The sequence below is a fragment of the Vitis riparia genome, chromosome 5 (assembly GCF_004353265.1).
Source record: "Vitis riparia cultivar Riparia Gloire de Montpellier isolate 1030 chromosome 5, EGFV_Vit.rip_1.0, whole genome shotgun sequence".
Taxonomy (NCBI): domain Eukaryota; kingdom Viridiplantae; phylum Streptophyta; class Magnoliopsida; order Vitales; family Vitaceae; genus Vitis; species Vitis riparia.
The window spans coordinates 3,757,957-3,892,367 of record NC_048435.1 but is presented as its reverse complement, the minus strand read 5'-3'; the positions used below and the strand labels follow the sequence as shown (position 1 = coordinate 3,892,367).

The 134,411-nt window shown below is 35.1% G+C and overlaps 14 protein-coding genes across 22 annotated transcripts; 9 read left to right on the top strand and 5 right to left on the bottom strand.

Moving 5' to 3' along the window:
* Window positions 1-2,803: 2,803 nt before the first annotated feature.
* LOC117914998 (endo-1,3;1,4-beta-D-glucanase-like) lies at window positions 2,804-7,544 on the top strand. The gene is made up of 7 exons (XM_034830537.1): window positions 2,804-3,033; window positions 4,152-4,173; window positions 5,299-5,425; window positions 5,851-5,941; window positions 6,088-6,177; window positions 6,420-6,520; window positions 7,197-7,544. The coding sequence occupies exons 1-7, from the start codon at window positions 2,886-2,888 to the stop codon at window positions 7,335-7,337; spliced, it is 720 nt and encodes a 239-aa protein (XP_034686428.1). The 5' UTR covers window positions 2,804-2,885; the 3' UTR covers window positions 7,338-7,544.
* Window positions 7,545-12,238: 4,694 nt separating this feature from the next.
* Window positions 12,239-22,163, top strand: LOC117914589 (mitogen-activated protein kinase 15). The gene is made up of 10 exons (XM_034829975.1): window positions 12,239-12,998; window positions 14,648-15,056; window positions 15,234-15,361; window positions 15,511-15,570; window positions 17,905-18,054; window positions 18,167-18,322; window positions 18,448-18,659; window positions 20,187-20,288; window positions 20,405-20,565; window positions 21,243-22,163. The coding sequence occupies exons 1-10, from the start codon at window positions 12,975-12,977 to the stop codon at window positions 21,530-21,532; spliced, it is 1,692 nt and encodes a 563-aa protein (XP_034685866.1). The 5' UTR covers window positions 12,239-12,974; the 3' UTR covers window positions 21,533-22,163.
* Window positions 22,164-22,932: 769 nt separating this feature from the next.
* Window positions 22,933-33,822, bottom strand: LOC117914590 (BTB/POZ and MATH domain-containing protein 1). Its single transcript, XM_034829976.1, has 4 exons — window positions 33,240-33,822; window positions 29,976-30,324; window positions 26,843-27,119; window positions 22,933-23,418 (listed from the first exon to the last, which is right to left on the bottom strand). The coding sequence occupies exons 1-4, from the start codon at window positions 33,653-33,655 to the stop codon at window positions 23,234-23,236; spliced, it is 1,227 nt and encodes a 408-aa protein (XP_034685867.1). The 5' UTR covers window positions 33,656-33,822; the 3' UTR covers window positions 22,933-23,233.
* Window positions 33,823-41,860: 8,038 nt separating this feature from the next.
* Window positions 41,861-44,985, top strand: LOC117913925 (guanylate kinase 2, chloroplastic/mitochondrial). Of its 2 annotated transcripts, XR_004651184.1 has the most exons (3): window positions 41,861-42,931; window positions 43,610-43,667; window positions 44,776-44,985. XR_004651184.1 is itself a non-coding variant. In XM_034829047.1 (2 exons), exon 1 carries the CDS (start codon window positions 42,014-42,016, stop codon window positions 42,899-42,901), a length of 888 nt encoding a protein of 295 aa, XP_034684938.1. In that variant the 5' UTR covers window positions 41,863-42,013; the 3' UTR covers window positions 42,902-42,931; window positions 44,776-44,985. The 2 variants fall into 2 exon arrangements, 1 of the variants encoding a protein (XP_034684938.1); XM_034829047.1 differs by lacking the exon at window positions 43,610-43,667 and having other exon boundaries at window positions 41,863-42,931.
* Window positions 44,986-47,180: 2,195 nt separating this feature from the next.
* On the top strand, window positions 47,181-51,080 carry LOC117914991. The gene is made up of 2 exons (XM_034830530.1): window positions 47,181-50,404; window positions 50,493-51,080. Exons 1-2 carry the CDS (start codon window positions 48,341-48,343, stop codon window positions 50,916-50,918), a joined length of 2,490 nt encoding a protein of 829 aa, XP_034686421.1. The 5' UTR covers window positions 47,181-48,340; the 3' UTR covers window positions 50,919-51,080.
* Window positions 51,081-51,891: 811 nt separating this feature from the next.
* LOC117914992 lies at window positions 51,892-82,364 on the bottom strand. Of its 2 annotated transcripts, XM_034830531.1 has the most exons (14): window positions 82,077-82,364; window positions 79,474-79,555; window positions 76,036-76,139; window positions 73,010-73,136; window positions 72,478-72,572; window positions 70,029-70,152; window positions 66,017-66,097; window positions 56,107-56,205; window positions 54,546-54,704; window positions 54,398-54,461; window positions 54,248-54,318; window positions 53,847-53,891; window positions 52,828-53,004; window positions 51,892-52,736 (listed from the first exon to the last, which is right to left on the bottom strand). In XM_034830531.1, exons 1-14 carry the CDS (start codon window positions 82,112-82,114, stop codon window positions 52,203-52,205), a joined length of 1,800 nt encoding a protein of 599 aa, XP_034686422.1. In that variant the 5' UTR covers window positions 82,115-82,364; the 3' UTR covers window positions 51,892-52,202. The 2 variants fall into 2 exon arrangements, with proteins under 2 accessions (XP_034686422.1, XP_034686423.1); XM_034830532.1 differs by lacking the exons at window positions 79,474-79,555; window positions 82,077-82,364 and adding an exon at window positions 74,427-74,467.
* Window positions 82,365-87,914: 5,550 nt separating this feature from the next.
* Window positions 87,915-92,323, top strand: LOC117914773 (glutamine synthetase leaf isozyme, chloroplastic). The gene is made up of 14 exons (XM_034830236.1): window positions 87,915-88,138; window positions 88,688-88,953; window positions 89,145-89,184; window positions 89,255-89,358; window positions 89,460-89,508; window positions 89,757-89,863; window positions 90,154-90,241; window positions 90,389-90,517; window positions 90,596-90,670; window positions 90,958-91,011; window positions 91,093-91,130; window positions 91,279-91,438; window positions 91,545-91,605; window positions 92,002-92,323. Exons 2-14 carry the CDS (start codon window positions 88,700-88,702, stop codon window positions 92,139-92,141), a joined length of 1,299 nt encoding a protein of 432 aa, XP_034686127.1. The 5' UTR covers window positions 87,915-88,138; window positions 88,688-88,699; the 3' UTR covers window positions 92,142-92,323.
* A 145-nt stretch (window positions 92,324-92,468) lies between these two features.
* Window positions 92,469-94,245, top strand: LOC117914774 (membrane protein PM19L). The gene is made up of 4 exons (XM_034830237.1): window positions 92,469-93,334; window positions 93,445-93,664; window positions 93,756-93,801; window positions 93,906-94,245. Exons 1-4 carry the CDS (start codon window positions 93,208-93,210, stop codon window positions 94,020-94,022), a joined length of 510 nt encoding a protein of 169 aa, XP_034686128.1. The 5' UTR covers window positions 92,469-93,207; the 3' UTR covers window positions 94,023-94,245.
* A 428-nt stretch (window positions 94,246-94,673) lies between these two features.
* LOC117914569 (protein ABCI12, chloroplastic) lies at window positions 94,674-100,161 on the top strand. Of its 2 annotated transcripts, XM_034829942.1 has the most exons (8): window positions 94,675-95,210; window positions 96,152-96,268; window positions 97,425-97,661; window positions 98,101-98,265; window positions 98,410-98,485; window positions 98,764-98,828; window positions 99,715-99,889; window positions 99,988-100,161. In XM_034829942.1, exons 1-7 carry the CDS (start codon window positions 94,851-94,853, stop codon window positions 99,865-99,867), a joined length of 1,173 nt encoding a protein of 390 aa, XP_034685833.1. In that variant the 5' UTR covers window positions 94,675-94,850; the 3' UTR covers window positions 99,868-99,889; window positions 99,988-100,161. The 2 variants fall into 2 exon arrangements, with proteins under 2 accessions (XP_034685834.1, XP_034685833.1); XM_034829943.1 differs by lacking the exons at window positions 98,764-98,828; window positions 99,988-100,161 and having other exon boundaries at window positions 94,674-95,210; window positions 99,715-99,828.
* LOC117914568 (protein FAR1-RELATED SEQUENCE 7) lies at window positions 99,023-103,327 on the bottom strand. Of its 6 annotated transcripts, none has more exons than XM_034829939.1 (2): window positions 100,444-103,327; window positions 99,023-99,152 (listed from the first exon to the last, which is right to left on the bottom strand). In XM_034829939.1, exons 1-2 carry the CDS (start codon window positions 102,726-102,728, stop codon window positions 99,149-99,151), a joined length of 2,289 nt encoding a protein of 762 aa, XP_034685830.1. In that variant the 5' UTR covers window positions 102,729-103,327; the 3' UTR covers window positions 99,023-99,148. The 6 variants fall into 6 exon arrangements, with proteins under 6 accessions (XP_034685830.1, XP_034685829.1, XP_034685828.1 ...); XM_034829938.1 differs by lacking the exon at window positions 99,023-99,152 and having other exon boundaries at window positions 100,201-102,721; window positions 103,023-103,325; XM_034829937.1 differs by lacking the exon at window positions 99,023-99,152 and having other exon boundaries at window positions 100,201-102,712; window positions 103,023-103,325.
* A 382-nt stretch (window positions 103,328-103,709) lies between these two features.
* LOC117914471 (pentatricopeptide repeat-containing protein At5g18950) lies at window positions 103,710-105,500 on the top strand. The gene has a single exon (XM_034829817.1). The coding sequence runs from the start codon at window positions 103,710-103,712 to the stop codon at window positions 105,498-105,500; it is 1,791 nt and encodes a 596-aa protein (XP_034685708.1).
* A 4,377-nt stretch (window positions 105,501-109,877) lies between these two features.
* Window positions 109,878-111,809, top strand: LOC117913771 (BI1-like protein). The gene is made up of 4 exons (XM_034828802.1): window positions 109,878-110,178; window positions 110,876-110,989; window positions 111,090-111,247; window positions 111,345-111,809. The coding sequence occupies exons 1-4, from the start codon at window positions 109,935-109,937 to the stop codon at window positions 111,552-111,554; spliced, it is 726 nt and encodes a 241-aa protein (XP_034684693.1). The 5' UTR covers window positions 109,878-109,934; the 3' UTR covers window positions 111,555-111,809.
* A 1,837-nt stretch (window positions 111,810-113,646) lies between these two features.
* Window positions 113,647-115,337, bottom strand: LOC117913769 (BSD domain-containing protein 1-like). The gene has a single exon (XM_034828800.1). It carries the CDS (start codon window positions 115,143-115,145, stop codon window positions 113,862-113,864), a length of 1,284 nt encoding a protein of 427 aa, XP_034684691.1. The 5' UTR covers window positions 115,146-115,337; the 3' UTR covers window positions 113,647-113,861.
* A 121-nt stretch (window positions 115,338-115,458) lies between these two features.
* On the bottom strand, window positions 115,459-126,788 carry LOC117913770 (calcium-binding protein 39). Its single transcript, XM_034828801.1, has 11 exons — window positions 126,424-126,788; window positions 120,977-121,141; window positions 120,778-120,896; window positions 119,794-119,868; window positions 118,485-118,578; window positions 118,319-118,378; window positions 117,916-117,981; window positions 117,729-117,827; window positions 116,533-116,577; window positions 116,065-116,167; window positions 115,459-115,966 (listed from the first exon to the last, which is right to left on the bottom strand). Exons 1-11 carry the CDS (start codon window positions 126,544-126,546, stop codon window positions 115,878-115,880), a joined length of 1,038 nt encoding a protein of 345 aa, XP_034684692.1. The 5' UTR covers window positions 126,547-126,788; the 3' UTR covers window positions 115,459-115,877.
* Window positions 126,789-134,411: the final 7,623 nt, after the last annotated feature.

Below are 134,411 nucleotides of genomic sequence, written 5' to 3'. Positions count from 1 at the left end.
AATATAACTATAAAATATTTATTATAAAAAAAATGAGTCATAAATGTAGAATCATAATTCTAAAATATCCTTTCAGTGGTAAACAAATGAGACAAAAAAAAGATTTAAAATTAATAATAAATTAATTATTTTGATTTAATACATAGTTAAAAACAACTTAAGTTATAATATTAAGTTATTTTATCAAACATGCTTAATTTGTTTAAAGACTTACATTAAATCATTTAAATCATATTAACTATAAAATATTTATTATAAAAAAATGAGTCATAAATACAGAATCATAATTCTAAAATATAATTTCACTGGTAAACAAATGAGACAAAAAAAAATAAAATTAATTATAAATTAATTATTTTGACTTAATACCTAATTAAAAACAACTTAAATTATAATATTAAGTTATTTTATCAAACATACTTAATTTATTTAAAAACTTAAATTAAATCATTTAAATCATATTAAGTCATCAACTTAATTAAATATGTGTTAAGGTAGAAATGAATATGAACACTCAATTGGTAGGAATGAATATGGACATTCAACTTGTCTTGAAACATGGTAAAAGATGTGGTAAAGATTTAATAAAAATATCAAATTATTAATATTATTATTATTATTAAAATTGTAACACATAAGAAGGGTGAAGCATTTTCCCTTCAAATTTAAAATTTTTGGCTCTTCAAACATTTCAACCATAATTATGTTCTCTAAATAAAAACTTATGTATTTTTTAAGAATGTTTTCTTTCCTCTTTTTTACCGATGAGTTATTGTTCGTATTCTTGAAGACATACTATAAATTAGCTAAAAGAATGATACGGTGGTTTAATAAGCATAACGAACAAACTTCCATACTTTTAACTTCAACTATGTGCACTTTGTTTTCAAGGTTAAAAGAGAGTAATTGCTTTTTAAGAAAAGTTCAAATCTCATATATTGTGTTAACACTAAATATCATACTAAAAATGTCTTCTTTTATGGTTGTAAGAACTCATAAAGACAAATCCATCATTATCGATCTATAATTTATATTACTAAGATAAAACTTTTACGTCCCTCATCATCCTTAATTTTTTCAACAAGTTATTCTTTATTAAAAGATGATAAAGAACATCAACACTATGAATTAAGGGAAAATAAAGAACATCAACACTATGAATTAAGGGAAAATTTTGATTTCACCACAACAGAAAATTTGTGGTGTTTAGCTTGATTTCAATCAAAACTAGAACATTGATGAAAAACTTGGATATTGACTTTTTTTTTTTAAGAGAAAGACGTGGTTTGTGAGGGCACGAGTTAAAATTAAAGAAAATAAATATTATTTTCTAAATTAAAAAAATCAACATTAATAATATTTTATTGTTGTTGATATATGAAAATATTGATTGAAGTAAATTATTATGTATTACCATTATTATTTTATTTTATGTATCCTATCATTGTTTCCCTTAATGTCCTTCACTTGTCCACTTTTATCTTCTATGTTTTTTCTAAACTCTAAAGATGGGAAAATCATCCATTTAGTATTCATTTGATTAAATAAGAATGAACGTTTTTAATTCGATTATTTGAATAAAATTGTCATTAAAAACCCAATTTTAAAAATTTAACTTTCTGTCTTTTTTTTTTGGCCTTATTTTGATAAAAACATCATTATTCTTTTCTTTTAAAAATGACCTTTTTTTATATATATAAATGGTTAGATCGGTGGTGTACCTTTTTCAAAAATTTGTTTGGTTGAGCTCCTCAATTCAATGGCCAAAATAAGATTAAATAAGTTTTTGAATAAATTTTTCAAGGAACTAAAAAAGTCTTAAGTTGTTTCCTCATAAGAAATTTGCAAATAAAAAGTTTGGTCACTTATACTACTTTTTAAGGTTTGTACAAGAGATGAGTTGATTTCCATGGTTGGGGGTGTTGCATCGCCAAATTCTTTAAACTAGATACAACTTAGAGGGGTAAATTTGTAGTTTTCATCGTTAAAAGTATATAATAAAATTTAAATAATTAAATAAAAATATAAATATATAGTATGGTCCACATGATGTTTGTTACTTAGCCAACTTAGGTTGCTTTTGATAAAAAGGTTTTGTGTGAAAGTGGTGTAATTTTTTAAATAATTTTTAGAAAATCATAACATGAAAAATAATTTTAAAACTATTATATTTTGAATTTCAAGTAGAACTCATATTTTGAAAAAAATAGTTAAATGAAAAATTGAATTTATCTTTGAAAAAAAGAGTTTAAAATAAAAAATAAAAAAATTGATCAAAAATAATTTAATACAAATAAATAAACTTGACTTTTAAAAATAAGATGTTCAAAATAAAAAGAGTTTCATTTTATCATAATAGAAATTCAATATAAATTACTAAACTCATCTTTTGAGGAGATGAGTTCAAAATAAAAAAAGATTCATCTTTTTAAAAGACAAATTTAATATAAATTAATAAGTTTTTCTTTTTGAAAAGAAGAGTGGGTATAAGAAGTTAAATTGTTTAAAAAAAAAATTATAAAATAAAATAAAAGCATGGATGAAAAATGATGTATTTTGTATTTATTTTTTAATAATATTTTTTTAGATAAAAATCTCTTGATAGGTGAGGTCATTGATGATGTGGCAATCAGCATGCTGGTTCTGACGTGATTTTTGTCAGTGGAATGAATTCAGTAGGACACGCCTGGTGCACAGGTTGCCACGAGGCATCTCAAAACGGTGTCGTTTCAGAGAATGCCTAATACTTCTTGTCTTCTACCATTTAGTATTTAATATATTTAGGTTGCATTGCTTACCCCTGAGACTGTATCTGGAAGGCTCTGTCCTTCGATTCTCCTGTTTGTCTGTGTATACTTGGTGTGTACTTCGGAAGCAAGAAAGCAATGTCAGGGCCTCAGTGCTGCGAGCATCCGCCAAGCCTGAACCCCAACAGCGGATCGGGCCATGTGGAACAACTTGGAGGCCTTTCCTGTTATATTGCTGGCTCTCCTCATTCCAAGCTCGCTATTCTTCTGGTTTCTGACATCTATGGTATCCTTTCCCCAGCACCCACTTCCATATCTTTATTGCCATTCGTGATCTGTTTTTTTTTTTCTCTTTAATCAAATTTCGAGTATTAGTATTTCTGTGATTGTTATTGCAGTTCTTGGACGTGGGTTTTTTCAGTTTGATTTTCTGTGTAATTGTTTCTGATTTCTTAATTTTGTAAGTGGGTGTTCGTGGGTTGCTGTTAGATTTTCATGCTCAGTAGTGTCTCTGCTCTGATATTCTATTATGCGAATGTCATGCTCCGTCTGGTTGCCAAGAAAATATAAGAAAAACGAGGATATTGGATTTTTTTATTCTTTGTTGATTGAGGTGGACGAAAGTGCCAAACTAAAACTGTGACATCCGGAATAGGGGAAACTTCCTGGCATATGGACTCCTCAACCTTTGGACGTGTTGGGTCTAAAGCGGACAATATCTACAGGGGTTGGGAGCTTTACAAAAACCTCATGCGAGTGTTCATAATTCCATTATTTGATCCTTTTTTTAGTATGGTTTTTCATTTTTCCTGGAAATCGCACGAACAAAAAGTAATTTCTGAAGGGATTTTTTTTAGGTTCCTCATTTTTCTTAGCAAACCAAAGCTAGGACTAGGGTTTTTGTTGTATGATTACTCTTTTCCACCTTTACGAGGGCTTGGCTTGGGGCATTGTATCAGGTTGAGTGATGTACAACAAATTATTTCTGGTATAGTTAAATTTTATGAGAATTCAATTTCATAATTATGTTAATAAATTGATTAAGATCATAGAAGATTTGACTAGGTTGAAGCAGTCTTCTTTCCATATCACTGTTATTATAATCCATGTGTAATCATAAGCAGCTCTCTTTTCATAAATCAGGCCACTGTTAATAACCCTCTCTCTTTTTCTTTTTCTTTTTTTAATTTATTTTTTTTGGAATCTGATTGGAATTTTAATGGAGAATGATTGTAAGGATAACAATGAATTTTATATTTAGATGCATTGCACATTGATCATTTTAATTCCGATCATCATCATCATCTCTGCCATTGATCATTTCATCCTTCTGATCATCATCATCATCTCTGCCATCTCTTTCATATCATTGTCTAATTTAACATATGTGGTTTAATTTTGCAGGATATGAAGCTCCAAACTTCAGGTATGGCAAATGCCCAGATAGTTTTATGCTATTAATTGACTTTTTTTTTACTTAGGCTACAACACAAACTGCTTTAGTTGCATGGCTTCAAAGCCGGATATAATGAAAAATAAGTAATATTTCATGTGCCCTAAGAGAAGTCCCTGTCACAATATGTTGCAGTCATGATCCCTCAGAAAACTGAAAGTCTAAAATCTTTGAATTCTGATCTGTTGACCACATGGACTCTCCTGAGATGTGTATTATGTGATGAATGAAAAATAAAAGGAACATAGGAACTCCACTTGGGGTTTGAGGAATTAGTTTAATTATGTATAGCTTCCTTATACTCATTATTTGTCTTAATGCTTCTTAATCTTAAATTGCCGTTCCTGAATTTTAAATAAGAAAGATATACAAGATGAATCTTTTTTTCTTTTTGGAATTAAAATTTGAAATAGATCAATGCTGCACTTACCAAAAATTTTTGAGCATTGCATGTTGAATCGTGTTTATTCTTCTGAGCATGCATGCCCCTGAAGGAGAAATTCCTTTCACTTGTACCTTTCAAGTTAGCAAACAGATTGAACAGATGGAGTTACCTTCTCCAATCACTGGGCCCTTTTTCTATTGTGGATTGAGTTCATTTTCCCAGATTCTTCTTCCTGATAATGGTAATGAAGTTTAGCGCTTTTAGAAAATAAGTAGGGTTATTCAGTGCCCTTCTTTTCCAACGTGTCTTGCTAGGTCCTTCTGGTTGCATTTTTTTTTTAATACACATTCTGTTTTTAAAACTGAAGACAGAGGGAAAATTTTCTGGTACGTTAAGTTTCTGGAGACCAAAAATGTTGAAGGCTAGTCAAATAAACAGAAATCACAAAATAAAAACATAGAACACCGTCAACTAGGCCCTTACTTTTTATGGACTCTGTTTTAAAGCCTGATATGTAGCCTCGGGGATTTATAGCTCAGTAAGCCATTTCTATGGTGTTAGAGCATCACATTTCAACACAATTGTATTCTTTCTGGTAATATATGAAACAGTTATGCCAAGTGAAGAATGTAGCTTTAGTAATCCAATGGCAATTATAATATTACTTTGTACACTTCTCTGGAAACTAATATTGGCAGCTTTGTTCCATAAAGGAAGCTTGCAGACAAAGTTTCAGCTGCTGGATTCTATGTGGTGGCTCCAGACTTCTTGTATGGGGATCCATATGTGCCTGATAAGGCTGAGAGGCCTTTACCTGTCTGGATAAAAGATCATGGCATGGTTGGTTTCTGATCTTAATAATACACACCTGGAAACTCTTGTCATTTTTATTTTTATTTTTATGACCATTATTTGTTATTTACTGCATTATCTTTTCTGTTCTTTGGACATATTTATCTTGAGGGGCTGCTTAGAAGCTTTATCTTTTAGGCTGTTTGAAAATGTGGGCAGACCTGCAGGCCCTGTTAATTTCACTGAAACAATGGTTTTTATTTTATTTTTTATTTTTTATTTTTTGTACCACCAATATCTATTCTTTTCTTAATTGCATTCCATTTTTTTTCTTTCTTTTTTTTAAAATTTTTATCAAAGGTCAAAGTCAGGAGGTTTACTCTTGCAGTTTTCCAAATAGCTACAACTTTTTGATTAAACTGTTATGATACACTAACAATTCCTGAAATCCTATCCTATTACTTTTCTTATAGGATAAAGGTTTTGAAGACACAAAGCCTGTCATTGAAGCTCTTAAAAGTAAAGGTGTATCTGCAATTGGAGCTGCAGGCTTTTGCTGGGGTGGTAAGATTTTTTTTTTTTTTTTCATTTTTTTAAGTAACTTTCTTATCTTTTGTAAATTTTTTAGTGTAGGCTCCTTTGGTGATTCCAATTGCATGATATACAGTTACTTAATACCATAACTGGCTAAATTCCTTGAATCCTTGCAGCCAAGGTGGTTGTCGAACTTGCAAAGTCTGGTTATATCCAAGCTGCAGTGCTGTTACATCCTTCATTTGTTTCTTTGGATGATATCAAGGGTATGGTTTCACTTCTAAGCATCCCAATATTATGTTCTGGTTTTCTTTGTTTCTTGGATTAAGATTTCTAAGATCCCTTGAACTGGGTGATTGGGGACGACTCTGCTAGCCAATGCAAGCCATCAGAATACACCCATATTTATTTTTTCTTTTGTTTTGGGGTTGGCAGCATTTTTATTTTTAATCTGGTGCAAAACTGATGCCTTACAGCCCAAGACACTAATAATTCTCACAATTTTCAGGGGTTAAAGTTCCCACTGCAGTCTTGGGGGCTGAGATTGACCAGATGTCTCCACCGGCACTCGTGAAACAGTTTGAGGAGATTTTAACAGCCAAACCAGGGGTAGGAAAACAGTTTGAGGATTCATCTAGCAATCTATTTAGTCTATTTTTCATGTGCCTTTGAATTTATATCCTACCACAGGCAGATATTTATAATGAATTTTTCAAATTAAAAACATGACTTGAGGGATATTTACTGACTTTGTTCAAACATTATCTGGGCATGCTTCTGTTTTCACAATTTTGACAATATAGGTTAGAAGGGGATGGGTTGTTCCCTTCAAATGCGCAAGCAATTTTAGCATCTGGAAGCATATCATTTGTTTGTTTTTTTTTTTTTTTTTTTTTTTTTTGTGGTTTCTTTGTTTTGTTGAATAGCATGGTGGAAAACCATGTATGCAATTATTCAACTTCAAAATCGGCTTTCTGCAATGCAACTAGTAGCTGCATTCTCTGTTTCAAGTATTGAAAAAGATGAACTGCAAAAACACCCTTTCTCCACACTTACAGTCAGAATTCACCACTCTCTGCTACATTGATGATAACACCAAACCTCACCCACAAGTTTTATGTTTTTGGTTGTTGTTATTATTATTATTATTATAACCTCACCCACAAGTTTTATGTTTTTGGTTGTTGTTATTATTATGTTTTTAGTTTTAAATATTTTTGGTTGGGTATGTGTGATCAAATGACTTGTGATTCAATCAAAAGCTAAAATGATGAGTTCTTTGCAGGTTGATGGCTTTGTGAAGATATTCCCAGGAGTTGCACATGGGTGGACAGTGAGGTACAATGCTGAAGATGCAGGGGCTGTGAAGTGTGCTGAAGAGGCTCATCAGGACATGCTGGGTTGGTTTTCTAAGTATGTCAAGTAAGAGCATGGTTAAATGTTGATCTATGTGTAATTCCTAGTCTTCCACCATTACAACTTGCTAGAGACAATAGACATCTGAATCCTATGGAGTGTGATTATCTTTAAGGTTTGAAGAAGAAAAAAACTACAAGAACACATATAAAATAATATTGCATCATCATCTAAAGATATGGCTTTAACCGAGTAAAGTGGTGTGCAATTATACTTTGATGCAAAGGTCTTGTGTAGGATAAACATTTTTTGACAACATGATGGAGGAGAATGTCATCAGTACTGTCACAGGATTATGAACAAATTATACGGTTAGATTGGTCAGCAGGTACTAAATTACCTCTGCTCTAATAGCTCATTTATTTATTTATTTATAAACCAATGAAACTGGGAACACAAGGTTGTAATGCAATCAAGCATCTGTCAAGTGCCAAAGGCAGCATTCAGTAGTGCGGATTGATATTTAGAAAAAATTATGCCATAGCAGTGCAAGTGATATGTAGCCTTTGGTTAGACCTCTCTCTCCCTTTTATCTCACTCTGTCGCCGTGTAAATATTATCTGTTTTAAGCTCAATGGGTCCTCACGACTTTAAAACGTATGTACATAGTTAAGATAAGTCTGTTACATGTTATTGTTAGAAACTTCTTTCCCTAACTGATAGTGGATATCAGTCGTAGGTGTGTGTTAGACGAAGCGGCTATTATGCTACCATAAAAAAAGGTCCTGGTTGGTTTCCCTATATACATACAAGCAATGGAACCATAGCTGGGAGATTTCGATCCAAGGTTCAACCTGATCCTTGCCATTCACATAGAAGTGAAAGGGAACGGAGCGGTGGTTGCCACTGTTCTACTTGTCTGGGGCAAACCAGGCATGCTGCTGAACCAGAGCAGTCACGTGAAACCTCTCAAAACACCATCAAGGCCGAGCTCTAAAATGTTTTAAACCTCTCTTTTAGCAATTTACAGTGAGATAGCTTTGGTACACAAGGGTGAACCTGCGGACATGTCTTAGTCAACTTGCAAGCTAGTTATAGACATCCAATCCAAGCCGTATGCCCTCCTTTTTTGGACACCCTTCCAAACTGGCCAGCCTTGTGTCTTAACTCTTAACCCAACAACATATGAAGCTGTCCAGAGCCTCACCAAATCACCCTCAAGCCCCATAAAGGCAGTCACACCAGATAGAAGCTTGTGACTACTGAGTAGTAACTAGGCATACAAAAAAAAAAGCATGTGATGGTGGCACTGAAATCATCATATTCTCATTATAATTTTTAGGAGCTGATTGCCCAGATAGATAGGTTTTCTCCAACTGCCACGTGCCCATCAAGCTCACATGATTGGATTCAGAATATGGGGCATGAATTCATATTCAAACATCTAGATATGTGTAATCTAATCACCTATGTTGGGGATTTTGGATTTAAAATTGGTTCTAGGGCTACCCAATGTCCCAATCCATTCACAGCCCCCACCGTCAGCCATGTGGCTACAAGTCCCTGGAGATTGTACACCAGTAGTACTATTACCCCCTAAAAAAGGGAAACTTGAATTGAGAAAATGGATGAGTGTACACAACTTTAATCATTGTATATTATCCTCCTGATATGATCCCAACAGTCCTCCTTTTGGAAGCATCTTTTTTGTAAAAGCAAACCTTCAGTGCTCCCCCCATTTCCTTAATGTGCCCACAATTTATAAGAAAATAAAGGAGGAAAGCTCCTTTTTTTCAACTTTGAACAGCATCTTTTGTTTAAACAACTAAAAAAAAAAAATTCAATTTCAGAATTTAAAAAAAGTAAAGTAAAATAAATAAAATTAAAGATTGACCTGATAATCCTATTAATTGAAGTGTGATCCAATAAATGACACATGGTCCTAGGTTCGAATTCTGTCATTAATGATATTCTGAATTTATCCGATATTGGTTGTTATAAGGTTATTAATTGTTAAAGGGTGATCAAAACTCGAGAATTGGATCCTCTATGAGAATCTAAAAGGTTTGTCATTACAAGTTACCAGGTTAGAAAAAAAAAAAATCAAAGATTGGGAGTGGTAGTATCCATGGAAAACTGCAAGTGCAAACCAAAGCAGAAACCAGCATATATGGAAATGACTTGTCCCTTGTTGTCCTCCCTATATGTGGTCACTGTTTATCAGTCTCTTTTCACCACTCATTTATGTGTCCACTGGCCCCCGCTCTCTCCTCCACTTGATCTTATTGACTATCCAACAAAACTACCAAAAATGAATAAATTAATTAATTAAAAATAATAAATTAGTTCATGCTTAATCTTCAAAAAGTATAACCATTTTCTTTGTATTGTGTTCAAGTGACAACAAGGATGTTTGATTTTTATTTTTTTAATGCAATAAATAATATTGCAATTTTTTATTCAATAACCCACTTTTACAAGCCTTTTCAAAGACATTTTTTAATGCCAACTTACTAATTTGTTAGTAAAAAAATGATGGTGAAAGAAAATATATGTTTAAAAAATATAATTTATTTTATTATTATTTGAAAAAAAAAAAAAAAAAAGCAGAGAAAGAAAGAGATGTGGCGAAAATGATTGAAATGAACCCAAGTTTGAACCATGTGATGGGAGGTCCCCCTAATGGATGGTCAGGATTCCGCGGACGGAAGCAGGGGTCACGCGGACACTCATCCCCATCCGCCTCTAAAAGACGTGGATGACACGCTCAGTTATCAAGTGACACAAAACGCGCCGTTTCAGTCATGATTCTCGTGTGGGCCCTCGTCATGACAATCGCCACTCCGCTCCATCAATTGAGGAAAGCGCGTGGAATTTGGATACCTCCATTTTTATTATTATTACAGCTTATTCTCTTGGGCCTTCAATCACCTCCTCTTTCCTTTTTGTTCCTTTAAACTCCCTCTTGTCGTAGATTATTACCATTTTGCCATTCTTTCATTTATTTTTTTAATGATAAAAATTAGAAAATGGAAAATCAAACACATTTGCATCCACCTTAATTTTATAAATTATATTTCGTACAATGCACGTGTAATAATACAAATATGATCCCTATTGTCATATTCCACATTAGATAGTGATATATATATATATATAATGCACTTCTTTTAATTGTATAAATCCTTTTAAATTCATAAACGTTCATTGAATTTAAAGTCAATAATATTGTATTCAACCTAATCATCGATCCCGTGTAAAATTTTGTCTATTTGATCGAAGTGTTTGTTAATTTAAGCTATATTAGTATAAGAAGGTAGTTATAACATCTTATTAAAAATGAAGTGTGTTGGGGTATAACAATGCAACTCTTAAGGTCGGAGATATGTCACCCAAATGATGGTTCTTATAATAGGTCTTAGGGTATGATATTAAATATCATAAAAGGTTTAACCTACCTTTATTGACCACCAAGTCGTTTTTATATAAGATAATCCAAATTCGATTTAAGAATTGATATTAAAGTCAGAGTTAAGTGTTCAAGTCACAGGAGCATCGTGTTACGAGAGAAATGCGCTTTCAAAGTTGAAAATGGATCACTCAAATGATGACTTTTAGAACAAGCTTGTAGGGTATGATATTGGAAGTATTTGACTTTCTCTCATTGACCATTAATTGGTTTTTAGATACAATTATAAATATTTTACTTTATCAAGCAATATTCTCCACAACATTAATAAACATAACAATAAAAAAAGGGGGATATAATTAAATTAATAAAAAGAGAAATGGCATTCCACTTTTTATTTTTGGCTTATAGACTAATATTGTTGGACAAGGGGGCATAAGAAGATGAAATTAAAGTGCACCAATTCTTGTCTAATGTGTGATAGGTAGGGTATGGAAGCATATGTTACAAAAAATGGTTTGGCAAGTAGTTAGGTTGTGGTAGGACGCATCACCTAATTCTTCTATTTGCCTAACTGAAAATGAATATAAACCTATCTCTATATCAATCATTTTGTTCTAAAATACAAAGAAACAAAAACATTTTCAATTTTTCAAGGATACGCTTTCATATATATATTTTTTTAAGGAAAAAAATATAAATAATAAATAATTTTTTAGATATCAAAATTTTAATAAAATAAATTATCACTAAATTGTTCCTCAAAATTGTAACTTCTCAGTTCAATAAAATTTGAACTTGATAAGTAATAAGTAACACACGCATTTAACATAAGGCATGTACTTGAAAGGTGACACATGATGATATTTGAAAAGTTATAAAATAAATAAATATTATATTGGTAAAATTTAAAAAACAATCAAGGAATAAAATTATTTAAATTAAAGAATTAAAGCTCGGGGATTCCAAATTTAGTTCCTTAATTTCACTTATAAATAGGGGTGACTTTTTTTCAATATGGGGACTTTTTGGAATTGTTAAAAACTACTTTACATAAAAGAACTTGTTTCACAAAGAAGAAAAAATTCACACGGCTTGATTGATTTTCAAAATGAAAAAAATATTTTTATCATCTACACGTTATTTTCGTCATTCAAGTAAAAAAGTTAGATGTAAATTCAAAATTGTTTTATAAAAGGAGACTCTTAATATTATTCCCATTCTATATAAAAATAATGATTTTAAAATGCAATATTCTTTTTTATACCCAAGTAAATAAGAAAATTTATTTACTTAGTTTGAATTTTTTTCCCCCTTTCCATTGGATTAGAAAGGAAACCCAACGGTCAAAAACGGTCATAATAAAAAATGTTTTCCTAAACATAATTAGAATAAAAAGGAAGAGATTTGAAATTAGAGGGAAAGGTGAGTGGCAAAGATGTCATTTCAGGCACAAATGAAAATAGATATCTTTTATTTGGTTGGTTTTTAATATCGAAAAAAATGGAGGAAAAAAGAAAAAATAATTCCCATGCCGTCTCTCGTGGCTGTCTCCAGCTCAAAGCCATTCTCTACTGGAAGAAGGCAGAAGAGAGCAGAGCCTCTCTCTCTGATTTTCCATATTTTCTCTCTCTAGAGATTCTCAAAAATTTCTTTCTCTCTCCTCTATCTATCGCTTTCTCTCTCTAAACTTTCCCATTTCCTCCCTACTTCTTTTTCCATCTGTTTTTTAAATGCATAGAAACCCCTTTCATTTCCATCCATCTTCTATATAGTAGAGATCATCGCCTTCTTGGATCCTCCAAACTATCGATTTTTCCGCTCAGTTTAGCGGAAATTATTAAGAAAATTTGCTCTTATTTTTCCATTTCTATCCACATTTTCTGTGTTCGCCCCAATTCTGCTCCCTGAAGTTTCCCTTTTCTTTTGCTTTTGTCTGCTGCGCCTTTTTAGTGCAAAACCCGGGTTTTCATTCTTCGTTTTAGTTCAAAATATTGGTTGCTTTATCCCCAAATTTCGTTGATTTAATCTTCTTTGAAGCTTCACTTTTGCTTTTCTCCCTTTGTTGCCCCACCACTTTGGATTCTGAACTAGGGTTATTGGTTTGTGGTCTTAGCTTGAGGACTGTAGATTGTTGTACCCAGGAGTACCATTTGTTTTGGCTTTACTGGTTCTTGTATGATCTTGCCATCTGTATTGGGTGTGAAGTCAACGTCGTGTTGTTTTTATACTGATCCGGCGGTTGTTAGATGATCTTGTTGGTTTCTGGGTTTGAAGGGTTGATGCTTTGTTGACAAGATGCAGCCCGATCAGCGACGAAAGGTAAAATTCATCTATTTCTAATGATTTAAGCCGATTATTTTCCTTTTGGAGGGTTTATTCAAGCTATCATTGTTGGGGAAAAAGATTTAACTTCTTGGTTATCAAGGTTCAAGAAATGCAAATTTGTATTTAATTGATTATATTTTATGTTAATTGCAAATTCTTTTGTGGGTTTAATCTGCCCTCTGGGTTGAATCATAGTGAAACTCATAATCATGTTTACATCTCAGCTTCAATGTGCCCTTGCATCTCGGGTCCCACTAGAATATTTTTGTGACTTAAAAATTTCATAAGTTAAAAGATCTTGGTTTTAGGCTTACTAGTTGCCTATTGGATTTGTGGTTCTTGTGCAATGGAAATTTTTGTGGGGAAGAGGAGCTCAAAAGTATTGTGGATAGCAACTCTGCGTTTGTTTACCAGTTTCATAGATAATTTGAACACCTTGAGTGCTCTGATCAGGCTTTAAAAGAGTCTTACCTTGAAGCCCTGGTTGATTAGTCTAGGGATTCCTTGGTGGTCCATAACCTTCCTGTTATGGAGTTTCTTGATCTCCTTTGGGAACAGTTAGGCCAATTTAAGGCCTTTTTTTTTCCCCTACCTTTTTTTGTAGTCCTCTGGAAATCTCTATATTCTTTCTGTATACCAGGGCTGCACCCCCTTTTTGTTAGATGCTAAATTTATCTATGGCTTTTCCCTTTAGTCATTTTCCTTTTTCTCCCTTTATTGCAGTACTGTTCTTGAAGTGAACCTATAGCCTTTGAATGACAATTCCCTTCATGGAACTCCAATTTCTCTGCAGTGAGTGACTAAGTTATATTTCCTTTTGTAACAGGTTTATTTTTTTATTTTTTTATGTGTGTGTGTGGGCTGTAGATGTCACCTACACTTGACCTAGGAAGAGTATTTACGACAGATTCACTCATGATCAAATCATAAGCATTCTTTTTATTTATATTATACCTAAATTCACCAAATTACCCTGAATTTACCCAGTGCTGGTTGTTGCAGGACGGTTAGCACCCCAAGGTTTGGGTCCCCATGGAGAGTCCTTAGGGCTTGGCCATGGAAGGTTCCTTGGTTATAAAAAAAAATCACCAAATTACTGCAGCAGAAGATGTAAACTAAAAATTACCTTATTTCGTATATTTACTACTAGGACAAAAGTCATTCTGAACAAAAAATGTATCCTAGATAAAGTGGCATGGCAAAATGTGATTCACATAGCAGAATCTGAGCATTTGAAATGATTTATTAGAGAAAGGTTCTTTCTCAATGATGTTGATTTCCATTGAAACGTTTCATCTTTCCTTCTATAAAATTTTGGATTCTCAAGGTTAATCTTTATGCATTTACTGATAGTAGTCGCACATAAATATGCCATATGTGGCCATCTTTTTGTTTGTTTTTTTATTTTTATTTTTCAATCTCTGATAGCTAAGAAGGATATAAATATAAAATAAATGAAATGCCATAGAGGATGAACCTTAGTACACGGGGCTTATACCCAGGATGCCAAATGTGGTTATGAATTGCACAGCTGTAGTGGTTCACTTTCCTCTCTGTTATCTTGCCGGCCATTTCAATTGACATCATTTCTGTGTGTTGTTCATAAAATGTCTTGCTTTAAACGGTCCTTCCTGGCAACACAGGCATCTGTGGAGGTAGATTTCTTCACTGAATACGGCGAGGGAAGCAGGTACAAGATAGAGGAAGTAATTGGTAAAGGAAGCTATGGTGTCGTTTGTTCTGCATATGATACTCATTGTGGGGAAAAGGTTGCAATTAAGAAGATCAATGATATCTTTGAACATGTCTCTGATGCCACACGAATCCTTCGAGAGATCAAGCTGCTTAGACTCCTGCGTCACCCTGACATTGTGGAAATCAAGCACATCTTGCTGCCTCCTTCCAGCAGGGAATTCAAAGACATATATGTGGTTTTTGAACTCATGGAGTCTGATTTACACCAGGTTATTAAAGCAAATGATGATTTGACTCCAGAACATTATCAATTTTTTCTTTATCAGCTTCTGCGAGGCTTGAAGTACATACACACAGGTTATATGATGCTACAATATTGTATTTTAACTTTTTGGCCTTGATTTAGCATACTTTATTACAATCTAATTAGCTTGTGCAGATGGCATGAGTAATAATGTTTATAACTTGAAGTGGGTGCCCGGATATTCAGTATTCCGGTCCTGATTTTGTCATATTTCTTTAATTCTTTTGTAGCAAATGTCTTTCATCGGGATCTGAAACCAAAGAACATCTTAGCAAATGCTGACTGCAAACTCAAGATCTGTGACTTTGGTCTTGCAAGAGTAGCCTTTAATGATACTCCGACTGCTATATTTTGGACAGTATGCTTCTTCCCCATTTGTGTGTGTTTCTTGTCAATCAATTGCAATGGTCTATTTTTCTTTGTGACTTAAAGTTGTGTATGGGTAAATAATGATGTTTCCCTATGAATATCTATAGAATTGACAGCTTTAATTTCATGTGATTACAGGATTATGTTGCAACAAGGTGGTACAGGGCACCTGAATTGTGTGGTTCATTTTTCTCCAAGGTAAAAGGATTGTCACCACTTTCTATTGATTGCACTAATAGCTTGAATTTTCCCTGTGTCACCATTATTCTTTTTCTATCTAAACTGCTGAACCTTTTTTATTTTTAAAATTTCCATTTATCTTATCATTTTTCCTCTTAAATTTGTGAAGAAAGTTCATGTCTTATATTATCTCCTCTTGCCACATAATTAGGATTGGTGCCATCTTCTATTTTACATCTAGAAAAGGAGTTTACCTGATTATGTGCATATTTGATATGCCATTAAGGTATTAATCTATTTCACTCAATTTGTCTTATGACACTTATTGATAAACTTGATATATAGGAGCAGTTCCTGGGCCTTGTTTGGGCTAGAAATTGAAGCCAAAGTACAACTACAATTTCAGAAATCAATATTGATGTTGTAAAGATTTCATTAAATATGAAATAACATCCTACATAAGCCAAAATAAAGGTTCCATATCAAGCTCTTTTTAAAGCCCTAAGCTCTTTCAACTAAATTAGTCAAATAGGTATAAAAGTTCTTATTGAGTTTAACAAAGAGCTTTTGGAAAAAAAAAAAACTTAAAAAGTGAAAGAAAGCTTTCTGTTACCAAGATAATGGTGAGAGGGGGTAGCTGTTGGTTTGTGGTGGATTCAAAATTTTTTGAAGTTTCAGTGAAGGAAGTTCGCGGGAAGTTAAGAGGAATCATTTTGGAGAGAAGCAGGGGTTTCTCATCTTGGATTTGGTTTGGGGATGGGAGCCTCAAGAGACTATTGGAAGGTATTGAAGAATGTTGTAGGGAGGAAAAGGAAGGGAGAGTTGTAAAAGTTTGGGAGGATGAGGGAAGAAAGTTCAAATTGGAGAGGCGCGTCAACGGGGCGGGGAGGTTCATCCTGTGCTCAGTACTCAATATAGAGGCAAAAAGATTTTGTTTAGTGTTCCCTGAAGGAAAGGGTTTGCTTGGAGGCTGCACCACTTTGGCTGAGAAACTTAGATCCCTTGGGGTATGTATTGTTGTTGAAACGAAGAATGCCCCTATGCCTATAGTTGGAAAGCTCGATAAGAGAGTTGAAGAAGACTATTGGAAGGTATTGAAGAATGTTGCAGGGAGGAAAAGGAAGGGAGAGTTGTAAAAGTTTGGGAGGATGAGGGAAGAAAGTTCAGATTGGAGAGGCGCGTCAACGGGGCGGGGAGGTTCATCCTGTGCTTAGTACTCAATATAGAGGCAAAAAGATTTTGTTTAGTGTTCCCTGAAGGAAAGGGTTTGCTTGGAGGCTGGGCCACTTTGGCTGAGAAACTTAGATCCCTTGGGGTATGTATTGTTGCTGAGATGAAGAATGCCCCTATGCCTATAGTTGGAAAGCTCAATAAGAGAGTTGGTAGTGTGGAAAAGTGTGAGGAGAAAGCTTTTGTGGAGGTGGCTAGAGCGCCGGTTGGAAGGATAGGTGATGCGTTATGGCTTCAGCTTGATGGTAAGGAGAAAAGGAGTAGGGAGGAACAGTTGGGTCATTGTTTGCTTGGTAGATATCTCCAAGTGAGGGAGAATCACCTTGATACGAAGCATGCTTTCTAGTTTGCCAATTTAAAAGTTGTACAACTATTCGTGCTTATGCAGTCCGATGATTTATTTACTCATTTTCTTGCTTGAAAGTTGTAGCACTGTCAAATTGCATGTTTAACTATTGCCCACTATGTCCTTGCTCAGAGTATGTATATGTTAACATGGGAAACCCAGCCTACATTTCTTTTGGTCCAAAAATCCGGTCTCTCTGACCTAAATTGAGTTTTTTTGTAGGAGGAAGAAAGTCTTTCCTTTGGTTACTTTAAAGGGCCAAATTTAGAATCTTTTCAAGATGAAGGCACACTCTTGTACATAATCTAAAATAAATAAATAAATGGATAAATCAAAATGAACAAAGCAAAACATTTCTTATCCTCTAGAATATTGTCTGTAATTGAAGCAACCTTAAAATCCTTGTAAAACCCATTTTGTTGTCCCCTTGGCAGCAGCAGCCTCCTCTAAGAACTCTTAAAGTTATTCTTTTTTTAGCCCATACTTTATAATTGTATGAAACAAATTCAATTACTAATTACCAAAGCATCTATCAGATTCTCAATTTATTGAAATCACTGTCAACAACTGTGGGTTTTTTGTCAATTTCTTAAGTTCAGGACTCACTACCTAATCCATGCCTTAGTGTTGAATCCCGTTGTTTACTACTTTTGATTCCAAAATGATACTTCTCATGGTTCAGTGTCCATCATATTGACAATAGTTAACCATACTCTAGGTATGATACCTGTGATCTGACTGTCATTTTCGTTTTTGCTCTTTCATTTTCCTCCAAGTATACACCAGCAATAGATATATGGAGCATCGGATGCATCTTTGCAGAGCTTTTAACTGGAAAACCTCTCTTTCCTGGAAAAAATGTTGTTCACCAATTGGATCTGATGACTGATCTCTTGGGAACCCCGTCTGCAGAAGCCATTGCTAGGGTCTGTTTCCTATGATAAACTGGTTTTACTATTCACTTTGGTTCCATTGCATGTCACTGTGTCTATGCGATAGTTCGCTTTGTTTGCTCAACTATTGGTCTTATGAGGTCAGGTACGCAATGAGAAGGCTCGGAGATATTTAAGCAGCATGCGGAAGAAAAAGCCCATTCCCTTGTCCCAGAAATTCCCAAATGCAGATCCCCTTGCACTCCGTTTGCTGGAAAGAATGCTAGCATTTGAACCCAAGGATCGACCTTCCGCTGAAGAGGTACTATCTGCTTGCTTAATATCTTGTTACAGTGAATGGTACTTATTCTGACTGAACCTACTTATCAAAAAAAAAAAAAAAAAAAACCTTATTCTGACCGAACCTATCATGCTGCATGTTTTCAGGCTCTTGCAGATCCATATTTTAAAGGTTTAGCCAAGGTTGAGAGAGAACCCTCTGCTCAACCAGTTACCAAGTTGGAATTTGAATTTGAGAGGAGAAGGATAACTAAAGAAGATGTACGAGATCTCATTTACCGAGAGATTCTTGAGTACCATCCAAAGATGTTGAAAGAGTACTTAGAGGGAACCGAACCAACAAGCTTCATGTATCCAAGGTATTGTTATTTGAAACTTTTAATTGTTAATTTTTAACCCAACTTCTGGGCCAATTACTGTATTGAACATCTTTTTAATGTTCATGACCACACCTGATGCTTTTGGTGAATATTATTGTCATCCCTAGTCAGCTAGTCATGCACTTCATGCGCTTGCATTGATGTTGTTGGGAAGCATTTTATATCTTAATTGTTTCATTGTTAAAAGAACTTCATTCACCATAGGAAGCTTTTGACTGTAGATGCTCAGATCTAGAATGGCTAATATGATTACTAACCATATTCAACCATGTGGACTTAACAATTGGAATTCTGATTGTTGTTCCAATGTATTTAAATGAGCATCTTTTAGAAAAAGCAGTGGTCCTGTCCTTAAGGTGTGGCTCTATGTTCATCCTGCCATAACTCTCTTCCTTCTCCAGTCTCTTGACCTGATGCATGAAGTGGTAAAATGCATCTAAATTACTGTTTCAGCATAGAATGCATGTTGTGTTAAGGGGGACAGTTTATAGGATCATTAAAAGGTCTACTATGCCTTTAGGTAGAGAAGGTTGGCTAGTTGAGGGAGCAACATTTAAACAAATTGTAGAGCTGAATAAGGATAATAAGGATGGCTGAGGAGAAGGTGGCACTAAGTTGTCCTTTTTATATTGATAGTTTTGGCACTAAGTTGTCTGTGATCATACAGTCTTATTTAACGAGGAAAAATGGATTGCTAATACTGTTGAATAATTTTCAATTTGAAGGTGCCCAAAAAACAAGGTCAAAGAAAACATGTGCCAAGCCAGTGAGAAAATAGCTATGATTGTTAAGGATTTATTGTAGGATATGTTTCTAGATAGAGCTGAATAGCAAAAGAACATTTCTTTTCAAAGCAAAAAAAAAAAAAAAAAAACTGCTAAGAGGTTTCATGTGGCTGATCCACACTAGATGGGATTAAGATTTTGTCGAGTTTTTGGCTCTTTTGGTTGAAATATGTGGTCTAAATCTCATCTTGTGATATTGTGCTGTTGGTAGTCTCTTTTTACAACCATCATAAGTCGATCAGAATCATAGTGTTTGTTGTTCTACTTAAAATATATTTAAATGAAAGAGGCTGATACCTAATATCAGTAACCCTGAATTCTATTGTTGTTCATACTTGAACCCAAACATACAGTTGTTTCTTACATGACTTGATCTCAGAAGCTATGAGTTGGTTTTGATTAGATACTTAGATGCTAAACAAGGAAAGGCTAATATCATGGTCAGTTTCTGAAAGCTTACACCATAAGCTGCTAAACTCAAGCATGCATTGCGTAGAATTATGGATGTGTAATGATATTGGATAAATGGATTGTACCCCTTGGCAGCAATCTTTTAAGGCACCTCTGAGGATTGAAAATTTGTAGATGGTATTAGATGCATCATAATTCGAGTACCCTAAAATTGTTTTCTTTATTATTATTATTATGTTCTGTAGTATTTGGAAGTTTGAACAATTTTCCTGTGATGAACTAATTTATGAATATTTTCCTCTCTTTTTAGTGCTGTTGACCAGTTCAAGAAGCAATTCGCTTACCTCGAGGAGCACTACGGAAATGGTGCAACTGTTGCTCCACCTGAGAGACAACATGCATCATTACCAAGGTATCCGTCTTAGTAATTATCTATTTGACATACTCTTATCCATTTTTTTTGGTATCACCTGCTGCCTGTCAAAGTTGGGTGTTAATCAGGCCACTAATGAAATTTTGTGATTACAGGCCATGTGTATTATATTCAGATAATTCATTACATAATTCAGCAGAGGTCGCAGATGATCTCTCCAAATGTTGCATTAAGGAAGTCGAGAAGCCACATATGGACAGGAGTTGTGGAATCCCCATGGCAAGGCTTCCTCTCCAAGTTCCTCAAAGTACCCAAGGTGGGACTTTCTTATCTGTTTGCCTCTGTTGTACAGCCTTCTGTCTAAATGGTTTTATGCATGCTAGTTTCTCAATTTGGGTTCTTTTTGTGTTCCATGGTGTACTGCTGAACTTCTTCAAAACAAATATTTGTAAGGCATTTTTTTTATTCCTGTTTTTCATGTGCTTAACATAAAGTACTGAGTGTAGATTGTAATGACCAACAGACCTCCACAATCACGATTCTGTTTGCCGATTTAAAACAAATTTACCATTCTAATTCACACACCCGTTTTTGGTATTTAAAAATGATAGGCTGAGGTCCTCCAAAATGCTTGAATAAATATATGCAGCTAGGGAATTAGGGTTTTGCATTCCAAGTCTCCGACTTTTAATAAAGCTTTTTTTATTTGTTTGTCTTTTAGTAACCCTTTTAGTGATGAAGTCTTGGCATGTAGAAGCTTTAAGCATTAAGCTACCAGTTAATGTCTATTTTGTAGTAGATCTTTAAAACCATTGATGTTGGCAGTTAAATCAGTTCTGGTTGCAAGATAAGATAGGTTTATTTTAAATTATTGCTCTCATGCTCTTGTTCCTTCTCTTGATCTTTGCCATCCTATCCTTTGTCCTCTTGGTTCATAGTTCACACCAGATCTTAATAATTGGCTTCTCTAATTATAAACTGCTCCTAGTGCAGGAGGTGCTGCAAGGCCTGGAAAGGTTGTTGGTTCAGTGTTGCGTTACAACAACTGTGGAGCAGCTGCAGCAGCAGAGGTTCTTGAACAGCGGAGAATGGTTAGGAATCCACCTGTCGCAAGTCAATATAATGCGTCTAGCTGTTCATATCCAAGAAGAAACTCGAGCTGTAAAAATGAGAGAGGAGACGATGAAGGGGTAGAAGGATCTAATGGTTTGCAGCCAAAGCCTCAATACATGGCAAGGAAAGTGGCTGCTGCTCAAGGTGGATCTGGAAGTCACTGGTACTAATTCCATGGTGGTGTTATGTTCTTATGGCAGACTCAACTAGATATTTTGCATATTCAACACACAATGAAGGATCCTCAATCACACCTCCCTACTGGTTGGCTGCCAGCCATGACTCACCAAAAGCAAATGGTATATTTTATCTATATGCTAATTTACCAGCACTGACGCTTGAAGATACTGAAGTTTGTTGAGGAGGGAGTTTTAACTACCACCTGTAATCTATATCACTGATATGAAGTGTAGAAAGGGTTGGTGTGAATACCTATCCATCAACCCTGTTACTCTCTGATTCGAATCAAGGATAGAGATTCGAATAAAGGAACTCTTGGATGAGGAAAAGGATAAGTTAATCTGTTGGCTTATCAAGTTCTTCCTGTTTCCTTTTCATTCTCCGCAAAATGGAAGTAATCAATGACTTTTTATCTCTCTCCTTCTGACCATAGCAACTGCAATATAGATTGTTGTACCCTTTCAGCTATATTATTTTGTACTTGAAATAAGGACCAGTGTTTATGCTTCTCGCTTGGAAATGTATCTTTTGAGTTAGGGAGATATGGCAATGACTTTGTTGAATGACTTTGTTGAAAAGCTAGGATCTGCTGTTAATCAAGAAATATTTTAGTTGCATGTATCTACTATGACTTCGGCAGATGAAATTTATGTGATGATTCTTGGCAAAAATGCTAGACATCACCATAATAGTGCGATTCTTTGCAGGCTGGTGAAGCTGCATGTATGTTTCTCTTTAATTGCATTATCTGAAAGCTAAGAAACATATCTGCCATGAAAAGTAATAATTTGTGTGCATGTTCTTTGCTGTCTGGGGAACCTTTTCTATAATGAGTTGGTGTTCATAACTTGTGCTTATCTTACTGATGGAAGTCTTTCACAACATTCCACTTCTGAGGTTAAATTTTCCTATGGCAACCCATTTCGAATTCTGTCTAGCTATATAATTGTGTGGTGGCAGCCTTTCTGGCTTTATTAGAGCATTGATTTTTTTGGTCTTCTAACTTTATGCCTATCACAGGCATATTCTATGACTAATGTCAAACGTGTCCAAGATGTTCAATTTCAGAGCTTTACAAATATTGCATTATCTAAAGAAAATTAACAGTCCTTGATAATCATGTGCATATAATTCCTCGCTTGAGGCACCTACAGTTTCAAAGTAAAGACCCCAAATTGATGGAGTTATCGGTTTACCATGCAGCCAAAGCAATAAAGTTTTCCTCTCAAGAGGAGTTGCAAAGCAGTGTTTTGCCATATCACTAGTCTCACCAGCAAAAACTTCCTGATGTGCTAAGTGATGTATTGGCCAATATTTTTTTGAAAAATTTAGAAACAAAGACTTCCTGCTGTCCCAAGTAGTGAAATATTAACAAGGTTTTTAGAAAAACTTAGAAACAAGAGCATAATAGAGATTTTCAATAAACGCCAACGAAACCGTTGGAAACAGAAGAATGCCTGCCTGATCAGTATACATCCATTTTTGTCCCACTAGCCACGAGTATTTGATTGTACAGGAAACTCAGAAGAGAGAACATAAATATGACACCCAAGTGTTCAAAAAGTTGGATCAACCTACTCAACATGCATACACTAACCCTCAATTTCTTACATAAATTGTTAGTACAATCCAAAAAAAGGGTGTATAAATTCTAACAAGATCCTTTCTTTTTATTCTTTTGACATGAGAACTCAAAATATTCTTTGCTTCACTCGCCTTCCATTCACATCACTGCCATCTAATAAGATGTTCTCATTTCCATGTCCACAAACAATCACAGAATGCTCCCCGATTCTAGCCACATATTCAAGTAGTTCAGTGAGAACAGAAGGGCAGCTTTGCTTCAAGTAGTCAAACCCATCTGTTTGCATCACGGCTGAAAATAATAATTCACAACCTTTAGTCATTCGCTTATTCATGGAAAAAGGGTTAGTCAATTAGATGATTAATCACCAACAAAATGTAGATCAACTTCAACATCGCTTGGTATTTTGAATTATTAAATTTAGCATTAGAAACAGTTTTATTTAAAATTCTTAAATACAATTTAAAATTGTTCTCGCTTGACCAACCCAATCTAATCTTGACCCACAGCTAGCTCTAATGCTAATTCAAATGAAATTGACAATGTTTCACTCATGTTGATATCAGATGAACAACATGAGAGCAGATTGTAATGACCATTTTTCTGACCCTCCATGCCCCAAGTATGCTGTAGTTCAGAAGGCAGGAATCTGGATATCATCCTCTCTACTGATTAGTCTAACTGGTGATACATCCTAGGACTGGGTGCTCAGAAGGGTTCAGAAAATTCTCAAGTGAGTCTTACAAAGGGTTTGCCTCTAAGAAACTAGACTGTAAAGGATTCCTTGTAGCAAGAACTGAGAAGTTTAAGGCTGGGAAAATTTATGGATTGGGTCAGTTTATTGGCAAATATTTCAGCATGGGGCTTACCTTTTTAGACGAGAGGTAGTTGGATACAGCTAGAGGATAGATGGGAGCTTTCTCCATCCTAGTCTGATTAGAACTCTGAAAGATGGTTTTCTTTAAGTATTCATGAGGTGTCCTGTTCTAGGAGGTGAGGCAATATTTTCTATGGGAAGCTATTAGGGACTTATGGAGTGATCCACGGTGCTTAGAAGGAGACTTTTAGTTCCATGTCCCTCATGAGAGTTTATCTTGCTCTGGTGTCTCTTTTCTAAGGAGAAGGTTCTCAGAGTTCATTAATAAGTTTGAGCAGATCACTTGAGTAGGGAGGCTATACCTGGTCTAACCAATCAGGAGGCCATGTCAATGATTGATCACTTTCAGTTGATTGGGAAGAGAATGAATTAAGTACAAAGAGTCTTGCTAAAACCAGGTTCATATCACTCCCCTATTCTATTAGACAATGGAAACCTAGTGAGAATTTGAAGAAGTAGTTTAATTTTTCAAGGTCTGCTGACACGGTTTGGCTCCCCTCAGGAACTTGGAGAGAGTGGAATAATGTGGGTTGGCAGGATTGAAGCAAATCAATTGGAGGTAAAAGAGGCAATAGAAACACAAATTTTCATTGAGTGGGAATTGCTTATAGGAGAGGATTATTTTGGTAAGTTGAAGGTACAAAAAAAGTGGCTAACTTCAGATGATGAGGTCAACAACAAGATTAGTCAGTATTTTCAGGGACATTACTTTGATCCGGGGGGGAGGCCATGATTGGATGGGTTGGTTTATGACTCAGTCTTGTTTAACGATGGTAAATGATAAGAAAACAAATTTGAGAAAGCTAAGAAGGCATTGGGTCAAAGATGGATTTGCCATGTCATCTTAGCAACAAAATAGGGATAAAATCATGCTGAAGAAATTGTTTCTTGCTTTTCATGACCCTAGATGCCAATTTTTACTGTGCTTGTGCCATAGCTTATTAAAGAGGCACCTAAGCTCACGACATAGGGAATCCCCAGCTGCCGCCAATGGCTGAGCCAGAAAATTCTATTGGAGGTGCAACCTTCAAGAGAAGACTAAGAATAATTCTATTCTATAGATTTGCAATCTCCTCAATGAATTTTCATATTTTGATGATTATCAATCAACAAACAAGCACTGTCTAGACATAACAATGAAATGTATAAAGTAAAAGAAGTAAACATTTGCAATTTGCAAATATTATCACATATAATAGTCAAAATACCAACTCAAAGTTTTTACTTTTATGAAAAAACACTTGTTTAAAAAATTTAAAAGACAAAAATTTCTGTGAGGAAAAACTATTCGATTAGAAAAATTACAAACAAATAAATAAATGTGGTAAGAAATTCCTCCAGTAATTCCAATAGTTTTTTTTTTTTTAACAAGTCAAAGGGTAAATATTATAAACGAAAAGGATGCTTTACATCAAGGTATATAGGACATATACAGATGGTACCCAAAAGCACAACCCTGGAGAGAGAGGACACCAAAAAACTACTCCAATAAACTTTTCTTCAAAAGCTCCAATAATTTTTTTTTTTAAATTAGTAATTCCACTAGAAAACTTTTATAAAATTTTTTTTACAATACAGACAAAAAAAAAAAAAAAAATTGTAAATAGAATGTCAAAGAACATTCACATATTTTTGGAATCCTTAAAAAGCAGATTAGGATAATGATTCTTTTCAGAGTTATCAACAGTGTAGTAGGACCAGAAGGGTCTTGTTTAAAAGATTTTTTTCCCAGACAATTGACGATAAAAATATTTTTTCTTCAAATAATTGAAGAGTAATTATTTATTGTGCCTAGTGATAAGATTTATCAACCTAGGATGATAAGATCTACCACTCAGTAATATTTTCAAGGGTAAAGCATCACCTTAACTTATCTTGGATTGAGAAGCAGGCCTTGTTGAAAAAAAAAAGGATATATATTTGGCAGTATATGAGCAAAAAAAACTGAGAGAAGATTGGTGGGGTGGAAGAAAAAAATCTGTAGGAGAGGAAGTGAACCACATCAAAAGTGCATTGTTAAGCTTGCCCATGTGTATTTGAATCTCTATTAGGAAACAATTAAACATCCAAGGAGATTTTTTGTGGGATTGATTAAACAAATATCACAGGATACAGTTGGTGAGCTGGGATACTATGTTCTCCAAAATGTAGCAGCCAACGGTGGATCAGCCAACTGGAAACACACAATAAAAGGGCTGTTAAGAATATGGTTGTAGTGGTCAATGATGGAAGGGGATAGTTTCTGGAGGATGGTGGTTATAATGAGAGGGAGATGTTCTCCAAAATGTAGGGGTCAATGATGGAAGGGGATGGTTTCCGGTGGATGGTGGTTATAATGAGAGGGAGATGGCAGACTAGGGATATGAGGAATCTGCCTAACTTCTTCTACCACAATGCCCAAGTGGCCTGATAACTTTGGACCCTGATATTTGGAGTTTGTTGGTTTTCCCTTTGCTCAATGAAGAGGTCTTGATCTACAAGGAAAAACAGAATCGCCAGTTCTTCTTTTGGAGTTTTAAGATTGTACCATTGTTCTCAGCGATACAGTTGGCTGCTGAAGATTAGGCTTCCTTTTTGTTTGATTTGTTTTTTTCCTCCACACTTTGTCTGGTGGTTTTAATGTCCTTTGCTCACACCAACACCCATCCATGTTAGTTTCCTAAAGGATCAAACTAGTTATTTTTTATTTTTTTTTTGATAGATAAAAAATTAAATATATAAAGATCAAACTAGTTATTGTTGTGATACAACTCTGACCCATTATAGAAATCATAAGTATTTTGGAAAAATTAATAAGTCCAAAAAGAGGTGGGAACTGTGGGGCTGAAGAACTCTTACCTTTCAGATTCTCAGGCAATGCAACAAATTTAAGACAAACAGCTTTCAGTTGGAAACAGTGGTGTTGCTCAGCCAAGGCTAAAGTTGTTGCCACAGTATTTATCGCAACATCCTCACAGAGTTTATCCTCGCAGAGCAATCTAAGCCTATCAAGTCCATATCGATCTGCAGCTGCAAGAAGATGTTGAGCCATCATTGTAGATGCCCACTTTGAGTTCATACCAACAAGCTCTTGCATGTCTGGCAATGCATCCCAGTATGTGAAATGAAGCAATGCCTGCAAGTACCAACCAAAGAGAAGAGAGAACGAGTTAACAAATCATGTGCACATACCTAATTGTTTTGCAATGAACAAAGAATTGACAGGTCCTTCAAACCCAGCAGATTTTAAGCCTAATAGATTCAAATCAATGGAGATAGCATTATTAATGCTATCTTTAGAAGGAGATATGCTTGTGCAAATAAACAGTGGAACACAAGAAGATGACAGAGCCAAATTGAAGCAGAGTCAGCATGCCTTCACTTTGGCCTGCTGATAAAATCAGTTTTCCCTTCATTCCAACTTTCCATTTTCACTGGAAAATGGAAACTAGGAACCTCAAGATCAATGAAGTTTCACAAACAAGTTGTTTGGATCCATTAAATCCCCAACCATGAGCACTTAGAAGAATACATAAAATGGAAATAAATATTAATTCATCCAACAAGATCTAGAATGAGTAAAAACATTTGTTTAGAATAGTCAAATTTTTCATCACAGGAAATAAAAAACAGTTAGGTTAAGCCATGCTACAAGAACACTTAAAAAAATATCTCCAAAGTAATTACTGAATGGACCATGAAATTCAGTTGCAGGCAGTATGTAAGTCAAAACTATTTTTATAATAATAATAATAAATAACAAAATGATAATAATTACCACTAACTTCATCAAGTTAAGGGAGTTAGATGCATTTACAGTAGCTGCAGTGAGGAAGGGGATAGGAAACCTCAGCTGGAGTAAGATTTGTATTCAAGAACAGCACCTTAGGAGAAGAGTAATCCTGTATGGCACCATAATTACTCACCCAACAAAGGTAACCAAACAACAAAGCTATCTCTTCCTACAAACCTATATAACATGATGAACAACAACCTGATAACTAATATACATAGTTCTTTGCTTTAAGCTGAAAGCAGAGGATATTGAACAATAGAACTCAGCACCTTCTTTTTCTCTTCCAAATAAGAAAAATAAACATTCACTTCCTAATTATCCAACTTTCATGTTAAAGAGTGAACTGGGAAAAGGAAACTGGCAATAATCACAATCACATTACAAAAGAGCTGAAAATATTAATTTATGAGGTTTCAATTTCCAGGAGCTAGAAAAGATGTCAATCTCATGGTACCAAATCTAAAGCCATGAAACAAAATAACCACATGGCAAAATAGTGGGTGAAACTAATATTCCTGTAAGAACTGACAGAAAAAGTTAGTACTTCGAATTGTAACACTTGGGATGACACCTAAGTTTTCTGTTTTCAGTTTGTTTTATTCATTTACCTTTTGAAGGAAGGGCAAACTAAACAAGCCAAAAACTTGCTTGAATAGCAATCTAAAGCCTGCTAACCAACATATAATTAATTTGACAAAGCAAATGCAAATGAACAAGCACAAGCAGCTCCATAGATAAGTTGCAAGGGGATAAGAACCAATTTACGATGAGAATCCATTGGGATGATGTCATAATGTTGTTAAGCCTAAAATTGAAATTTTCTGTAACCATCCAAGTTTGCAATAAGATGCTGCAAATATATTATCAAATTCATAAAAAGAGAGGCCTTTTTTTCCCCTTTAGGTAGATAGAAGGGAATTTACAGAAAAGCCCATTAAAATATTTCTAGGGCTTTGAGTTTATGTAGGAAATAGATATAGGAGGCAGCCCCCATTTGTGTGGCATTGAGCATATGAAGAGAACAGAATAGAAGAAATTTTGAAGGAACCAAGCTCTGGTTAAAACTAAAACAGAATGAAGGGGGCAAACTCTTGTACACAGGATAATAGAAGGCATCACCCAAAAGAAAGGGACAGCGGAAAACAAGGTTAGGACATCACTAAACTCTTAATGAATTAAAAACAAAAAGGACTAATTCCCCTCCCTAGACAAACCCTAAACCACATAAATAAAAACCTTAGGCACAGATCTTTAAGCCTAACCACCAAAAATTCAAGTGTATTGGGAGATACTCCTATTGTTTCTTCTGAACATACCAAAACAGATCACAAAAGGACTCGAACCAGTAATACCACTTGAATCAGGCCTGAAGGGAAACTAATACTAATCAATTATATTATTGTCCTTCCAAAATTGGTTCATGATTATCAAAAACAAAAAAAAAATGGGATCATGATTAAAGATAATCCTATTTGCAGAGCAAATATGATACAATTCCTACATACTGATGTAATTGCGAGTATTATGTATATAAACATATATATGTGTGTGTGAGTGTGTGTATGAGAGAGAGAGAGTATGTACACCATAAATAACAAGAGCATAATGTGCATGATAAGCGTTGATTCTTTTATTTCTTTGATGCCTAACAATAGTGGGAAAAAAATAAAAGAAAAGAAAAAATGAAAGGCAATTAAAAAAAAAGGTTTAAACTTAAAAAAATTTCTCACAATCTCCCCCAAGTTTATTTCTTTTCTTTTCTCTCTTATATAAAAAATAAAGAATTTGAAAATTCAGAACTTTATAAAGAATTTTCATTATATTTAATTTTCCTTCATATTTCCCATAGTAAACCAAATAAGAGATATTAGTTTTTCATATGAGAACATAAGAGATTTTAAATTCCTTCATACCTTTTTTCCTTTCTCTCATTATTATCTCTGCTCCAAATAAAACCTAAAAACTTGTTTTCTTGAGCTAACTCCATGGTTATAAATTTTTTGATAGGAACTCCATGGTTATAAATGACTTATATATATATAATAAACTAATCTTTGTCTATCGTTTCATAAGTAGGAATATTGAATTTGGCATAGTAACAAAGATATCATGCATGACACATGTTTTGGCAGCTGGTATGTGTGTGGGTGTGTGTGAGAGAGAGCAAGTGAGTGAGAGAGATAGAGAGAGTGAAACCTTAAAAACAGGGGCCTCCATATCTTCAATTTTGATAAGCTGAGTGTTGCAATCCTTCATTGGACCAAAAAGTTGTGCCCTAAAGACAGGTGAACGTGCTGCAAGAACCAACTTATGGGCAGAAAAAATTTCTCCATCAACTTCAAAATTTACATCAGTTCCCTTTCCACTTTCTAAGAGTTGGCCAAAATGCTGACCAATGTTAGAAGGCATTACTGCAATTGTGTAAATCTTTGGTCCCTCTGTATATGACTTAACGACACCAACACTACATCGAATCAAAAGGCAATCATTTTTGAGGTAGTCTGATGTCTCCAGAGCAGTTCTTTTAAAAAAGCGCTTATAACCCCTGCAAATTTCAACAGTTAGCCATAATGTAAAATTCAACATCCACAATAAATCAGGCCAACATGGAGAAATTACTGGAAACCTAACCAAACAATGAGATTAATCATGGAGGAGAGACCAAGAGGGAGGGGGGGTGGGGGGTGTTGTGGGGGGAGAGAGAATAATTTCCTATGAAAAAGATAATGGGTCTGCAAAGTATGCATTGGACTTACTGAATAACCTGTGTTCAATTCCATTTACTTTTGATACATTGGGATTTCAATCCCAAACCTGCTTTTAAGTGAGCAATGATTCTAGAACCAATTTTTAGCTATGATATGAAGTTTGAGGGGTCTGTTCTGGAAGACTGATCTCTAGACTAGTTCAGTATTGCAGCAAACAAAAACACTTGGATGTCTGGTTTCTGGCAAAAAGGTGGGTTGCAGGGGTCATTAATTCCAAGATTCCTGAGGAGATTTCATGTTTGCAAGTTGGAGCTGCTGGATTTTTGGAGCTTATTTTCTGTTGTGATCTGACATACCTAAGTTGAATTGTAATGCGGTTCGAGACAGTATTTGGGCTAAAGATTAATTTAGGAAAAAGCAAGCAGATCCCAAGAAGAAGAGCAGAGCAAACGAAGTAGAGGGATAACAAATGTGGGGCTAGTATCGGGGTTGGGTGTGGGGTGGCCATGCTTCCCACCACATATTTGAGACTCCCTTTAGGTGCCTTTTTTAAATTAACGTTATTGTGAAATGAGGTGAAAGAGAGGTTTCAAAGAAGACTTGTGATGTGGAAAAGACTCTCCCTCTAAAAGAGGAAGACTCACTCTAGTTAAAAGTACTTTGTCAAGTCCACCAATTTATTGCATAGTATACATCATGTAACATTGTGTTTCTCTTCCTTTTTTTGGCACTTTTTGGTGGCCGTTGTATACATTGTGTGTACTTTGATGCGCCCCTTTTTGGCGCTTTTCAATATTATTTCCATTTACTGATCAAAAAAAGAAAAAAGAAAAGGACAGAGTGAGCATAGTTGTGTACTGGAAGGCCAATAAAGGGCATAGCGTTTTCAATTCAAAGTATCCTGAGAATGGTTGAAGAAAATTCCTTAAGCAAAGAGCATCTAGTCTCAACTTTCAGATAAAGAGTATAATGAGCGTGTTGTGTCCTGGAAGGCCAAATAGGTCAAGGAAAAGGGCATGTTCCATTAGCTACTTCTATGAATTATAACACCTTTGCTGAACAATTAAAATCCCATAAGAACAAATCATGACCCCAATTCCAGCAAAAGTTTCAAATTATTGGGCTGCAATTCCTCCAAATCCCCAGATGTTTTGAGTATAGAATTTTAAAGACCATAAACCCATTATTTTAAAAATCAGATATTTTGATTACTGCAAAATTTTGAGAACCAAAGACTTGAACAACTCATATTTCAAGTAAGTGAAGTAACATCTCCAGAAAGAACAGTAAAGCTGCACAAAACAATGTAAAGGTAAGCTTCTAAGTTCAAAGTCCAAACCAGTACCTAATCTAACTGGCAGATTGATCTATCCCAATTGAGCTATGAAACCACTGCCAAAGCCTCAAAATCAATCAAGGATGAGGAAAGGAGTTGGGAAATGCAAATGACGGAATTTTGGCTTCAGAGTAAAGAAGATGCGATGTTTGAAAAACAAGTGAAAAAAATGTGGAGAAAGAGACTGAAAGTAAAAGGTTTTATGTCAAATGAAGTGGCCCACTTGCTAGGTATATCCTGTACGGATGATGGGACAGTATATAAGTCTCTGAACTACAATGGAGATAAAATAGTGAATGCATTACATTCACTAGAAATACAGAGAATTCAAAACAAGGGAGGAGAGATGGACTTGAACAATGAAATATAGGAAACTAGGAATATTTCAAATTGCCAGACCATTGCTTAGATAAGAAATTGCCAATTAGGAGATTAATACCACCAACTATAGAGATGGTTATTTTATAAAAAGGACCAAGCAGGTATCAAGTTAACAAATTGAAAACACATTTAATATAACGGGTGACTGGTTTAAATCTTTTTCTTATCTGTCTTTACAAGGTAAATTCATTAAAAGTGAAACAGGCCAAGGTCCATGTACTTTTAGTTTTAAACACATCTGTAAATGGTCTCCAAGTTTAAGATTTAGACCATGTTATAATCGGAGATTTGAATTGGATGGTTCCAGTTCAAGCAGAATCCAACCATTTTCATCTTTGATTTCAAGTGTCAAATATCCTTGTCCTTAAACTACAAAATGGTACTTAACAAAATTCTAAATAAACCTTGAACAGTAAGCAACTCCTCAATTACAACAAAATTCTAAATAAACCTTGAAGAGTAAGCAACTTTTCAATTACGTGTCCAATCTCATCACATGCATACATGTACTTGCAGGTATGCATACAACAGCATGAACATCTCCTATATCACTAAAAAAAAATCCGCTTTTAGCCATCAAAATGCAAAAACTTGCTTTCTTGGACAATAAGCAACTTTCCATTACATGTACATAACACAGAAGTTGCCCCGTCTATAAATGAGTATCCCAAGCATCACAGAGAATTCAAGGCGTGTTTTTCAAAATTAAAATAATGTTTTTCTACACGAGTTTTTCACGAAGATCTAAACTAATCCTTTACATACGCATGTAAAATTCATATTCACTTCTTAGACAACAATTGTGCAACATCCATCAAGATTTTAAGGCATGATTGTTTTCATCTTCATAGTATTAACAGAAATTTGGGAATTCATCGTTATACAACACCAAAAAAAATTGAATAATAGTTTCAAAATTCATCCACCAATCGCCCCAAATTGAAATTCAATAAAGAAATTCTCAATCACTGGTTTTAAAAAATGATTAGCAAAAAACGGAAAAAGAAAAAACCAAATTAAGAAGGCAAAACTTACCACATACTTCCTCGGTATTTAAGGGTGTACGGGCCACTCTCAAGAAAGCGACCAAAATGGCTATGCACCTTATGTCGATCCTTCCCGCTCTGATCCAAAAGCGACAATTCAAACAGCGCCCTTACGTCCGTGCCCTCGCTGGCCAACGCGATGAACAGAGACACGTACTGCGCATTATCCTCCACGCTCTTGCCGTCCGGGTAAAAATAAATAGCCCAGGCGTATCCGCCCACCATGAACGTGTCGGAAGCGATGTATCTCCCAATCCCCATCCCTTTCGCTAGCGAATAGCCATCGATTTTGAATTCGTGCGAGCCATTAACGGTTTCCGATCGGGAGGTGGAGGTGGTAGTGACCGGAGGCGGTGACGATGTCGAGGGTTTCGAGGTCTCTCTGCAAGCCCTAACCGTGCCCATCAACAAGATAGAGATAATTCAAATCAACAACAAAAATAACTGAATTGAAACGTTGAATTAAGGTTCCAAAATTGAGCTGATATAATTCAATTGGGGTTTCTAAAATTCGAGGGTTTTTCGGATTTTGATTTGTTGAATTAGGGTTTCGAAAATTTGAGGCTTTTGAATCGTATATAAATAGATGGGCCTGGGACCGGAGACATGGAAGAAAACTTGCATTAAAAAATTTCAAGTACGATTGAAATACCATAAATGCCCCTAATAAATCATTTTCTACCACCGCTCACCATGGACTTTTTTTTTTTTTTTTTGCAATTATTATATATGTTATATTATACATATATTTAGTTTATAAAATTAAAAAAAATAAAATATATATTATTTTTTAATATTCAAAATAAAAATTATATTGCATTTAAACATTTTTTATTAAAAAATATGAAATTTATCTTATATTTAATAATATTTATGATTAAAATATTTGAAATTTATAAATAAAATTTTTTATATATGTTATTCAATATATAAAACTAAATTTTATATATTAAATGATACATATATTAATATTATTTTATACTATATTTTATAAATATCTTTTAGTTTTTATTTTTTAACCACAAAATTAATTTGATAATCAAAAATTTTATTTGCAAAATAAGAAATGTAAAAAAATATTTAAACTAATAAAAAAATCCATATTATGTTATTCAACATATAAAAATAATTTTTATATATTAACATTATTTTACAATACATTTTATATATATATTTTTTTAGTTTTTCTTTTTTAAATTTTGATAAAAAAATAAATAAATTATTATACATAGGATATAAATAAAAAAAATTATGAATAACATACTGCATTGTTATCTTATCCCATATTCAATTGAATATATAATATAATAAATTATGAGATAATTTAATTTATTATATTACTAATTAAATATAAGATAAGATATGTTATCCCTTGAGTTATCTCCAACCATTTAAATGTAACTTTACGAGCTAAAAGCCTCACTTTTAGAACCAATTCCTTATAGCATATTACTGATTTCTTTATTATAATACTATGTGGACCCGCATTGAAAGAGTCACAATGTACCATCAATGGGGACTCAAAAATAGTTTAAAGAAACCCTAACATCACATACCAGGATGAATTTGAGTGGACGTGGACGTCATAAGCCTATATGACAAAATGGAGGATCTATAATTATGTTCGATTCCAATAAATAAAATAAAAAATACTCAATCAATTTCACATGAAAAGTGTGAAAAAAAATCAAATTTGATTCAAATTAATCTAAAACTTAGATAATGTTTGATTTTTTATTTTATGAACTTAAAATTAAATAGTATTTAATAGTATTAAGTATTAGGATGTTTGTTTTTGTAATATTTTATTTATATTAAACATTAAAATTTAATAAAAAAATAAATATGTTACTTTTTAAATTTATAGAAAGTTAAATATTTTAGTTTTTTTAATTCAATAAAAATTTTCTAATAAGTCATAAAAAAAATACACAACTTAAAATCTGAAAGTAAATTACTTTCAAAAAACTAAAAAAATCGCATTGTTCTCATTGTTTTTGTGTATAATTTTTTTTTTTTTAAAAAGAAATCTCATGCTTCAATATAGCAAATATTTTTTCACGTGGCATTCATGTTTTGTCTCCAACTTTTGTTTTATCCTTTCTTATAAAACAAGAATATTTAATTATTTTGTTTTTTTCTATAAGTTTATGTAGCTATTTAATGATTTAATTATTAGGTAATTCACATGAAATAAGTAATTATCATGGGATTCGTCAACTACTTGAGTCATTTCATCTTTGAAATTTTCATCAAATTATTTCATTTTTTTTTTTTTTGTATGAATTATAACCTTTTTTAAGATGAAATCATAGCAAAAATAAATCTATTTTTATTATATTTATTCAAAAAATAAAAATTTAAATATGTGTTATATATTATTAAAATTAAAATGATTATTAAAAGGTTAAATTGAATAAAATATACATATCTTATGATATTATTTTCAATAAAATATGATATTTTTTAATCTCATATCATTCACAAACATAATATTATAAGGTAATAGTAAGATATGTTATGTCATGTTTATATATATATATATATATATATATTAAAAATGAATAAAAAATAAAATATTATTTTTCAAATTATTTGATATTTGTTTAAAATAAAAATGATATTATATTCAAATATTTGATGTTAAAAAATATGAAATTTCTCTTTCATTTTAGTGATATTTTGGAAATATTAAATAATTTAAAATCTAGTAAATAATTAATTAATGAATTAATTATTAATAATATCCATTATTAAAATATTTAAAATTATAAATAAAAAATTCTATATTATATTATTCAATAAATAAAAAAATTATATATTAAATAATACTATAAGAAATTTATATATTTTATAATATATTTCATAACTATTTTTTAATTTTTATTTTTAACCACAAATTTAATTTATATATTCAATCGTTTATCTTATCTCATATTTGATTGATCATAAGATAAGTAACATGATAACTTATATTATTATATCATCAATCAAATATAGGATAAGTTATCCTTTGTAATATCTAATCTATCAAACAAACATAACCTAAGTATGCACTGTTATACTTGAACCATTTAAAACGACCTTTTTTATTTTCTTAACTAATTAAAAATACAACTCCATTTATTGTTTGCTAAGATAAGAATATAATTTGGAAAAAAATAATAATAGGAGAAACAAATTTTTTTAAATATTTGTTCTAATATTAACTATTTTATTTATTTTATAAAATATAATTTTTATTCTATTTTCATTTTTAAAAACAAAAAAATTAGTAAAATTTATATAAAATGTAAGAATTCATGGATTTCTCTTATGTTTTTAAAAAAATTTAAAAATCGGAAGTAATAATTTTTTTTTTTGGTGATGTATTAATTTTTTTTAAATAGGTTTTAAAAATTATTGTTTGTTGTAAAATTATGAAGTGAAAGGAGAAGAAAATAGGAAAGAGAAATTAGAAGGTAGGAAGAGAATATAATTTTCATTAGAGGTATCTCCCTTTTATAGGGAGTCACAAGGAGATATACATCAATATGGATGATCATCCACAAGTTCTCATAATCCGATAAATTTTCATATTTTATAACACTCTCCTTTAGATGATCATAAGAATATACTTTATTAAAACCTTACTAGGAAAAACCCTATGGGAAAAAACCCTAGTGAAGAAAAAAGAGTATAATATTATTTTAAATTACTATAACTGCCTCGTTAAAAACCTTGCCAGTAAAACCCAATGAGACAAAACCTGGACAAAGGAAAAAAAGAGTGCAGTATATCCATATTATCGTTCTCCCCCTCATGTAAACATGATTATGATTTATTCAACATTTCAAATGGTAGATCTCTCAATCTTCGTATTCCAAAGTCATACCTTAACTTTTTCAATGTGGTCGAAGGTAACACCTTTGTGAATAAATCTGCTAGATTATTGCATGATTGAATTTGTTGAACATCGATCTCACCTTTATTTTGGAGCTTATGAGTATAGAAGAATTTAGGGAGATATGCTTAATTTTGTCACCTTTTATGAATCCTCCTTTAATTTGTGAAATACAAGCATCATTATCTTCAGTAACACGGTTGCATTGCCTCTAATGGAAGGTAGTCCGCATGTTTCTTGTATATGTTGGATCATTGACCTTAGCCATACACATTCACGACCTGTTTCATGAATTGCAAGAATTTCTGAATGATTTGATGATGTGGCCACCATTGTTTGTTTCATAGATCTCTATGAGATAGTAATACCATTGTAATTAAACACATACCATGTTTGTGACATACCTTTATATGGATCTGAAAGATAATCTGCATCTGCATATCCAAACAATTGTTGATTTGATTCCCTTGAGTAAAATAGACTCATATTAGTAGTTTCGCAAAGATAACGTAATATATGTTTGATGTCATTCCAATGTCTTCAAGTTGGAGCGGAACTATATCTTGCTAATAAATTGACAGAAAAAAACAGTGTCTGAACGTGTACAATTGGCAAGATACATAAGTACACCAATAACACTAAGATATGGTACTTCAGGACCAAGTAATTCTTCATCATTTTTTGCAAGGACGAAATGAGTCATTTTTCACATCAAGTGATCGGACAACCATTGGAGAACTTAAAAGATGTGCTTTATTCATATAAAAACGCTTCAAAACTTTCTTAATGTATGTTGATTGATGTACTAAAACTCCATTTGAAAATGCTCGATTTGCCGGCCGAGACAAAATTTTGTTTTTCTAAGATCTTTCATCTTAAATTTTCTTTTTCAAGTAATTTGTTGTTCTTGTAAGCTCTTCAAGAGTTCCAACAAGATTTAAGTCATCAACATGCACTGCAATAATTGCAAATCCGATTTCTGATTTCTTAATGAATATGCATGGGCATATGGGATTATTCATATACCCCTTTTTTTTAGTAAGTATTCGCTAAGGAGATTGTACCACACGTGTCTAGATTGCTTGTAACTTGACTGAGTACATGCTACGATGCTTTGTACAATTTGCTTCAAGTAATTTAAATTCTTCAAGAATTTTCATGTATATATCATTATCCGTGGATCCATATAAATATGTTGTAATAACATTTATGAGACCTTCTGGGACTACCAAACTAATTAAAAAATGATATGTGATTGCATCCATGACGGGAGAGAATGTTTCCTCATAGTCAATACCAGATTTCTGGAGAAACCTTGTGCTATTAATCGCACTTTATATCTTATGATCTCATTATTCTCATTGTGTTTTCGTACAAATACCCATTTGTACTCAATAGGCTTTACATCTTCAGGTGTTTGGAATACAGGTCCAAAAACTTCACATTTTGTTAATGAGTTTAACTTTGCCTGTATAACTTCTTTCCATTTTGGCCAATAATTTCTATGTCGACATTCTTCCACATTTCGTGGTTCAAGATCTTCATCATTTCTTATGGAGGCCACTTGGAAAGTGAAAATAATATTATTTTGATCCCATTTTTCTCCCGTGTATACATAACTTATTGAGATCTCACAATTTTCAAGTACCTATGTCTCTTCAGGGGCTTTTTGTTTAATATGTGCCTCTTCAGGGGCTTCTTGCTCAATATGTGCTTATTCAGGGGCTTTTTGTTTAATATGTGTCTCTTAAAGGGCTTTTTGTTTAATATGCGCCTCTTAAAGGGCTTCTTGTTCAATATGTGCCTCTTCAGGAGCTTCTGCATTATTTGTGCCTCTTCTGGGACTATAAATTTATCAATTTAAACTGATCAGTTATTTTTTATGGCCTCTTTTAGAGTGCCAAGTTTTTCTTGGGTTCTCCTATTTCGGGGAGTTGCATCATTTGAGTCGACAGGTCTACCACACTTTAGGCGTATTTTAATTAATTTGTTAACTGTTCTATAGGGACATCAATCCATGTTTAAGTATTTGCAGACAGATATATGACTTTGTCACTTTCTTTGTATCAATGAATGCATCTTGTAATTGATTTGCAAAATTTGAACTTCTAATTCACATTGATTTATATGAGGATCAAGATGAGTCAAAGTCAATGTATTCAAAATAATTTCACGTCGTTCTTCTCTCCCTAACGACAAGAAAATTGTCTCATTAAAATGATAATCTGCATAACATGTCATTCTACCTTTTAAATATATAGGTAGACTAGTCACTAAATAAAAACTTCTGTTTTTATAATGTACATTTATATGACCTTTTACCCCGGGGAACCAAGTTGGTCTTACAAGATTCTTCTGGATCTATCATCGTATAAAGTGTCATTCACATGGAATCAAATACTACTAGTAACATAGTATAAGTTCTTCTGGAGCCTTTAATAAGGTTTCTATCACCTGATATAGTATTAACATTGTTTGTCATCAATGTTGTGCAATGAATGAGACAAGAGTTTCATCAAAGTAACAAGTCATAAAACATTGTTATAAAGACCTTGTCTTTATAGAGTTGAAGAAATATTATCATAGAGAAAGAGTTAAAATCAATAGAAAAATATTAGTCATTGATGATGACATAATAAGTTGTGTAAAAGCAATGAAAGCATATATAACACAATAAAACAAATATGAAAAGATAATTTGAAGTTATACATTTCTTAAATAATCTCACACATTTGATTTTGTAAGTGTGAAATATTTATACATGAAATAACGAGGAAGTATTTCAATAATAAAACTAATTGTAGTGATGGATCAATAATTTTATTCAAAATATTATTATGATCTAAATCAACGTGCAAAAATTAATTCATAAATCAAAATTTCAAGAGAACATATCATGATTTAAATCATCTTGTTGTCTCAAAACTTTAATTGAAATACTACAAATCCATCTGAATATATATGTAAAGATATAACATAATATATTGAGAACAATAGTTGAACCTATTATAATTTCAAAATTATTTTGGATAATGAAATTATTGCATTAATAAAAATACCATATGTGGCAATATGCAATAATATATGTAAATTTTTCTACTAATGATAGTATAACTTCTAATAATAGAAATTTATAAAAACTATCAAACACTTATCTATTTGTATAACTTGATATACAAAAATATTAATTTTTTGATGATATGTAAATATTATCTATATGCTTATTATCATAGCTTCAGGTTATAATATATTTTATTATAACTTTTGGTTATATAAATTTTATAAAGTTGTACAAAATTGTTAGTTAACAATTTTGTTCTCTATAAATTTTAGATATAAGAAAGTACATAATAACAACTTTGACATAACCTTTGATTAGTACAAAGAATATTAATTTTCTTATTTTCATAACTTCGGGTTATGAATAATAATATTTATGTAACTTCTGGTTATATAACAAAATTAAAAAAATTATATATCTTTTAGGTACATAGTTCATTGACAATTTTGTTTTATATAACTTCTGGTTATATAAGAGAATTAGAAATTGTACGCATAGCTTCTGGCTATGAAACAATTGTTAATAAAAATTGTTTTCCATAATTTATGTTGTGAAAAATAGGTGAGTACGAAATAAAAATTAAATATAATATTTTTCATAACTTTGAGTTATGATTATTTTGTTAAAATCAAGAAAATATGCAAATTTGTATATAACTTCAAGTTATGAACTATTTATGTATAACTTCTAGTTACACAATATAATTAAAATAAATTAAAGAAATTAAAAGTTAATATATTTCATAACTTAGGCCATGATTATTTTGTCAAAATAAGAAAATATTTAAATTTGTACATAACTTTAGGCTATGAACTGTTTATATATATATATATATATATATATATATATATATATATAACTTCTGACTATAATATTGTTTGGTATAACATCCAGTTATTACGTATAATTAAAAATAAATAATTAGGGAGTCTGGTCATGTATCTGTAATTCTGTAATTTTCCTCATAACTTCTAGGAATAGGAATTGAACATATTTTTAATAACTTCTAGTTATGAATTTGCCTCATAATTTATAATTTATCTTATAACTTCTAGTTTTAGAAATTGTACATATTTTTCATAACTTCTGGTTATGAATTTACCCTATTTATAATTTATCTTATAACTTTTGGTTATAGAGATTGTAATATTTATGTATTCGAATAAAATAAATGAAAAAAGAGATCAATAAAATAGAAAATCATGATATAAGTGTATTACATACCTTTTTATGAAAAAGAAGAGAGAATAATTTTTTTATTTCTCTGAAAATAAGAGTCGTTATATTTCTCTGAAGAGAAGTGAAGAGAATAAATATCTTTTTTAGAGACTAGTCGTGCTGTAAAATTATAAAGTGAAAGTAGAAGAAAACAAGAAAGAGAAATTAGAACATAGGAAGATAATATAATTTTCATTAGAGGTATCTCCCTTTATAGGGAGTCTCACAAGGAGATATATATCATCGATATGGATGATCATCCATAATCCAATAAATTATCATATTTTATAACATTGTTATTATTTTAAGATGGAATTATAATTATTATTTATTTTTAAAATAAAAAGGATGACTCTATCTGTTCACAAACAAATTTGAGAGTCCAATTGGGAGATTCAAGAGAGGGAGAAATTGAAATTGCCAAAACGTGAAGGGCGGTTTTGATATTTACTCTTCCACTTTGAAGTCACGGACGCACCGCTCAATCCCACCTCCCAAGCTCTGCTTGAAGAACCCTAAATTTGAAGCCCTAATCGACAAAAAAAATCCTAGAATTTCAATCAGATTAAAAACTCTAGGGACCATCTCATCGACATCTTCGATGCTCGTTCGAAGGCTTTGCACCCCTCTCACCCGTTCAGACCTCCACCTTCTCCGCCTTTACCCAAAATCCTCAAAGCCTATTTCAATTTCCAATTGCAGGAAACCTTTTTACATCAAAACCCCAAAACCCTCAGCCATTCGATACATCTCGTCCACTTCCAAAATGGGAGATGCCCGGAGGCCTCCCGCTGTCCCCATTCCCCCCGTCGATACAGAAAACCGGTCGGAGTTGCTCAGAGCCCTCGAGGCCACATTGGGTTCTTCTTTTAGCTCGGAGCCACTGTCTCCACCGCCGAAACCGATAATCATAGTGATTAGCGGACCGAGCGGGGTGGGCAAAGATGCAGTGATCAAGAAATTGAGGGAAGCAAGGGAGGGTATTCATTTTGTGGTGACGGCGACCAGCCGGGCTAAGCGGGAGGGTGAAGTTGAGGGGAAAGATTACTATTTTGTCAGCAAAGAGGAGTTTCTAGGGATGATATCAAGGAATGAACTTCTGGAGTATGCTCTGGTGTATGGGGATTATAAGGGCATTCCGAAACAGCGGATTCGAGAGTACATGACGATGGGGTATGATATTGTATTGAGAGTGGACATACAAGGGGCATCTACATTGAGGAAGATTTTTGGAGATTCCGCGGTGTTTATTTTTCTTGTCGCGGAGAGTGAATTGGCGCTTGTGAAGCGGTTGATTGATAGGAAGACTGAGACGAAGGAGACACTTCTTGTGAGGATTGCGACAGCTAGAGAAGAGATGAATCATATGAAGAATTTTGATTATGTGGTTGTGAATGCGGAGGGGAAGCTTGAGGACGCCGTTAAGTTGGTGGAATCAATCATTGATGCAGAGAAGGCTAAAGTTCGGCAAAGAAGTGCTGTGGTGTAATTAGGGGTTGACGCTGACTTTTTGAATGAGGTAATCAAACTAGTACCTTTTTTAATGTATCCATTCTCCTAAGTTAGGGGGGTTGTAATTGAAGATTGTTGTTTTGTGTTTAGAATAACAACCATTTGAATCAGGGGTGTTTGTGAATGTTCATGATCATGAATTCAAATTTTCAAATTCAGTGAGATGAGATTCAAAGTTGTCATTTTGAATTACTGACTTTGTAAATATGACTTGCCAGTCTGTCTCCCACGAGAGCATGTAAGAGTTGCATTTCAGAAGATAGAATGGCATGGGAAGTGGAACTAATGTTATGTTTGAAATGAGGAAACAACTCTGGGGCAGCTGACCTTATTTAGAGCCCATTTGGGAGTGGTTCCGGTTAAAATGCTTTTATTTGTAGCTGCTTTTGTTGATAGTATTTCCATTAAAAACACTTTTGAAGAGAATTGTTTAGTGTTTGGAAATAAACTAGAAAAAAGCTTTGATAGTGTTTTTGGCAATATCTTATGTTAAAAAAAAAAGTGATTTTTTGGGAGAAGAATCACCCATCCAATGATTGTCCTGGAATCACTTCAAGTGATTCTTTAGATTTTAAAAGTGATTTCTAATTTCTATAAGAAAGGCATTAGGAAGTGCTTTTAACCCCTTTTAAAATCATTCAAACTTACTCTTAAATATCCTTTTTTTTTTTTTTTTTGTTGATAGGTAATAAAAGGGCTTGCATTAGAAGCATCTAAAAGACGGCGAAACAAGTACACATGAGGTATACAAACAACCCCCAAAAAAAGCTAGGTAGTAAGGAGACAAAAATGGCCTTCCCCTTACCTGACAAACAGCACTTAAATTCATGACACATACAACTCTCTGATCCTTTTTCTAATGTCACTCATTCTTTTATTTAACACTTCTCAGCCCCTTTGATTTTAGCCCTTTTTTTTTATAATATTTTTTTTATCTTTAATTGGGAGAGACTAGGAGGATTTTCTTGTCTCCCTCCTTTTTCTTTCTCAGACCTTTAATAAGCTAGGGTGGCAGGAGTTATGCACTCATGGGCATGTAGTTACCTATCTTTGAGTCCCAGGATCATGATAACCAGCCGAACATGGAGAGGATAAATTTATGATGGTTTATCCACTATTGCACTGATATAATTGAAAATCAATGCCTATTAGAAGTACAGAGAAGGATGCTTTTGAGAGTTGAAGGTTGAATCACCATTTCATTCTATCTTGACATTGTGTTATTGATAAGCATGGGAAGAAGATTTTTGTTTTGCTTGATTAGAATGCCAAATTTCAATTTTAGTGTGGCATAGTAAAATGGAAAAGTTTTGTTTATAACTGCCTCTCAACATAATAGATAGCTGTTATTTGAACGGTTTGATCATGCTATTACTTGAATGTTGGTTGTATTTTTGAAATGTCATAAGTCCATCCATTGGTTAAACAAGAATTAATGATGCTGCTTTTCAACTTTACCTAAGTAGATCTCCACTGTTTCACATCCTCTTGAATGTAACTTCCTAACAACTCTGCAGGCTGTTTGCCTTTTATTATCTGTACCATTTGAGACAAAATTGTTTATTTGGATAGTAGTCCTAGTAACGCCATGAAATCATCTGAAAACAAACATATGGAAGTTGCATTACAGGCAAAATTATCCCTCCCAAGCATCATTGATTTTTTTATTCTCATTGTTTTTTCTTTAATCCTGTTGTTGGTTTGGTGGGTGGAGCTTCAGGAGCAGTACTTTTTATTTTATCTCATAACTTACTTTGTATTCCTTTTAAGTTTTGAATCTGTGGGAAATTCATTTAGCTCTCTCTGCAATTAAGACAAACTCTAATCACCAACTTTTCTTTGATGATGCAGAGAATGGGGATGCATCAGTTGGAAAGGAGGATTGAAATTGTGACACGAGATTTGCCAAAAACTTGAACCTTTGAGACGTGGATGGTTGTTTTCTGTTTTCTGCATGGGTGGTGTGAGGTTGTTGTATTCTTGATTCATGGAACAAGGGGCTGAAGAGGTAGTATTCACAATTTTTATATCCAAATGGATATCTTAAATTAATTACTTTTAGATGGATCTTAAATAAATTAAATTAAATCAATTATCACCAAATTTTTATAATTGGCATTCAATCATATCATGTGAGAATTTATATGGATCTTGATAATCTAAAGTAAATTTAGTCAACACTAAACATTGGATACACATGGAAAATCATCTACGAAGATTTCCTTTATAGAGATTACCTTAACCTCTATTGATACAAAAACCATGGGTTTTTCGATTGTAGGAAAATCCACTAAATTTAAAAGAATTATATACAATTTTACTTGACTCGGATACTTCTTCCCACAAATCGTATACCAACTAGCATTTACACGGATTCTTCATGATCGTGATGTTTGAAGTACATCACTCCCTTAGATTGCCTCACAACTATGTTGAGGTTTGCCTTCTCAAATTCTCGATCTTTGTCTTTCCTCCTAGAAAGGGTTTTCGATCGAAACTTTGATTTTGAGAGTTTAGAATCAACTCTAAAGTAATATATATGTTATATATATATATATAACATATATATTCGTTTGTGTGTGTCTTTTTTTAGGGTTATGAAAATAGTTTTATTTTTATAAACACAAAAAGTCTTTTAGAATAAAATATGAAGTTTGATAAAGTTGAAAAGTAGAAATCAATAAGGAAATAATATTTTAAACTTCCTTGGATTTTTTATACTTCTTTTTACATTAAATTCAGTTATTAATTTTGTTATTATTTGATCCAATCTAAAATTACATACTTGGCTTCAAATTCTGCCTCTTAGACATTAGTATAAGAATTAGTGGTAGAGAAATAGCCTTGGGTCATTAATATTTGGAACAGAATTGTCAATCTCAACTATCAATGAGCGGATGGATTGGACATCATGCTAACCCAAGTTGGCTTTGGCTGCTGATGCTTCTTTTTAGGATTATCTTGTGAGTGAAGCTTAGAAAATTGCTGATAGGTGGAATAACAAGGATTGGAATAGATGAAATCACCTCCACATCCATTCCTTGCATTTTCTTTCTTTCTTGCATTGTATTATTTTACTTCTTCATATTCTAATCAATTCATAAGATTCTACACGTTGCTTGAATTTGACTACTAGTGAGCTGTTTCTCCAAGAGCATGTACTTGCAACTCCTAAAGAAGATCCTTTTCGAAATCATGCAAGGCTGAGCCGAATTATTCTCTGACAAAAGCTTCAACCCTCATAATTATTTTATTTAACTTTGTACCAAGGTATGCCTGTCTGGAACAACTTAGCATCCTCTTTCTTCTCTTCCACTTGCTGGTGGAGAATTCTTCATGGGCAGTCCCTTTGACCTAGCTTACAGGCATATGATAAATAAACATGAAATCCTCAACTACAGGTTCAAATGACCCATTTCATCATTTTAAAAATGCAACCATCCACATATAATAAAGCTTTAGGCACCAAGGTGGAACCGATAGGCTAAGACACTGTCACAATTAATTGAAAAAAAAGGAAAAGAAAAAAGGTAATGCCTTTTGGGAGCAGAGAGGGAGTGGGGAGCTATCCCATTCGGAAGCAAGTCCCAGGAGGGTTGTTTGTAAAGAGGCAATGATATTTCCTTCTGGGCCTTTTCAATATTGGGAATTTTGATTTTTCTTAATTATGAGAAGATGGGATGGCTTTTTTCTATCTGTAATGGGTAATCAATATGAGTTGACTTTGGAGTTGTTGCATTTCTAATTCAAGTGATACCCATCTGAGTTAGCTAACCAACAACTTGCCATCTAGATGCGTTTGTATTTTGTAGTTTGTACTGATTTTTTATCTCTGTCTTTGTCTCATACAAAGACTAAAAAATTGTAATTTTTATTTAAAATCTGAATTCTTTATAACAATTTAACTTCCACTTCCATCCTAATTTCAAACAAATTGAAAATTGTTGAAGCTTTAAATTAATAAATAAATGTCACCTTAAAGAGTTAAAACACATTAGGGTCTGTTTGTGGACGTTTTCAACAAGAGTTCTTAAAAAAAATGGTTTTATACATTATTCATTTATGTATTTTTCATATTTTTAGTTGTTACTTAGAATATTTTTTTTAAAAAAAGTAATTAAAAATATTGTTCTAAAAAAAAATCTTGTTTCACAATAAATTATTAAAATATTATTTTTCTTGTCTGTTTTCTAAAGTTAAGGAGAAAGTTTCAAACTTTGTCTTAAATTCCCACTTGGTTGTACGGAGAAAAGATTATTCAACCACTCCCACTAAATGGATAACTCCATGCCTCAATTGCCAATCATCACCCCAAGAAAACTTCAAAACCAATACTATTGACCCCAAAAAAATGTTGAGGATTACACAACCACATTGCAATTTCCTTGTGATCATTCAACAAGAATCTTCAAAGGTTAAAGAAAACAAAAACATCAACTTGCAAGTTCATGAAAGTCGGAAAATGGGGGAAAGGCAATGGACCCTCCTGATGGAACAAGAATGCTACGTATAGGGTTGGGTTTGCAACGACATGTGCTCCATAGACTTCTCTTTCTTTATCCTTTTTCAATGATACCCACTTAATCTTGATTTATTCGTAGACTCAAAGAGAGTTGGGGATCCCCAATGGGCCCATTCCAGCCTTTTACTTGACACAAGACTCTTCACCTACTCTTTCCTGCAAGCCACATCAACCCAGCTCAACTAAATTCCCACAATTCCACAAAAATACGCTTACAATAGGATAGAGACAACGACTACCCTTTTGTGAGAATGTGCCAATAGAAGTGTTTTCTATATAACGACTAATCTTATAAAGCATGGGATTAATTTATAGGGTGTTGGGTTTGTTAATGAATCCATGTCATTTTCTTTGTCCGCAAGTTTCCAGCTGTATCTGGCTCTTCACTTGGACCCTTTCACTGGATTAAGCCAAGCAACTTCAGGAAAGGTAAAATTGGCTTTAATTTGAATGGAAGAGCGAATAAAGGACAACCCTTTTTGACATTATGGTTACTGGAAAAGGAGAGAAAAAGAGGGGAAAAAGAGGGAAAGAATGTGGATTTTGGGAAATCTGGTGGATCTCATCAAGAAACCGATTAGTAAGAGACAAAATATACTTGGAAAAAAGAGAGGAAAGAGAGAAGCAACAGCGAGGAAAACACTTGGCCAAGTTCAATGGAGAGAAGCAAAGCCTACGTTTACTCTTTCCTCCTCATTTCCACAGCATAAACGTGCTCTCCAAGCTCATCTACGTTCTCCTTTCTTTTCTCGGTATACATATATATATCTCCACCAAGTCACCGCTTCTCTCCTGCATACATCAAAACAACCAAATCAGCAAACTGGGAATTGGGCTTTTTTCCTTTTCAGCACTTGAAGGCAGAAGAGAAGCTGATCATCAGGTTCGCACACCATGGATAAAGAGGAGGAGGATGGAGGGAGTGTTCATTTGCAGGTTTCAGAGCTGACAAAGCTGAGAGGAGCCTGCAGTTCAGGAGACACCATGTTTACACCCCAGAGCAGTATTGAGAAGGGAGACAGCAACAATTCAAATTCTGTTTTTGCGATAAGGCCAGCAGTTTCTGCACCAGAGAAGCAGCTCACAATCTTTGCTCTTAGGCTTGCAGTTCTGGAGAAGGTAGCTACTAGTCTGGGAACTCTAGGGTTTATCTGGGCAACAGTTGTTCTTCTAGGAGGTTTTGCCATTACTTTGGCGAAGACCGACTTCTGGTTCATCACCATTATTCTGTTGATTGAAGGGACTCGGATTTTTAGCAGGAGCCATGAGCTTGAGTGGCAGCACCAAGCCACCTGGTCGGTTACAGATGTTGGGATTAATAGTTTCCGGGCCCTGAGGTCAAGCTCACACTTCCTATTTGAAACTGTGAAATCAATTTGCAGGCCAATTGCAGTCAGGAAACAAAGCCAACATAGTAGAGAAGTTTCAGGGAGGAACAACCCTGAGGCAAGTCCGGGAAACTGGGGGACTAGGAAGATGCGGAGTCGAACATGGAAGACTTCAGATGTTCCTCTGCTGCCATATGCACCTTGGGTTTTCCTGTCCAGGAATATCAGTAAGCTTCTCTATTGGCTCCAGCTTTTATCTGCAACAGCCTGTGTTGTTCTCTCATTGCTGAAGCTCATCAAACATGACTATGGGGAGGTGGCAAAAGGGGATTCTGACAAGAGGAACCGGAAATCTGCTCTGACTATTTTCTATGCCTTGGCCTTGGCAGAGGCTTTGATGTTTCTAATGGAGAAAGCTTACTGGGAGTGGAAGCTCAGCTTCTGTAGACTGTTGGAGAAGGTGAATAAGGAGTGTGACTTGGGGGATACAGGTATGGTTTCAATCAGAAGGTTCTTCTATGATGCCTATTCCAAATGTGTTAATGGAAGCATTTTTGATGGTCTGAAAATGGACATGGTTTCTTTTGCCATGGATCTCTTGGCCTCCAATTCCCCTGATGAACAACTTATTGGAGCTAGAATTCTCCGGCAGTTCGCCATGAGTGAGAGGTATTCTGATGACACCCTTCAGAAGATTGGTATAAATTTACCTGTGATTGAAAGATTAGTCGAGATGTTGAACTGGAAAGATCCCCAAGAAGAAGAGATCAGGCAATCCGCCGCAGAAATCCTTTCAAAACTAGCAGGGAAAAAGCAAAACTCCCTGAGGGTTGCCGGAATACCTGGTGCGATGGAATCAATTTCATCTCTGCTGCAAACCCACAGAAACCCCAGCAGTGCACCTGATGAAATCTGTGAGAAGAAAATCATCTTCGACCAAGGAAACTACGGGTACTGGACATTCAATCATCTGGGACTTCTTATCCTGAAGAAACTGGCTCGTGACCATGATAACTGTGGGAAGATTGGAAACACAAGGGGCCTCCTGCCAAAAATCGTAGACTTTACACATGCTGAAGACAGGCTGTTGAAGGATGAGAATGTGACACAATCTCAGATTCTCACCGTGAAGAGATCTCTGCAACTGGTCAAGATGCTGGCAAGCACAACAGGCAGCACAGGGAAGCTTCTCAGAAGTGAGATTTCAGAGGTAGTTTTCACAATCAGCAACATCAGAGAAATCCTGAGGAATGGGGAGAAACATCCAAAGCTACAAAAACTGGGCATAGAGATTTTAACCAGTCTGGCACTGGAAGAGAATGCAACAGAGAGGATTGGGGGCACAGGTGGAGTTCTTAAAGGACTGTTCAACATTTTCTTCAAGCAGGGAATGGCAGGGGACCAGAATCATGTAAAGATAGCAGCTGGTCAAGCTCTGGCAATGCTGACAATGGACAGTAAGAGTAACTGTCATCGCATACTCAAACTCAAGGTGTTGGAAAAGCTGGTGGGAGCCTTGGAGGTTCCATTGCTTAGAGTGAATGCTGCTAGAATCTTAAGAAATTTATGCGCCTTCAGTGGATCAGAGTGCTTCAACCAGTTGACGGGGGTCAGAGCTGCAGCACCAACAGTAAGTTGATTTCATTATCTCAGAATAGGCACTAAAATATTTGTTGCCATTCCTTCTTAGAATTTCTTCTTTCTTCCTCCTGTGGCAGGTGCTCAAGGCGATTATGTCAGAAGAGAACAAACTGCAGGAAGTAATGCTTGGACTAGCAGCACATGGTTTCAAATTCATGACTTCCGAAGAATCAAGCGTTTTCTTCGAGAAAACTGGGATTAAAGAAGTGCATTTAGCTCATGAACTGGTGGAGATTCTGAGGAAGTACAAGTATCCACCAACTAAGGTTCCAAGAATAAGGCGTTTCACCATAGAGTTAGCAATTTGGATGATGCGAGACAAAGAAACAAATGTTCATATTTTCAAGGATTTGGGGATGGAGAAGGAGCTGGAGGCTGTGTTAGAGACAACCTCAGAGATAGAAAGTTTCAACATTTTCTCTGGTACTGTTGGGCTGAACCGCCATGGCACAAGCATGCATTCCTTAGTTGAGACTGCATTGAAGTTGCTGGAAGAACAGTAAAATTCAGATCAGCAACATGAATATACAAATAAAATGATTGTGTAAATAATAAATATTCATCCATCCATCCAACTTATAATATATTCTTTTTTCCCTGAGTAATAAATAAGTACATGGAAGACATGGTGTACCTTACATTTGAAGCAAATTATTGATTTCTAATTGCTCTGCCGCATTGTGTAAATATCTGTAATGGATCCTTAGTACAGGGAAATACTCCATGAATTTAGTTAAAATTGATAAACAAAGATGGGAAGACACAAAAGTTTTGCTTGGCTGCTGGGATATCTCCATATTTGTCCCCTTCCAGAAGCCAAATAATGGGCAGTAGAGTTGGGCATTTGGCAAAGTCCTGATTTTTTTTTCATGGGTTTCTTTTTGTCCCATTCCTTGTCAACCATTTAGGCATTTTTTGGATCATGGGTTGTCGCTATACCATCATTGCTATTCCTAGGTTCCATAGTTTTTGTCTTAGTCCTACTTGAAACCTTAGGGTCCCAGAGTATTTCTCCTATGGGTCAGCCTGTTACTTTCAGAACTACTCCTCCACCAACTGTTTCTCCCTCCCTTTCCCAAAGCAAATCTTTGTCCCGTTAACCGATGATAAATTAAGAGCTTTCTTATCTCGGATTCAAATTTGTAAAGCTACCTGAATATAAAAGAAGCAAAAAGAAGAATAAAATGAAATGGTATCTCCTGGAACTAAAATCCAATCCAATCTAAGTAATCTGTCAATCCACCACTAAACAAAATGAGAAGAATGCAGTAGAGATGAAACAACCCAATGTCCAAAGATTAGTATATGAGCATTGAAAGAGTAACCATTTCAATCTCTTCCCATTTCATTCAGGCTGGAATAATTGATAATGGTAGTACTCGGTTCTGGATTGATGCCAAACCAATTCGATCCCAGCTGCATTATAAAGGAAGCTTGTAGAGGAGAAGGAACATGCACAGCATTACAAAAACCAAGAGCATCCAAATGGCAGGACATTTTACAAACCATTTGTTTACAAAAGGGGTTGACAGATTTGAAAGAGCATTTAGAATCTATCCTAATGTCATCTGCTACACGGTAAAGCTATATGTTTGAGAAGATATCAGAGAACATTTCCCAAATTTTCTGATCAACATATATGTGAAGTAACCACCTGTCATAATCACATTTCCAGCGGTTCTTTCTTGGTCAAACCATTTTACAACACTATATGATCCTTGATATTTTCTTCTGTTACAAAACAATTAACCACCAACTTTCTAAACATACAAATGAATTGGGATAATTCATCTACTGTTTCGAAAGAAGTTGAAATCCCATCTACGCATCAAACCATCCATTATATGGCTTGCTGGGTTCTTTACAACTGTCACCGTGGCTTTGGTATTTCCAGCCACATCAGCATCTGATGAGCTCTGGATGCTCATAGAACCATCACTTTGGGCAGAAGTAGTCCGTGTACTTTCTGATCCAATGAAGGATTTTGGTGTGTCAAATGCAGGCTCCACAGATGACACACTGGTATCAGGAGATGGCTGGTCCACTGCTAAATTGTGATCAGTGGTTGCTGAAGTGGGCTGTGACTTTGAAGATCCACATTGCTCTGTAGTGGAACAAGCATCCACATGACAATTGGTTCCTGAATCAGGAACAGGTGCTGCCCTTAAAGGTCCGTTTTGCTCTGCAGTGGATGAAGCATCTTGGTTGTCTTTTTTTGAAGATTCAGGCAAAGCAGTGCCAACATTGGGTGGTTGATCTTCTGCATGAGGGTGTCTCATCTCCAACTCCTTTAATGATTCAATCACCGCTTCCATGAACATCTGAAAGATTTTGATAAAACCAACATCAATACAAAGAAACAAGTACATGAAATGGTTAGGGTCATTTGGGATCTACAAGACTTAGACACACCCTTTCTTCTTCCTCTACATTGGATGGGAAATCTGCCAAGTTATCCAATGGGTACTCTACATACTGATCATCGTCTATTGTTGTTGGAACATGAGGCCCATAGGGATGACCATTGGATAATTCAAAGCTAATCATTCCAGAAGATGACGAGTAACCATCTTTTTCGCTTCCTTCTTCCTGCAGCAAAATGTAGATCAGAAGGGGTAAAATTAGCAAAGAGAACATCATTGCCAACGTATTTTTGAAGAAGGCTGCTCTATGTAAGTTTTGATCAAATTTTGTAGTTGTGGAAAAGATTTATCATCCTTCTTTTGTACTTTTAATCCATTTTTAATGAAAATGCTGTGTTTCAGATCAAAAAACAAAGAAGAAGATCCTTCTGTTCATTTTGCTCTTATTATTTCTATTTCATTTTTTGTAGTAATTTTTCAATCACAATATCCTTTTCCCAATGGCACGTAAGCAGGTCAGTGAATATTCCGACACTTAAGAAATTTGAGACCCACTAATTCACTGATCTAAACTATTCGAATATATAGAGCGAAAAAAAATTGAGTCAAACTTGTAATTTTATTTTCCTTCCATTTTCCACGTTTTTTTCTTTTCCCTTCTCTCACCATTTCCTTCATAGTTACTGAGATCTACATGAACCCTAAGGATCTAAAGAGAATCAATTTACTATATAAATAGATTGTAATACCATTGAAATTAAAAATTAAAAAACAAATATTAGCAAACAAAGAGATGAAAACCAACAAATCAACCAAGCCATCTTGTCATAAACCATCAAAGTGGTTCATAAAGTGGGTAGCCTGGGTTGATATCCAAGCATTTCACAGATTTTTATGGTGGGTAGACACTATAATGCCTCCTCAACCTTTTGGAGAAGTGTTTCAAGTTATTGGTTTAGGGTATCAAGTGAATATATTTTGACCTAACATCCAGCAATATATACGAGGTAACAAAAGAGAGCAAAAATGTGCAAACTATGAAGATAGCCTGAAAAAAGTGGAAGATACCTCTGCTTCGGCCTGCTTATCTTTACATGGAATATCAGAGGGAACCTGTGCAGATTCACAAAGTAAATAATTAGAAGAATCCGACAATGTAATATGAAATTCAAGGTAATGTAGTTGACACTTCCAAACCACCATTTCCCTTGGGGTTACTGGAAAACCACTGTTTGGACATGAAGCAGGAGTAGTTTGTTTGTTGGGTGGGGGCACAGGGGGAAGGGTTGTGGGGTTGGTATAATGAAATTCCCCATGGACGTACATTTGACATCCATCAAAAAACCAATATCCCTGTAATGCCCTAAATTTGAAGATCATTTGTTTAAATGAAGGTAGCTAAACCTAAACTCTCATGTTAAACCACTTTAACATTCAAGCAACAAAAATGGAAGTAACCAAATACTAACCTCCATCCGACTCATGGGTCTTTTGGAACGGAGTTGTTTAATGACGTCTTCTGTGCTGCTTGTTGCTGGTGCTGTAACTACAACCAAGTCAATAGGAGAATAAAAGGAGAACATTTAATAAGCTAGAGACACGAAATTCTCGAAGCATGCCTTTAGATGCACTTGATGAACCATGGTCTGCATGTCCTACTTCAGGCACAGTAGTCCAACTACCCTGAAGGTGGAACAATCAAATGGTTAGGGATTGCGATGAGGAATCTGGAAAACCAACAACCAGGCATATTGGAGTTCAATTTACCTTGCCAAAGTAGTCGTGCATTGTGTCAAAAAATGTTCCTCCCACCTCATCCTCTGGAGGTTGCAAAACATTGTGGAAAAAGATATTTATAGAATCAAAATAGAATTGTGGGCGTGGAGAGTTGTGATCTCCCTCAAATTTGATTATATTCTTGTCTCCCTGCCAAGATCATCAGTTTAAGCATAACACGGTATAAAATGCACACAATACCAAACAAGACGTGCAGAAATCCGGATAATTGACCACAAATGCAACTATCCCTTTTCAATTTGTAAACATTTTCTAGAAATTATTTAATAATCATCATTATATTAGTCATGATATAACAAAAATAATTTCTCATACCTGATTGTGACACTGCATGCTGAACACCTGCAGACTGGAACTTGGGAGATCATGTCCCAGACAATGGAACTCCACTCCAGCTCACATTAATTGCATATTTAAGCATTAGATTTTGTTTTTTTTTAAGTGAGGTTCCCTGATTTTTCTGACTCTAAAATAAGGAGCTGTTCAGGTGTCTTGTCATAGAAATTAAAATCTTCCATTTTATTTTCCACTGGAAATCTGAACAATAAAGCATCTTATTGTAATAAAAGAACGTGAAGACCCCATGTACAAGGGAAGTGTACAAAGAAGAAAAAGTAAAACCTCAATTCAACAATATATTGAAACTTACAGTTCAAATGAAGGAAATCCATTTATATCATCAATTCATAGTTCATAAAAACAAAGATAAAGAAACACAGCTCTTTTTACTAACAAAAACACCTCAGTATCCATTTTCATATGTTAATCTCCTGTGCTCCTACCAGGTGCACCACATCAAGCAATGAGGCAACCGTCTCTGAACCAGCCTGTCCTAATCTGCTTGCCCAGGCATGAACAACTCCCCAGCATCACATCCATAGGATTTGGAAAATAAAGGGCATCCAAAGGTTTATTAAACAGAAAAAAAAAAAAAGGATCTCTTCAACTCTTTAGCCATTAAAGCAGTATCAACTCCTAAGCCATTAAATCAAACCAAAAGAAACAAAGAAAGATGGGATTTCCCTCTCTCCCGCCCTCCCTATTAAACAGAAGAAAAGGATCTCTTCAACCCTTTAGCCATTAAAGCAGTATCAACTCTTTAGCCATTAAAGCAAACTCCCCTCTAGTCACTAAGAGAGTAACTCCCAGAATCCATCTCCCTTTCTAGTCACTAAAAGAGTAAATCCCAGAATCTCTCTCCCTTTTTAGTCACTAAGAGAGTAATTCCCAGAATTGAGCTTCCAATGTGACCTCACCACACCACGCATCATCATCAACTTTTCTGATTGTGAGAAGAAGATGGAAGATCCAACAAAAAATTTTTGCATAACAAAGGTTCACACAAAAGAAACATATTCAATAATAAAAAGGACAATGTAAAATACATGTATTGGAAAAAGTAGCAGCAACGATTCACAAAATATAAACATGACAGCATTAGAAGGAATGCAAATGTATATAGAGAACTGATGCCTGCATGATAATATATAAATTCATTTGACACTTTACTACTTCTAGGAAAGAAACTTACCACATAAGCTTCGAATATACGATCTGCATGATGAGGCAGTATAAAGTCGTCATCAATGGCATGGCCTAGTAAAACTGGAACAAAGCAAGACTTTGCTACCTATGATCAAAATAAAGTAATAAGAACCATTTTCATGGACAATGGTAAAATTAACAAACATAAATCAGGACCACAAGAAAAGCTACATCCTGGTGAATTACAAGTTGTATCAAATCCATTTTAGTTAATTTATAATTAATTCACACTTCTTGAATTACAAGATTTCTAATTAGATAGACAACCTAAAAAGCACCTTGACGAGGACAAATCTATAAGTCTACTAAAAAAAGGAGTGGAAAGAAATACATTAAATCTTAAATTACTTGATCAAGGGTATTTAGGTGATTTTCAGTTTTTAGGTTCTCCATGTCATAATTAGTTAGTAGTTGGGTATTTTAAGAGTGCGTTTGGTAGTGTTTCTATTTAAAGTGTTTTTAATGGAAGTGTTTTAGGGAAAATCACCTATCAAGTGTTTCTCCAAGAAACATTATAGCAACTTTTCACTTTTTAAAAAATACTTTCTAAATTTTGTCAAACATCTTATTCTTCAAAAACACTTTTTATGCTCGAAATGCTTTCTAAAAGAACAGCCAAACGGACTAAGTTTTATTTAGAATTTGGGAAGTTTTAGAATTATGTTTTAAAAGAAGTTTCGAAACTCTATTTTCTAATTAAATTTTCTTTAAGTTTTTACTTAAGCCTTTAGAATTTAGAAATCTTCATTATTAGAAACTCTAATTGAACAATATTTTTATAAATTAAGTTTCTAATTCTAAAAAGAAAGTTTATATATTTTTTTTAATTCTATTACCATTACTCTAAAGATTTAGCAGCTTTAAGAATGAAATAAGAGTTCTAATAAGTTACCATACAAGTTAGGTTTTTATTTTCATTATTTTATTCAGTTTTGTGAAAAGAGAGAAAATGGAGAATCCCTAATTTTTGTTATTAAAAACTATTAATAATACACATTGGACTTGGGTATATATATACATGCTAGTGGGACCCACAATACAATAAGGAAAAGTAAATAACTGAAATAACTGTATACTATCTAACACTCCTCCTCAAGCTGGAGCATATATGTTATATGCACCAAACTTGTTACAAATATATTTAATTCTAGGACCTCTGAGAGATTTAGTAAAAATATCTGCTAGTTGATCTTTTGAATTGACAAAACTAGTCGCCACACATCCTGATGCGATCTTCTCTCTAATGAAGTGACAGTTACTTCAATGTGTTTGGTCCTTTCATGGAAGACTAGATTGGATGCAATATGCAAAGCGGTTTGGTTGTCACAGATGAGCTTCATCTGTTCATCCTTTCCAAATCTCAACTCCCAAATAAGATGTTTCAGTCATATGAGTTCACATGTTGCCAGAGCCATAGCTCGATACTTGGCTTCAGCACTAAATCTGGCCACTACATCTTGTTTCTTACTCTTCCAGGATATTAGGTTACCTCCAATAAAAACACAATACTCGGAAGTGGAACGTCTATCTGTGGGTGAGCCAGCCCAATCTGCATCTGTATAACCAACAACCTGGATATAACCTCTGTTCTCGTACAACACACCTTGGCCTGGTGTGCTTTTGATATATCGAAGAGTGCGGATTACAACATCCCAATGGCTATCACATGGTGACTGTAGGAATTGACTAACAACACTTATAGGAAAAGAAATGTCTGGATGAGTAATGGTGAGGTAGTTCAGTTTACCTACAAGTCGCCGATATCTCCCAGGATCTCCTAAAGGCTTCCCCTGTCCTGGTATAAGTTTGACATTTGGATCCATAGGAGTGTTTACCTGTTTACAGTCTAACATACCGGTTTCTTCAAAGATGTCTAAAGCATACTTCATTTGGGAAAGAACCACACCGGAACTGGATTGAGCTATCTCAATCCCTAAGAAATACTTGAGTTTCCCCAAGCCTTTAGTCTGAAAGTGGGTGAAAATGTGTTGCTTTAGTTTCTGAATGCCATTCTGATCATTGCCTGTAATGACGATGTCGTCCACATAAACTACCAGATAAATACATTGCCCCAAAGAGTTATGATAATAGAAAACGGAATGGTCTGCTGTACAGCAAAACATGCCAAACTCCTGAACAACAGAACTCAAACGGCTAAACCATGCTCGAGGAGATTGTTTCCAGCCATATAGAGAACGGCGTAACCTGCACACTAAACCAGACTCCCCCTGAGCAACAAAACCAGGTGGTTGCTCCATGTAAACTTCCTCAGCAAGATTCCCATGAAGGAAAGCATTTTTAATATCTAACTGATAAAGAGGTCAAGAACGCATAGCAGCCAAGGAGAGCAATAGACGAACAGAAGCTATCTTGGCAACAGGAGAGAAAGTGTCACCATAATCAGAACCATAAACCTGAGTATAGCCTTTAGCAACTAAGCGGGCCTTAAGGCGATCAACCCGACCATCAGGGTCAACCTTAACTGTGTAGACCCAACGACAACTAACTGTAGATTTACTAGAGGGTAAAACAACAAGATCCCAAGTGCCATTGGAGTGTAAAGCAACCATTTCATCTACCATTGCATGTCGCCAGCCTGGATGGGAAAGAGCCTCAGGGGTGCTCTTGGGAAAAGAAATAGAAGATATAGCAGAAACAAATGCAGAATAGGGTGAAGATAATCGATGGTAACTCAAAAAATTGTAAATGGGATGAGGATTACGAGTAGATCGATTACCTTTTCGAAGAGCAATGGGTAAGTCAGCAAAAGGAGGCAGAGCCGGGGCAGGAGAAGCCGAAGGAATAGGAAGTGAGTCAGCAGGTACTTTGCCCAAAGAAGGAGGAACAGCGACACGATGACGGTGATGATAAACCTGAAGTGGGCGAGAAGGCACTGCATTAGATGGGGAGATAATGGGAAGGGGTAAGACTTTAGAAACAGGAAGAGACTCAGGTGGAGAAGAATGGTGGGTCCTCAAAGAAGGTGACATCAGCGGAGAGAAAGTAGCGATGAGTCTCAGAGGAATAACAACGATAACCCTTTTGAAGTCTGGAGTATCCCAAGAAGATGCATTTTGTGGCTTTGGTAGAAAGTTTGTCCTGTCCAGGAGTGAGAAAATGAACAAAGCAAGTACAACCAAAAACACGAGGAGGAAGGAAATAAAGTGGTTGGTCAGGGAAAAGAAGGGAATGAGGAATCTGATCGTGTAATATAGATGAGGGCATACAATTAATCAAATAACATGCTGTAAGAACAGCGTCCCTCCAAAAACTAAAAGGAACATTATTATGGAGAAGGAGAGTACGAGCTGTCTCAACAAGATATCGATTCTTACGTTCAGCTACCCCATTTTGTTGAAGAGTATGAGCACAAGAAGATTGATGAAGGATCCCATGTTGGGACATAAATGAAGTAAATGGTGCAAAAAAATATTCTCTGGCATTGTCACTGCATAACACACGAATAGAAATATTGAACTGGGTTTGGATTTCAGCATAAAATTTCTGGAAAATAGAGAATAACTCAGCTCGATTTTTCATTAAAAATAACCAAGTACATTGAGAATAGTCATCAATGAAAGTGACAAAATACTGAAATCCTAAAGTAGACGCAGTCCGACAAGGACCCCAAACATCAGTGTGGACAAATTCAAAATGAGACTTTGCCCGATTATTCAAACGCTTTGGGAACGAGACACGAGTATGTTTCCCAAGCTGACAGGACTCACACGCAAGCGACGACAAAGATGAAAAATGAGGGACCATTTTCTAGAACTTGGATAGACTAGGGTAGCCCAGGCGACTGTGGATGAGGAGGGGAGCATCAGTGGAAATGCAAACTGCGGGAGTTGAAGGCGAGGTGAGATGATAGAGGCCTTGAGACTCACGTCCTATGCCAATCGTCTTCCCCGTACTCCAGTCCTGCAAGGTCACAAATTTATCAGAAAAAGTAATAGAGCAGTTAAGAGTACGAGTGATTTTGCTGATGGAGATAAGATTAAAGGAACACTCATGAGTATAAAGGACAGAAGTGAGAGGTAGAGAAAGGAGAGGATGTGCTAAACCAATGCCTTCAGCCACAGTTTGAGAACCATTAGCTAAGGTAACAGTAGGTAAGGCAGAGGTAGTAGTAATAGAAGAGAAAAGATCCTTATTACCAAATATGTGATCAGAAGCGTCAGAATCTAGAATCCAAGGTCCAAGAGAAGATGTGTGGGTAAGACAAGCAGAAGTATTACCAGTCTGGGCAACAGAAGTAACAGAAGCTGACTTGGTGGCCTGATAGCGGAGATAGTCATCATACTCACTGTCAGTGAGGGAAATACCCTGAGATGTGGAGGAGCTCGGAGGCTGAGGATCAGATGACTGGGCCACATGGGCAGTGCAGAGAGGCTGCCCATGTAACTGATAACACCGATCATGAGTGTGGTTCTTATTGCAATAGGTGGAATGAGGACGTTGGCCTCTACCTCGGTTACCACTGCGTCCTCCTCGAGAGTTAGTTTGAGAAACTAATACAAAAGAATCTGAAGTGTTATCAGATGGCAAAGTCTGAGTGGAGGAGATACGGAGAAGGCGAGCAAACACATCATCAAAGGATGGAACGGAGGAACTACCAAGAATCTGATTGCGGACGGTCTCAAGATCTGGACGGATGCCAATAAGCATAAGAACCATGAAGAACTTGTCAATCTGTGTTCGTTGATCCCCAACATCAGTAGTAAGAGGCATCATGATCAAGAATTCCCCCTTAAGAGAGGCAATTTGGGCCAACGTGGATAAATCCATATCTTGTTGTTTGACATTAACAATAGAAGAAGTCAACTTATAAAGACGTTGGATATCATTCGTGTATAGCCCTTTTGCCTGATTCCAAAATTTAAAGCATGTTTTGTAGGCCTGAAGATGAAGCAGAATCTTAAGATCAACTGATTGTCATAACACACTACATAACTATGCATCTATCTTCCTCCATTGTACTCTGTCAACCTCAAGGATATCCGCCTCCTACGTAACAAGGTGATCCTCATAACCTTAACCCATAAACCAAAGCTCCACAGAGGCAGATCAGGACAAATAATTTTCATTGCCAACCAATTTCTCCAAAGTAATCATAGGAGATCTAGATATAACAAAGGAAAAAAATGGAACTTTTAGTAGCCATATCTACTTATCTGGAGAACGAAATATGTTTGGATCGAAGAGAGCCCTAATACGGCTTCAAATCGCGGCTAAAAGAAGAAAAATTGAGGATCCGCGGTTGTGAGAGACCAAATAGTAAAGAAAAACAAATGTGGCACTATTGGAAGAGTAGAAGAACACTTCCTAAGACACGTGCAGGGCTCGGGGTGGAGAGGAAGTCACCAGAGGTCGCCGAAAAGGCTATTTAGAGGGCCGACGGAAACAAAAAACCCAAAAAAATGCACTTGCAGGGCTCGGAGAGAGTGGCTAAACGGCATCAGGCAAGGCTGGAGGTGGTAGCGCGTTGATGGGAAAGTGCTCCACACGCCCTCACGCCTCGGCTCGTGAGGTTCAGGCCGCCAGAGAAGAAACCCATGTGGCCGGCGCATGACTGAGATTCTCCCTCCGGTGCTTTGACAAAACTTGAAGATCTCCTCCTTGCGCACTTGATGGTATGGTCGGTGTCGGAAAAGGACTTCGCCGGAAAGTCGCTGGCGGTGAGGGTTTTCTGACAACGATACGATTGACCGGAAAGCTTTAGAAGATGGAGAAGGTGACCGGAATGAAACACGGTCACTGAAAGGTTTTTTTCTCCCTAGGCTCTGATACCATGTGAAAAGAGAGAAAAGGGAGAATCCCTAATTTTTGTTATTAAAAACTATTAATAATACACAATAGACTTGGGTATATATATACATGCTAGTGGGACCCACAATACAATAAGGAAAAGTAAATAATTGAAATAACTGTACACTATCTAACAAGTTTTTAGGGCTTTCTAAAGCCTGTAAAAAAAGCTAATTGAGGTCAACATGCAATGATGAGACTCTAATATTTTTCTTCTAGGTGAGACTCCTAGAAGACCTTAGTGAGACTCTAAGGTTTCCCATCTTTCTTCTTTATCTTTTCTTTTCCTATCTTTTTTTTTCGTTGCTATAATTTTTATTCTTGTTCCCCTCCTTAATTCCTAAAAGATTGAAACCCTAGTCCACCTTAGTGGATAGTAGACAACTTTCTTATGGTTGTCCTATATCAGTTTTGGTATTAGAGCGAAAGTTCTTGACTGGAATTGAAGCATACAATTAAGGAGTGAAGCAATTTACCCAAGCATGAATTCTAGGAGTGCTTCTAATAATCACAATGTTAACTAAACATGTTTGAAGGAAATTTCTACTATACAACAAACCTAACAAGAAGCCATTATTAAACTCAACAAGAAGCTAAATGAGATAATGAGACTATTGGAAAGAAGTCGAGAAAGACAATCTATTGAAGAAAATGGTGGGAGCCATCACTATAACCAATCATCCAATTGAGTACATGAGGAGCAAGGTAATTTTATAATGAAAATTAGCTAAGGGGCACAATAGGAAACATCCATTGTAACATGAACACAAAGAGGTTCATAAATTAGCTAAGGGGTACACATTGAAGTTGTTGAATTTTAGGGACAAATTGAATCCTACTACTTTTCTTGATCAGCCTATGTCTATGGAAGATTACTTTGGTATGCTATAACCTAAGACTATCAAGCTTCATTCTATGAAGGCAAAATTAAAAGGCGCAATGAGCTTATGGTGACATGGTATCGAAGATCAACTCTATAGAACCAACCAATCATCTATTGGCATAGGGAATGAGATAAAATTGAAGATGAAAGAGTGCTTTCTCCTAATTGATTATGAATAGCTCTCACACGCTAAGATCTTTAATCTCATATAAAATAATAAATCAATTGAAGAATATACAGAAGAATTTCATGAGTTGAGTATTCAAAATCAAGTAAATAAAAGTGAGACTCAAAGTTGCTACTTAAAAAGCTAGACTTCGAATGGAGATCCAACTTGAGATAGTGATTATGCAAACTCACCACAAATGATGCTCATCAACTAGCACTTAAAATTGATGCAACACTCAATTTTTTGGCTTCTAGATGTCTGGGGTCACAAAGTGGGGGATCTTTCTTTAATCAAGCAACAAGTAAATCCTTAAGTAGAACAAATTCCAACACTCCTCATCATATGAATGGTGAAGATAGCAATCAATAATCTTCAAAATGCAATTAAGGGAGAAAGGTTAATAAGCAAAAAACTCCCATGGGTGTTACTGGAAAAAAGAGTTGGTACAACTCCATTATATTTCAAGTGTGGAGAGCATGGTCATTATGTCATTATATTTAAGAACTAGAACCTTAATTTGAATTTCATCCATAGGAAGCTAAGAGACACAATGAAGAGCAACTTGGAGAAAAAGGCGATTATTATGATGTGTTAACCAAAGGTTCTAACCTTGTAAATCTATCGGTTGCCCTAATAGCAAAGGAATAAGAGGATTAGTGTCAAACTAACATCTTCCATACTTTTCTTGCCAAGGAAGACCATACACTTTAATTATATATGAAGGAAGTAGTTCAAATATATCTTCACAACAACTTGTTCATAAGCTTAATCTAAAAAAAGAAGAGCATCCAAATTCATATCAAGTGGGATAGGTGAATGATACATCTACTCTAGTAAACTCTTGTTGTTTGGTTGCATTCCTTATTCATATCAAGTAATATTTTGTCGATGAAAATTGCCCATATTGCTTGGAAGACCATGGCCTTTTTATCAAAGGGTTCAACATGACGGCTACCAAAATAGCTACATTCTTCTACACAACAGGTGTAAGAAGATTCTCGGTTCAATGAAGGAAGTTCCACCAATTAAGAAGTCAAAAGAAAAGCAATAAAAAAAAATGCTCACTATGAGTGACTTTGAGAGGGAAAGTAAGAAGACTAATATTTTCTTTGTTTTAGTGATTGGTTGAAGAAGTATAAAACATCTTTGCTTTTTTTTCAGACTTGTATCCTAAAGAATTGCCCAATGAGCTTCCTCCATTGCATGATATACAACAAGCTATTGATCCAGTCTCTAGTACATCATGGCCAACTTCACCAGCTTATCAAATGAACACAAAAAAGCATGCAGAGTTGAGGAGACAAGTATGAGTTACTTGGAAAGGGATTTATTTAGGAAAGCTGGAGTCCTTCTGGAGTTCCTTACCAACTCCTAAGGATAGGTTATATGAGGGGTTAGTCATTATCTTTAGATTAACTAATTCATCAAGCATATTTATGCAAGTGATGACACAGATTTTAATTGCCAATACCACACTCATAATTGATATAAGAGCTAAAGGGAAGCTAATGTTTGACTTCCAAAGCCCAAGATTGTTTTGGATAGTCAACAAGAAAAGTGTAGAAAGCAATTCAATCTGACTACACATTATATAAGAAGAGCTAATGAAGCGTGGAAAGGTTATTAATAGGGGACAATGAAGAAAAATAGTGGAAAACACTGGTTTAGGTTTCAATTGACATGGAAAGTCACTGAAACTTGAGGTCAAGTTTTTTTCCAAGTTGGAGATAATTGATGAGGATGAATCTCAAAAATCTACTCAAGAAAAGAAAGAAACAAAATTGAAAAAAAAATAAAAAAATCCTAAATACTCTATTAAGGGTGTTTGGGTAATTTTCTAGTTTTTTACATTCTCTAATGTTAAAATTAGTAAGAAGTTAGTATTTGAGTTTTACTAAGAATTTGGCAAGGTGTAATTCTGTGGGTCGCTATTTTAGTGCCTCTTTGCAATACAATTATATACTTATTGATCAAAAAAAAAAAAAAAAAAAAAAAGAATAATTTGGCAAGGTTTAGAATTTTTCTTAAAAAAAAGTTTATAAACTTTCTATGTTTTAAATTAATTTCTTTTTTTTTTATTTCTATTTAAGTCTTTAGAATTTAGAAGTCTTCTTTTTTAGAAATTCTAATTACAAGAAGTTTCAATTCTGAAAATTAAGTTTTCTATTTTTTACTATTATTTTGAAGATTTAGGAGTTTTAGGAAAGAAATAAGACTTAGTTATATGGGTTAGGTTTCTATTTTCATTAATTTATTCAGTTTGTAGGGTTTCCAAAAGTCTATAAATAAGGCTAATTGATGTAATATTAGATTAAAGATTGATGATGAATAATATTAAATTTTTTGCATACCTTCTAACTTTCAATGGTGAGACCCATTACTCTTCTTTTAGATGAGCCCTTAGAAGGTCTTAGTGAGACCCTGAAGTTTCTTATCTTTCTTCTTTATCTTTTCTTTTCCTATATTTAATTTTATTTTTTTTCCTATTCTTCTTCCCCTCCATAGACTCTCAAAGATTGAAACCCTAACCCACCTATTGGATTGTAGACAACCTTCCTAATGTTGTCTTACATTAGATCTTCAGGAGAACTCCAAGAATTCATTTGCTTGGAAACCCAAAAAGCAATATTAATGGCTATCCTGTTTAAAGTCTTCAATTAAAGCATGGGTTTTTCAGGTTCTTAAACACTTGAATTAGGCTACAGCATTTTTACTTGACAAAGTATTGTATAAATTAGTGAACACATTCCTGATTTAATCAACTTGATTGCACAAAATTCACACCTGCAAAATGAAATCATAGATTGTCACAAGCTGTCTTAAATAAGGTTGGACAACAGAAAACATAGTTGAAAAAGAGAATTAACAAAAAGATTTTCAACCAGCTACTTTGAATGACAACATGACAGTTATGTAAATGAACTCATAATTATGAGAACTTAAAATAAAATAAAAAATCATGAATTCATGGCTTCATCATTCCAAAGCAATCAATCAAATGTAACGTCCCAAGAGAAATATATTGTAGAATAAAACCTTGATGGTGTTCAGATCTGTTATGTCAAACTTTGCTTTTTTCTGGATAGCCTTTCGCATGTACTGGATTGCAAATTTCACCTAAATTCACAAACAAAGGATGTTAAGACCATAGGCACAACCATGATCATTACTTTAAATGCCATAGTGAAATTATTTCTCCAAATATATATCGCATCAATAATTCATAAATAAACACAGTCTGAAGAGTTTTGGGTTACAATTTAAGATAAAGAAGGACGCATTGTGAAACACTAACCCATTCCTTCACCAAGCATTAAAAATGGATGCAATGTCATAAACAATCAAAAAGTCAAACAAAGAATAGTGACATATCACAGAAATTTAGAATTTACATGATTAAAAGACCATTTTTATCTAGGTTAATGCTAAAATTCATATTGTTGGTATATGATAAAGAATGCCATGGTTGTTTTGATCCTGTAAGGTGATTTATGTGATGAAATTTTATTAATACAAGGAAAATAATATGAGGAAGGGAAAAAGATTTCCTACAAATACAAACCTAAAGAAAGTGGAAGAACAAGAAAATCAAATGGCCAAAGTGCAATAAACCACAAAGTTATAAGCCAAGGAGATCTTAAATTTTATGGCTACAACTGCTGGATCTTAAAATGTCAAAAGTCTTCTTTTTCTGGTGGGTAAGAAAGAAGTTATTATAAATAATAGCAAAGAAGATATTAAAATGTCAAATTCTTCTTCAAGAAGGTTCGATAGCACCCAAAAAAAAAAACCATCCTCCTCCTTCACTCCAGTTAGAAATACCACCACTGATCGTGATATTGCGAATTCCCTTCTTCTCAGTTTCCTGTTAACCACCAAGAGAGCTCCCAACGCAAATCTATTTCCTTATAGAAACCCTAAAGTCTTAAAAAAGATGAATAAAATGGAGCCTGGGGGATCCCTTTAAGAGATCACCACTACCCAGTTGTTAATGATTCCCAAGGACCACCAATCAAACTCAGGAAGATCATCTGAAAGGGGCTGCCAAGGACAATGGGTGAGCCCTGACAACAGGAAGATAGATTTTTTTTTTTTGATAGGTGAATTTTTACCCCATTAGAATTTGAACCTAGAACCTCCCACCAAACCTCCCAATGATAGTTATTACAATGTCGTTGAATGCTAACACCACAGGGCCATTAAGTTCCACTGCTCAGTCATATTTTTCGTTTTTATATCATAATATAGAATAATATAAGTTGTTATAGACTACAAGTCGAGAAATATGTTGTTTGGATGCATACAATGTGTGTGTGGTAAGGACATGATGGCCTATGGTCACTGTAGATAAAGTAGAAATGCAGAGAATGGTTTGAGCAGCAGAATTGACAATGATGAAGAGTAGATATAAGATTTAGTTTAACTGAATTTCTTTATAGTCAAATATTCTGATAAAATAATATAAAAGGTAAATAGCAATAGCTGTTATATCAGTTAGAACAGCCATATGCCATTACTATCAGACATAATGTTGCTTTAAACCTTGATAATAATCTTCTTCTTCCATAATTAAAACATAGAAGTCAAGTCCAGGATTTTTTTCACTTCACTATCATTTGTAGATATATGTAGGAAGATCTTTGGAAACATAGCTCAAAATTGTGGCTAGCTTATCTCCATTTCCTCAATCCTCTGTCGATTGATTGAAATATTGTAGAAAAATCAGGGGGGACCTCCCTCCCAAAACATTAGTCATTTTTTTTTTATCAATAAATGAAATAATTTGAAAAGCGCCAAAAAGGGCCAAAGTACACATGATGTATATAATGACCGTCATAAAGCGCCAAAAAAAGTAAGAGAAAACAAAAAACTACACCCCCCCCCCCCCCCCCCCCCCCCTCAAAACGAACCCAACCAATCAATAAAATCAATCATGGACATTGAGCTTTCACCTATAAACAGTTTGGTCCATGTTAACAAGTTACACAAAAACATGAATTTCAGCCTTTAGACAGAGAGTTCCACATTCACAAAAAATCTTCTATTTCTCTTTTTCCAAGTTGTCCAAAAGAGACATAAGGGTGTTACTCTCCAAACTTTTTTCTGCTTTCTTCCAACAAAAGTGTCTTGCCAACCTAACAATGGACTGCATCACCTAACAAACCCTAAAAAGAGAGAACAATAGCTCCCATAACCCTAAAATGAGGCCTACTTTCTAAGGTTCCACCTCCCCAAAGAAAGTCCCTTAAACATACAATCCTAGGTATTCGGAATAGAGACATAAAGTAGATTAGCAAACTAGATAACCTACTCCTTATCAACGTAAGTTTCCCCCTTTGGAAATATATTGTCTTTTCCATAACGCCAGTCTTTTACGAAACTTTTCTTCCACTCTATCATAAGCCACCAACGAATTATGAGGGGCACCTAGCGGAAGCCCCAAACAAGTGATCAAGAACACCCCCACTTTGTAGCCTAATTCAAGAGCCAACTTCTCCAAGTCCTCCACCTTCCCAATTGGAATGAGCTCACTCTTGGTTAAATTAATCTTCAAGCCCGAAATGATTTCAAACCACATAAGCAACCAACTTAAGTAAGTCATCTGGGCATAAGAGGCCTCACAAAACACCAAGTTATCATTAGCAAAAAACAGATGAGTAACCGCCAACCTCTCTCCATCTCTACCATTCACTTTGAAACCAATCAAAAAACCACCCTCCCTTACCCTACTAAGGAGACAACTAAGCGCCTCCATGGAAAACACAAACAAATAAGGAGAAAGTGGATCCCCCTGCCTTAATCCCCTAGAGCTTTAAAAGCCTAAAGGGGTACCATTCACATTAACCGAGAACCTTGGACACAAAATGCACCAACTAATGCAGCTAATCCACCTTTGCCCAAAGCCCATTTTTTCCAAAACCTCAAGTAAAAAGTCTTAATTGCTTCATTTGCTATAAGCATAGCATCAAGAATTTGCCTACCTCCCACAAAGGCATTCTGAAAATTGGAGACCACTTTATTCACCATCCTTTTAAGCCTATTAACCAATACTTTGGCCAATAACTTGTAAAGACTAACCACCAAACTTATAGGTCTGAAATCCTTAAGATTTTTTGCCCCTCCTTTCTTTGCTACCAACACCAAAAACATAGCATTGAGACGTTTTACAAATCTACCCTGTTCATGATATTCCCTAAAGAATCTCATCACATCTTCCTTAATGAAATCCTAACAACACTACCAGAACACCATTGAAAAGCCATCTGGCCCTGGGGCTTTATCCCCATTTAGAGCTGACAATGCATTGAACACCTCTTCCTCTACAAGAGGTTCCTCCAACAATGTTGCATCTTGAATACTTAGGGCTTTGAAGCTCATGTCCCTAATACTAGGGCGCCAATCCCTTGGCTCTGTCAAAAGAATCTAGAAAGCTTCGACAATCCCTACCTTAATGTTAGCCTCCTTTGTTAACGAAGCCCCATTAATCTTGACCTTAGCCAAAGTATTCCTCCTTCAATGTGCACTTGCCATTTTGTGAAAGAAACTGGTGATTTTATCACCCTCCTTCAGCCAAACCTCCCTTGACTTTTGTCTCCAGCTTGCCAAAACATTAGTCATGAACATCAACATCACTGATATTTGCTTTTATAAGTGTGGCTGTGTGTGAACCTAGAGTGCTTATACATTATTTTAAGTTAAATTGTTAGATATCTTAAAACGCCCTGAAAAGCCATTATAATTTAAAAAATCCAACCCAGCTGGTTTTAGGAGCTTTTCACTAAAGTACCTCACAACTTCTTCTTTTTTCCAGGTAAAATAAAAGAGTATATATAACAAGGAGGAACCAAATGAACAATAGTACCTCACACCTAATCAATCACATATTTGTAATCTGAATGCATGAGGAACCATCGAGGATTGATAAAAAGAAGATTATAACATTTACTTAAAACCAAATAAGAGAAGAGAGTTTTATACAAAGAAAACAAGAACTTGTTGTCTCAAATTGTAAGATAACATAAAAACTTCCACGAATGAATCTACTTACAGTGAATTTGGGTAGACGGAACTTGTAGGTATCCACGAGTTCCATCATCAAGTCAACCAAATCAGAGAAGGGACTGTCAAGAACCATTCCTGCAATTGAAGGATCCTCAGCTCCATACATGAGGCTGTGAGGAACAATGCACAATGTTATGACACAGAAACTAGCAGAGACACATCAATTATATAAAATACAACCTAGACAACTACAGCAGCAAAGTGGAAATTCATTATTAGTGCATAGAGGCTAAGAAGTTCTACAGAGAGTAACATGGAGTATGAAAAAATCTACATGGGAAAAATATTTCATAAAATCTTAAAAGGCATATCCAATAGCAGAAGGAAATTATAAATATTCCTTATTAAGAAGCACATGCTTGCTTGACTTGTTTTATGGATGGAATTTTTCAAAAACTGAATACATGTGAAAAATAAATATGCAAGTAGAAGTGGCGCCCTGCAAAATAATGAAGTACATAAAACCAAACACATAAAGAGCACAAGAATACATCCTACTTCAGTAGGGTAAACTAAGGTTTATTTTCTGACCACATATACAATTAACCAGGCATGACATCTATCCCTTTTCTTCTGGCGATAACTTATATCTCTTTTCTTCACTTCTTCAGACATCTAAACATTCTATATTCCAATCTACCATGAATATATCTCTCTATAGCAAGAAGGCTGAAAGTAGCTGGGTTCTAAGACTTAGTAGGCTTTTACAGTGGAGAAAACTCATATAATAGGGAAAACTGCATACCATAGATTTGAATGGAAGCTAAAAATAGAGCAAGCAAGAATTCTCCTGCCTTGATTACTGCAAGGGGTTCCCAGACTAACTTGTAAATCTAGTCAACATACAACTAAACACCCTATAAATATTATTCTTCAAAAGTTGGTTATATAGGGACCATATTTATAGATTTAATAAACTTCTAAGGCAAGAACAAACCCATGAAAAGAACCTGACCATACCAATCTACTAACAAAGCAGGAACTTTCTAAAAGAGGAAAGAGAAAAATTTACAGACAAAATTGAACTAGATTTCTCAAATCAAGTCTGAAATACTAAAAGTTGTAAACTTAATGCTAGATGCTTTCTCATATCCTTCTACGTTCTGGCAGCTATTAAATGGACACAACACTTTTGACTCCATGCCCCATGCACTTCATGATGATCCAAAGCTTCCAGCCCAATATTCTCAAACTCAATACCCTTATTCCTTTTTTGGCTAAGACTTCCAGGGAAGTTTGTACCTTTTAAGTCAATCCAAGGCCAATAGAATCAAAATACAAACTTAAGAAACTCAACTCAAATGAGAAAATCTTGCATACAAGTTATAAACAGGGAAGAGTGTATTCACTTTAAATCAAAGTAAGCATGCCAGTTCTCACTGTGAAATATTGAGAACAATTAGGCCAAACATCTGGAATCCCACACAACCAGTGTTGTCAAAAGCAAAAGATGATGTCAAGGTGATAGGACTCCTTTTAGCCTAAGGCAAAAGTCAAAAAGCAAGGTAATGGCCTGATTATAATAAGGCGATAAGAAATATACATATATTTACCTATTCAATATTTAATCAATATAAGTGTCGTCTTCAACAATTAACACTATTAATTGTTCATCTCTTATGGTGTCCTATAAAATTTAAAAATTAGTAATAATTATTCAAAGTGTTAAATATACCTCACATCATAAGAAACATCATATTATTTTGAAAAATTCATCTTTTCCAATTGCACATTCTAGTCTTCTAGACATCTAAAAATCAAAATAAAAAACAAAATAAGAGAATGAACATCCTAGAGAAACTTTAGACATCATAGTCATCGTTGAAATTAAAATTGTCATTACTTTCATCAAGACTAGATTGATAGCCCTTCATCTCATTATCCCTATAATTGATAATATAACATTTCATCTTATACCATGTTTAATTTAATGTTAGATTGAATTAAGTTTTGATAGGAAAAAAAAAACCCTTAATTCAATCCAACATTAGAGTAAACAAAGTATGAGATGAAATGTTATATTATCAATCATAGTGATAGATTGAATTAAGCTATAATCTAAGTACATTTAATCTTAACCCATGGTCAAAGGCGACCACCTCTATGCCTTGTGCCTTATCCTATGGCAACCACCTAAGCATCACCTCTTTGAAGCCGCTTTGCTTGAGTCTTCAAGGGGTGACTTCTATCTACCCCGCTTAGCCTGGTGGCCTAGGCAAACTAGGTATTAGCCTTTGATAACACTGCACACAACTTGATCAAAATCATGGTCGCCCTTCCATGCCCAGAATTAAATAACTAAGCAAACATGAGCTATCCTGCTAAGCACAACTGTCACCCAGAGGATCACTAAACTTAATGGAAAAGATGCCCCCTATGTTCAACATTTTTCGCATGCCAGCATAAAGGAAAAGAGCCAAGTGCATGAAGAAAACCTAGTCACAGCACCCATTGAGCGGCCCCACAAACCAATCAAGGAGACATTCCCATCTGCCCGCAGATGATCAACCACTGCCTTCAGATCATCCTTCTGAAAGCCAAACAAAAGAATGTAAGATAGCAACCAAATAATAGAGAATAGTAATAACCACCATACAAATCCGTGATCTGGTGTATATCAGATGGAATTCAATGGGGAAGAGATATGAGGTCTTGTATAATGCAGACCTGTATTGAAATGAGAAAAGGGAAAAACAAACAAGCAGAATAAAATAACATAGAGATGCACTGTTATGCCAATTATATGCACTACAAAATAAAAACCAAATTTTCTTCAAGTTTAGTCCTCAATATATGTAATTATCAAGAAACCCATTGGACTATTTGTTCAAATAAATATATAAAAGTCTTTAAAAATAAATATATGTTAATACAAAAAATTAAAATGGAGGGACCAAAAAATTCACTCGTTATATTTTATTTTTTATATTTCTAAAGGGATCTTGCTTTAGTCACTCTGTGACTTACTTCATGCCACCCCAGAGTAACATGCTCCCCTCCAGAAAGGCCAGATCCTGAGAAATCAAGGGTGAAAACCGTAATATTTGAAGGCAGCAAAATTATAGCAGCTTCACTGGCATCTGCCCTGCAGCCACTGGAAAAAATCAAGATATTCTATTTGTCAGTAAAGCTGTGTTACATGAAACAAGAGTGTAAAAGTCAACTAAAAATTTAGAGGGTAAAAGTCAACTACAAATTGTGTGTTTAGACTTGGAAAAAATAGCATTGAAGTCAATGGGATCCAAGAAACAACAGTAACAAAGCAAGTTGTATAGATATCAGGAAACAATTATGGCAATAAAAACTACTAGAAGGAATTCAGGTAGCGAAGAACATAAAAAGTAGTCAGCTATGTCACATGGGTTTGGGTACGTGTGTCAGATGTGGGTGTGTATCTAAGCACCTGATCCTTCACATCTCAAATATTAGGATACAGGAACTCGACTGAAAAATGTTTTTGCATGATACTTGGATATGACATAAAAAGATAAAAAAATCAATTAAAATTCAATTAGAAGCAAAAAGTTAACATTCTCTTGAAAAAAACAATATTCTCTTTCTTTTCTCCTTTATCCTTGTTTCTAGAAAAGAAAAAAAAAAAATCATAATAATGAATATCCAAAGCAAAATAGGAATATCTGAAAAAGATCGTCACACCCACACCTCTCTCATATCGTGTCAACACAGGTACATTAAGTGAAGTTGAAGAGTCCAGGTATCACAAGTAATCAGGTAGACCCTAGACCAGATACAAGCAGCATGCAAATGACAGAAAAGAAGGAAGTCCTGCCATGTAATGGAGTCTAATGAAAGAAAATCCTTTGTAACAACAGACAAATAGAATCATGACGCATGAAGTTCTCTAATATCAACACATGATCTGATGATTCTGATCAGCACATATTTTTCCTGATTGATCTATACATTTTCTTTTTCCATTTAAAAAAAAAAAAAAGTCATGTAGGGTTACCTTTTTCAAAACCACATCTCTTAGTCCACTGTACAACATGTCAGATCAACTCATTTTCTTTGTTCTTGAGAGAATATCCTAGTATCCTAGTAGTATACATGATTCACAACTCTTCCCCCACTCCTGCTCTCTCCCCACAACAATATGAACATGATTTAAACAGCATATATTTTTCAGAATCATTCTTTATATTGTCTGTAAGGATTCCGAGAAAATGTTATGTAGCGTTGCTTTAAAAAATCAGATCTCTTAGTTCATGAAGCAATAACAAATTCAACACATTTTCTTTGTTCTTGTGTGAGAATGTCTAGTATCCTAGTCATACAAATGATTCTCACGCTTACTGAACAAACCAGATCCAAAAAGGAAATAAATAAATAAAAGTGGAAAATGAAAACATTTCCAAAACCTGACCTGATCAAACAACTAGTCTTCGAATCCACAGATTGATTTTCCTGTTTTATTCATAATATGTAAGTTATTCATAAGCTTTGAATATTTTTTACAAGGAGGCCATTTGAAAAATCAACTTATTAACTTAATATGACTTAATTTAAGTTACAAACATATTAAATATGCTTGATAAAGTAACTTAATATTACAACTTAAAGTTAAATATGACTTTGGTAAATCAACTTAATTGCTTAATATGACTTAATAACCTAAGCATAATTTAAGTTAAATTCATTTCAAGTCATTAAGCATTAAGCATTAAGCATTAAGTTTTACCAAACATCGACTAGGTTAGAAATTACAAGAGTCTTTTCTAGCCTAGTGGGTATTTCCAGATTCAGTGAAAAACTTTGGGTGGAAGATTAAGAGGCTGGATAAGTAGGGAAGGAAGGTATGCTACACATTTCCAGATTCAGTGAAAAACCTTGGGTGGAAGATTAAGAGGCTGGATAAGTAGCAAAGGAAGGTATGTTACACATTTCCCGATTCAGTGAAAAACCTTGGATGGAAGATTAAGAGGCTGGATAAGTGGTGAAGGAAGGTATGCTACATATCTCTCCTATGCTCGTTTTAGTGCATGTTGAGAGAATATAATCAAAGGATTTTCAATGAGGAAAGCTGTCAGATCAAAGGTTGAAGGATATCCTCATTAAACCTTTGTTAAAGTGGTCTTGTGCTTTATTCAAGATTGAGAATTACACATTGCTGGATCTTTTGGATGGCCTTAATTGTGAATGGTTAGGTCTTTATGATGGCAGTCTCATGTAAATGCTTTTTGTTTTTCTTTTCTTGGTGCATTTTGTATGCCACGTGTGTACATTTAGTGCACCTCTTTTTGCTGGTGCTACTTTCTATATTCTTTGTTTGCCTAAAAAAGGAAAATTACAAAGTGGTTGACTAATGATAAGACCATTTGTAATATGATATGCATAGAATATAAAACCACTAAAGTAATGATATTTACCAATAATGGTCATAGAATAGTTGTTGCATTATTTTTTATACTTGGAATCTACTTTATAGTGGTATTTACCAACAACGATCATACAATAGCAGTTACATTATTTTTTATACTTGGAATTTACTTTTTAGGACTATAATACTTTAATAGTAAAAAAGAATTATGAATTAAAGAAATTGTATTCATCATCAATGGTATGATAGCCGTTCCATTCATTTTTTATATAGTTGGAATCTAATATTTAAATGTATAATCTCCAGTAGTAAAAAAATTATAAAAAAGAGAAAACATTGTAGTGGGCCCGGTGACTGCTATAACTGTAAATAACAGTCAAGAAACCCTACTCTTTAAATAAACTAATGCCTTTTAGAACTGTGTTCCACAACTAGGCCCAAATGGATGCATCAACTCCGTTTCTGTAAGATTAGAGGCACAGTTAGCTGTGCTTTGATGAAACCAGCTGGAGCTTAAAGCTCTTTTCTCAACTGCTACCAACACCATATTCTGAACAGTAGAAAGTTCTGAGATATCTACATGAAATCTGTACAGTGCGTATGGAACCTCAAGATATTAGGGCAATATTCTAATCAGCTATAATTATTCACTAACCTGTTTCCATGGCAGTATATCACACATGGCAGAGGCTTTCCATCAGGACTAACAATAGGCACATAATGACTACACTGAAGAACATCTCCCCTACTGTTTACAACCTGCAGAATGTTTCAAGCCCTTTAGTTGAAGGTATACAGTCATTTGGAATTACTACAAGCTCGGCAAAGGAAATCATCATTTCATAAAGGACCAATCAAACAAATATTTTCTAAAAACATAATACTGATGATACAACCAGAACTGCAACTAACTCCTACAGGATGGTAGGTCAGCTTCTCGTATTAAATTAACACATCCCTCATAAAGCATCTCATGTATTTGGAATAAAAGATACCAGAATTGACCATAATTTTTTCAGATCATGGACATAGAGGCAAAGAAAAGTTCATTCTAGGTATGATCAGATTTTCAGCATCATTTACTATTGAAAAGTGCTCTCCATTTCTTACCATCATTTTCCATTCATTCATTCTTTCTAATCACTGAACAAGGTCTGATTCCAGTAAAACATAAACAGGGCCATCAAATGTTTCAAATAAAAGATGCCAAAATTGACCATAATTTTTCAGATCATGGAGATAGAGGCAAAGAAAAGTTCATTCTAGATGTGATCAGATTTTCAGCATCATTTACAATTGAAAAGTGCCCTCCATTTCTTACCATCATTTTCCTTTCATTCATTTTTCTAATCACTGAACAAGGTCCGACTCCAGTAAAACATTAACAGGGCCATCAAATGTTTCAGATCATGGGCATAGAGGCAAAGAAAAGTTCATTCTAGATGTGAGCAGATTTTCAGCATCATTTACTATTGAAAAGTGCTCTCCATTTCTTACCATCATTTTCCATTCGTTCATTCTTTCTATTCACAGAACAAGGTCCGATTCCAGTAAAACATAAACATGGCCATCAAATGTTTCAGATCATGGATGTAAAGGCAAAGAAAAGTTCATTCTAGATGTGATCAAATTCTCAGCATCATTTACTGAAAAGTGCTCTCCATTTCTTACCATCATTTTCCATTCATTCATTCTTTCTAATCACTGAACAAAGTCCGATTCCAGTAAAACATAAACAGGGCCATCAAATGTGTTCTCTTTAGATTTTCTTGTCTTGTCATCCATCCCTCTCAACAATCAGATCCCATCCAAGCTCATTATAAAAAATAGTTCTTTGATAAGTCATATTTGAGCATCAATAAGAATATACGCAAGCAAATGTACAAAAAGAAGGATGAGTTGTATTTCTCACAAAAACAAATTCTGACAGGAGAAAAGGAAAATATAGAAAGTAAAATGTGTAAGGAAGGACTAAATGGAACAACTATATAGAACTCCAATGCTGAAGAACTCTGGAATATGCATTCGGATTACTAGAATTACTTCCCAAGGAGGTCAAAAATCCTCTACATAAGTCTCTAATTGGGAGGGCCCACACCTAGCAAGAAAGTCCGCTTTCTGATTTGCTGAGTGAGAAATTTAGTTGAAAGACCTCAAAAATCTGGCAGTGTGGACAATCTGACACAGCCATCCAGCATATTTCCAAGCAACATGTTACCTATTTGATACACTGGAGATGACACAAGCAGATTCCCACTCCACTATAAAAGATACTGGCAGGTTTAGAGAAGACTTTTAATACGGTACAATCATGCTTTCTAATGACCCTAACAATCCAAGCTGACCTAGGTTACCCAAAAGACAACCATTAGCATTAACTTGAGTGAACCACTGGAAGAAGTTTCCATTCAGCTTGCACTTCCATCTGACTCGTCTTTGATGAGCATGCAAGGTTCTGATCTAGTAAGATTAAGTTCAATAGGTTCCATAAAATGCATTCATTACTGAAGCCCAGAGGGAAGAAAGAATTGTGCAGCCTCTCATGTGGCCCCCACAAATCTCCATCTGTCCAAGGAAATTTTGGCATTTCTCTCAAGACAAACTACCTGCCACAAAACTTGGGAACGCACAAAAGGACACGAGAGACAAATTAAGCAATGTTCATCTAAAGGTTGAGGTGTTTGCTGATGTGAATTGGCAGGTTCAGCATCAGATCATCAGTCCACTTTTGGTTACCATACCCTGCTAGAGCATAACCTCCAATGTATTCACATTGTAAAGCAAAGAGTTACCAATGGTTGCTAGATTAAATCTTGAAGCCAAATGCAGGGCAATGCTTTCTTGTGTATGTGAGGTGGTTTAGATTGAGATATCTTTTTACTGATGCCTATTAAAGAAAAGACAATTCTTTCAAATAATGGATTTAAGGTTTAAGAACCAATATATCTACGTTGCAATGAAGGGTTTCAGGTTCAACAACAAATAAATCTCTAGTGTCGTAAAAGATTGGCCATTGCTATAACCCAAAATTCAGTTCAGCATTCGGCACAAAGGACACTGGAATTGATCACAATTTATTGCCTAAAAATGCAGTCCCACTTGATTCATTCCATACATGATGTCATGCCAAGGTTCCAGCATGGATATTCATGTTGATGAAGTCTCCAAATTAAATTAACATGAGTATATATTGATAGGTTGTCTTAAACCATTGTTGCACCAACTTAAGACCTATTTGAGAAGGGTCATATAATCATTTAAACGGACAACACTTTTTTCATTGTTAAATAATTGAGGTCATTTGTTCAATGATATGCATATTGTAATTTTAAGAATGACAAGGTTAGGACATAACAAATACTGCATTCTCTCCTTTCCATTCTTCTTAAAGAAAACCCTATTGTTTCAAGTTCAAACCCAAGATATTTCTTTATTTTCATCTATCTAGACTGTAAACTCGTTTTTTCTTTCTAAAAACATAAAAAAAAAATCTTTTTATTGTAAAAAGAAGTTGATTAAAATCATACAACTGACGTAAATAAAAGAAACCTGTAACATTAAAATCTACTAAATTGGTTCCATCGGGGGTCCAAATCCTTCTCCGAAACTGACATGATGGGACATGGTAACATAATTGGCACTACAGAGAGGTTCTAATGCAGGGAAATCATTTCTCTAGTAACTTGTTTCTGAGGGTCTGAGATCCTCTGCAGCTCATCCAGGGTGAGATTGTTACAGTGAATCAATAAACCACCCCATGCAGCATGCTAGAAAGTAGGAATGTAGAAATGCTAAAAGGCTCATCTAATAGCACCCATTTCATAAGTCATGAAAGTTAGCATTTTGAGTGAGTTTGACAACTTGGTCCACAAATTCTTTTTCTATAGAAATTCTCTCAGCAATTTCTCCTTTGTCCAAGGAAATTGACTGAAAATGACACACTAATTAAAAAAAAAAAAAAAAAATCCCTTTTACATAGTTTATCTAACTAGTTTTCCCAAAAACTAATTTTTCCAACTAACATGAAAGTTCAAACATTAAGCATGTAAAGTAATAAATTTTGCATCTTTCAATATAGATACTGTACTCTTACCTCCAGATCCTTCCTTTGAAACCATTTCCCTTTTAGCATGAACTCTTGATCCAACAAATCATTTTTTGGATCATATTCCGCTCTGCATGCCAAAAATGGTTAAACGTTTAATCAACTTAATAATTGCTAAAAAAATTCAAACAAAAACCAAATAAAACATTATTATGGCAATACAAGTTAAGATTCTTAAGCATGCTTCATTCTTAGGATTACATTCTTAAGAATACTCAAAAAGGTATGTGTCTAAGCATTAAAGTCCAAAGTAAAAAGAACTTGACAGGATCTTCTTAAGCTTCACAATAGTGTAATCTGCTCCTTCAAAAATCCTACTGTTCTTCTCCTCCCAAAGGCATCAAAATTAGCAACAAAGAGCAGTCCTTCACATTCTCCTCTTGGAATTTATGGAAAAAATTACATATCAAGTTGCCAAGACTTCCTTAACCAAATCAAGAAAGATCCACACCACTCAGTGGAGGAAAAATAAAATACGAAAGCACATACATCACCATGGAATGGACTAGAGTCCGATTGGCCGACTCCTTATTCCTTTTACACAAGTTGCACCTGTTTTCCAAAAACAACCCTCTTCCTTAACTACTCTAGACTTTAACTTGAGGCATTTTCCTTAAGCCACCTAACCTCTTATTCCTTTTACAAAAATTTCACCTACTTGCCAAAAGCAAACACCTCTTTCTTACATAATCCAACGTGAGGATCTTTCCTTCAGCTGCATTCCAAGGAAAACGACAAAGCCACTTTAGATGCAGCAGCCAACAACCTCATTTTAGAAACTGGGAACATGGTCCATTCCCTACTTGCCGACATGTGAAAAAGTGACTTCACCAAGAACCTTCTTTCCCTTGGGAACTTCCAAGTAACAGATTTGATATAATTCCTAGCTACAACCACCTGATAAAGACAACTGAAAAACTCTTTGGCCACTCCCAGCTGCTAATACTGAAATAACGAAAATAACTCACAAGAGCACGAAGCCAATGATAGCTCATGTCAGCCTGGACCATATAGATTTATTGATGTTTACCAATAAGTAGAATATGCCTCCATGGATTTTGAGGACCATTTTCAACACTATTAACTGTTTAAGTAAGCATGAGCTTAGTTTTACATAACATCTAAAAAGCACATAAAATTGTATGGATGGCTTAATAAACATAAATTTCCAGTTAGGCCCCACCAAAAGTTATCATTCTCAAAATTTATAAAAGGTTAAATAAAATATAATGTTAGGCTTCAAATCTTTTCTGTCACAACAAAACTTAACATTGTGATGGAATCTAAAAGTATAAACTTTTGATCTCTACCCCTACATCTATTTTTGTGCCTCGCCATTTAGGAAGACTATGCATCATAAGGTCAGGTGGGGTGGAAGGCTAAGGGGATGGAGAAAAAGACGAAGGAAGATTTAGAGCATGGTTCCCTTATGTTTATTTTGGTGCATATGGAAAGAGTGTAATCTAAGAATCTTCTATGAGGAGTAGTCAAATCAAAGATTGAAGGAGACTGTAATGGGAATGGTCTTGGGATGTAATGAGAATGGAAACTGTCACAATGTTGGATTTGATAGATAGCCATCATTGTGAATAGATACATGCAGGCTATCTTGTTCAGTTGTTTTTTGTCCTTTAGTGCCTTTTGTATACATTGGGTGCGCCTCTTTTTGAGAGGCACTGATCTCTAAATATATTCTCTGTTTGCCTATCAAAAAGAAAAGGTCAGGCAGAAAAATGCCTGGCCAAAATTTTAAGGAAAGGGCCCAAATCTTGAAGGCTTTGGTTAAAATGGAGGGTTCCATCGTTTAGGCTTGGAGACTTCGCGAGCTGAGATGGTGGTCATCTCTATCCATAGTGAAACTCCATCAATTTCACAATCGCACGAAAGTTCTAAGTGAAACCATGTAAGATCTGTATACACTGTGTACGATTTTTTTTGGTGTTGTGTTACTGAAATTTTTTCTCTGCCTCTAAAACCTTAAATCTTGGTAGTTCTGACGGAACAAGTGTGCAAGAAATATAAAAGGTATATATGGAGCTAAAGAGCCCAGTGCCTCACATGTCAATCCCACCAAATCCCATAGTAAATTTAAAACATCTAATACTGCCTATTCCAGAATCACATTCAAGCTTCATCTCGAAATTCCACTGAATACTATCATGTTCTCAAGAATTCAAGATTCCCCGATTTAAGCATGAAATGCGGAATTGAAAACAGAGTTTAGAAGGGGGAAAAACTGTCAATTTGAAACATATACACAAAAAGATTCATCAGAAAATTAATCACTGAATTAAATTAAGAAAAAATGATTGGTTTCTGAGAAAAGCGGAGAAAATAAAATGAAAATTAACTCATGAATCTTACATCTTGCATTCATTTGATTATCAAAGTAAAAAGCGGGGGAAAAATAAAAAGGACGGCACGTTAAGTCGAATAATTGTATTAGGTTTGCCTACTTCAGTGAAACTTCTTGCTTTCTAATTCTGAGGCCCAAAATACAAGATTCAAATTTCAATTTATCTTCCTTTGCTTCACTTTCTGAGAAACCAAACGGAGCATAGATTCGCACCGAAGATGTGAATTAGCGTTACCTGGGAGGACGAATAATAAAGTTGACGAGCTGTTCCATAGATTCAGACGATTCGAAGATCACGATCTATTTTCTTCTCTCTAAGCTGCTTCAGGTTCTTGATAATCGGAAAACCGCCACCATCTTAATGATAAAGATACCAAGGAAAGTGAAAGATGAAGAAGAAGGAAAGAGAAAGAAAAGAAAATAAAGGGAAACGGACGACTTTCAAAGCAGAAGAAGGAAGAGGAGGAAGGAGATGGAAACCGGCCTCTCTTGTTTTTCTTTCCTTCCAAACAAAATCAAAAGCGTACACAAACAAAACAAAAGCATAAAAACAAAAATATAAAAATGGCCCCTCTCTCCTCCCCCACTCCCCTTGTCTAGCTGTGGCTGCTGATACGTGGAAGGCTGTCATTGGAGCTCATCTCTTGCCTTTTTAGGCACGTGTGATGCTTTGGAGGGTGTGCACACCACACGTGTGTATCTTATGACTTATGATATAAATTTTAAAAAATCACTTTTAGAAATGCCCGTTTTAATTTATAAGTAATTCTCATAATCTTCTTTAATTATTTAATAAATTACCCAAATTAATATCGAAACGTTTTTTTATATAAAGCTCTTCAAAACTTTTTGTAACTACTCACACCCAAATACTCTACAGGATTAAACAAATCTTCACACTGAGATCAAAGGTTAGGATCAGGTAAAATACTTTTTGTAAAGACTCACATCCAACCATATAAATATCATTCGCTCTATATTCAAATGTATCATTACAATTTAAAAACACATTTACATGATTAAAAGAAGTTTATATCTATATATTGTCATTAACTTTTTTTCCGATATGATGTAAGATATCACCAAATTTAAAAGACACTTTAAAAGAAAATTAAATTACTTAAATATTTTTTGAATAAAAATTTAAAAACACTTATTAAAAAAATATTTCGAATTAAAACAATTTTAATCTTCCTATCATTTTATTTTGTCATAATTATTTTATCGAGTATAATTCTCATCCCTTGTAAACAACAACTATTTGCGTTATTTCATTTATGGGATAATCAAGAATTTTTTATTTTTACTTTTTTTGGCATTTTTTGGCTGAGGGGTCCAATATATATATATATATATGAAAGAATGATTTGGATATTAGTAAATGTGTACAAAACTATAGTACTATCCAAATAAATAGTTTGTAGAATATCTTGAGAGTTGTATTCTTTTGGACACTTTCCATTTAAAGGTTAAATTGGTCCTTTTATTACTTTCAAAATTTTCCCCCATCTAACTTCAAAATTTCAAATCTAACTTCAATTAGTTTAAGTTAATTTTGGTCGATGGGTAATCATTGCCACGCAAGGGCTCTTTTGAGTAAGTTCTTTACCACTCCATTGCAAATTGGTGAATAAGAATATTAAACTAATTGAAAAACATATATGATTTAAGATTAATTTCACTTATCTCTTCTAATCTCTTAACTATATATATATATATATAAGTTATATTTGGTTTGAAAAAAAACTTAAAGGAAATTATGAAAAATAAGGTTTTTGATAATGTCTAATAATCTTGATTCGTTGTTTTACTAATCAATTTTTCCACCTTACGAATGTGATAACCATTATTTTCTAATAATACAAGCGTCTTGATATTTATTTTCACAAAGAAAAACATAAAAAATTTTGAGATTTTTTTTTTAAATGTATGTTTATTTTGTATTTAAGAAAAAAGGAAAAATGAGCGTATTTATCTTTCTTTGGTGTTTTCTAGAGGGATACAGAACTGTCGGAAAAAAAAAAATTTGTTTTTAATAATGATAGTTTCTCAATAATTTTAAAACTCCCTTTATTTCTCTCATTTATTAGTACGGGTTGAGTCGGCCTATTTGGGTACCTAAACTTAACTCCAACAAGAAAAAAAAAATAGAAAAAGTAGAAGGAAAAATATAAAAATTTAAAGAAATTTCAATATTTATTTTCTTTGAAAACCAAAGCTAGAAAAGGAAAGATCTATAAAAACAAATCCTAAAAGGAAACTATTTTGGCCAAATATTTAATTTGAAGTGTAAAGTATATGATGAGTATGGTATTTAATGATAACACATTAGCATTTTCACAAGCATGACATATGCAACCACATTGACTCTAATTAATTATTTCTATAGCACCCTTCCCCTTGGACTTGCTCAATCTTCCTTCAACATTACCTTTTTAGCTTTCATCACATCTAATATGCAATTCATTTTATTTTTCAAATTACAGACAAATCATATAAAATTTTGAAATATAAACATATCACGAGTCAGTTTCACAATGCTTTTTAAAAACACTTTTAACGTGAAAAATTTTTTGAGGAAAAAAAAAATAAGACTCTTTTTTAAAAGTGTTTTCAAAAACAATTTTTGAAAATTATTTTATAATATTTTATATAACATATATATGCTTGAAAATCTAAAATATTTTTAAATATATTTAAAATAATTTCTATATGTAATATTTTATTTGTAATAATTTTTCATATCTACATAATTATTTTTTAAAACAATAAAAAAATATAAATAAAAAAATTTAAAGTAATCAAATAATGTTATCTGAAATACCATGATTTTTGTTTTTAAGAAAAAAAATTTTAATTATTTTTATTTTAAAAAATATAAAACTACTTTTTGATTTTTAGTTATTAAACATGTTTTTTTTATGATGAATAGAAAATAATTATTAAATCTAAAACATTTGACAAGATTGATAAAATACTTTTAAAATATTAAACAAAATAAATATAATATCTTTCATAAATATTCTATAAATGATTCTTTCTTAAACTTTTATATAAAAAAAACACTTTAAATGGAAACACTTTCCAACCCACTATGAAACTGATGTTTAAGAATTCTATTTTCATTTATGAGTCCAACAATGGGAATTCAAATTGAGGAAACATTGGTATAATTAAAGTAAAAAGGGCATATTAAAGAGGGAAGAGAAGGGTAGCAAAAGTTTAGTGTCTTCAAAGGCATGGCCACTTAGGTATAGAGGGGAAAGGGAAGGGAAGGTGACCATGTACCTTCCATACAACTTTATGATGGAAAGTACCACCAACCTTAATAAATTAAATGGTTCCAACTTTGATTTACATTATGATTATTCATGGTGTCTTTAAAATAATTGACATTTGTTACCCTGCCCACATCATTTCAATTTTCACATATATTCTCAATTCAATGCTAACCCTTCAAAGTCCAATGTGTGGGTTCTTAAGATATCACTGAAATGCCTTCAGTGTATTAATGATTCCTTCCCAATGCTAAGAAACTTAGGCCTCTTTGGTAATTGATTTTGAAAATAATTATGAAAAATCGTTTTTAAGAATAATTTTTTAAAATGATTTTTTGATGTTTTGTAAAACAAAAGTTTGTTTTAAAACTAAAGTGTTTTTAATATTTAAAAATATGTTTTAAAAATATTTTTTATATATAGAGTTCTATTTTTAATTACTATACATATATGTATAATTATTTTTTTAAAATAACTCTAAAAGATGTTTTCTGAAAATATGATATTTTATGTTCTTAAAAAAAAAATATATAAAATAGTTTTTTAATTACCAAATATTTTTTACTAATTTTTTTTATTATAGAAAACAAAAAACTATTATAAAAAACAATTACCAGACCATTATTATTCTCCATTTTCTTTCGGTTTTTAGTTATGAATGACATTTAATGGGAATGACAATATTAACCCTGGTAGGCCCTCACCCACATTTGCAGCACATATGTTTGGTGATTTCATGGGCCATGTCTCATTATAAGTTAGGTTTCGATATAGTTTAAAAACATTACTTATCAAAGGTTATGATCAATCTAATTTGACTTTAGTTTTTTATCTTATTTGTTTGTTTTTTATTTGATTATTTTATATTTTAGTATCATTTATTTGTATTCTAATATCATATATTCATACTTTCATTTATAGCTTAAATTTTATTACATGTTTTCAATAATCAAGATCATAAATTTTATAGCTTTAGTGATATCCCAAATCGTAAAGAAAAAAAGTTTTTAGCGTCATATATGTATGAGTTATTCCCAATCATATACATGCGTTTTAAAATCGTGAAAGCCCTTTGACTCCAAAATAAATGATATTTACAAGATTTGAAACAAGTCTCTCATAAGAGGTATCTGATTGTTCCTGTTAGTCTTTTTCATTTACCATTTTAATTATAATTTAAAAACCCAATTCAAAATAAATTGTTCTTTAATAATTTGGCTGGCCATGTGTCAACAAATCCACCTCTCCTTTTGTGAAAGGAAATGGGCAAAGGTCCACTAGAGGGGTCTCTCCTCATTAGGGTTGTAGAAAGTGACCCAAGAGGAGTAGTTGCTTCTTGTCAATAATTCAAACTCTCATGAACCATCAAAGAAAATAATAGGTCATAGTGATCTATTTTCCATTAAAATAACAAGCAATGCTTCTTGAAATGGATTTAAGACTCAAGGGGAGTGGAGAAGATAAGCTAAAATACAGGGACCTAGAGTTAAGATCTCCATAACCCATGTTCTACTTTGTTCAAAGAAACATATTCTATTCTTCATTAACCCTAAGCAGGCATTGAAACTATCATTATTGTATCTTAGATTGCATCTTTTCTTCACCATGTTGCCACTATTGAAGCAAGAAAAGTGGGATGAAGAATCTCATCTTGTTAGTTACTGCACTCCAAGACAAACTTGAATAAATTTATGTTATGTTTAGATGCAAGACATTATTATAAAATATATTGAAATATAGAACAATTAATTAAAAATTATAAATGTTAAATTATTTAAATTTTTATATAAAAAGATAAAATAAAAATAAATAAGTTTAGAATAGTATTTAAAAATAATTTATCAATTTTAAACCTATTTTAAAATATTCTTCATTTTTTTTCTTCCTTCTATTTTTTTCCCTTAAATTCCCTGATGACTAAACATGACTCCATGTAATATTCAGTTTCAAGAAAGCATTAAAGAAAATGATTTTCTCATTTTGATTTTACTATAAAAATATAAAAAATCAAATATAATTAAAATTAATTATAAATTTATGTATTTTAAAATTATTTAATCTTTATATATAAAAATAAAAACCAAAGGAAAATAGTTTTAAGTGATATATAAAAATAATTTATTAACTTTAAATCTAATTTTAATTTCCTTTTATTTTTTTTTCTTACATTTTTTTCTCAAATTTGTCCAAACTAAGCATACCTTAAGGATAGGTAAGCTAATAGATAAAGGGTAATTTACTTATGTATAAAAAAAACATACTTTGATAATTTTGTTATCATGTTGTATATAACTTAATACACCTGTTAGGAAAGCCTAGTTGATCACGGTGAACATTGGAACTATGGTTAAGTAGTGACATATGATCTTGAGTTCGAATCCTACAACTTGAATTTGTCCGGTCTTAACTTAATACATCTTTATACCTTACTAATATTTTTTAATACCTTGCTTGGTCTTATTCTTGTATTTCCTGTACTCTGATTCATGTCTATTTCAGGTATATTCAAATGAGATTGGGCAAAAATGGTTTGGTACCAAATACCCATCCTTTTCTCAACTCCTAATTATTCCTCTGCAGTCTTCTATGTATACAATTTTTTTTTTTTTTTTTTTTGTATTTCTTTTCCTATAATCTTCACATTTATGACTTATGACTTATGAAAGTTATCCATTGAAATTGCAGATTCAAATGGTTTTGGTTTGGTAATAAACCCCTGAAGAGGTGAAGAAAAAGATACCAAGAGCGGGGACAAGAACCTTATCTTATGATAGTTGAAGATACAGTCCAAGCTTCCCTTGGTGTCTCCAAAGAGACCAAAAACGATTTTCCTCCACCCAAACCCATAGCTGATAGCCCTATCTCCAAATGAAAAGCCAACAAACCTTTATTTAAAGACTAGCACAACAATAGCCATTTGGTCTCTGCATATCCATTTCCTGTCTCCCTTGCTCCCTCTCCAGTTCTGGGAAAACCCGCCTTTCAGTTTGCTGTTCAACCCATTTCCAGTTACTCCCAGGTGAGTTTTCTGTCAACACATTCTAGTAGAAATGTATTTTGTGAAAGAAAACGAAGGACAGAGCTGGACTTGAAATGGGTTTGTGGGGTTGTTTACAATCAGGCAGAAAGTGATAATGTTTCTGGAATCTGAAATGTAAATGAGCTGATGAAATGGCTATAATGTGGGCATCTAGTTGTTGTTTGTATGATCAAAATTTCTGAACTTTGTGTTTGTTCATCATCTACTCCTTGAACATGTTCTAATCAATGTAATAGTATGATTTACTACCCTTTTTCCCCCTTTTTTTGCAGCAATTTATTGCCTTGAGTAAAAATAAATTCAACACTAAGAAAATAAATTTTCAACCATAATGTGTAACAATCTAAAAAGTAAAAGCAATCTTACATGTTAAGGATCCCATTTTGGTGAAAACAATCTGATATGTGGATTTTATGGAACCCCTTGAGGCAAAAAATTTCAATCAGGTTTTCCCATGGACTGGTCTTGGTTTAATATTTTTGTCTTCGTTAATCTCAAAGTTCTTGTGTGGTTGTTGACTTTTCACAGGGCTAGGTGAAAATGGCACAGATTTTGGCACCATCTACTCAATGGCAGATGAGAATGACAAAAAACCCTGCCAATGCAAGTCCCTTTACAACAAAGATGTGGGGCTCTCTGTTCCTGAAACAAAAAACAAAAGGAACCGCTAAATTTTCTACTAAATTCAGAGTGTGTGCTTCAAAGTCTGAAAGCAGCACCGTCAACAGGCTTGATGATCTGCTGAATATGGACATCAGACCATACACGGATAAGATCATTGCCGAATACGTTTGGTATGCGTTCTTTTGCATATGTTTCCATAATGCACTGACACTCATGAAGATAATTTTTTTTGGGTTTGTTGTTATAGCAGTGGTTGAACGGTAGGTTTCATGTTAGGCTATACGATGGCCTATGTTTCTCTTATTTCCATATGAGTACACTTTAACAAATTGAAAATTTGTTGTTCCATTTCTTGAAACAGGATTGGTGGGACTGGGATCGATCTGCGTAGCAAGTCAAGGGTATTGCAAAGTGAATTTTCCTTATTTTTCTCTTCCTTTCTTTATGGCTAATGTCTTTTAAAATTTTCAGACAATCTCCAAACCTGTGGAGCACCCATCTGAGCTTCCCAAGTGGAATTATGATGGATCGAGTACTGGACAGGCACCCGGAGAAGATAGTGAAGTGATTTTATAGTAAGATTTGGAGAATGACACTATTCTGTATTTTTATTTTTTTTTTTGTTTCATTTTTCTTATCTTTATCACTACATAATCTTAATTCACTTTTTCTCCAGCCCTCAAGCAATCTTTAAGGACCCTTTTCGTGGTGGTAACAACATCTTGGTAAGTGCATTATAAGGAAAGTAACTACTGATACTGTATAAAACAATCATACTTCTACCTTTTCCGTTCTTGGTGATGACAGGGAATTTTTTAGTATTTTTTCTCACTGAAAAAGAAAAGAATACATGCTCACTCTTTCCAACTAGTTCTGATCCACCATTGCTATTTGTAGTATAATCAGTATATTAGTTGTCTTTAGAGTTTTGAAGTTGAATTAATTAACACTATGGTAAATATGATTTGCATAGGTAATTTGTGATTCATACACACCAGCAGGTGAGCCCATCCCAACAAACAAGCGCCACAGGGCTGCTGAGATCTTTGGTAACAAGAAAGTCATAGACGAAGTTCCATGGTGATTTTCTTATTATTTCAATTTTAAGTTTTGCTTCCCATGTTTTTCCAAATTAAGCTATCCCTTTATTTTCCACTAGAGGAGAGGGCAGCCCATTGAGTTCAAGTAATCCCTTACCTTTTTCTCATGTTTACTGGTTTAGTTTTCAAATGTGAACCTATTTTCTCTGATATAAAGTAGTGACAATTATCATATTTTTATTATTGCCTTTTAAGTTTCTAAGCATTCAATAGCAAATTAGAAGGATGTAGAAGGGAAATGCTAATGTTTTGTGATTATTACAAAATTAGGTTCGGAATAGAGCAAGAGTACACTTTGCTTCAACCAAATGTGAAGTGGCCTTTGGGCTGGCCTGTAGGTGCCTATCCTGGTCCTCAGGTAAATCTTGTTTCTCCATTAAATAATTCTGTTGCTTTGTTGATGTTCCTTAAACTAATAGGAATCAATAAATTTAATGGTGTGACCAAAGTAATATAAAATGAAATTACCATGTTGTAATGTTTTGTTTGTCCATTTTCGGTTTAGGGTCCTTATTACTGTGCTGCTGGGGCTGACAAGTCATTTGGCCGTGACATCTCAGATGCTCACTACAAGGCTTGTTTATATGCGGGAATTAACATTAGTGGCACCAATGGGGAAGTTATGCCAGGCCAGGTTTTCACATCTCTATTCTATTTCTCAATGTGAATATTTCAGGCCCCATTCTAGTTTATCACTCGAGCCATTTTGCAGTGGGAATATCAAGTTGGTCCTAGTGTTGGGATTGAAGCTGGGGATCATATCTGGTGTTCTAGATACATTCTTGAGGTAATCATCTCCATTTATTTTCAGGCATATACGGAAACCACTTTAAGGAAAAAGGGTTTTAAAATGATTTTTGGTGCACTTATAAATGCTTGTCACTTTTGACTCCCAAACATATTCATTTCTCCTTACTCTCAAAACTTCATAATTTGAGATCTTTATGTTTTTATCTTGTCTATATCATGTGAATAATGGCCAATGATCAAACCTTCTTGTACCATTGTAGCCGTAAGCCATGTGTATGTTCTAACACAGTATGAATTGTTCTTTTTCCCTTTTTGTTCAAACAGAGGATTACTGAACAAGCTGGTGTTGTCCTCACACTTGATCCAAAGCCGATAGAGGTAGTTTAAATCCATTTCATGTTTCAACATTTCTTTCTCAACATGACTAATCATAGATGGTTTTCTTCTTTGTTCTGACAGGGGGATTGGAATGGTGCAGGATGCCATACCAATTACAGGTATTTTGACTCATCTTTCCTCATTTGATAATATGTATTCTGGTTAAATATGCTGACACTTTTGTGTACAGGAGGAAAGACACTAAGAGAGATTATTTAAAATCATATTGATAGTCAATAATTGGTTGAGTAATCATCTCTTTCTCAGTACAAAGAGCATGAGAGAAGATGGAGGCTACGAACTGATAAAGAAGGCAATTCTGAATCTGTCACTTCGCCACAAAGAACATATCAGTGCCTATGGAGAAGGAAATGAGAGAAGATTGACAGGAAAGCATGAAACAGCAAACATCGACACATTTTCCTGGGTATGTCTTGGAAAAATCACACCTTATGTTTAATGACAAGAAAAATAAAATAAAAAACAACTTTCTTCATATTTTTATAGTTAAATCGCTTGAATCCAACATGCAGGGAGTGGCTAACCGTGGTTGTTCAGTTCGCGTGGGGCGTGACACTGAGAAACAAGGCAAAGGTATTACTACTTACGGTACCTCAAGTTTTCTTAAAGGCTCTGTGTCATACTAGGGAAAAACATAGGATACTCTTAACTTTATAGTTTTACTGGAACTTACCTGATATTTACATCACAGACAGAACAATGGTTTGTAGGCAACCTATTTGCTTCCATTGAATAGAGTAAAAGTCTTGATCAATGTACTTATCCATGATTTAGTTCTCCTTTAAACCACAAGATCCAACATGTAATGGCCATGAATAAATCCTTGATTTTTCATCAACATATTTGGGCTTGACACTATTATGTGCAGTGGTTTCCTAACAATATCATTTTGAATATTTTTTCCTATTTCTGATATTTTCTTTTTGATTGCTTTTCCATTTCTTATATCCTGTTTTATCTTCTTGTTAGGTTATTTGGAAGATCGCCGTCCAGCTTCAAACATGGATCCTTACATTGTGACCTCGTTACTAGCAGAAACTACAATACTATGGGAGCCAACACTAGAGGCTGAAGCTCTTGCAGCTCAGAAGCTGGCATTGAAGGTCTAATTTCATTTTATTGAAGATGGTATGAAGGGACTCAGAGAACAATCACCGGGGATTAATTTGTTAGGTGATGTGCAAGGAATAATTTTTTTTCACTTTTCTGCTAGATTCTGTAGAGAAAACTCATGTAAATAAAGTCCTTGAAGTGGTGGTTGTGTCTTCCTGGCCCTCTTTTTCAGTTTTAAGGATATTTCACTTGAATATTTGCACCATTAGGTTCTAGTAATAGCTCAGAATTTTATATCTTTTCTTGAAAAAATGATGGATAGTGGAGTGGCATTCACTCAGCATATTGGAAGATGGTGGTGATGGTTGTAAGACAGTAGCCATTCCATTTCATTGGTTTTTCCAGAGACCACCATGTATACTCATCAGGATACCCTACTATTGCAAATTCCTTTTCCATCTTCTCACAAACTAACAGGGCATGATTGCTCTGAAAATCTTGTAGAATGGACCATCTACATGCACCAAACGACCAAGGGAGAGAAGAAATTTGTTCTGGAAAATGTTTTCAGCAGCAATGCCTGAAAGCACAATGATGTCTTGAGGGGAAAAAAGATGCCTAATGAGTAACTGCAAGGAAAAGGGAAAAGGGAAAAAGGTAAGAAGCAAAGAAAGGAAAGAAACAAGTTTTCCCAACTCACCTTTTGAAAAGAAATAGGGAAATTAAAATTGATATTTCTTTTATTGTTTCCCTGTTTATAATTGTCTGTGAGACTCAAATGAAAACAATACTTAATGCAGCTAAAGTTGTGCCCTGCAGTGTAGAGTTAGACATGTAACCAAAGCAAACTAGCTGGTTCTACAATTTGGAATACAGAGATTCTTTGCCTTCCACTAGGCAAACCCAACAAAAAGGGCAAGGAATTTAGACCATTTCTTTGAATTTAAGACACTCCATTAATATAAGGAAAGGTAGAGAACATTCAGAAAACAGTAGGATGCAACCCTTCTGTCTGGCAAGGGAAGGAACTACTCTTGTGTATATATATTCCCTCCTTGAGAGTCCAAGAAGGGTATAACCCAAGCAAGGCCTCTCTCTTCCAGTTTCTGAGCTCCTAGGGCCATGGCTACTGGGGGTTCCAAATCAGCAGCAATCGGCTTCTTAATCCTCAATTTTCTGCTGTATGGGATCATAACGATTATTGCTTCATGGGCTGTAAATCATGGGATTGAAAGATCTCGCGAAGCAGGTAATCCAAGTATAACAGGCTATGATTAATTTGCTCTATTCCATGAACATCTAGACAAGAGTGAGGGTGGAAATAACTTGATCACAATTTCATCTAATTTCATGGTGCAGCATCTGTTTTATCGATCCCAGCTCGCATATTTCCAATATACTTTCCAGTGGGAAACATGGCAAGTGGTTTCTTCATCATCTATTCCCTCATTGCTGGAGTCGTGGGCATGGTGTCCTCAATCATAAGCATCATCAATGTCATTCAATGGAACCCCTCCAACCTTCATGCTGCAGCTGCCTCTTCTCTCATAACTTGGCTGCTCACTCTGCTAGCCATGGGGTAATAAATAAATAGCTCTGTCCCTTCATTTACATTTTCCCCCTTTAGTATCTGCAATGAACCCATGTATCATCATTCATTCCCTCTGCAGATTGGCATGTAAAGAAATCAATATAGGGTGGGCTGATTCAACCTTGGTAAGCTACTGACCGACATTGATAGCTAGCCAACTAAACTTCCATTGCTGCTTAAAACCAAGGTTTTTCAGATTATATAATGATGGTGTTGCATTGATACACAGAGAGCTCTCGAGGCCCTGACAATTATTGTGAGCGCAACACAATTGCTTTGCATGGGCATGATCCAAGGTGGGGTTGAAAACGTGGAACGGTTGTTGCGTATCAGAATGAGGGGATGATCAGAGCTTTCAGTCCATGAAGACTGCTACCAGTTGTCTGGTTCTGTTTCTAGTCTGAGCACTGAATTGTGTGTGGAGGTATTTGCCTTTCTTGTGTGATTTGTAACGGTTGTCTGTAACTATATTGTATTGGACTGATCTGGGCGGCTATGGAAATGAACCATGGAATTGTATCACATATTTTCTTATTTGATCACGAGAAACAAGTTCATATATTTTTTAATATTCCTACCATAGGCCAGGTACGTTAATGGCTTTCCAAAGGTCAAGTAACGAGTTCGATGTTCGTTTTTTAAAACAGTTTTATGTTCTCTATAAAATAAGTTGTTTTCAGAAAACATTTTTTTTTATTTTTTTTTGTTGTTTTAAAAACAAATTATATAAATATGAAAAATAATTAAAAATATAAAATAAAATATTTATTATTTTAGTAGAGAACATGGTTTTAATGAAAAAATAAAATTGTTTTTAATTTTAAATCATATTATTATTTAAGTTATTTTATTAAATATATTTAATCTATTTAATGATTTAAATTAAGTTGTTAAATCATTTAAATTTAAATTGTGAACATTAAGTGGAGTGTTAAACTTAACTCCCCATCGAGAAGTATAAGAATGTTAAAAAGGAATCTGTGTCCAATTTTATAAAATCAAAGAGAGAATCAAAGAACGACGTCCTTTTGTTGAGTGGATTTTTACGTTGAACACGAAAACGAGGTCGTTTTGAAACTGAAGGAGGTGAAGAAGTAGAGTGGATTTCTCAGACGAAGGTGGTTTCCGTCCCCTTCTTCATGTCGTTAGATTCCCGCCATTTTGGAGGAGAAGAATGAATTTCAAATTTCATGCTTTCGCAACAGTCACCTTCCCTTCTCCCTCCTCAAACCCTACTTCCAAAGCCCTAGTTCCTCCAAACCTCTCCAAACTTTATTTACTCAACCGCCAAAACCCTAAGCCACGCCTTTCTATATACAAAACCCTAGAATCAGCTAAGTGCCCGAGACTCCAAATCAGAGCTACAGCTAATAATCAAGGGGAATCTGGGAACTGGACCAAATGGTTGCCGAGAGGAGTTGTTGCTGCTGATAGGATTCTGAGATTGATTTCGAGTGCAACTTCGAGCCCCATTAGCCAGTTCATTTCATCGCCCACAACATTTCTACATTCAGTGGACCCCAGAATCAAATTGGTGATTTTATTTTTTTGGAATTGGTTTGATTTAAATTTCTCAGGGTTTTAATTGTTTTGTGTATGGTTGGTGTGTGATTCTGTGAAAATCGACTATTTGGTGAGGTTAATTCATGGTCATTGACTACTTCTCTTTCTACTCTGTTGGCTTGTTAGTGGATACCCTTGGTTGTATGGCCCTTTTGGTTGCTGGGATTCTGGGAAAAGGGAGCACAGGAAAAGAAAATAAATATGCAATTTCTAAATATTTTCTTTTTCCTTCTGACTTCAAATTCTAAAGTCAGGTTTCTGTGGATTTTGGTGGAAAAAAATGTTCTCTCCGAAAATTTGATACCAAACAATATTTATACATCAGAACTTGCATTCACAATGGCTTTGTGTTGAAAACCATCGTATTTTATTCTTGTAGACCTTCTATGCTTACTTTGGTGCCCAAACTTCATCTCTGTGAGCTCACTTCAGTAAGACCTAGAAAGAACAGTTAGTTGTGTGCTGCAAATTGGAAAGACCTTGATCTTTATAATTTGGATGATCGATGTTGAACTCAGGTCACTACAACAGGGAAAATATTACTAGCCATTATTAAAATTATGTAAGGGCAATTGTACTCAGAATATAAAAGTAAAATTTCTTAATAATTTAATGAAGTAAAGATGATTAAATACTGCAGTTTTGTATGATGGGCCACATTTCAGTTCAGGTAAAGGAAACGCAGGGGATATTACATATTGGCATTTGAATGGTAGAAATCGGTTTTTTATGATATTTGTGTGTGCTTGACTGCTTGTCTTTCTTGATGATTTCTGGAACATCTCTCACACTTTGAAGTCTTTTTGTAACAAATAAAATTATGAAAAAGAACATTTATTTCTTTTGGTCATTCCTGTCTTCCGCGGTTTTCTTTTGGTTTTGTTTTAGTATCTCATCATGTTGATTATGCAGGTATGGCTCCTGGCTCTGGTTCTCTTACCGGCAAGATCACATATCATAATGCGTTTTGGATTAGTTGTATACTTGGCTTGTCTTTCAGTTTGGATTCTCCCAACACAAGTATGGATGGTAAGCACAGCGCTTTGACTTACTGAGTTTGAACAGCTAGCTACTTTTATCAACTTTGGGCCTAACATTTTTTTTTTTTTCAACTTGCTTATAAACTTATTTTTGAACTATTTCTTAATCAGATCTGTTATTTGAATTTGTTAACTAAATACCATCTTAACTTCAAGAAAGCATCAAAATCATGATAATTGAATCTGGCTTTGCAAGCCCTAGTACATGAATACATAGAAATTTGTTAAGCTGCAAATGATTTGGCAAGCTCTGGAGGCCTGTATTGCTTTAGACACTAGTATGCCTTAGATAGATCTCATGGTGGTAACTTGTTTGCAATTGCAAAGCTGAGATCTGTGGTCTGTTGGCTTTAATTTAACTCAGGTAGCTCAACCTTTTTACATGGAAGATTCACTTTTTCTTTTTTCCTTTTTTTTTTTCATAGAATTTGATGCCTTGGTAATCTCTTAGTCTCTGTAACACTTATTTTCCATGCATTATGTTGCAGTTAGCCTTCAGTTCTGGTGGTTTGTTTAAAAGACATTTACTGGCACTAGCAAAACATCTATGCTTCAACAGTTGTGATTGGTAGTATGTCAGCATGTGTTCTGTTATAATTTGTTTGAAACATGTATTGTTTTCCTTTTCCCTTGTATGGATGAAATTTTTTGTATTGGATGGGGAAATGTTGATTCTTATTTCTTTACCTTACATTTGGTTCTTGGAAAATTTGAGGAACATGCAAGGGAGAGAAAATAGAAAAGAAAAATAAAAGGGAAGAAAAAAAATATATTTGAAGTTCAGAAATTATTTTTCCTCATTTATATAAATATTAAATAAGTTTCTAATTAATTTTAATTATATTTGATGTTTTTTTTTTTTGGTGGTAAATCAAACATGAAAAAATCATTTTCCTTATCATTTTTTTCCTTTCCCAGAACAAAATGAGTAAAATCATGCATGCCATCACCATAGCTATTTCTATTTATAGTTGAAGCTTTCATTATGATTTCTTGCTGGAAATTATTCCAAAGAGAACTTTGGGTCTTCTTCTTTTTCCTTCCTGTTCTTTTAATAGGAGATATAGTAATCTTTTCATGTTTGAAGATGATTAACATGCTAATGTGGGGAACACCCTTGCTGTATTTCTAACTTCTTTCTACAGGATCAACTGGGAAGGGTGTCTTTTCTCTCTGGACTTTTGTTTATTATGTTGGGTCTGGGTTCAGATGGTGCACCTCCTCTTGTCCAGTTAAGAACACCACCACCAGCAATGATGGGATTGCCTAATCTTCCTGATTCTTTGGGAGGTTACTCATATTTAGTCATGAAGCTTGGACCATTACAGCTTACAAGGAAGGGCCTGTCAGTGGCGAGCACAGCTGCATGTTTAACATTCACTGCAAGTTGCTTTCTCTTTCTGTATTTTTTCATTATTTATTTTAATTCAGTAAGGGTGCAATTAAACACCTTACTGAGACAAAATCATTTCTTTTTGTTTTATGTAGCATCTGAAGGTAGAAATCATTTTTTTTTTTTTTTTGCAACAGACAGATTTTTATTATAATTTTTCATTTATAATTGTACATTAGTGACTAGATTCATTTTAAATTTGCTGAAGAAACAAAATGAATTTGTTTTAATTGTTATGTGGAACAAACTAAAATGATTTAGTTCTTTTGGTGTCCAGATGCTCTTAAACAATCTTTTATGCATTCTTATCTTTTTAAAATTTTAAAAATAATCAGTGTTTGAGCTTTTTCGAAGTTATCTTCTCTGCAAATTTTATGGTCTTTTGAATTTTGTTGAGATTTTGAGAAATAAATCTATTTTTGTGCAAGATCTTTCAAAGTGCGAGCCTATGCCTGACAACAACAACCCCAGAGCAACTTGCATCTGCTTTGTGGTGGTTTATGCGCCCCTTGCGGTTCATTGGCGTTCCAGTGGCTGAAATCACTCTTACTCTCCTGCTTTCATTGAGGTTCATCAGTCTTGTGTTTGATGAGGTAGGACAGGAATTGATTTATTAAATCTGTTTCAAGTTGGATTTAAAATTCTTGGAATAACTTCTCATATATGATGATTAAACTTCTGACATAGATGATTAACATTACTTATGGTTCTGGAATATCCTCATATTATCATTGCAGGTCCGTAATGTTGCTTTGGGAATAATATCTCGTAGGATAAATTGGCAACAGTTGACAACAATGGAGACAATTGATAGTAAGCATACTGTTCAACCAAATAAAATACTATCTTTTGTCCTGCATTGGAACCTAAATATCAGTAAAAAACAGTTTGATTCCTCCATTTTACTTGGAAAATTACTTAGAAGGTGTTGAAGCACTTCATGGTACAGAGAAATAATCATGAGAAGCTAGTATTAGTATATTGTAACGGCAATGCTAAACAATACTTTATCTGACCTAGCACTAATTACTTCTGTTTGAATATGTGTTTTGGCAATAACCATGTTTGATGTTTTGTTCTTGATATTGCAGTTTTCGTCTGTTATGTTCGTAGGATCTTCAAAAATATTTTTAGCCATGCAGAGCAGATTTCTCAGGTCATAATATCCTAATTGCTTATCATTATTTTTCTTTCTCCTGCCTAACCAGTGTTTCCTCAACTTCATAAGTTGGGTTTGGAATTCATGAATGTCAATATATTTGTAACCCCACCAGCTGTTATAATTTTCTTCTAATTGAATGCTGATTGCTCTCTTCTGGCCTCATCCATAATAAGAAGCTCACAAATGGATAGCTCAAAACCTACTTCATTTTTCATTGCATCTAAACCCACTTCATTGTTCATACATTGAAATAATAGGAGTTCCATAAATACTGAGAGTGGAGCAGTTGAGCAAAATTTGGAGCAGATTTTGGGCTACCTACAGAATAATTTAGAATTTAGAAATCATTGAAGAAAGAAATATTAGAAGAGTTGGCATGAATGAGGACAGCTTAGTAAAAGAGAAGCATGGCAGTGTGACTAAATGAAAGTAGTGTATCCTTTCATTTTAAAATCATACAGAGTATGTCACGAGTTTCTCGACATTAATGGCAACCATTTTTATTATTTATGATTTTCTAAGTTTTTGAATTATTGAATTATAGACTGGAAAATGGGTTGATACTAAAGTTATTTTATAAAATTGGGTTCATCTGTTCTTAATGAAAGGGTTGCCTACAAAGTTGCAGCCTTTTAGAAGAGTTAGGGAACCTTGCCTCAATGCCTATGACAATGGTGACATCTTCAGTTACCTACTCTATTATAACATATTTATATTTTATACTTCAATTCTTATATATTGGTGGCATTGATCTTCAACATCACTCTCAATGACTTAATATGACATTGATCTCTGAGTGACTTCGACAAATATTCTGTTTCAAGAGTCTCTTTTAACCTCTATTAGTTTTTCTTATATTTTATTTTTTGGGTTTTTACAGGCAATGATTGTCAGAGGTTTTAGAGGGGACAGTAGCACTCATAAACTTTACTTCTTATCAGACTCATCCATTCGGATGGAAGACGTTGTTTCCTTATTGTGCCTAATTGGCATTATAGGTGCTGCCGTTTTGTCCGAATATTTGCTTGTCTGAAATGCATTCTCACCTTCATTGGGTAAATCCTTAATCCTATCAATGCATCCGAAGAGTTTAACTGGACATTTTCTCTTCTCGTTATTTCTGTGTTTCTCACTTTATCGATTTGATTGGCAGGTGTTCTCATCTCTTCACGGTTGCCACATTTTTTATGTAACGGGTTTAAGCTCCTTGTTGCAATATATTTTTACTGCCACATATTATTCTTTTCTTGTAAAAGTTAACCTCAGATTTTGTACCAAGAAATTTGAATAAATTCCATAATAGGCACCCTCCATTTCAGTCTGCAAATGAACATATTCTCCCATCCAAGGTGCTGGAAGATTGAAATGGATGGAACTCAGAATTTTGAATTATTCAACTACTTCTGATTTTAATACAAAGGGTATTTGTATGCAAAGAAAATCAAGTCTTTAAATACAGAGCTGAGGCCCACAAAAGAACTAACTGCACATGCATCTCAGCCTACAGAATATAGCACAAGAGATGTGTATGGCCTTTCCTCTAGGAACTTAGTTTTGCTGACTAATTTTTCGTCTACCTTCTAGCATAATCTCTAGGGCAAGTTTGTACCTTTCAAGAGATGCTGCCCCAGCCCCAATGTAGTTACAGGCTTCTTCTCTTAAACCCCATACCATCATGGCCTTGAGATCTTGGGAGCTACCTCCTGAGTCTGATTCAACATCACCCACAAAACCATACTTAGCATTTTTTGTCCACCGGTGTAGGATGTAGCAAGATGGAATGTCCCTTATGTTCACCATCTGGAAGACTTTCAAAATATGTCTACACAGCACACCTTCAAATTCAAACATTTGACAGCTACAAAACACATTCAGGTTGGATCCATTGAGGGTAACTATATGTTTCTCATTGTCGTTTGCACACTTCCGCACCAAATATCTACTGATGATCCCTTCTTCAGAAATTTTCATTCCAAGATGGCCATAGCTATCCAGAAGTTCTTTCTGAAACACTTTGAAAACAGTGAGTGTGTAAAGCCTTCTACATTGTTCTTCTATCATTTCTTTTGTGTGCAAATATGCCTGCAAATTAGAAGAATCAAAATCATCTTGTCTTTCCTCCTCACGGCGTCGCTCAAGACCTCTTTCATACTGTAAAATAAACTCTCTAAGTGGTGTTTGGGCGTTTAAAAGTGTACCAAAGAATGACTTTATACCTCCATTCACTGGGATTCCGGCAAAGAAGGTGCCCCTTAAGTACAGTGGAACCCAACTTTCACGCTTCTCATACATTTCTTTTAGCCAAGCATTCCCCTTCATGCGGTATTTGTTGAGAAGTGCATTCCATGCAGCATCAAATTCAGCAGCTGTTTGACTCTGATAAATGCACTTGTCATAGTCATATTTAAAACCACTGTCTATGGAAAGTAGACGGCCCAGATTCTCCCGCTCCTTTGCCTTGATTTGCCATGCTGAGAATCGATGATGGATCCCTGGGAATACTTGGGCAATCGCTTGTCGGATGGCCTTGTCTTGATCTGCTATTATGGACTGTGGATGGCGGCCAGACATTGCCCTAAACCAAGTTCTGAGCACCCAAGTAAAGGACTCCTTAGATTCATCAGCGATTAAAGCACACCCAAGAAGCACTGGTTGTCTGTGATGGTTAACTCCGATGAACATAGCAAATGGCACCAAATAGTTACTTTTCCTGTATGAGGTGTCAAAAACAATGGCGTCGCCAAACTGGCTGCATGAAAATCTAGACCTGCCATCAGCCCAGAACACACTCCTGCATCTGCCATCATCCAGTTCTACAGCATAAAAGAATCCTGTATCTTCTGCTTGCCGGGATTGAAAATACTCGAGGAGAACATCATACCAATCGCTTCCAATATTACTTTCTTGACTTCTTTTCATATGACTCCCGTCATTTGTCTCGACTGAACCCAAGTTTTCCAATCCACCACTAGTGTCATCTCTGAATCCTATCAAAGCGGTAGGGATTTTCTTATCGGCTTCCCTTGGAGGATCAAGATCATGATTATGTTCTTTGATGAAACGGTCCACTACCCACATTCCTGAATCTTGTCTCTTTACCCTTATGAATGCCCCACATCCTACTCTTGCAGAATGTTGATGTCCTTCCTTTGAGCAGACAAATCTTCGGCATGTAATTAACCCATCATCCCTTGAACGAAACAACTGGCCAATCCGAATTTTGAACCCTGTACTAGCTGCATAAGCATTGTAATTTTTGTATGCTTCATTTGCTGAACTGAACTCCTGACCTAAATATGGTTCGACCATGGCTTCACCACCTTCCCTCTCTCCCGTCTTCAGGCGTTTGAAGTTGATGATGCCAGATGGGAAATGGTTTTCATCCTCCTCTTCCTCAAGCAACCTAATTCCCTGCCTATAGGTCCCATTAACTAAAGATTTTGCAGCCGGCTGTATCCGGCTCAGGCACATTTCCTCTGTAGGTTCAAGTTCATGATTGTGATCCTTCTTGAAATTGTCAATAACCCATTTCCCAGATTCAACCCTCTGTACCCTTATGAATGCCAGACAACCTGTTCTTGAATGGAGCTGAAATCCCTCCTTGGAGCACACAAATCTTCGAGACGAAACAGACCCATTAGATCTTGATCGATAGAGCTGACCAATCCGGATTTTAAACCCAGAATGTGCCGCATACAAACTGTAAAATTCCCGGGCATCGTCTGCTGAATTAAATTCTAACCCCACATAGGGTTCAAGCTTTGACAATCCTTCATTCTCCACATGCAAATTATTTGTTATCCCAATTCCACGCATTGGGTTTTCTGTCACATTAACATTAACATTGTTCTCACATTCTTCCCTGTTCATATCAATATCTGTAATTGCTGTCATAAGTCATACACAGCAACTCACAAACCACAACTAAAAGAACACACAACAAATTCGCCAAAATGGCATGACTGAAAACCCTAGAATTGAACGAAAGCAAACCCAATTCAACATATTATTGAAGGAAAACCAGTCCACCCAGAACAATAACATACAATTACAGATGATTAGAGGAATCACAGAGATCAATAAACCAAAAAATGAAATTCAATCAACACCCAGAACCATAAACTCAAAATCCGAACAGGGATGACAAGGAAACCAAAATGATGAATCAAAATTTTAGGGTTTTGATACCTATTCACGATTGTGAAGTGCGAAGAATTGGGTTGAATGCCCAGACGAGGAGAGAGTGATCGAGAGAGAGAGTGTTGAAGTGGCACTTTTTAGCGGGAAAGGGGTTGTTGGGATGGAGAAATTGAGCACTTTTCCTAGGGTTTTGGGAGGCCAAAAGCCGCGGTTGATTCCCTCTTCCTCCCTGCGCTGCTCCCTCCACTGCTCAGCCTCCACCTGCAATATAATACATTTGCCCACAAATCTCCAATAAACCCTTGCCACGTCAGTATGATTTGTGCAATACAAAAATTGAAAGTTCAATTTAACAGATTTGGAAAATCAAATCAAACCACTCCTTTCAACCTGCCACAATTTTTTTTTTTTTTTTTTTATAGTGATGATTAGAATTTTTAGATTTTAAATTTTCACTTTTGTTGTCAAATAAATATTAAGAATTTATATAATTCAAAGAATAAATTGGACACGTCATTCATATTTTCAATATACTAATAAATATCATATAAAAATAATTTTTGACATTAAATCTTGTAGTAATTTAGATAATTTTTTTATTAGGTGTACAATGGGTCCCACCTGACGTGGCAATTGTACAAGACCGGAGGGAAGATAGACCGGAGAGGAACCAGGTCCAAACCCACAGCAAAGACGGGGCTACCAGGTTTCAAACTGGTTTAGACGCAGACCTCCATGGCTAGACCTTCATCCTCTTCCTCCGTTATCAGCTTCCTTCGCCAAAACCCTAACTCTAGAATTCGGAATCTGGGCGTGGTGAGTGGGAATCAATATGGCGATGTTGAAGGAGCCCACCAACGTACGCAGCAGCAACAACACTTGGAGGAGATCGTGAAGAGAGTTTCGGATATTACGCGAACCAGGCCCAGATGGGAGCAAACCCTTCTCTCTGATTTTCCCTCTTTCAATTTCTTAGACCCCACTTTTCTGTCCCATTTTGTCGAGCATCAGAAGAATGCTCTTATTTCTCTCCGTTTCTTTCACTGGCTCAGCTCTCAGTCTGGCTTTTCGCCTGATTCTTCTTCTTGTAATGTGCTGTTTGATGCTCTTGTTGAAGCTGGTGCTTGCAATGCTGCGAAGTCGTTTCTCGATTCTACCAATTTTAACCCCAAACCGGCTTCTCTGGAGGCTTATATTCGATGCCTTTGTAAAGGTGGATTAGTGGAGGAAGCAATCAGTGTGTTTGGCCAGCTGAAGGGAATTGGAGTTTGTGCCTCGATAGCGACGTGGAATTCGGTTTTGAGGGGTTCGGTCAGGGCTGGCCGGATTGATTTTGTTTGGGAGTTGTATGGGGAGATGGTAGAGTCTAGTGTTGTAGCGGATGTGCACACTGTTGGGTATCTGGTTCAAGCTTTTTGTGATGAAAATAGGATTTCAGATGGTCATAACCTTCTTCGGCGAGTTTTGGAAGATGGGGTAGTGCCTAGAAATGCTGCTTTCAACAAATTGATATCAGGATTTTGCAAGGATAAAGCTTATGGTAGAGTGAGTGATCTGCTTCATAGTATGATTGCCAGGAACCGGGCACCTGATATTTTTACTTATCAGGAAGTAGTCAATGGCCTTTGCAAGGGAGGAAAGGGGCCTGAAGGTTTTCGGGTTTTCAAAGATCTCAAGGATAGAGGGTATGCTCCTGACAGGGTGATGTATACGACAATGATTCATGGTCTTTGCCGAATGAAATGGCTTGGGGATGCTAGGAAGCTGTGGTTTGAGATGATTCAGAAGGGATTTCTTCCGAATGAGTACACTTATAATGCTATGATTCACGGCTATTTTAAAATTGGCAATCTTGAAGAAGCTTGGAAGATGTACAGAGAAATGTGTGATAAAGGTTATGGAGAGAAAACAGTGAGTTACAATGTGATGATTAAAGGGTTGTGTTCACATGGAAAGATAAAAGAAGCTCATGACTTGTTTGAAGAAATGTCCCATAAGGGTATTCTACGCAATCACATCACATACAATGCTCTAGTTAGGGGATTTTGCAAGGAAGGGAAGATAGTTGAAGGTGCAAACCTTCTTTATGAACTTCTGGATCAGGGAATACAGCCGTCAGCTGCCTCTTATGCCCCACTTATTGATAAACTTTGCCAGGAAGGAGACATGCAGAATGCAAAAATTTTGTGGGATGATATGCAAAATAGGGGTATGGAACCGGCTGTGTGTACTCATGATTTTATGATAACTGGATTCTGCAAGCAAGGATGTGCTATGGAAGGGATGGAATGGTTGACCACCATGCTGAGGAGTAAGCTCAGACCACAAAAGAAGTCTTTTGAGAGTCTGATTCAATGCCTTTCACAAATAGATAGGTTGGATGATGCTTTACTTGTTTTAGATTCCATGTTAAAAATAGGTTTCAGACTCAGCATAAGTATCTGCAATTCTTTGGTTACCAAACTTTGCGAAAAGGATTCCCTTCCTGTTGAGACATATCTAGGAAAGATCCTGGAAAGAAATTGAGGAATCAGAGATTTTTTTTATACATTGAATTGATTTTATTCCTTACTCATGACAAAATAAATTTGCAAGGAGTGCCTTGTGCCTTTTTCAATGTTCAAATCTAAAACTTTTCTGATCTAGCTTCTTAATTCGGCTTGTGATGAGGAAGTCATGAATAGAATGAAGTTTAAAAGATAATTTGATTTGTAGGTAGGTTATGGGGTGTAATCCCTTGACACACTTGTAGACAACAACCTCAGCTTGTTTACATGTTGTGGTCTAACCCCTTGTCATGGATGCCTATTTTGATTCCAAAGAATACCTTGTTTAGAAGTTCTGTGATAAGCTGTGTAAATGTTGGAGGTAGGTTGTCATATGAAATAAAGGGAAGTTTTAGCTGTAGGTTTAGAATGGGTGCCCCCTAGAGAGGTAGCAGATATGATGGTTGTTAATTTTCATGGGTTTGTAGGCAGTGGTAGGAGTAGGGCTCTTTTCTCTGTTGCTAATACCACTTTATTATGTATGATTTGGTTGGAGAGAACCTTCAAGAATAGATAGAGGGCTTCGGAGTCTGTGTGGATGCAGTGTGTTTTCTCTCTTCCCTAAGGGCATCCATTACTCCAGGATTTATCAGGTCCCAGCTGAGTGTGATGATGCTGGACTGGAGGACCACTAGTTCCTTGAGGAGGAGGCCAACTGTAGTGCATTTTGATTGGGTTTCTTCTCCATCAAGCTTGTCAAAGTTCAACTTCTTCTCTGGGGAACCCTGGACAGATAGGAATCAGTGAGGAATCAGTGGAGTATTCAGAGATCATGATGATGGAGTGGCTAAGCTTTTTCAAAGTTTGTAGGGATGGGACTTCAGTTTAGTTATTGGGGATAGGACTTCAGGCTTAATTTGTGGGTTTCAGCAATTTTGCTTTGGAGGGTGATTCAGCAAAAGTTACATCATGGGTTTTTTTTCAAAGGAAGAGAGGTCCTTGGATTCATTGCTTTGTAGAATTTCAGATTTGTCTTCAGAGTTGGATGGTTTTTTGTGTAGATCCCATGATTGGTGAATCAGCTAGCAGATTATTTGGCCAAGCGTTTAGAGGATGCTTGCTTTCCTAAGTTGTATGTTTGTTTTATTTTTCATTTTCTATTTTGGCCTCTTTTTAGGCTATTGTTAGCTTCTGTGTGTTTTCTTTTCTTTTCTTTTCTTTTTTCTTTTTTGTCCAATAAAAATATCCTTTTGTTTTGCTTTGAAGTATAGCTCATCCTTTTTGCACGTTTTTTATGCAATCAAATAATTGTTACTGATAAAATAAATAAATCAATAAAGTGAAGTTTGTTCTTTGATTAGGTATTTCACTGAAAATGCCAGGAAAGATTAAAACCATGAGAAACTTTTTAATTGAAGAGGCCATTATTTTGCCCTTAACTTCATCCTCTTAGACATTACAATTGAAGGTTTACTTTTTTACAAGGATTTTCAATTCATATCACCTAATTGTCAAGTTGCTATAGGTTATCAACATCATGTTTGTATGTATTAAAATAGGTAATTGTTTCTACTACTAAGGTTAAGAGAATGCTATGACCAGACTATATATCCAAAAATGGTTTGTAAACTTAGTTTGAAGGTAAATTTAAAAGCCCACACAGACAAATAGAGATTGGGGAATAATTGCAATATGAGATACAAGAGGGAGAAAGAAGTGGCTTATACAAATGGAGTTGGGTCATAGGATTCTTTCATGGTGTTATTCTCTATAGATGATGATAAAGATTCTTTGGTAGCAAATGTGTGGGAACTGCTTGAGGAGGGGGGTTGGTGGAGTTCCTAACTTTCAAGGTAGTTTCATAATTGGGAATTCGAAAGAATGGAAGTCCTTTTGAGTTCGATTAGAAGGCATGAGGATAGACTAGGTTGGAAGGATTTGATTAGAAGGGATAAGGATGATAGTCTAACTTAGAAGGATTTGAAGGGTGGTATGTTCTTTGGCAAATCTTTCCACTTTTCTTGAGCCTGGGGAAGAAGCAAGTCTTTCACTGCAAGCATAGTTTGAAATTCTTAGATTCCAACAAAGGTGGCTTTCTTTGCTTAGGAAGCTATTTGAGAAATGATTTTGACATTTGATCAATTGAAAGGAGGGGATGATTAATGTCAAATACTTGTGACTTGTAAGATTTGGTTGATTCGTCTTAAATTTTTTTTGCATGATCTGGTTTATAATAATAAACCACAAACATTGTTAGGCAATTGTGATGTCTGTGCTCTAACTCAATGACTTGGCATCACTAGCAATAATTCAATCTATACTCTTCACCCTGGAGTGTAGTTAATTTATGGAAGCTTGTTGAAGTTCAAAAATAGAATACAGACAATTGTATGTGTGAAGCTTCACTTGGGATGCTAGTGGAAATACAATGAAAGTTGAAAATTATTTGGAGATCAGGTTGGTCATTGTTGTTACAAACTGATGATATGAACTGATATCTTGGTTGGGTCTCCCTATATCCTCATGCTCCTTTGGCACCTTTGTATTTGTGTTTGCTCCTTGCTACGTGAAGTCTTCCTTCGTATGGTTCAGAGGTGGCACACCCTCAAAATTTTAGAGACTGAACCAGACCCTTTTGTGGGGTGTGACCTTAAACATATGATGGTCATTTGAGTTCAGAGAAACAGATAAGGTTGGAGACCTAGGAATCATCTACTTAAGAGTGTGTTTGACAATAATTTTAGAAAGTGTTTTTCAAACATAAAAAAGATTAGAAACACTTCCTAGAATCACAATCAAACGTACTCTCGGTAAAATGGCTTTGTATATTTTGTTTGATTGCTTATGTTTTTTCTCTTTGTTAATTTCATTTTGGTCACTAGAACTTCAGATCTTGATTTTCGTCACAAGAAAGTTGGGTAACAGTTAGAAACCCATTTCCATCATTTGACTTCATGTTGTGATCATTTATAGTTTAATATGTATGCACCTAACAGCTTTTGGTGCTTCATGTTCATCCTTTTCCTTGAGATGGATGATCCCCAAATCTGAGGATGAATGAATTTCTCCCTCTAGACTCTTTTAGCTTTCTGAAACTGGTTTGATCTCCATATTTCTGGATTCTGTGAGGCAGAGATATTCACTTCACTTATCATAACATCCCTCTTTTGTAGTGTTTCTGTGTTTAGTTCTCAAAGAGTTCCTTTATTGAGGTAACATGAACCTTAAGCTTATCCCTTTCTCTAGTGTCCTTTGGAGTAATGGTGGTTAAGTTTGATATGATTCGTCAATACAACTCGAATTTGATATGTTTTTAATTGGTTTGGATGTTAACGAGTATAATCCATTTAACAAATATAGATCGTTTTTAGATTAAAATGCATAATATGAATTAACCTATATAATAATTATGTTGATTACAATTTAAATTTGAAAAAATAGATTAATTGAATCATAAATGCATCGGGGTTGTGAGATTAATCATATGGATTTAAAAAAAAAACATAATCCGATCTAAGTACCAAATGGATTACACGACCTATTATTGTTTAATAATTAGGTTAGATTAGACGGATACAACCCATCAACATGAATACACGAATTATGAAAATATTTTTACTTTTTAAGAAAAAAGTCGGGTTGATTTTCTCGACAATGGATTTTAACAAACCAAAATAATATAAAATTTACATTATTAAATATAGTTAGAAAAATTATCTCTTTCTACTTCTCAATAATTAGCCTTTTTTAAGAAAAAAAAATTATATATATACATGTATATATAAAAGAAAAGCAACTACTAGAGTGGGAGGGTGAGAGTCGAGGAATCGTCATTTCTTTCTCTCATTCAAAACCAAGCATGAGACTTTCATCTTGCATAGTTCTTAAGTGATATGAGAAAGAAGAATTCGTTTTCTTTTATTTTTCATTACCTTCCTCGCATATATAAGACTGAATCCATTCGATTTTTAAAAAGGATTACTAATCTTTAACTTTCCAATAAATCCTTCATCTATGGTTGTAAATGACTAATTTTTTCAATATTTTTGACCTTGGTTCCGTAATAGCAAGTCTAAAAGATTAAAAAAATAGAATCATCTAATTTGATTATATATAATTAACACGTCAAATTCAATTCATTTCTTCAATAAGTCAATAATTAATTTTCTAAAATTATTTTATTTAAATACTGATTATTTTTTTTAAGTGGGGAATTTTGTTTTTTTTTTTAATGAATATTCTAATTAATTAATATATATACTAATTTTTTAAACAGCTTGATAATTTTGATTTTTGGCACAAATACTCGTATTAATTCAGATATTAAAAATAGTAAATGACTAAAATAACCCTAGGCGGCTGGTCGAATATTGTATTACCAACGACTACCCACGCGCTTTATACAAAATAGATTTTTTGACGTCCAAATTTGGGAGAAGGAAGACGAAGAAGACGAAGAAGAAGATCTGAGAAGATGTACGGATTCACGAGCGTGAGCAGCAAAGGAGACCTAGAAGAGGGAACTCTCTACCCTGGTCTCAGCTATGGAGAGAACGAGCTCCGTTGGGGTTTCATTCGCAAGGTCTATGGCATCTTGGCCGCCCAGATCCTCCTCACCACCCTCGTCTCTTCCTTCACCGTCCTCTACTCTCCCCTCAACCTTCTTCTCAGGGGAAATTCCGGCCTTCTCTTGTTCCTTATCTTCTTGCCCTTCATCTGTAAGTCGCTCCCTCGTCTCCTTCTCTTCATTTTCGCGTTTTAGGGTTTTGTTTCTGCGTTGTTACTTTCTGCCGTACATGGAAATTTTGGATTTTATTTTTATTTTATTTTATTTTTCTGTGGGCATGAGAGTTTTTGGTTATGGGAGATCTAACTTGGCAGTCATCGAAATTCGAACTTGTGTCTCGAGAAACCAAATGGTCATGTTCGAAAGACGTGGGTCCAGATTTTGGTTTCTTTCTGTCATCAATATTTGTTGTCAGATATGTGTTGATTTTTATGTGTGTATTTGGGAGTCTGATCGGATTAAAATCCTCAAAATACATAAACCCGCCGCTAGGATCGTTTTCATAGGATTTAGGTTTCCGAGGTATTAATTATTATTGAGTCAGAACTCAGAAGCGAGTTCCATCTCCTTTAGGGAGGAAAACAAACAGGCCTAGTCTCGCCAAGAAATGGTGTTCAAATGCTATATTGATTCTTTTGTTCAGTCAATCAACTCAATTTGGAGTCTTCTGAAGTCTGTTTGTTTCTGGGGTTTCATTTATTTGTTTTCCTGCACCCTCTCTCCATGTTTTCACTCTTGTTTCTTTTAGTATATGAAGGAAGATTATTCATACGTGATTCATCCTTTGACTGGTTTCTTAAGCTAATTATGTTAATTGAATTCCACTCACAAACCCCAAATCTTTGCAGTGTTGTGGCCACTTCATGTGTATCAGCAAAGGCATCCTCTGAACCTCATTTTCCTCGGACTTTTCACTGTGTCCATGAGTCTCACCGTTGGAGTGAGCTGTGCTAAGACAGATGGTCAGTCTGCAACTTCCTCCTCTGCTTTAGATGTTCTGCATTTTGATTCTACCTCTAAAATTATGCTCTCTCATCATGTTTTGGGGTTCGGTTTTCACAGGAAGGATTGTACTTGAAGCATTGATTTTAACATCAGCTGTGGTTTCCTCTCTGACTGGGTACACTTTCTGGGCTTCTAAGAAGGGCAAAGACTTCAGCTACCTTGGACCCATCCTGTTCTCCAGTCTCATAATACTCATCCTGACTGGCTTTATCCAGGTCAAGCATCTCTGTTTCTTTAAATCAATGCATACTTGATTATCACCTTATATGCAGCAGCTGACCTGATGGTTCTTGATCTTTTATTGTTGTGCAGACGTTCTTCCCACTTGGATCTACATCTGTCGCTGTTTATGGTGGACTCAGTGCTATCATTTTCTCAGGTTATATTGTTTATGACACCGACAACCTCATAAAGCGCTTCACCTACGATGACTACATTTGGGCATCCGTTGCTCTCTATTTGGACATTCTGAACTTGTTCATTGCCATCATGGAGATCTTGAGAGGAGGGTCAGACGGCTAATTGTATAGCCTACTCTTCACTGGCCTGGGCATGACTTGAAATATATAGAGTGGTACATGGAGATCCTGCAATATATTGAGGGGTACATGGACATAATCCATCCATAACTCAAGTAAGGCATCACTGTGGATAAAACATATGGTTTTTATGCTTTTGTTTTACACCTGAATTGGGCTATTTCAATTTGCTGTTTCTTAACCTTGCATAATGAAGTACATTAAATAAATTTATAATGGAGATCATCTTATTGAAGTAGTTGTTGCTTTTTCCTATCTGTCCTCAAACAATGGCGAAGTCCTGCCTGAAAATTCTTTGCCCCAAGTTAGAGATCGATGCCTGCCACTGGGCTTTGTGACAAATAGACCAAGGGCAGTATTTTTAAACATGCTGGTAAATTTCCTTACTGTTGAAGAGTGGACCATTTTCCCCTTCGCCCCCCTTTTATCGCTAAGAAACAGGAGCTAGCTGGATTTTAGGACAACTGGTAAAACCTTGAGTAGGTTGGCTGTTGATCTGATTTACGTGGCCTGAATTTGAATGTACATGAATAGGATTATTGGATGATTATTGCTCTCCACCCAATGGATCATCTTATAAAACCAGGAAATTCCCAAGACTTGTTTATGTATGCAGTTAGCAGCAGCCATTTTTGATATTTAACATGCTATGTAGGTGGTGTTTATTTCCCATCAATGGCAGTGCTATACCCCAGTGTGGCACGCTGTTCCTCCGCTGGCCTGATAGAAGGTTGCAGAAAGCCATCAACTTTTCACACGATTTTTTTTCTTTGTTTTAGTATATGAAAGAAATTACAAAATCCTGACACGCTGAACTGGAGTCGGTGTAGGAGTTAAAGTTTAACCAAAACAGACAAAAAAAATCCAAAAAAAAAAAGCCCATCACGAGCCTACATGAAAATCCAATTTATTAACCTACCAATGTAATCTTTCAACAATTAGATCAACTGGTGCGCCATACCCAGATGATAGAATTGGAAGCCTGGATTTTGAATGATTTGGACTATTAAGAAAGGACAAGAACCCTGTATCCATAGGTGCACCCCCTTTTTATGGTGCTCTTTTAATATATTTGCTTTGTTGGCCTTTCAAAAAATAATAATAAAGAAAGGACAAGAAAAAAGGCATTGGATTCATTACTTAATCAGGAAGCCTTGCTCTCAAGTTCAATGCCTGATATGCCCGAACTCAATAGGGGCTGCAGCTGGGATGACACGACACCAGAAACAGATACCCTCATTCGGCATGCATCCAGATCATATGCAACTAAAATGCAAAAAAAGAACATGAAAAATCAGTTCCTGAAAAAATGAGAATATGGATCAGAGTAGCAATCCAACTCACATGGATCAATTAAGCCAAATATGATCACATTTGTTCAAAGATCACAACACCATTGTTAAAGGAAAGGAATAATTTTTCCCCTTTTTCCAATTGTGTAACTTCCAAGCAAATAGTTGTTATGATTTTTACATTTCACCCAATCCCACAGCTGGTTCCACATTCTAGTCCTTCCCAAATTCACAAGGGCCCAGCATCAACATCAGTTGTGGCCAGGGAAAACTCAGTTCATGGAGATGTTAAGAGTTGCTATACAGACAAGTAGGAGACCAAGAGAATTGTTTAGGGATCATTTTTTTCCCCTTTATCAGGTGGAGTGAGGTGGGTAGGAATAAGATTTCTGTGGATCTAATTGCATTACACCCGTTTATTAATTTGGTACAACTGCAAGGCCCCATTTAAGGTAATTGGCCTCCAAAGATTGCCTACTTAAGCTGGGTTGAGGTGAATGGTCAGTGGCTCCTAATAAATAAAAAACCGAGCACAGGTTCTGTCCATGCCTTTGAAGGCAAGCAAGAGACAAAGGGAAACTCCCAAGTATTGACGTTTTTAAAAACAGAGCAGTAATGAGTTCCAATAAGAAGCTACCTAATCAATTAGAGAAGAGAAACAGAATGTCCCAGGTGAATTTGGAACTTGGATAATGATCTATGGCACAGGATTTACAGGGAGCTATATTAGAGGGAATGAGATGAAGACAGTTTTCAAATTGAGGGAAAATGAAGAGATGGTGATGACATGACATGAATATAAACAATTTTTAGCTTCTAAGAGATTTACATTATAATAAACTAAAAGCTGAAGATGAACAATGACATGAAATGTAAATAAACGCTTTCCTAGAGAAACCCATCAAGGAGTGTAGTTTATCCAATGCAATGAAATCATAATATATATGTATAAATATGTAGATGTAGATATATTGTCTTGCCCTGGTATTGAGGTTTGATCAAGACTTAGCAGGCTCATCATCATCATCTTCAATATCCCAAGTGAGATCTTCGTCTTCCTCTGCAGCACTTAGTCGCTTTCGCAGATCAGCTTTATTAGCAGGGCTCCCACTCACACCCACCTTACTCTCATCAATGCTTCCAATGTCTTCAATCTCATCCCATCCAAGGTCTTCTTCCTCCGGCAATGAAGGTGGGCTTGAAACGATCGAGACACTATCAGTCCTCCCCTCTGAGATCATTTTCTCAGATTTTGTTTCTGACTTGTCACTATCAGATCTCCCATCTGAATTCACCCTCTCGTCAGGGGCCTGTTCATGAACGACACCCTTCTTCAAACTCTCCTCCAACCGTGAATTCTCAACAATTTTCTGCTCCATCACGGATGCAGAAGAATTTTCCTGGTTCAATTCTCTCTTCAACTCAGACCCATTACTCTTTTCCTCGTCATCTTCATCATCGTCAATGTCCCAGCTCAAATCCTCCTCCTCGTCCCCGGCAATCGCTCTATTCACAAGATTCACTCTCGCGTCCTCGACTAGCTTAAGCTTATGAATCCTGTAAAAATACCTACTCCAAAAAGTATCGTGATCAACCACATTGGGAACAACCTTACTGTAAATCTCTCCCATTACCCCATTCGCTTCCGACAGATTTTCAATCTCCGCGCTCTTATCCTCCAACACGAACCCTAATTTCCACTTACTGAAACCATCCAAGTCCTCAGGTTCTTCACGGTAGGTATTTTCATCACATTGAATTGCACGCAACTGCACATCAAACCTACTGTACCGCTGCGAACTCAAACTTTGACTACTCAATTGCTGACTATTAGTATCCGAAGGAGAATCAATATCGTGTTCCTCAGCCGCGAGAAGTGCATCCCTACCGTGAGTGATGATCTCAGCCGTCCCTCGCCACACCGAGCTCCCGATATCATCAATCGCCTGCCCCACCGACTCGAGAGAATCCTGAGCCACCGACGCCCCAACCTCAAGCGACGCCGGGAGGTCCTTGACGGCGCGACTCGCCACGTCGCGGATCACCGCCGTCTCCTTCTTAAGACCCGTGCCGAATTCCTCGATATCGCGGCGGTAGCTCTCGATCACCGACTCGGATTTGGAGGCCAGGGTTTTGATCAGACCCCCAAAACTCCAGGCTGCATTGGGATTAGGGTTTCGGTGATTGGGTTCATCATCGCCCGGATCGGGGTGGGCGGCGCTGTGGGGTGGGTCGGAAGCAGGCTCAGGGTCGTCGGCGAAGACGGATTTGAAGAAGTTCATGGCCGGAAGAATTGAGGGATAATGGGGTCAGGGTTTGGGAGGATCCATTATATAGAAAGAGATGAGCTGGTACCCATCACGTGTATGGAAACCCAATTTTACCATCAGAAAAATGAGTGGGACACATGGTCTTCTCCCGCAGCCTGCAACTGCATTCAAATTTTTTGCTTATATTCATTCTTTACCTTATGACAAGCCTAAATAAATAATCATCCATTCATCTTTTATTGATTCATACAATAATCTTTGGATTGTAAGATTTCTTTGTGAAAATGATGTCATTAAGAAGAGCTTATCAGTGGCAAACCAAAAATTTATAGATTAGAATATGCCACGTGGGCACCTTTCTTAATTTCTCATGGCCATGTATGTGACAATGCCAACAAGGCAATCTTAAAGAAATCCACATGGGTGATTCTTGTTATTCAGACACACATAAGATGACTGCAAATCCACATCACCCACCATGGATGGTAGCCAAATCCCATCTCACACAGTCCCTTCACTGATGAAGGGCAGGCTTGCACTAAGGGGTGCCCCCTTAGTGCTCCAACAGTGCCCACCAGTGTTCCAAACTGTTGTTTCTTACTAGTATTCTGCATCTTCTTCAATACATGCTCTATCCTTTTCTTTTTTTTTTCTTTCCCCTGAAAATATTGAGCAAGGAAGCAAAGCCTGAAGGACTAGAGATCTAGTACAAAAGGAAAGACAAGAGTCTAAGAGAAGGGGCGTCTAGTGTACAAGATTAGGTAGACGAGACACTCTTTGAATTTCCTTGATGATCAGTTCCTTTTCCTCTTCGAATTGATCGTCGTCAGCTCCTGCAATGTGTGATACATTAGCACCGATGGTCGCAGCAGATAGTGAAATTTGGTGAGTTTTGATTATGGAAGAAACATGATGGCCAAATGAGGTTCACCTTTGCCACCAGACAGACTCTGAAGCAATGCCAGCAATCTCTCATGGTTTTTAGCCAGGATAACCTTTATTTCTCGGGGTTTGTTTGGATTAGCGACAAATATCTGCATGTAAAATAAGACAAATAAACTGAATTAGGAAACTTGAATATTCATGGCTGAGAACCAAGATCTGGATGGTGATCAATGCAGAAAAATTAGAAGCATTTGCAGAAACTGACATTATAAATTTTTGGTAGAAGGGAGAATTTAAAGGCATTTCAGCATACTTTTTTAACCACTGAGGTATGCAAGAAAATTACATACAGTTACGATCACCAAATAAGAGAGGATGTTAATCAAAGTAGAAATCCAATGTATCATAAGTGGCAGTTTCTAGGTTGGGGGAAGTATGATGTAGTCACTCCTGGTGGGCAGGGATAAAGAATAGCAATTGGCATATATTGGGGGAAAGAAAGAAAATTCAGCACCTTGAAAATGTGGAAAGCAGAGATCTGGATATTTTTACTTGAATCCTGCTCAAAATATCAGAAAAAAATACAAACAAGAAAACAAACATGTTAAAACTACTGAGAAAGGAACATCTAAAGTCAAGCAGTTCCAAGTATGTATTAAAAAATGAAACAGACTAGACCATTATAGCTTAGGGTCCACAAGTCCATGAAAAGCTAATATAATTAGCTCAAGACCTGAACCCACCAACAGCTAACTGTCCACTGCCATACCCACCCAGCATGAGCATGGCACAGCCCAGTATACATCCAGTCATGGCACTGCCCAGCACACATGCTGCCACAGCATGACCTGCATTTACATGCTACTGGACCAATCTTAGTTGGATGGACAGCTTTATCCCCATATCTCTGATGGCTGCAACTAATGTCATTATCCCAACAGCCAATGAACTTAGTACAGGCCAAATTTCCATTTTACTGAAAAAAATTTAGTTACAGCCTCCAATACACACACACACACACATAACACACTGCATCTTACCAACCCATCTTACTACAAAAAGTAAAATATTACCCCATGTTGTACAATCAGGGTGGTCTTGACTCTGGTCATGACACAAAAATTGGGTGAACATGTGGGTATGATTCCCGGGCTAAGAAGTAGCAACAGAATAAAACAAGATGAAAGACCAGCAGATAAATGCACAATGGTGACAAGTTTTAAGTGGATTTTAATTGTCCTCTAAATTGATGCCCTTGGACTGGTAATGCCGAAAATAATAGTTGAACCAGAATTAAGAAGCAAACCAGATTTAGAGAGAAGAAGACAGGCAGAGTAAAAACCCTTAAGAAAAGCAAATTCCAAGCATGTTTGTATGAAGGGATATTAGCAATAGGACTGAATTTAGTTTTGCTGAATGGTGAACTAGCTAACATCATGAGGAACCACGGACCATGCATATACTTGTGATCAGACTATATAATACTGCAGCACTAAATGATTCTTAACAGAAGTAAAAATCATTATATATACTAAATTAGTGCTAGGAATGTTCTCCAAATAGATGCTCAGTTAGACGATACTGATGTGGTACTCATTCTCAGCAACTAAATACTTATCAGTGTGACCAAGTGCAGCACATCCTACAGGTCATGTAAACAGAGTAAGATCATAAACATCAGAAATTAAAAAGGAAAAGATCATTGTGTACCTTCAACAATGTCATCATAACTTTCAAATACCGAACTTCTAAGATGTAGCGCTTCATTATATGGGAATTTGGAGGCTCCAAAAGAAATTCCGAGAGAAGCTAAAATCATCAAAACTTTAACATTAACACCTTATGGATTAAAATAATTACAGGAAGCAGATCAGTCAAATCATAACCCTCAACTAACCTTTAAAGATTGTCTTCTTGTCACATAGTTGGGAGAGGTCAAAAGCTTTTCATATTGATCAAAGAACTGGATCAACAAATCTAATCAGATAAGCTAAAAGAACAATAGGCAGCAAACATAACACAACGAATGTGAAGAGCATCTTCAGTGAACGTGAAGAAAGTCTTCTTATTTACCTGCACCATGCAGGTGCAGACAATAAGGAATAACTGCAGTATGACATTACTTAAAGCACAGGCACTTCAGATGATCAGAATCATCCTTGAAAAAGTTATTGACCGAGAATATCTCCTAGGTGAAAGGATTTAATAATCAGAATAGTTTTACATAGCTAAACTAAGATTTATCACTGTCTAGATGTTCCGAATCATATTCCATGACAGATAAGGAAAAACAAACAAACCTCATCATAATGAGCAGTTAGGAATACAGCGACTGCATTTCCATGTTTCGTAAGGAGATCCTGCAAAACATTTCTCTAAGGATGTAGAATGGCAAGATGCATGGGACCTCAAATTTGACAACAAAAACAAATAAATATCAGAACCTAAAAAATTCATAGATCTGACCTTAAAGGTCAAAAAGGCATCAGAAGCAACATCAAAATTAGGCAGCTCCACAAATTTGAAGAACAACTCAAAGCTTGTAGACTCCAATATATATCTGAAAGAAGATTACAAAAAATTAAATGGTTGCAAATGGAAATTAGCTCCAATCTTTGATAAGCAGAAATCTCTCTTTTTGTGAGGATGGTTCCCCTTATTGGGAGAAAGTTTGTCCTCTTCTATGAGATCTTTCTCCTCCACTTTTACTAGTGTATCCCTGCTTTAACCATCTAGAACTTTTGCCCTTTTTTTTTTTTTTTTTTTTTCCAATATACTACCCGGAATGCCCTTCAAAGGACTGAAATCTGTCTTGGTCCACCCAATTTACTCTTTCACCTTCTCTTCAAGCTCATAATTGGGCTTGTGGGCACACTCCTTAGTACAGCCTTGATGACCATTAGGTTGACATTACTAATGAGTCATAACTCATGGCCTAAATTAGATTGACTTATGAAAACTCTTAGGGCTACATGGACCTTAAAGGCCTTAGGTTGAGACTCTTCTTAGGCTATGTGGCCATTCTTAGACATTACATAGGCCTGGCAAGGCTCTTTTGAGATTATTTGGCCATCTTGACACTTAGATTGGCCTTGCAAGCATCTTTTTCCCTTTATTTTTATTTTTTCTGTTACACAGAATCAAACCTGGAACCTCTCCCATAACCATCCAAACCTCTTGCCACTTGAGCGAAGCCTCAAGTGCAATTGGCCTGCCAAGCTTCTTAACAGACTGGTCACACTCTTGGGTCAGTTCAAACCATTTTATTGGCCATGGCAATGGATAGCATCTATCAATATATATGGCTAATCTTGCTTTAATAAAGTTAAAAGAACATACAGGGCCTCATAAAGAATGAGGACTTTTTCTCAGGTCAGCTTGTACTTGGAGGTATGAAGCATAAGCATCAAGGATTTGAACATGTAATGTTGCAAATCCAGGCATTTTTCTTGCAAGCCTTTACAAACCATAATTCAGGTAGGCCATCATGAGTAAAAATTTATGAGGATTAATGATAACATCAATTATTTGGAAACTCCATCAGCTAGAAACATTGCTAAAACATCAAACCCACTTGCACAGATGAAAATTCCTTTTCATTGCTCTTCTAAGTTCCTTCTCTTTCGACTTTCCAATACAATAATTTTTTTCATAGATTCCAGTGCAATAATTGCTACTGTGACAGTAACAATGTAACTTCTTTCTCAAAATATTAACAGCTTCTTCAAGACCCCAAGAAACCATAACAAAGCAAGCAAAAGAATGAATGCCTTACTTTGCTAGAGTTTGGAATCTGATACATTCCCTCAACATATTTCCACAATTCACAGCAATTTCCTTGTTGTCATAACTGCTTGGAAAAGGTAACAATAAGTTGCTTGCATGATTACACAAATTAATTAATATAACGACATTCTGCACAATTGTAATTATACAACTATAAAAACAGTCAAGAAAAGGATATTAGACCAAAAAAAAGGATGAATATGCATATTCCCTACTTATATGATTATATAGGCTAATGATAGTAGGATTTCAATATCCAATATAATCTCACGCAAGCAAGAATATTAAGAGAAGAATTCTATCCAACCTTACTAACTACACACATCCATGTATAATAATTAAGAAAATTAAATTTTAGGAACTAAGCTTTTCGTTTTCATTTATGGCTATGCCAAGAAAAATGATTGTTTCATGATAGCAAGGTGATACAAGCATTAATAATGAAGTTACTAGCAGGCACTAATTGACAAGTTTTTATGCTCAATCTTGGTTAATGTTTAAGAACCTAACATGGATGTGGTTTTTCTTAAATTATTGTAGCATCCAGAAAAACAGTTCTAAATTATCTCTCAGCCCAGTTGTCTTCCTCAATCATCACTTTGCAAGACAACAATCTGGGTTCCGTATCATTTCTTTGCATGATAATATGTGAGGTACTAAAGTCCCACCAAATGACACCAATTCCTTGGCCTTTCATCGTTCATGTTATCTTTTAATATAATTCATCTCCTAAATTGGTCAATATCAGATAGTGGACTGCAAATCCATAGAGTGAGCATGTCTTTTTCCATATTAAGTGTCTACACAGTATGAGCGTGCTCTTAGATGCATGAATAGGCTTTTTTAAGGGAAAGCCAAAGGTGGCCAGGAAAATGTTTCTTTTTTCTTTTTTTTACTATTTATTTATTTTATTATTAAAAAATAGAAAGGAAAGATAGGGTATATTGAAAAAAGACACGTGTAATTATCTTACCACACAACAAGGAAGTCTAACAATTCAAAATGGTTCTCAATGTATTCAACACAACAATATCTGGAGTCAACCATCTGCCTTAACAATATGGACCAACAGTGGACTAAATCCTTTCTTGCCTGTGTCAGAAGAAATATATCATTAAATGTGGTTAGATAAGCCAAATAATGGATAGAAAGCTAGAATCTCAATAACTTACTTCCCATCCCAATATAGATAACTTGTGAATTAGAAGAGCAAGAACATCCTCTTTACAGATCTCAAGTGTCAGCTGGGAAACCTGTTCCATGTTTGGCTCAGTCTCCCCATCTCCAGAAAGCATAAATTTCATTGTTACAAAATTTTTTTCAACTTCTTCCAGAGCCTGTCATGAAACAAAATAAGATCAATATTCAAAACAAAACTTGCAATTAATGATAAGGAAATGGTTGAACAATGAGAAGTGGAAAGGCATCCTAAGCATCAGTTTAACGGTGCCAAAATCTTGAAATATAGGAAAGTAGATCTCCCAGGATATTCAACCCTTACTTCAAGTGGCAGTAAATTTTGAATTTAAACTACAAACTGTGAGTGACTAGGTACAATTTATCACTTAAATGCAATGCTTACAATTTGTATCCAAACTTAGATTATTTGCTCATCAAAATAACCAAAACTAAGAATACAATGAACTCCTCTCTGCAGTCCTATATGGATAATTTAATAAACAGGATAAGTTTTGTGGCAAGTTTAAGGATCAGTTCTTAGTTCTTGGGAAAGGAACTAGGAATTTGAGGCAAATATTTTTTAGGTTATAGACAACATCATATATGTTAAAGATGCTCTCCCCCTATTGGTCATCCTTTTATCTCCTGATTTGTAGCTTTCCATGAGAATCATTTTGCTTCTCTAATCAAAACAAGCTGCAGTCTCTCTTTAAGTTCAGTTGGAGCTTTTTCCCTAGCAAAATTTGCATGATCGGTTGGCTCATGCTCAGCACATAAGATACTTTCAACACCAAGTAATGGTTCATTGCAAAGTCAGCATCCAAGTTCTTCATGTCACTGGAACATTTGGAGTCAGCAAATCTTCTTACATCGCCAGCTTTTTATCATACATAGGCCTACAAGCAGTTGACAGGAGCCCAACTTCAGACTCATCTAAAACAGACCCATTTCAATATGGACCCAACTTTACTTGGAGTCCAATATCAATTGTCATTCCACTAATTAGAGATTCCCTCTGGGAGATATCTTCTTAACACTCCAGTATGAATTTTCACTGCAGACTTTCCAGTTCAACAGAGGTTGGAGTTTCTCAATCCTTTACATCCAATGGTTACTTCAGCTAAGGGAAGACAACTCCAACACAACTATCAAACCTCAGGGATGGACGATGGATAATTGCAAATTTGCAATGCAGGTGAAGTTAGAAGCATTTGCTCAAATTGATAATTGAAAATTTGTACCATGAAACCCTGACATGACCCTAGCACATGCCCAAGGGGTATACAAGATGGAACTGAAATCTAACAGAAGTGAAGGGTGGTGCAAGACACAGCTTGTTGCAAAGGGACTTTTCCTTTTCCAACATGATTCATGTCCTCTTGACTTTGGGATTACAATTTGAAAAGAGAGAAACTTTAAACTTCATGGCTTTTTTTAATTGATTTTGAGCAGGTTATACTACAAGACAATCAATACTGGTTTTCTTGAAGCTGATTTATGCATAAATCCAAAGTATGGCAGTTCAATCAAGTGATGGAGCCAAAAATAGGGCAGTGTCTACTATGACTGCTTAACATATGCAGGTTTCTTTCTTACTTTAATATTCACATTCCTTCTGTGAACTTCTGAAGTTATGCTTGCACAAAGCATATTTTTGATGGATTACTGCTTCTGTCAACTAATATTTGCTATTGATAATTTACCAAATCAGATCCTTTTCATTTTCTATATATATATATATATATATATATATATATATATATATATATATATATATATATATATATATTAATTGGAAAAAAATGGAAATATATTAACAGAGTGCCTAACATAAAATTGGTTGCAATCATTTACACAGTCTATTTGAAACATGCCTAGAGAAAAGGAAAAGTGAAACATTCAACCCCTAATTGGACGACACACACAAGGTCCTTAAGCCCACTTTTTACAGCCAGACTAGTACCATTTAACCCTTGAAAAATCATGGTAGTGCACTCTTTCCTAAAAGTCCAAAACAGACATATCAGAATCAGCTTCCATGCCAATCTTAAGTTGAGCACCCATAAAGGTTCCCTGCTAACTAAACCATACCTCTCTAGCTGAACAGGGAAGAATCCAAGACAGTCCAACTAGAGAGAACCAAAGCCTACAGCTCAGAAACCCAGTCACAACGGATAAGGACATGATTGGTAGACTCGGAATCACGCTCACAGAGACAACATTCATCTTCTTCTTATGAGATTGTCTGTGGTGAGGATTTTCTCCCCTACAGCTTAACAAAAAGACCAAACTTAGACGGCACCTTAGGATTCCATATTAACCTACATGAGAAGGTGACAACATCTCCTATAGTCAAAGAAACATAACAGGATCCAACTGAAAACAGAAGTATGGTTTGTCCTCCATGCTAGCTCATCTGATAAATCATTGGAGACAGAATAGGTGTTAAGCATCTGCAAAAATGAATCCACAAGTCGGTTACTGGTGCAAACTTGGACTACAACAACACCCATCCCCATAATGTGACACCCAAGCTTCTCTGTGAACAAGAACATTGAATAACCCATGAAAGTGGTCTTTTAATGGACCCCCTCCAAGCAAGTAGTCATGCCAAAACTTGATCCACTGATCTTTACCCACTGAAAAATGTGTCCTCCAAGAATATATATATATATATATATTCCCCACCTTCCAAATGACCTTCCATAGAGTTGAATGATAAACTTCTATATCTTCTATGGAACGCCATCCACCTTCTGTTTACCCATATTTTTTACAATTACCTTTCTCCAATAGCTGTCACACACCTCTACAAATCTCCAAAGTCATTTTCCGAGTAAAGTTCTGTCAAGAGGCACTAGTTTTCTAATGGCCAAATCCCCATCAGATTTATCAGACCAAATAGCAGACCACCTCACCAAATGATACTTGTTGTTTAAGTGGCCTCCCCGTCCGCCTATGGGAACTCCCTCTTAATCCTTTCTAATCTGTTGCTCCTTGCCTTTCTAGAATTATAAATACCAACAGAAAATAAATTTGCAAAGTAGAAAGGTACTCTTCAAAAGGGCAAGGCTCCCACCTTTAGAAAGATATTGCCGTTTCCAAAAAGTCAGCCCTCTTTTGAATATTTTCTCAACTGAATCCTACAATAAAGGAGACTTAATGACGCCCCAATGTAAACACAAATATTTTGTGGGAAGACTCCCCACTCTATGGCCCAAATGATTAGCCAACTTCTCAGGCCCATCCACCCTCCCAATTGGAATGAACTCACTTTCAACTAGGTTACCCTTCAAGCCAGACAATGCCTTAGAACACATAAAGGAAATTGGCAAAAAGTGGTGTGAAATCTCAACCCCCTTGCCTCCTCTACCTCCACCTTGTACCCTTTCATGAGACCACCATCAACAACCCCTTGCAAAAAATGAGGTAGTACTGTCATTACGGTTACGAATAAGTAATGGGTAAGAGGATCCATTTCCCTTAACATCTTGAGCATAGGAAAGAAATTGTTTTTCTGCTACTTATCCAATATTTTCACAAAGTCACAATACAAGCTTATTTTTCTACTATTAAGTGGCAATTTTGGGTGTTTTTAGCTTTTCAGTTCTTCCAACTTGAGGAAGTAATAAACATGGTGACAATTGGGACACCTGCAATCATCCAACTTGCTTGACTTGACAACGCATGGAGATCATAACATCCAGAGATATACTCATATAACAGTGTTTATTTACTTGGGAATGGGTACTTACCAGAAACAGGAACATTAGAACTGACATGGTTAACAAATTTTGTGCATGCAGAGAACAAAAGGTCTAGGTATACTTAAAGGAAAGCCTCAAAGCATTTTCATACAATGGCATGTAGCAAAGTTTTCATCTGTCACGTTATTATGCTGTTTCTTTTAATTCCCTTTTTTTGCATTCCTTTTTTTCTGTATATTTTTTGGATACAAACTTATTTGTTACCGATTTGAATCGATGTGTGCATAACACGCACAATTCAAATCAACATCAATCGAATCCCAATAACATGGGGTAGATTGCATGGATTCTATTCGAAATTCAACTCCATTAGAGTTGTGTCGTTCATTCACCTCTTTACGCCTTCAACTTCCTCCTTTTTCTGCCTGTGACAAACCATCTCATACAAAATTCCCTCACTATGTCCTCAATTGACTCTGAATCCTACCAGACTCAACTCTCTATTCCAAAAAGCAAAACCAAGATCTTTAAATATTTATAAAGCATAGAATTGGGGCATGCCCAGCCACCCAAAAAGCCATTGAATGACAGTTGCACTAGATAGTGTTCTGTGAGAATGGCAATACTATTTTTAAGAAAAAAATTTCTTACCAAAGTTCATGTTTCTAAAATAGCCTTAGATATGAGTCTTCAATTCACTGGAGGTAAGATTAAAAGGGAAGTGATAAGTCCATAATGAATTTACCCCTAAACCCTGCTAAACTTCAATCACTGCCAAACTTGATATCAAACATTGCTTATCCAAGATTCAAACACTATTTCCTTGAACCACTCCCTAGCCACATGTTGCTACCCAAATGTTGCATCCAGCAAACAGGACCCACATCAAAGCATGCAAATGGATGAAATTTAATCTATAATCCAATGAATATGCTGCAAAAATTGTAGTTTACAATGACCATGCAATATAATGCCATTTGAGGAATTCTACTAAGCCTTCACGAAAAAAAAAAAAAAAAAAGCAACTCAATCAATCACAAATTTGTACCACATTAACTTAATCAGAATTTAAGAAATTAATCACTGATATAGAAAACATTCGTAAACTCGATCCAAGTACAAACATTATTTACATTTCAAACAGACACCACTCCCCTGCCATGCGGTACTACCCCATTGTTCCATCCAGCAAACTCAACCCACTTCAAATATTTCATCAAGCACTATGCTATACCAATGGATGAAATTTAATCAGTAAATGATGAATGTGGTGAAAAGACATAAAAAGCATTCAATACAACCCCATGTGAGCACCTATACTGAACCCAAAAAGGCAATCCAACCAATCACAAAACATTACTATATTAACTTGATCAAAGTGCCCATTTAAGAATTTCATCGTCAATACATAGAAAATTCCTTAAACTCAATCCAAAATTCAAACATTATGTCCATTTCAGCAGACAGCCCTCCCCCGCTAGTACCCAATTGTAGCATCCAACAAACAGAACCCGACTCGGATATTCCTCTATCAAGCACCACGGCACACCAATGGATTAAATTTAAACTCCGATCGATGAATGCGGTAGAGCCACCTCCACCAAAGCCCCAAAACAAGCAACCCCATTAATGGCAAAAACATGTTGTATTGACTTAATCGAAGTACCCAGTGAGAAATTCATCATCAATGCAGAGAAAAATAGTCATGCATGGAAATGAACAAGGGAAACAACCTTTTCAAGGGCTTTAACTTCAGCAACGGTTTTGGAGTCGAGAGCCATCAGGCTGTCCTTGATCGCCTTCACGAGTTCCTGAGGGGTTTTAGGCCTGGAGGCCTTGAAGAAGGAGAACGACATGGGACTCTCTCCAAATTCCCACTTTTGCCACGGAAGATCACCTCCGTCTGTGGAGATGTTTCACCAGAGAAATGGAATTTGGGTTGATTCGCCTTGAAGCTTTCCGGGTGTAGATCGCCTGTTCGTGTAATGGGTAGTTGCTTAAATGTGATTTTCTACCTTAATCAATTTTGGGATTTTACAATTTTTGACTGGACATTCCAAGAGAATGCCGGGGATCTACCTTTCTAACACTGCTGTGTTTGGACAGATGGAAAAATAAGGTAAGAAAAAAAGGAAAACGCAAGGAAAAAAAAAATTACCATGGGATGAGGCTTTGAAAATTCAATTCTAAAAGATGCTTTGTATTCTTAAAAATATCGGGTTGATTTCATTCACCTTTTTGTCAGGTTCGACTAATACATCTAGTCTCTATTTATTTAAAATTAAAGTACACGATGAAATTTCAATTTAACAAAATAAGTGTATTTTCTTAAAACTTCAAATGTGTTGTAAAACAAAGACAAATATAATGCAAATCAAAGTAGTATAGATAAAATATATCTTACTTTGATATATAATATGGAAGAAGGAATCAAAGAAGAGAATTGAGAAAGTGAAAGAGAGAGAGAGAGAGAGAGAATGAGAGGAAGAACTTTCTTTCTTTCTCGGGATGCTTTTACATAGGGGGTAAGAAGCCTTTTATAGGCTTCATAATATGAACTCCCATTACTCATCTTAAAGATGAGTAAATGGAGTTCATAATGACCATCAATGTGGTCATTCACTACCCTTTCATTTACAACACTCCCCCTTGGATGACCACCATATTAAAAGAATATGCCTCATTAAAACCTTGCTAGTAAAAAACCCTATAGGAAAAACCCAGCGAAGGAAAAAGAGTACAATATTCTTTTCTTGGTATATTAGGACTGTCTCATTAAAAACCTTGCCAATAAAACCCAGTAGGACAAAACCTGGACGAAGGAAAAAAGAGTACAGTACACTAACACCCTTTTACAAGCATACTCCCCCTCATGTCGATATCCTTGAGTTGACGCATTCCAATCCTGTGTATTAACTTCTTGAATGTTGAGGTTGGCAATGATTTTGTGAATAAATCTGCTAGATTATCACTTGAGCTTATTTGTTGCACATCAATTTCACCACTCTTCTGGAGTTCATGTGTATAAAAGAATTTTGGTGAAATGTGTTTAGTTCTATCTCCTTTAATATAACCCCCTGTTATTTGTGCAATGCATGCAGCATTATCTTCAAATAATGTTGTCGGGTCACCTTTGATAGAGGAGAGTCCACATGATTCCCGAATATGCTGGATCATAGATCTTAGCCATATACATTCACGACTTGCTTCATGAATTGCCAGTATTTCTGAATGATTTGATGATGTGGCTACCATTGTTTGTTTGACAGATTTCCATGAAATAACAGTACCATTGCAATTAAACACATACCCTGTTTGTGACCTGCCTTTATGTGGATCTGAAAGATATCCTGCATCTGCATATCCAAGCAATTGTTGCTTTGATTCCCTTGAGTAAAATAAACCCATATCAATAGTTCCGCGAAGATAACGCAATATATGTTTGATACCATTCCAATGTCTTCGAGTTGGAGCGGAACTGTATCTTGCTAATAAATTGACAGAAAAAGCAATGTTTGGACGTGTACAATTGGCAAGATACATAAGTGCACCAATAGCACTAAGATATGGTACTTCAGGACCAAGTAACTCTTCATCCTTTTCGCAAGGACGAAATGGATCATTTTTCACATCAAGTGATCGGACAACCATTGGAGAACTTAAAGGATGCGCTTTATCCATATAAAAACGCTTCAAAACTTTCTTAATGTATGTTGATTGATGTACTAAAACTCCATTTGGAAAATGCTCGATCTGCAGGCCGAGACAAAATTTTGTTTTTCCAAGATCTTTCATCTCAAATTCCTTTTTCAAGTAATTTGTTGTTCTTGTGAGCTCTTCGGGAGTTCCAACAAGATTTAAGTCATCAACATACACTGCAATAATTGCAAATCCGGTTTCTGATTTCTTAATGAAGATGCATGGGCATATAGGGTTATTCACATACCCTTCTTTTAGCAAGTATTCGCTAAGGCGATTGTACCACATGCGTCCAGATTGCTTTAATCCATACAAGGATCGTTGTAACTTGATTGAGTACATGCTACGAGGCTTTGTATTATTTGCATCAGGCAATTTAAATCCTTCGGGGATTTTCATGTATATATCATTATCCATGGATCCGTATAAATATGCTGTAATAACATCCATGAGACGCATATCCAGTCCTTCTGAGACTGCCAAACTAATTAAGAAACGAAATGTGATTGCGTCCATGACGGGAGAATATGTTTCCTCGTAGTCAATACCAGGTCTCTGCGAGAAACCTTGTGCTACTAATCGCGCTTTATATCTTATGATCTCATTATTCTCATTGCGCTTTCGTACAAATACCCATTTGTACCCAACAGGCTTTACATCTTCAGGTGTTTGGACTACAGGTCCAAAAACTTCTCGTTTTGTTAATGAGTTTAATTCTGCCTGTATAGCTTCTTTCCATTTTGGCCAATCATTTCTATGTCGACATTCTTCCACATTTCGTGGTTCGGGATCTTCATCATTTCTTATGATATCAAAGGCCACTTGGAAAGCAAAAATATTGTTAATAACAATATTATTTCGATCCCATTTTTCTCCCGTTTGTACATAACTTATTGAGATCTCACAATTTTCAGGTACCTGTGCCTCTTCAGGGGCATCTCGTTCAATATGTGGATCTTCAGGGGTTTCTTGTTCAATATGTGCCTCTTCGGGGGCTTCTTGTTCAATATGTGCCTCTTCGGGGGCTTCTTGTTCAATATGTGCCTCTTCGGGGGCTTCTTGTTCAATATGTGCCTCTTCAGGGGCTTTCTGCATTATTTGTGCCTCTTCTAGGGCTATAGATTTATCAATTTTAAACTGATCAGTCATTTTGATGGTCTCTTCTAGAGTGCCAAGTTTTTCTTGGGTTCTCCTCTTCCTGGGAGTTACATCCTTTGAGCCGACAGGTCTACCACGCTTTAGGCGTATCTTAGATTCATTTGTTAACTGTCCTACAGGGACATCAATCCGTGCTGGAGTATTTGCAGCCGGGATATGTGACTTTGTCACTTTCTTTGTATCAATGAATGCATCTGGTAATTGATTTGCAAGATTTTGCAAATGAATGATCCTTTGAACTTCTAGTTCACATTGATTTGTACGAGGATCAAGATGGGTCATAGTAGATGTCTTCCAACTAATTTCTCGTCGTTCTTCAGGAATCAACTTTTCTCTCCCTAATGATGGGAAAACACTCTCATTAAAATGACAATCTGCAAAGCGGGCTGTAAAAACATCACCTGTCAAAGGTTCAAGATATCTTATGATAGATGGAGAATCAAAACCTACATAAACCCCAAGTCTTCGTTGGGGACCCATTTTAGTGCGTTGTGTAGGTGTAATTGGTACATATACTGCACAACCAAAGATTCGTAAGTGAGAGATATTTGGTTGTTTTCCAAGCACAAGTTGTGAAGGGGAGTATTCATGGTAAGTTGTAGGTCGAATACGGACTAAAGCTGCAGCATGCATAATAGAATGTCCCTAGGCGGAAGTAGGTAATTTGGTTTTCATTAGTAATGGTCGAGCTATTAATTGGAGACGTTTGATGAAGGATTCTGCTAAACCATTCTGGGTATGAGTATGAGCAACTGGATGCTCAATAGTTATCCCTACTGACATGTAATAGTCAATGAATGTTTGAGAAGTAAATTCGCCAGCATTATCAAGACGTATTGTCTTAATTGGATAATCTGGAAATTGTGCTCGTAATCTGATTATTTGTGCAAGGAGTCTAGCAAAGGCTACGTTACGTGTAGAAAGGAGACAAACATGTGACCACCTAGTAGAAGCATCTATTAAGATCATAAAATAACGGAATGGTCCACATGGTGGATGAATAGGCCCACATATGTCTCCATGTATTCTTTCTAAAAAGATTGGTGACTCAGATATGACTTTAGTAAAAGATGGTCTGATTATCAATTTACCTTGTGAGCAGGCAGCACATGAGTATTCATTGGGCGAAAGAATCTGCTGGTTCTTTAGTGGATGCCCATGTGAGTGTTCGATTATTCGACGCATCATTGAAGACCCTGGGTGACCTAGCCTGTCATGCCAAATGACAAAAACTTTTGGGTCGTTGAACTTCTGGTTCACGACAACATATGATTCAATAGGCTTTATAGTTGTATGATACAACCCAGAGGAGAAAGCCGGGAGTTTTTCCATTATAAGCTTCTGGCCAGATATAATGGAAGTAATGTAAAGATATTCTACATTATCTTCATTCATAGTTTCAATATGATATCCATTTCTGCGGATATCTTTAAAATTGAGCAAATTTCTTCTGGATTTGCTAGAATATAATGCGTCATTTATATGGAATCTAGTTCCATTTGGCAACGTTATGTTTGCTCTTCCAGAGCCTTCAACTAAGTTTGTAGTACCAGATATGGTACTTACATTAGCTTTTATTAATGTTAATTCGAGGAAATATCTTTTATCTCGAAGAATTGTGTGCGTGGTCGCACAGTCCGCGAGACATACATCATCCTCATTCATCTTGAGACCAAATAACACATGGATTTCAGATATAACAAAAAAAAACAAGGCATAATGTAAATAACAAAGTAAATCAGATGTAAATATAAGACATAATAATATATTATTTTATATATAAAGTAACATTAATTAATGTTAATTTTTTCATCATTTATCAAATGGTCTGTTTTTTCATTTGGACCTCCAAAGAAATCAATGTCATAGTAGGTTAGGTCCAATCCATCACCATCGGTAAAGTTCATCTCTATCTCTTTTCCTTTAGCTTTTATTGATGCTTGGTAAAGGTCGACCAAATGTTTGGGCGTACGACAGGTACGCGACCAATGCCCCTTCATACCACATCTATAACAATTATTCTCATGGTTCTTAGGAGGTTTATCTTGTATACGCTTCCCATTTTCTTGTATTGTCTCAGTATTGTTCCATTTCTGGTGGTGCAATGAAGCTTTCATTTTCTGAGAATTATTAATATAAGAACCATGGTATCGGGGATTTCTTCCACGACCACGACCACGTCCTCGTTCTCGTCCACGTCCACGAGTTTGGGACGATATTGTATTCACTTCAGGGAATGGTTCAGATCCAGTTGGACGAGACTGGTGATTTCTCATCAAAAGCTCATTATTTTGTTCAGCAACAAGAAGACATGATATTAATTCAGAATATTTTGTAAATCTACGCTCTCGATATTGCTGTTGCATGAGCACATTCGAGGCATGAAACGTAGTAAAAGTTTTCTCTAACATGTCTTCCTCTGTGATTTTTTCTCCACACAGCTTTAATTGAGAGCTGATTTTGAAAAGTGCAGAGTTGTATTCACTAACAGTTTTAAAATCTTGCAACCTTAGGTGCATCCAATCATATTGAGTTTTTGGGAGAATCACAGTTTTCTGGTGGTCATATCTTTCTTTCAAATTACTCCACAGAGTAAATGGGTCCTTTACCGTAAGATACTCATTTTTTAAACCTTCATGGAGGTGATGGCGAAGGAAAATCAATGCTTTTGCGCGATCCTGCAGGGATGCTTGATTTCCTTGTTTGATCGTAGCTCCAAGGTTCATTGCATCAAGATGTAATTCAGCATCAAAGATCCAAGATAGATAGTTCTTTCCCGAAATGTCAAGTGCCACAAATTCGAGTTTTGTGATATTCGACATTGTCAAATAACTTCATATATATGACAAAACAATATTATTAAAATCAGTTATAATAACTTGATAGCATTGGTATAACTTTGATTATAAACAAAATCAAATAATTTGTTTATAACTTTTAACAATATGTAACAAAACAAATCAACAATAATATAAATATGTAAAATTTTATTCTATATAAATAACTTCAAGTTTAAGATACGAGAATTACCTTCAGAGCAATTCGTGCTGATAACGTGTTGTAAAACAAAGACAAATATAATGCAAATCAAAGTAGTATAGATAAAATATATCTTACTTTGATATATAATATGGAAGAATGAATCAAAAAAGAGAATTGAGAAAGTGAAAGAAAGAGAGAGAGAGAGAGAATGAGAGGAAGAACTTTCTTTCTTTCTCAGGATGCTTTTACATGGGGGGTAAGAAGCCTTTTATAGGCTTCATAATGTGAACTCCCATTACTCATCTTAAAGATGAGTAAATGGAATTCATAATGACCATCAATGTGGTCATTCACTACCCTTTCATTTACAACAAAATGAAGTAAATGAAATTAACAATTAAAATATATTATCATCAAACATAACTTATTTTTTAAAAGTGAAAATTGAATAAAGTTTTAAAAAACTATAATAAGTGATTATTTAATGGGTCAATCAAGTTTAAATAAGTGGAAATGTTCTATTAAAAATAAAGAACATTTTCATTAAGACAACTTCCAATATGTATTTATCATTTAAAATATCTCAAAGCGATGCAATAAGTTCGTATCGGAAATATTTTGTTAAAAGTGCTAACTTGCCTAGTCATGTTTGTGATTTTATTAATCGGAGAGGTTAGGTATAAGTCTTTTTGAGGGATTTAAGGGATAAAAATATTGTGTTTTCTTATTATGCCTTTTATGGGGATTTAAGATAAAGATCCGTCTTGTCTATATAGGTATTTGATTATCATCATTTGTTTAACTATCATAGGCCTAATTTTCTTTTAAAAATGATTTAATTTCATCGTATGCTTCGCTATGTTGTTTCATTTTTTGCTTGTGCAATTTTAATGCGATGTTGAGTCATTTGAAAAATATATGATTTTAATGTCATATTAAATTATTTAAAAGATATCCGCTTTGTCATACACTTTTCTTATGATAATGAAACATGGCTTAAATCGGGTGATGGTAGAAAAAAAACCACAATAAGTGATTATTTGATAGCTTAGCTAAGTTTGAGCAAGTGGAAATCTTTTATAAAGACAAAAAACATTTTTCATTAAAACGACTTTCTATATGCATTTATTGTTCAAAATATCTAAAGTCGATGCAATAAGTTCATATCATAAACATTTTATTAAACGTGCTAACTTGCTTAATTATGTTTGTGAAGCATGTATATATCATTTCACATTCTCAAGTAGCAATGTTATTAATAGAAGATGTTAGGTACAAGCCTTTTGGGGGGATTTAAGGTATAAAAATATCGCATTTTCCTATCATGTCTTTTAAGAGGATTTAAGGTATGGACCATCATGTTTCGGTAGGTCCGTCCATTATCATTATTTGTTTAACTATCATAGATCTAATTATCCTTTTAAAAGGATTTAATTTCATCGTATGTTTCATTTACGTTGTTTCGTTTTTTGTCCCTATGATTTTGATGCAATGTTAAATTATTTAAAGAACATCCAATTTTAATGCAATGTTGAACTATTTAAAAAACATCTGCTTTGTCATGCATTTATCTTCTATATGAATATATGCATCACTTATTTTTCTCATGTTATTTCATCCCGTCTCTATACTGTTATTTATCGGTGCATTTTTCCCGTCTTACTTTTCATTCCTTCCATGTCACCATTAGGCGACAAATAAAACAAGATTTTAATTTTTTTCTACATAATTTTAAATTTAATTAAATTATTTTGGGGAAAAATAAAAAACTTTGGTTATCACAATTTTAAATAGTTGGAAACCAAGTTGACTTTTTTAACTCCAATTATTCTTAAATTAGTACAAAAACAAAACCGTTAAAGTAAATCAGAAAAAAGAAAAT

Excerpts from the sequence above, each read along its gene's own strand:
- LOC117914569 (XM_034829942.1), top strand. The coding sequence starts at position 94,851 with ATGAATTTCAAATTTCATGCTTTCGCAACAGTCACCTTCCCTTCTCCC. Across the intron at positions 95,211-96,151 it reads TGGACCCCAGAATCAAATTG|GTATGGCTCCTGGCTCTGGT; the intron begins GTGATTTTATTT and ends TTGATTATGCAG. Across the intron at positions 98,829-99,714 it reads ATGCAGAGCAGATTTCTCAG|GCAATGATTGTCAGAGGTTT; the intron begins GTCATAATATCC and ends GGGTTTTTACAG.
- LOC117914589 (XM_034829975.1), top strand. The coding sequence starts at position 12,975 with ATGCAGCCCGATCAGCGACGAAAG. Across the intron at positions 15,057-15,233 it reads CTTGAAGTACATACACACAG|CAAATGTCTTTCATCGGGAT; the intron begins GTTATATGATGC and ends ATTCTTTTGTAG. Across the intron at positions 18,055-18,166 it reads CTGCAGAAGCCATTGCTAGG|GTACGCAATGAGAAGGCTCG; the intron begins GTCTGTTTCCTA and ends TTATGAGGTCAG.
- LOC117914774 (XM_034830237.1), top strand. The coding sequence starts at position 93,208 with ATGGCTACTGGGGGTTCCAAATCAGCAGCAATCGGCTTCTTAATCCTC. Across the intron at positions 93,335-93,444 it reads TGAAAGATCTCGCGAAGCAG|CATCTGTTTTATCGATCCCA; the intron begins GTAATCCAAGTA and ends TTCATGGTGCAG. Across the intron at positions 93,802-93,905 it reads GGTGGGCTGATTCAACCTTG|AGAGCTCTCGAGGCCCTGAC; the intron begins GTAAGCTACTGA and ends ATTGATACACAG.
- LOC117914773 (XM_034830236.1), top strand. The coding sequence starts at position 88,700 with ATGGCACAGATTTTGGCACCATCTACTCAATGGCAGATGAGAATGACA. Across the intron at positions 88,954-89,144 it reads ATCATTGCCGAATACGTTTG|GATTGGTGGGACTGGGATCG; the intron begins GTATGCGTTCTT and ends TTCTTGAAACAG. Across the intron at positions 91,439-91,544 it reads ACATCGACACATTTTCCTGG|GGAGTGGCTAACCGTGGTTG; the intron begins GTATGTCTTGGA and ends TCCAACATGCAG.
- LOC117913771 (XM_034828802.1), top strand. The coding sequence starts at position 109,935 with ATGTACGGATTCACGAGCGTGAGCAGCAAAGGAGACCTAGAAGAGGGA. Across the intron at positions 110,990-111,089 it reads GAGCTGTGCTAAGACAGATG|GAAGGATTGTACTTGAAGCA; the intron begins GTCAGTCTGCAA and ends CGGTTTTCACAG. Across the intron at positions 111,248-111,344 it reads TCCTGACTGGCTTTATCCAG|ACGTTCTTCCCACTTGGATC; the intron begins GTCAAGCATCTC and ends ATTGTTGTGCAG.
- LOC117913925 (XM_034829047.1), top strand. The coding sequence starts at position 42,014 with ATGCTCGTTCGAAGGCTTTGCACCCCTCTCACCCGTTCAGACCTCCAC.
- LOC117914992 (XM_034830531.1), bottom strand. The coding sequence starts at position 82,114 with ATGGAACAGCTCGTCAACTTTATTATTCGTCCTCCCAG. Across the intron at positions 54,462-54,545 it reads TGCACGACTACTTTGGCAAG|GGTAGTTGGACTACTGTGCC; the intron begins GTAAATTGAACT and ends TTCCACCTTCAG. Across the intron at positions 53,892-54,247 it reads GACCCATGAGTCGGATGGAG|GTTCCCTCTGATATTCCATG; the intron begins GTTAGTATTTGG and ends GAATCTGCACAG.
- LOC117914568 (XM_034829936.1), bottom strand. The coding sequence starts at position 102,728 with ATGACAGCAATTACAGATATTGATATGAACAGGGAAGAATGTGAGAAC.
- LOC117914998 (XM_034830537.1), top strand. The coding sequence starts at position 2,886 with ATGTCAGGGCCTCAGTGCTGCGAGCATCCGCCAAGCCTGAACCCCAAC. Across the intron at positions 3,034-4,151 it reads TCTGGTTTCTGACATCTATG|GATATGAAGCTCCAAACTTC; the intron begins GTATCCTTTCCC and ends TTAATTTTGCAG. Across the intron at positions 6,178-6,419 it reads TTCTTTGGATGATATCAAGG|GGGTTAAAGTTCCCACTGCA; the intron begins GTATGGTTTCAC and ends CACAATTTTCAG.
- LOC117914991 (XM_034830530.1), top strand. The coding sequence starts at position 48,341 with ATGGATAAAGAGGAGGAGGATGGAGGGAGTGTTCATTTGCAGGTTTCA. Across the intron at positions 50,405-50,492 it reads TCAGAGCTGCAGCACCAACA|GTGCTCAAGGCGATTATGTC; the intron begins GTAAGTTGATTT and ends CTCCTGTGGCAG.
- LOC117913770 (XM_034828801.1), bottom strand. The coding sequence starts at position 126,546 with ATGTCGTTCTCCTTCTTCAAGGCCTCCAGGCCTAAAACCCCTCAGGAA. Across the intron at positions 121,142-126,423 it reads AAGTTAAAGCCCTTGAAAAG|GCTCTGGAAGAAGTTGAAAA; the intron begins GTTGTTTCCCTT and ends GTTTCATGACAG. Across the intron at positions 116,578-117,728 it reads TTATGATGACATTGTTGAAG|GATTCAAGTAAAAATATCCA; the intron begins GTACACAATGAT and ends TATTTTGAGCAG.
- LOC117913769 (XM_034828800.1), bottom strand. The coding sequence starts at position 115,145 with ATGAACTTCTTCAAATCCGTCTTCGCCGACGACCCTGAGCCTGCTTCC.
- LOC117914590 (XM_034829976.1), bottom strand. The coding sequence starts at position 33,655 with ATGGGCACGGTTAGGGCTTGCAGAGAGACCTCGAAACCCTCGACATCG. Across the intron at positions 27,120-29,975 it reads TGGAGGCCCCTGTTTTTAAG|GCATTGCTTCATTTCACATA; the intron begins GTTTCACTCTCT and ends TGGTACTTGCAG. Across the intron at positions 23,419-26,842 it reads ATTGCCTGAGAATCTGAAAG|CCGTGATGCAAACAGATGGG; the intron begins GTAAGAGTTCTT and ends TATTATTTTCAG.
- LOC117914471 (XM_034829817.1), top strand. The coding sequence starts at position 103,710 with ATGGCTAGACCTTCATCCTCTTCCTCCGTTATCAGCTTCCTTCGCCAA.